Below are 139970 nucleotides of genomic sequence, written 5' to 3'. Positions count from 1 at the left end.
GGCTTCATGGGGAGCAGTTCCAGAGCATCGCCCAGGGACTCCGTGACACAAGCCAACAAACAGAATGATGCCAACAGGACAATGCCCCCCGCCCCTTTTCTTCTCCTTTCTCTTGGGCCCTGCCCCTCACTGTACCTCTCCCTGAGGATATCTGGCTAGGCCTCCTGCTGCTGATAAGCCCTACGGCAGCCCCTTGGACACAGGCGAGCAAATTCTGTAGGGTCGCTCCTCTGAACAAGCCTAGCAAAGATGCTGCTCTTTGCAATGCCAAGTACCAGTGCTCTCACCTGCCCTGATGGTGGTGGGAGATCCACTTTCTAGCTGATCAAGGCATAGGTGTCAAGCTAACATGGCCTCCTCCCTACTGCAGTGGGTTCCTCTGTGCTAGCTGCCCTGGCTTCCCACTCCTCCCTGCTCTTGCCACCCACCACCCAGTGCGGGCTCAGGGACATGGCCTGAGCACTGCAGAGCCAGGCCAGGAGATGGCAGCAGCTGCAAGAGGTGCAGGAGAATAGTGCTGCCCGTGGGCGTTGTGCCCAGTGAAAGGAGCCATGGAGAGGGGAGCCCAACACAGCCCTGTGCTGAGACCCAGCTTGGTGAGATTGAGTGTGACCACTCTGGAGCCAGCAGGGTTGCACCTGATGACGGCAAGGCTGGTAGAAGAGAAGACAACCCGTTTGCCCTGAGACATGGCCAAGGGGCCACCAGCAGGGGCTGGGTGGACACTTCAAGTAGCGCTGTGCCCATCTCTGTCCCAGCCCTCTCATCTGGGGATCCCAAAGCACTCAATCCCTCCCAGCTGCCCACAGATAGGTTCATTCCACACTGGCCTGGGAGGTAGAGGCATCATTAGGGTTCCACCCCTGTCCTGGCTGGGCTGAAAGATTCCCTGTAGTTTGCTAGCCCCTCAACTTGGGCTAAATTGAGAGCATACCTAGGCTCCTGGGAGGGGGACACCTTTCTGCAGGGGGAAGCTCTGCCATGTTTGCTTTGAGGATCATTTGAGCCCCAGACTTGGGATAGGAGAGTAACAAATCCCACAAAGAAAGCCACAGACAATCCAAGCCCTCTGCTTTGCTGGATTATTATCAGCCATTTCACAACTGGGGAAACTGAGGCACAGAGGCGGGCTGGGACATGCCTGAGGTCACAGAGTGAGGCAGCAGCAGAACTGCACACAGAACCCAGGAATTCTGAGTCACAGCCTGCTGAGGTGGGCCTACAATCCTGATTCCCAGGACCCTGCTCTCACGAGAAAATCCGGCCTCCCTAAGTGTACCAGATGCGGACTGGCTACAGAGCTTGCTTCTACACCCCACCTGTGTTCGTCATAAGAGCCTTTTGATTCTCTGCATGAATCTGCAGCTTGGCTCTTCCAAAGTCTCTCTCTGGTAGAGGCATCTGTACACCGCAAAGTACAGCCTTGCCTCTTAAGTTGACTTGTACTGGATCTCCTTTCAAAAGTCCAATACCTTGAAATCCTCTGTCAAGTTCTTCCACCTTTCTCAGTAGACCCATCCTGGTGTCCATGCTCTGAAGGCTGTTGGTCTATGGTCCTTTGATCACATACACTCTGAATGCATAGCTTTGTAGGTTGTTTCTGTGATGAACTGGCCCATGCAATTCAGAATCCCTCCAGGGCTAGCCAGGGCTGTGTCAGGTGACTTCAGCTCTGGGAGGGATTGAGATGACTGTGATATCAGCTCCTGAATCAGTTTTAAAGTCAATAGTCTTGCCATCAATATTCAATTTCACTCTCCAGGCAGGCTCTATGTCATCACCAGTGACAAATCCCAGAAATAATGGCTCTTGATTGTCTGTAATATGAGTCAACTCTCTGACTGCTTTCACGCAGCACACAACTACAAAATGTCCATGTTTCACGTGTTTATTACACTGTTTGCTTCTGACTGGACATGCATTGTCTCTTGGGATATGACTTTTTCCACACCTTGTGCATGTAGACTGGAATTGGTCCCTCTTAGCCTGGGAGTTCTCCCTCCTTGCCTCAGAGGTTTTATGATCTTGACTTTTAACATTCAAGTGTCTGTTTGTAGCTTCTCAGATAGTTTCAGATTTTTCAATTTGCTCCTGCCCTTTGTTCTGTTTGACTAATTCTGGCTGCTTTGCTACCTGTATAGCTGTGTGTAGGGTTAAATCTCTCTTCAACTGTAACTGCTGTGAAAGGTTTTTATCTGTTAACCCAATGCCCAGCCTGTCACCAATATTTTCATGTTTTGCATTCCCAGAATCACAGTTTTCAGCCAATGTATGCTCTTATAAAACATTCAACATTTCCCCCTCATTCTTGAATTCTCTGGTGAAAACCTGCTCTTTCACAAAGCCCATTTATCTGAGGTATAAATTATGCATCAAATATAGCCAGAACCCTTTCACAGTCATCTTTGTGACGGTCTTCAGTAAAGTCAAAGCACTTAAAGATAGGCTCTGCCTGCTTCCCCATAGCATAAATTAAAGATGATGCTTCTATATCCAGTTTCTTTGTGGAGCTGAATAGCAATGCTAAATCTTGCAAAATATTGTTTCCAGTCTGTCCTTTCTGAAGGTTTGTCAAAGCTGATGCTCTTGGGGGCATTGAAGGCATGCTGGTGAGATCCTGCACCCTTTGTTGCTTTGTTCCTTCTGTTTGCAAACTTTGTTGCTGTTTTCCTGCTATTTCTGTTCTTAGTTTACTCCTGACACCATGTCATAGTCCTGTACCAGATATGGACTGGCCTCAGAGCTTGCTTCGACACACCACCTGTGTTCATCGTAGGATCCTTTAATGCTCTGCCAGACATGTCTGAGGTTCATTTAAATGGGGCGTTTTACACCCATTGCCACCCAGTGGTTGAACCGTAGAACACAGGTGAGCATTCCACTTCACTAGGAGCCTCTGCACACGTGGGCATCCTGCCTGCAGGACCCCCGGCTCACCTGCACCGTCCCTCAGCCAGAGAAGGGCCAATGAATGGCTTCAAACCACCCTCATCCTGGAGGAAGGAAATGATCCGTCTGTGGAGCATGTGGGGAAGCCTGTAGGTCGAGAGCTGGAGAAAGCCCAAGTCCCTGCAAAGCTAGATCCACAATTCATTAACCTTTGTGAGCAGGTACACACTGAGCAACTAGTACCAAACACACTGTTACTAGCAAGAACAAGAGATTACTCAACAAAATAGATTGTATCACTTCAGAGAAGAATCAACTTTTCATCTCCTTGGCCGTAGGTCCAGCGCAACTCTTACAGTCCTGCTCTTTGCTTCTCTTCGCCTTGACGTGTTCCTTAGATTCGAGGTTCCTGGGGTTGTACCTCTTTGCACCGAGTTCATCCATGAGCAGGACTTTGTCATCTAGTGGCCCCTCGTTTGTACACTAGGCACCTTTGGTCTGTCAATAGCTGTTCAAACGGTCATTCTCCCTGTTCACGGACGTAGGTCCTCTGTGGGTGGGCGTCTCTTTTACTGTTTTTAGGACCTGTTTATACCTAACAGCTTTTTGATCAATTTCCTTTTTCACCAATTTCAGGTTTTTTCCTAGATACACTCTCTGGTGCGTCTGTAGATTTTATTTCCCTCTACTTCCTTTCTCTAACCGTGTCTGTTCACATGCCCAGGTCTGCTTTCTTCTGCTTCTCCTGACCTGAAACCTTTCCTGTTTTCCTTCTTTCCTCCTTCTCACTTCCCATGCCCTACTCTAGTCTCCTGCTCATCTTTTATTTGATCACCTCACCTCCAAACCACACTCTGCTTCATCCACTAGCTCAGCAGCTTGATCCTTCTCCGTCTTCAACAGCTTCGGGGGGATTCCGAGCCCCCTCCTCAGCTCGAGCTGCCCTCACTGGCCGTCTCTCTCCCCAGGACAGCACTCTGATCAGGGTGAGGCTTGCTACAAAGGGACCATTAAATCATCCAGTCTAATCCCCTATAGCACAGGCCAGAGAACGTTGCCCTGGTACCCCTGCACTCAGCCCAAAGACATGTGTTTGACTGAAGCATCTTGCAGAAAGGCAGCCGGGCTTCCATCAAGAACTGGAGTTCAGTCCCCCTCACTATTAACCATTGGTGCCTTTTCTAATTGGAATGTGTCTGGCTTCAGCTTCCACCCACTGGGTCTTGCTCTGCCTTTCTCGGCTCGAAGAAAGAGCCCTTCAGTGCCTGGTGTTTCCCCCCATGTACATATACACTGTAATCAAGTCACCTCTCAATCTTCTTTTTGATACAATTCTTCCCTCGCCCCCATCCCCGAAGTGCCTGATTTCAAAGCTGCTGGCTTTCAAGCCCTCCTGCCCTGTGTCCTCTGTGCGTGAGAGAGCCAGCCATGGGGTTGTGGTTACAACTAGGGCTGTCACATGGGTTGAAAAAGGAATCCCAAGTAATTGCAAACTTAAAAAAATAGTCATGGTTAATCACAGTTTTAATTGCGCTGCTAAACAATAATAGAAACACCAATTCCAATTCAGCAGGGATGCATGTCCTCTGGAACAGAGGTCGAAGCACGACAGGGCATACGAATGTTTAGCCTATCTGGCTCGTAAATACCTTGCAACAAGAGTTACTACAATGCCATGCGAAGGCTTGTTCTGACTTTCAGGTGACATTGTAAAGAAGAAGCGGGCAGCATTATCTCCCGTAATTGTAAACAAACTAGTTTGTCTGAGCGATTGGCTGAACAAGAAGTAGGACTGAGTGGACTTGAAGGCTCTAAAGTTTTAAGTTGTTTTGTTTTTGACCGCAGTTTTGTGAAAAGATAATAATTCTACATTTGTAAGTTGCAGGTTCACGATAAAGAGATTGCACGACAGTACGTGCATGAGGTGAATTGAAAAATACTGTATCTTTTTTTACTGGGCAAATATTTATAATGAATGTAAAGTGAGCGCTGTACACGTTGCATCCTGTGTTATAACTGAAATCAATATCTCTGAAAATGTAGAACAGCATCCAAAGTATTTCTAATCCATTTCAATTGGTGTCCTATTATTGTTTAACAGTGCAATGAAAACTGCAATTAATCGTGACTATGTTTTCAATCTAGTTAATTTGTTTTGCGTTTATCGCTCGAGTTAACGGCGATTAATTGACAGACCTGGCTATAACTTCTTTCCGGGGTGTGCGTATGTGTGCCTACCCCTGCCTCTGGGAGAGGGAGGTTGACCCAGGAGAAGGCTGGGACGCTCGCTCTCAGGCCCTGCTAAGGGAGTCCAGGAGAAGAGAGGAGGGGTCACAGTGAGGCCGTGGCAGAGCTGGGGACACAACCCAGCTCTTAGACTCATTCCATAATCACAAGCCCCCTCTCTTCTCCGAAGCCTGTACTGGCCTGAGTGACCCCTGCTGTGATGGGATGTTAGATGGGGTGGACTCTGAGTTACTACAGAGAATTCTTCCCTGGGTATCTGGTTGGTGAATCTTGCCCATATGCTCAGGGTTCAGCTCAGGGGTCGGAAGGAATTTTCCTCCAGGGCAGATTGGAGGAGGCCCTGGGGGGTTTTCGCCTTCCTCCGTAGCATGGGGCACGGGTCACTTGCTGGAGGATTCTCTGCACCTTGAAGTCTTTAAACCACGATTTGAGGGCTTCAATAGCTCAGACATAGGTGAGAGGTTTATCGCAGGAGTGGGTGGGTGAGATTCTGTGTCCTGCGTTGTGCAGGAGGTTAGACTAGGTGATCATAATGGTCCCTTCTGACCTTAATGTCTATGAGTCTATGAGTCATGGCCGAGAAGGACGCTGTATGTGCCAATGGAACCCAGGGATGCATGACACGTCCCCCATTCCCAGGGACCTGGGGTCTGTGACAGCACCCCTGGCTCCTTGGCGCATGCTGCAGAGCCTCCTGTGTTTAGCTTTGGGCTGGCCCACATGGTGGTTCTCCCGCTGACCCCCCACCCCGGCTCTCTGCAGCAAAGAATGGGGAGAACTCACGGTCGAAGTCGTCCGGCTCCGGTGGCAAAGAGGAGCTGAACCTGGGCAAGAAGAAGCTGCGAAGGCAAAGGACTCACTTCACCAGCCAGCAGCTGCAGGAGCTGGAGGCCACCTTCCAGCGCAACCGCTACCCAGACCTGAGCACCAGGGAGGAGATCGCAGGCTGGACCAACCTGGCGGAATCCAGGATCCGGGTAAGCAGGAGCCTCCTCAGACACTCCAGTAGGGGGCAGTCTCCACTGGAGTGGGACCCAGGCCTGATGAGCTGCGGTGGCTCAGCCTGTGGTCTGCCTTCCCCTCCACCTGTAGCCTTTACAGAGCGGGGCCTTCGGGGGAGTGGGGTTTGTGCGAGAGCCTCCAGCAGAGCGCTGCAGCACAGAATTCCACGCATCAGCCGAAGGAGCCGCTCCATTAGCTGGTAGCAGTAGTAGACCATTGTCCTCTGGCAGGTCCTCCACTACAGAAGCATGCAATGCACGTGGTGCCAGTATGTTTCAAGTGCCGATGGCAGGGCCAGGAACTTTTTGCCGTACAGGCCTGGTAACGGTGGGAGGAGGACGGCTCTCAGCAACTCCCGTCCAGTCAAGAAGCAATTCCTATCCACGTCTCCTGGGGCTCGAGTGGAATGCAGGGTCAGCCCTTTGATGCTGCCACAGCGCATCTGGTGCCACAGAGCCTGGGCTTTCCCTGCCCTATGTGCAGCTTGGAGGGCTTGCACTGGCAGAGACTGGCAAAAGCTAATCACAGGGGCTGAGTGAGTCTTTGGGTTCGGGACAGACCCACGTACTGGGGCACAGGAATTCGTCACGGAGGGAGACAAAACTGCCAGGGTCATTCCAGGTGCCAGGGCGACTAGGACTGCTGTTTGGGCCAGATTCAGAGCTGGTGTGAGCTCAGGAAGTTGGTGGCAGGTTGGATGGGGCCACGTGGTGCTGCAAAGATGCCAGCTTGGCATCCCTAGAGCCTTATTCACCGAGCAGGGACCATGTCTGCAATGCCCAGGCAAGCCCCATGCTTGTACCGGAGAGGGCTGGGACGGGGATTCAGCCTGCAGGGGTCATTCAGTCCCTGGCCCCTCTGCCAACTGGGGAAGGGGGGTGCTTTGGGGGATGTGCGCTCACCTGCTCGCAGCTGGGCTGAGCCCCACCACACAGCCCCCAGCTGGGGGTGCCCATGAGTCTCTGGTAGCTGAAGCAGGGACGGCACAAGCTGCTGAGAAGTGGGAGGCAGGCAGATCAGCTGCAATGCGGGCTGCTGTGATACTGAGCTCAAAGCAGGCTTTTCTCCCCTCCCCATTCTCTCGCTCTCGTTCAAGGTCTGGTTTAAGAACCGCAGAGCCAAGTGGCGGAAGAAGGAGCGGCACCTGCAGCCTGGGCTGTGCAAGGGGGGCCTTGGCCCCCAGCTGAACGGTCTGCCCAGGGGCCCGTATGAAGACCTCTACAACAGCCACTCCAACCACAGCTGGGCCCCCAAGGGCTTCCAGGCCAGCCCCCTCCCCAGCAAAGGCTTCCAGCTCTTCAGTGCTGTGAATCTCAGTTCCTTCTCCCCACAGGCCATGTTCCCGGGGGTGGCAGCAGCCTCCATGCCCGGGGTCCCGGCCCTGGAGAACTTCAACAGCCTGACCGGCCCCACCTATGGACCCGAAGCTTTGCCTTACATGTACAAGGACCCCTGCAACGCAAGCCTGGCAGGGCTGAGACTCCGGGCAAAGCAGCCCCAGCCCCTTAGCCTCGAGGTCCTGCCAAGCCCCGCTGCGAGCCCCAACTCCTGCCAGTACACACTGGGCAGGCCTCTGTGAAGGGGACCCCAGAGCATCGGTACCAGCCCCCCCCTCCAGACTGTACAGAGGGGTGGGGGGTTCTCTCACCAAGGACAGTGTGGAGGGAGGGGGGTTCCCCCATCCTGGGACAGTGCCCTCCACCACGCCAGAGCTGCCCTCATAGCCCATGCACCCCCCCTCCCTCTGCCAGTGCCCAGCTCAGGGAGCCCAGGGGGTGCCAAAGGCTATGAGTAGCCCCAAAGATTGTGGCTTAGCCCAAGACCTGTAGGTCCGGCCCCAGACAAAGCTCAGTGCAGGCAAAGTGCCGCAATTTGGGTTAAATTACCGTGGAAAGCGCCATCTAAGATCCCAAACAAGTAACAGACTCTTGGGAGGAGACAAAGCCCCCTGTGAGGGGAGACCTGAAGAGGCCTGGACGCAGGGCTCTGGGACTAGCCAGCTCAGAGGCACAGGGAAGGGCATGACGCTGTTCTGAGTTCTGCACTGGGTGGCATTATTGTCTCCAGCTCTTGCCAACAAAACAGAGAGTCCCTGAGCTCGGGCTGCGGCTAGAGCAGGGAGCTCAGAGACTTCCGTTCCCAGCGCTGGAAGGGCATGCTAGCGGATGAGCAGAGCAGCAGCGACGGTGCGTCTGGACTCCCGCGGACAGATCAGGAGCCCTGGATTCTATTTCCAACACTAGCATTTCCTCACCATGTGACCATGGGCAAGTCTCGTCCCCTCCCTGTGCCTCAGTTTCCTTGTCTGCAATATGTTGGTCACAGTGCTGACCGGCCTCACCTGAGGACTCATTCATGCTTGTAACATGCTTTGGGATCCTTGGGAGGAAGGTGTAATAATGTCAGTGCAGGTGACATCAGATCTGGGGGAGTGGTAAATAACGCCGAGGACAGTCACCGATACAGAGCGATCTGGATCGCTTGGTAAGCTGGTTGCAAGCAAACCATGTGCAGGGACGCAGGGGCGGCGAGTTATATGGGCCAGTGGTGCCCGGGCTCCAGGAATATTCAGGAACCAGGGGCCAGGCTCCAGCAATGTTTGGGGCCGGGTCTCCCCCTGGCCCCGCCTGCCGCCCCCATGCACCTTCCCCAGAGTGTTCCCTGGCCCCGCCTGTGGCCCCTGGGTGATTTAAAAGGGCCCCAAGGCCCCTGCCGCCACCGCCGGCAGCGCAGCGGGGCTAAAGCGGCTTCCTGCCCGCCTTCGCTCCGCACAGCGCCCCACTCCCGGAAGCAGCTGGCATGTCCCTGCGGCCCCTGGGGCGGGGGGGGGTCTCCACGCACTGCCCCCACCCCAAGTGCCGACTCTGCCATTGGAACTATGGCCAACGGGAGCAACGGGGGCGGTGCCTGTGGGCAGCAGGGTGCAGAGACACCCTCCCCCCCCCCGGCAACCCCTGCCTAGGAGCCACTACCAGAGGGGTATGCAGGTCACTTTCGGGAGCTGGCCGCGGTAAGCGCCACACATCTTACCCCCTCCTACACCCCAACCCCCTGCCCTAGCCAGAGCCCATACCTCAATTCCCACCCAGAGCCCACACCCTGCACTCCCTCCTACAACCCTGCCCCAGTCCAGAGCCCGCACCCAGCACCCAAACTCCCACCCAGAGCCTTAGGCAGGTGTCAGGGCGGGGGCGGGACTTGGACCCGTTCTGTGCACCACCAAAAATTATACAAACCTGCTGCCCCTGGGGGAAGATCTCTGGCCTGTGGTATGCAGGCGGACAAGCAGACTCACTAGATGCTCACAGCAGTCCCTTCTCACCTTAAAATCTCTGAATTTAGGTGCAAACTATTCTTTGGCCTTGTAAAGTCCGTGCAGGCCTGCTTTCGGATCTCAGCCAGAGTTTGCACAGGATCTGGGCACATCCCCATTGTGATGTCAATCCATGTCCCATCCGCAGGAGGATGGAACGGACTGGTCTGGCTTTTCCAATTCCAGCTCCCAGGAGACCCCCGGGACTCCTTGATGCACAGCTCACAATACCCGAATTCCTCTCATTCCATCTCATTGCTGCCTTGGGATTTTGGCGCATGCTCAAATAGTTCCCCTGTATCACCCCCCTCCCTCAAAAGCCCACACACGCAACAGGGCCCCCTCCAGTGCCCACAGCCCTACCTTGTGAGCGGCCAAATGACAGGGTGCTCTCCAGCAATGTCTGTAGGAAATGGGGGTGGAACTTCAAACACACCCTGCTCGCCATGCCTGGGGCCCTGGCTAGCCAGCTTTCACCTCACTTCTCTGGAAAGGGGTGGGGGATAGATAGTGTTTAAGACCAAGGGCTGGGAATTGAGGGTACAGCTACACTGCAAAAAACCCAGCGGCAACAAGTCTTAGAGCCTGGGTCTACGGACTGGGACTCACACTAGGGGGCTGAAAATAGCAGGGTAGAGGTTACTGCTTGGGCTCTGAAACCTGGCCGGAGGGAGGTGTCAGACCCCAAGCGCCAGCCTGAGTGGGAATGTTTACACAGCTCGTGTTAAAAAGGGCTCCAGAGGAGATCCCAGCAATTACAGGCCAGTAAGCCTAACTTCAGCACTGGGCAAGCAGGTTGAAACCATAGTAAAGAACAGAATTATCAGACACGTAACTGAACACGATTCGAGGGGGAAGAGCCAACATGGTGTTTGTAAAGGGAAATCATGCCTCACCAATCTACTAGAATTCTTTGAGGGGATCAACAAGCATGTGGACAAGGGGGATCTAGTGGATATAGTGTACTTAGAATGTCAGAAATCCTTTGACCAGGTCCCTCACCAAAGGCTCTTAAGCAAAGTGAGCTGTCATGGGATAAGAGGGAAGGTCTTCTCATTTCAGTAACTGGTTAAAAGATAGGAAACAAAGGGTAGGACTAAATGGTCAGTTTTCAGAACGGAGAGAGGTAAACAGTGGTGTCCCCCAGGGGTCTGTACTGGGACCAGTCCTATTCAACATATTCATAAATGATCTGGAAAAAGGGGTAAACAGTGAGGTGGCAAAATTTGCAGATGATACAAAACTACTCAAGATAGTTAAGTCCAAAGCAGACTGCGAAGAGCTACAAAAGGGATCTCACAAAACTGGGTGACTGGGCAACAAAATGGCAGATGAAATTCAATGTTGATAAATGCAAAGTAATACACATTGGAAAACATAATCCCAACTATTCATACAAAATGATGGGGTCTAAATTAGCTGTTACCACTCAAGAAAGAGATCTTGGAGTCCTTGTGGAGAGTTCTCTGAAAACATCCACTCACTGTGCAGCGGCCGTCAAAAATGTATACAGAATGTTGGGACTCATTAGGAAAGGGACAGATAATAAAAGAAAAAATATCATGTTGCCTCTCTATAAATCCATGCTACGCCCACGTCTGGAATACTGTGTGCAGATGTGGTTGCCCCACCTCAAAAACGATATATTGGAATTGGAAAAGGTACAGAAAAGTGCAACAAAAATGACTGGTGTGGAGAAAGTAAATAAGGAAGTGTTATTTACTCCTTCTCATAACACAAGAACTAGGGGTCCCCAAATGAAATTAAGAGGGAGCAAGTTTAAAACAAACATAAGGAAGTCTTCTTCACCCAATGCACAGTCAACCTGTGGAACTGCCTGCCAGAGGAGGTTGTGAATGCCAAGACTATAACAGAGTTCAAAAAAGAACTAGATAACTTCACGGGGGACAGGTCCACCAATGGCTATTAGCCAGGATGGGCAGGGTTGGTGTCCCTAGCCTCTGTTTGCCAGAAGCTGGGAATGGGCGACAGGGGATGGATCACTTGATGATTCCCTGTTCTGTTCATTCCCTCTGGGGCACCTGGCATTGTTCTTACGTTAGCCCCACGAGTTTGAGCCTGTAAACCCAGGCTCTGAGCCTCCTGCTGCACGGTGGTGTTTGCAGGGCAGCTGTACGTTGACTCTGGGTTCCACTAGCTGTGTGGATCTTGGCTGAGTTGCTTCCTTTCCAGTGCCTCGGTTTCCCCATCTGTAAAATAGCAGAACAGTGCTTCAAATGGGCATGTGAGGCTTAGAGTGTTGCTGCCTGCAGAGTGCTTGGAAATCCACTGAGGGGCCCTGCTTCCCCTCTCTGCGAGAGCAGATTCACTTTGCTGTAACTGCATTGATTTCAACAGGTTTACCCAAGCATAAAACTGGAGTGAAGCAGAGCTGACGCAGGGCATTTGCTGCCTGGGGAGCTGATGTCATATGAGCTCTGGCTGGGGAATGGGAGCCGAATCTACGATGTAAGGAGGCCTGGAGGGCAGAAAAGATTGGAGCTAAATTTAGCCCTTGGAGTGGAATTTCCATGAGTGCGCTGGGACTTTCCACTCCCCTGGGGTCACCTCCTTACCTGACTGCACAGCAGGCACAAACCAGCCGGGGATTCTCCTCTTGGCTGCTCTGCCACGGGCCGGGGTCCTCGGCTGTACCCGCCCTGGGCCGGGGTCCTCGGCTGTACCCGCCCTGGGCCGGGGTCCTCGGCTGTACCCGCCCTGGACCTGCGTTCTCGGCTGTTCCCGTCATGGCTCTGGGTCCTTGGCTGTTCCCGTCATGGCTCTGGGTCCTCGGCTGTACCCGCCCTGGGCCGGGGTCCTCGGCTGTACCCGCCCTGGGCCTGCATTGTCGGCTGCACCCGCTACAGGCCTGGGTCCTCAGATGTACCTGTCCTGGGCCTGTGTTCTCAGCTGTACCCACCATTGGCCTGGGTTCTTGGCTTTACCGGCCCTGCGCCTGGGTCCTCGGCTGTACCCGCCTTGGGCCTGGATTCTCAGTTGTACCTGCCCTGTGTTCTCAGCTGTATTCAACCTTGGGCCAAAGGTCTCGGCTGTACCCACCCTGGGTTCTCAGCTGTACCCACCTTGGGCCTGGGTTCTTAGCTGTTCCTGCCCTGAGTCTGGGTCCTCGGCTGTACCTGCTCTGACTTCTCGGTTGTACATGCCCCGAGCCTGGGTTTTTGGCTGAACCCACCCTGGGTTCTTGGCAGTACTCACCCTGTGTTTTCAGCTGTACCCGCCCTGGGCCTGGGTCCTTGGCTATACCCGACCTGGGCCTGGGTCCTCGGCTGTACCTGCCCTGGTTTCTTGGCTGTACCGCTGTGGGCCTGTATTCTGGGGTGTACCCACTTTTGGCCTGGGTTTTCTCTGACATTTGACCTCAAATAAACTTCAGGTCGTATTGAAATCAGTACCAGGCTCTGTCCCCAGTGGACAGTGGTGGGGGCTGTGGTGCACCTCCTGGACATGAGCTCTCTCTGTCTCCATTGTCCTGTTCACTCCAAGCTTTCTCATGCTGCAGACATAACAACTAACTAAACCAGAGCTCTTGGTCATGTCCTCAGAAACCCCCTTGCTGGGAGGCTTGGTGTTCATGGAGGCCGAGGCTTGGGTCACAGGAACCTGTGGTTCCAGAGAAAGGCCAACCTGAAAACTCAGGCAGCTGAAATGTAGTTGTAACTGGAGTCTTGCCCGTCCATTTGAATTCTGCCGTCTTGAAGGATCCCATTCCTTTCTGGGCTCCTTTCCTATTCACCCAGGCCTCTCACGTCATGTTGTGTTTCTGTGGACTGCTGGTCCAGGGGCCAAACCAGGACGGGGTACAGTCAATGGGTGCATTCCCGTCAACCTCAGGGGGCTCCGGATCAGGCCCTGGGGAAAGCAGACACACGTGCTAATGCCCATCCCAGTTCAGCACAGCGCGTAGGCCCCAATTCAGGAAAACACCCCTGTTCAAGACTGCAGTTAAGCACATGCTTAAGTTAAGCGCGCCTTAATTGCTGGACTGAGTAGGCATGGATTTAAGCTTAGGTGGTTTCCTGGATTGGGGCCATAAATGTGCTCCAGTATTACTGACATTAGTTGGGTGCATGCATGTGCCTATGCGCGTTCATGAATCAGGGCCCAGCTGCGCAAAAGGGTTTTTCTTTCTGGGCACAGAAAATGGATCATAAGCTGAACATAAGTCAAACGAAACACTTCATGTATAAATAATAAAACAAATACCTTATTTTTTTAAACAGTAAAACAGTATTGTAAAAGAGAGCATTAATTCAGCCAGTGTGTCTGTGGGTTTTTCAAAGTGTTTAAACCATTTCTGATTCTCTTTTGGGATGTGACTTTTTTAAAAAATACGGCTAACAACAAATGTGAAAAGTCTGCCCTGCATCTCGGAGGGACTTTCTGATTGGGAGTTTTGTTGTCCATCTTTCGGGATTTCAGAACCAGAGTTTACAAAAGAAGATAAAGGAACGCTCAGGTCATTAAAGAAAACTCTAGACCTTTAGCAAACAGAACACATTGTTCTGCCAATGCCCCTCAATCCCAACCCACAGCACCCTGCTAGTGCACTCCTGGGCTTCCCACATGCAGCTCTGCCAACACACCTCAAGCTAAATCTGCAGCAGTGCCTGCCTTTCCAAATTATCCTCCCCTTCCTCCCAATGCGCCTCAGTCCTGACTAGCAGCACGCCATGCTAGTCCAGCCTCCGGCTTTTCTTGAAGAAAGGAGCTCACGCAGGCCAAGCTGTTAGTTAGCTGGTGAGGTGGGCTAGCATGATAGCACAACATTGCGTTCCCCTGTTGATCCATGACAGATTCAAAACCAGGTCTCCAGTGGGGCAAAGCTGGTGTCTTAAACTCTGCACAGACCGTCTTCAGGCTCTAAAATGATTGATGGCCCCTAAGTGCCATGGTGTCTCCTGCACTTTCTCTGAAAAAAGTAGGCGATGTTCTTGTGACGTAGATCAGGACCTGGGGGGAAGGATGAGCTGGTAAATGTAGAACAAATAAAAGAACAGTCCTTCACACAGCCGGGCAGTGGAATTCACAACCGGGGGAGCAGATGGAGTCAGACACTGTGGCTGGCTTTAAAAGGGGGCTGGGCTGGGGAATTCCATGCCTATTCATACTAAGATGAGGGCTAAATTACCGGTTACCACTCAAGAAAGAGATCTTGGAGTCACTGTGGAGAGTTCTCTGAAAACATCCACGCAATGTGCAGTGGCCGTCAAAAAAGCGAACAGAATGCTGGGAACCACAGGCGCCAGCTTCCTCCTTTCCCAGGGGGAGCTCAATCCCTGGCCCTGCCACCACTCCACCCCCACCTCTTCCCGCCCAGTTCCCACCTCCACAAGCGTGCCCCATCCCCACTGCTGCCCCCAGCACCTCCTGCATGCCGCAGAACAGCTGATCCCCGGTAGGCGGTGTTGTCAGACATCACTGGTGTGGTGCTCTGCTTGGTTCAATGTTGATAACAGTCGGTTGCGTGCGCGTGCTCCCTCTGCGTGATGACAGAGCAGACCCCGAGAGAGCCCCCAATGGCCACAGACTCAGATATGGTACGAAGGCACCCAGCCAGGGTTATTGCCAAACGAAGTACAGGAATACTTTCCCACACCAAAATTTTTCCCCATGGGCTGGAGCACCCACGGAGTCGGTGCCTATGGCAGTCAAACCGTGGATTGGTTGGTTGAGAAAATTTGTATTTTACTAGTCCCCGGAGGAGGGAACCCAAGTTGCTACTTCCTGATCTGAGGGCAGATGAATGTGGTGCTTCCCAAGACAAACAGCATGGGGGTTTGGAACAGACAGTGCAGGCACCTGGATTGCTGAAGGAAAAGAGACGTGCGCTGCCAGAATTGCCAACACGTGGATTCTGGGCAATTCGTGGGTTGCATGAGTTTGTGAGAGAGCGAGAAACACACCGTGACATGGGGACTGCCGACGATTTAACCTGCTCGGCAGCATCTATCTCACTGGTGACAGAAAAGGTTGTGATCTCCTAGATGATAGGGGCCTTATCTTGATGTACACTAGGTGTCCAATGGAGGAGAGCAGATTTGGCTGGCACTAGAGATGTGTGTCCAGGAGCTGTGACAGTTTTCTCTGATTTAAATGAATGTCTGAATAATCGCTACAGTGACAATATGAAACCAATTAGTAAGTGTTGGAAGAACATTAATCGGGACGCTGTACTGTACTGTGTGGCGTAGAAACATTACAAGTCTGACACCTCTGCTTCTCAGATATGGGGTACATCTATTGGACAGGGGTCAGCGTAAAACTCAGTATTTTGGCACAGACACCCTGTTCGTGATTTCTCTTGCCAGCCCTGCTACAATCTTCACCCTTCAACCATTCTGAAACGCCACCAGGAACACCATTCCCCTGTCACACAGTTGTGCTTTGCTCCAGGCACTGGCTGGGAGTTAGATTATAGCCGGCGGAAGTCATGGCAATATAAACCTTTGTATATCATGGAGTGAAGACTTCAGAGAGATGCATTCCCTTGTAGCAGTGGGGGGGGACTCAGGTACAGTAGTGGGAGGGGGCCAGGTTGGAGGGAGAAATGCAGCGAATGGGTCAGGAGCATGGGTAGGAAGGTGGGCCGAAGCAGAGCAGAAGAGAACCCTGGCAGGGATGCTCCAGCCCGGCCCCTCAGCAGTCCTCACTCAGGCTGTCAGGGAAGGCAGGAGGAAGGAGTTCCTTTGCCTGCAGTAACTCCGCCATCCACACACCCTCTGCCACAGAAGCAGCCGCAAGCCCGTTGGTCTGTGTGATACCAGGACACAGCTGAAGCCAGCAGACAGGTTGGAGTTAATTGGCTAGGAATGAAGTGCCCTCTGAACAGAGGGCTGATGGTAAATGGGTCAGGACGGGAAGGTTTGGGATCATCGTAGAGTTCAGAGACAACTCATTGAATCAAAGGAACGGAGCAAAAAGTGTCAAAGAGCAGGGAGCGGGACTGAAAAGGAGAGCAAGACAGATGGAGGGCTGTGCCACCAGGCCGATACTTACATCTCTGCCAGTGTGCCACAAGCCTGACATTCAGCCCCAGCTGCTCTTCTACTGCTGGGCTCCCCACCAGCGTCCCTCGAAGTTTTCTCACCCATGTGCAGAATGAATTTTGTTATGTGCACCACGATGGAGATGATGTGTGGGGGCTCTGGCTGGGAGTGTGGGCTCCGGGGTGGAGCCAGGGATGAGGGGCTCAGGGCTGGGGTAGAGGGTTGGGGTGAGGGGTTCAGGGCTCTGGCTGGGGGTGTGGGCTCTGGGGTGGGGCCAGGGATGAGGGGCTTAGGGTTGGGGTAGAGGGGTTGAGGGCTCCGGCTGGGGGTGCAGGCTCCTGGGTGTGACCAGGGATGAGGGGCTCAGGGCTGGGGTAGAGGGTAGGGGTGGGGGCTCCGGCTGGGGTTGAGGGCTCTGGGGTGGGGCCAGGGAGGAGGGGTTTGAAGTTCAGGCTTCCCCGGGGAGAGAGGATTCCCCCGCAGCTGTCTCTCCCTGCAGCAGCACCTGGGCTGGGGCAGCGGGATAGGCGCCTCTCCCCCAGCTGCGGCAGGTCCGGGCCAGGGCTGGAATGGGGCCAGCAGGGAGAGGCACCTCTTCCCTGGGCGCGGCAGGTCTGGAGTTGCGGGAGAGGCATCTCTTCCCACCGCAGCCTGAGTGCCTGTGTGGCGCTTAATAGACTGCGTGTCCGCACAGCCGTGCAGCTTCGAGGGAATTTCGCTCCTCACACAAGGCTCTGCTGATGCCCCACGATCTGGACTCTCAGCCCACTGCTATTCCAGTGTGGGGATTCCCACCCAGCCCCCAGCTTTCACAGTGTCCACAAGCCCAACCTGCAGCCCCCCTGCTAATCAAGTCCTGGCCTCCCCACACTGCTCTGCTGATGGATCTCTTAAAATGAGCAACTGCCAAAATGAGGATTATGTCTCCTGGGGAGGGGATAAAGTGGCATTTAGGTCACAAAGGGCGTTCTTGTATTGCTGTAGCAAAACCCAGCTCATCTCATATCATTACAGGGCAGTACATTCAGAGTTCTTCAAAGGAAATACTACTTCTTACAGCCCGAAGCCAGGCAGTGCAATTCACTGCAGCAGGAGGTCAGAGAGTCTGATACCAACAGTGGAGTTTAAATCAAAAGGGCTGGATAATTTTCTAGCTCCTAATCTCATTTGTGGCTATGCTGGTTAAGACAATGAATCAAAGCTCTCCACGCATGGTATCAGTTGACCCTCAGAGGGGTCAGAAGGAATTTATTGCTTCGTTTCCACGGTAAACATCTGATGAAGTGAGCTGTAGCTCACGAAAGCTCATGCTCAAATAAATTGGTTAGTCTCTAAGGTGCCACAAGTACTCCTTTTCTTTTTGCGAATACAGACTAACACGGCTGTTCCTCTGAAATTTGTAGCATTGCACACGTGTATTCTGGGTACCAACCACTGGGGGCAGCAGGGCCGAGTAGAAAATCTGATCCGCGGGATAAATCCTCTGTACCTATTAAGGACTCAGGCTATGAACAGGTTCCTGTACCGATGACAGCCTCAATCCTTCTGCAAGGACGCTTCATGGGGATTTCACAACCGAGCTGGAACTCAACCAAGAGAGGCAGGGAGCAAGCAAGCAGGACACTCTATTCTTAACGGATCAAGGTAAGCTCCTTGGAAGGGTTGGCTAGAGGGGACTGGGAAAGCTGCTCTGCAGGAAGACACAGCACAGGTGTCTATATTTGGTAGAGTTTCTATACCTCTCCCATCACTTTAGGGCCTGAGAACTTCAGATCTTCAATATCTGGGTTTGGTTCCCAGCTGACAGTTTGGAGGCTTTGGCCGGGAATCTAGAGAGAAGAGCCTTTCTCGTGACTTGTGGGGTCTTAGCTCCCTGCTGATGCCCACCTGCAAGTGAAAACCAATGATCAGAAAATTGACCTCAGCTCTTCTAAACCTCACTCAAGTCCATTCAGGTTCTGGAGGCTGCAGCTGAAATTAAGGTGTGAAAACAAGATGGGGAGGAAATGAGAAACATACTGGCCTCTTCTCTTCCATTTAAATTGCCTAATGATCAAGCCAGCTGAGAGTCATGCCTCACCTTGGTTTCAGCTCTCCCGTTCCCAGTGGCAGTGTGCTAATTAACATGGCATTGGGTCACATGCTCATTAGCACCTGCAGGATTCTTCTGAGAACCTGACTGGAACAAGCAGATTTCCACAAGGAGGAGTGAGTGGGGGGAAATCAGACATTGGAATTTGTCTTTCGAACTGCTTTTGCAGTTGCCAGGTATGGTTCTGCTCCAGCTTCACCCTCCCTATATCCAGGAAAACCAAAGGCCCTCTCAGAATGAGCTTCCAAGGCCAGTGCTACTGATCTGTAGCAACAGGGAGGCAGAGTTACTTCTGGGTTCTCTTCACAGGCAGACTAGCTGCACTGGGAGACTGGGACATAAAATGTACATGCCCCAAACGTGTTATTGAATGGTCCAATTTCCCTAGGCAGATGTGCCCTTAGAAGAGGTTGAGCCAGACCTTGCTGCAATTGAATGAGAATTTCACAGTGGAGAGAGGGAAATACCGGTTCCCCCAATGGTCTGCACTGGGACCAGTGCTGTTCAATACATTCATAAATGATCTGGAAAAAGGGGTACATAGTGAGATGGCAAAGTTTGCAGATGATACAAAACTACTCAAGATAGTTAAGTCCAAAGCAGACTGCGAAGAGTTACACAAGGATCTCTCAAAACTGGGTGACTGGGCAACAAAATGGCAGATGAAATTCAATGTTGATAAATGCAAAGTAATGCACATTGGAAAACATAATCCCAACTCTACATACAAAATGATGGAGTCTAAATTAGCTGTTACCACTCAAGAAAGAGCTCTTGGAGTCATTGTGGCTAGTTCTCTGAAAACATCCACTCAATTTGCAGCGGCCGTCAAAAAAGCAAACAGAATGTTAGGAACAATTAGGAAAGGGAAAGATAATAGAACAGAAAATATAATGCCACTATATAAATCCATGGTATGCTCACACCTTGAATACTGCGTGCAGTTCTGGTTGCCCCATCTCAAAAAAGATATATTAGAGTTGGAAAAAGTACAGAGAAGGGCAACAAAAATGATTTGGGATATGGAACGGCTTCCGTATGAGGAAAGATTAAAAAGATTAGTACTGTTCATCTTAGAAAAGAGATGACTAAGGAGGCTATGACAGAGGTTTATAAAATCATGACTGGTGCAGAGAAAGTAAATAAGGAAGTGTTATTTACCCCTTCGCATAACACACAAACCAGGGGTCACCCAATGAAATTAATAGGCAGCAGGTTTAAAACAAACATATGGAAGTACTTCTTCAAGCAAAGCAGAAGTCAACCTGTGGAACTCATTGCCAGGGGATGTTGCAAAGGCCAAAAGTATAATGGGGTTCAAAAAAGAATTAGATTACTTCATGGAGGACAGGTCCATCAATGGCTATTAGCTAGGATGGCCAGGGACACAACCCCATGCTCTGGATGTCCTTAAATATCTACCAGAAGCTGGGACTAGATGACAGGATGGATCACTTGATAAATTGTCCTGTTCTGTTCATTCTCTCTGCAGCATCTTGCACCAGCCACTGTCGGAAGACAGAATACTGGGCTAGGTGGATCATTGGTCTGACTCAGCATGGCCATTCGTATGTTCCAACTTTCCTCACATTTCTCTCATTCCCAGTGCACTGAAATCCTGCCCTGCCTTGGTAAGTAAGAGAGGAATTCGTTGTCTGCTCATTCAGTCTTGCTGTCACACTGCTCAGCCGATGGATCTTCACCAGTCAGGGCGAGTATTCCCGAACCACAGGTTGAATTCATCCTGGTGTAATGCTACTTCAGTAAAATGGTCATACCAGGGATTAAGATGCCCCACTACGTTGTCAGACTCTGTTCACTATCACCAGAAGATAACTGAGGTCAACAAAGGATCAGATGAGATCAGATGGAATCTGGAAATGGATGGCTCCTGAAAATGTGACCTACACATACCCCATCCAGGCAAATTGACCTAGTTACCAGAATCACAGATCCCCCAGCCTCATGCAACCACTGACTCCTTTGGAATCTGTAATTCTAGAATGATGCATTCTGGTGGTGCCTCTAGCCAACTTGGAAGACACAGTGACAGAGACAAGATTATTTCATACTTATTTTTAAGCTGAGTGCCTCTGACAATCTGGGTAGTGCCATGACTTGTCTGTGTAGCTACATCACTGTATTGGTGATGATAGCAACTGTCTTACGTATGTATGCTCTGTAGAAAAACAACTTAATGAAGAGTACGTTGCTGACTTATAGCTGGTGTGTTCTTGTGTTTAGAGTCTGTTGAAGATACAAAGTGCACGTGGAAATGAGGTAGCATTACTGTTAGCTTTGCTACTTAAACAGCTGGACATCAGCCTGAGACTAGACTTTGAAACCAAGACAAGACACTTGAGTTCACCTGACTCTATCCTGGAGAATTTCCAAGTCGCATGAGGCTGTGGGGCTCCCACCCATGTAACTGTGACTCTTACATTATGCCTGGGGCACCAGAAGTCCCCTAGGCTGACTCTGCCTTTCCTTCCGTGTCACAGCTCATTCCTTTTCTCTAGAACAGTTTAACCCTCCACATCAGTTTCCAGAGCAGAGGTCTCCGAATCTCTTTGTGTGGGGCAGGGAGACCCAGAAAACTGACTTCATGACCATGATTGTCAAAGAGGCCACTCTGTCCAGTAATCCTGCCTAGGCTTAAGCACAGACAATGCTGGTGAGGCTCCACCAGGTAGCCAGTTGCAAGCTGGCTGGATCTCCCCCTCTGGCTGCCGGATGCAGAAAGGAAACTCACAACCCAGTCAACCCTTCTAGTTCCTGGGTGCCTACTTCTTGTGTCACCCATGCCAGGATTCAAACAGTGGTATAACTCCCCAGCGCAGAACCCACATGGCCCAGGATATTTATTCTTTGCTGGTAATGGCCATCATCAGAGCCTAGAGGGAAAGACAAAATTAGATGATGCCCATGCCTTGGGCAGGAATAAACAGAGTAAACAGAATGTGTACCTAGGCCTCATCAAGCAGCATCAGGATAAAGATGGGGAGCAAACCTGGGACCCCAGCTGTTGTCTGGAGCTGTGACTGTGAGGGGCCGAGAGAGGAGCTGAAAGGACCTGGGCTGCGTGCCATCATCAGCCCTGTGCCAGCTAATCCTGAGCACTATTGCAAGTTATCCCTGCTTCAGTCTGAACTGCTACCCGCACGGTCCCTGGCTTTAGCCCACGACCAGGTTTTTCATTTCGCTGTTGTGCTTCATTCACCAACTTCCTAGTATTGGAAGAGAAAAAAATCCACCAAGAAGTAGCAGAGGTGGGATTCACCTGCTCCTGCCAAAGCGTCAGACCCTACAGCCAGAGCTCCTGGCTCTGCACACCTGAGGGTGACTCACCATCCTGGACAATGCTCCAAGCCTGAAGTGACCACAACAGAGAACGCACCCCACCCTTTGGGAGAAAGATCAGAGCAAAACACAACACTGATGCTTCACACAATAGCGTGGCTCAGGCTCATACCAGCTGGAAGCCCTGCCTCCGGGGCCCCGCAGGATGGGAGGGAGCCCCACACCCCTAGGTCACGCTGGCTGGGAGCCCCGCCCCCCGGGCTATACCGGCTGGGAGCCCCGCCCCCTGGGCTCGCAGGATGGGAGGAAGCCCCGCCCCCCAGTTATATTGGCTGGGAGCCCCGCCCCCCGGGCTATACCGGCTGGGAGCCCCGCCCCCTGGGCTCGCAGGATGGGAGGGAGCCCCGCCCCCCTGGGCTATACCGGCTGGGAGCCCCGCCCCCCGGGCTATACCGGCTGGGAGCCCCGCCCCCTGGGCTCGCAGGATGGGAGGGAGCCCCGCCCCCCGGGCTATATCTGCTGGGAGCCCCGCCCCCCGGGCTCGCAGGATGGGCGGGAGCCCCGCCCCCTGGGCTATACCGGCTGGGAGCCCCGCCCCCCGGGCTCGCAGGATGGGAGGAAGCCCCGCCCCCCCGGCTATATTGGCTGGGAGCCCCGTCCTCAAAATGGGGGGAGCCCCGCCCCCCGGGCTCGCAGGATGGGCGGGAGCCCCGCGACCTCGGCCCCAGCCCGCTGGGAAAGGCCGGGGCAGATTCCTGACACCTCCCCGCCCAGAAAGGCGGCTGCTTCGGGCTCGGTGGCCGGGCTCGCAGAGCTGGGCCCGGCCCCTGGCGCAGGCCGGGCGCGTTCCCTGCCCGGCGAGCGCCCGCCACGCGAGGGGGCCGGTCGCTAGGCAACGCCGCCGCGCGCTCCAGCGTGCCAGGGGGACGCGCTGACGTCTGGGCGCGAGGGGCAGCGAACGCAGCAGGGTCCGCGGCGCGACGGGGAGAGGGCTCGCGGCAGGGCCCTTCCGGTGCGCCCCGGAAGGACTTGCCGGCCGGAAGTGCGTGCTGCGCTGCGCTGCGCGGCGACCTGGTTCAGTTTGGGCCGCGGCACCGGGGGCGGGGGAAGCGGCTCGAATCCGGCCCCGGGGTCCGGGCGGGTGAGGCGGCGCCATGGCGGATGTGACTGCGCGGAGCCTGCAGTACGAGTACAAGGCGGTGAGTGGGCGGGGCCGCCGGGGCGGGAGCGCTGGGGGGGGGCCCGGGTGCGTGGCCGGGGGGGGCCGCCGCCGCCGCCCGGGGGGGCCCGGGGAAGGGGAGCAGCCGGCCGGGGGGGGGGGCAGCCGGCCGGGGGGGGGCCCTCCCTTTTCCTTGCAGGAAGGAAGCACCGACTGGAACCTGTGAACGCTTTCTACAGACCGTAGCCGTGCTGTAACATTGCGGTCACTGTCTTACCATACAAACGGGGGGAGGGAGTTTTGCATCCTTGTCACACGGTCCCGGCTCTGGTCGCACGCAGGGGGCGGGCGCCTGGCCCGCGTTAGGCTCCGCTGTATGCATGGGGGGGGGGGGGCGGGGAGGAGCACGGTGGCTGTGGGAATCATCGCTTCACATTGCCCGACTGCTGTGTGCTCGCAGCCATGAGGCGTTAGCATTGCATTTCGTTCTCTGAATTTATAAAACCAACTTACCCGTCGCCCTGCTTCCCTCTCCGGCTACTGCCCCGTATCCCTTTCATCCCTGAGCTCATTGAAATTCTGTCTCTGATTGCTGTGTGGTGTTCCTTTCCTTCAGTTGCATCCTAGATCCTGCATAATATCCCCACAACGTGGCCTTTCTTACTTCTCTATTCACACGGCGAAAACTCTTGTCCAAGCGCTCATCTTACATCTTGATTATTGCAACGTCCTTCTTTCTGGCCTGGACCACTGCAGTCTTGCCCCACTCATATCCGTTCAGAATACTGCTGCAAAGATAATGTCCCTAGCCCGTCACTTTGATCATGTCACCCCTTTCTTTGCTTCCCTCGCTGGGTCCCCCTTTATCATAGGCGCTGACTCGGTGGGTACTCTGGGGCTGGGTGCGTGGGAGGGGCGGGAAGAGGCAGTGGGGGTGTGGCCTTGGGGGAGGGGTGGGGGTCCCTCCACCCCTGTACATTGGAAAGTTGGTACCTGTGCCCTTTTATTGTATCAAACATAAGCTACTTGTCTTCACTTACTTTCAAGACTCTTCATGGTCAATTCCCACCTTACTTATCATCTCTCATTTGCTCTTGAGCTGATGACTCCTGCCTCCGATTAGCTGCTGCTACCATCCACTTGTTAAATTTTCGGACAAGCATCTTCATGCTTTCCCTGTATTGCCCCTCCCCGTTATGACACTCCCTGTAAATATTTGCAAAAGTATCTCATTATCTTCCTTCAGATCCCTTCTCAAAACTGCCCTTTGCAGTAAGGCCTACAAAAAGATTAACAGCTGTTAGTGTGCTGAAACCACTGTTGATCGCCAATATATTGTTTCCTTGTGCTCTGCCATCTGTAGCCATTTGTTGTCTCTAGTTTTCTACTTGGATTGTAAACTTTTGGGAGCAGAGATTGTCTTTTTTGTTCTGTTTGTATGGTGCCTAGCACCATGTGGTCTGGGCTCATGACTAGATCTCCTAGGTGCTACAGTAATGAGGATGATGTGTGGGAATTTGTTTGGGATGGGCCACTGGCAATAATGAAACTTACTATTGGCCTGGCTGGGGTTATAGAGATTGTTGCATTGGTTTCTTCACACCTCTTACCTGTTCTATTGTGCTGTGATCCAGAACTCTAACCTCGTACTTCAAGCTGATCGCTCCTTGATCGACAGGACCCGCAGAGATGAGCCTACAGGGGAGGTGCTGTCCTTGGTTGGGAAGCTGGAGGGCACTCGAATGGGTGACAAGGCTCAAAGAACCAAACCCCAGATGCAGGAAGAGAGACGAGCAAAGTGAGTGGGTTACGCATGAATTGGTCTTTCGAAGCTTGGGGTTCTAAGAGACTAAATGGGCACAGAGCACTGAATGAGAGCATCCTCACTGCAGAATGGTATTCAGGAGTCTTGTGCTGAAAAGCTCGTGTGGGATCTAGCCCTGGGAATTTAAAGTATTTCCCCACTGCCTGAGTTTCAGAGATTATCATTAAGGATAGAATTTAATCATGGAGGTCATGGATTCTGTGACTTTAATGAACCTCCGTGACTTCTTTGGCTTCAGCACCTGCAGCAGGGTCTGGAGCTATCAATCCCATCTCTCCCAGTTACGTTCAGTAAAAGTCATGGACAGGTCACTGGGCTTCCATGAATTTTTGTTTATTGCCCGTGACCTGTCTGTGGCTTTTACTAAAAATAACCATGGCAAAATCTTAACCTTAATTATCATGCAGTTATCTAGGAAAACTCTTAAAGCCTGTGCTCTTAAAGTGATACCTGTTCACAGCCCTCCTCAATATTGCTTCTTATGTAAGTTCAGCTGTATACTCTTGATTTGTTTTACTTGCAACTTATTCTATAAACCTTAGATATGCACATGATAATACAGATGGCGTAACCCTATAGAGAAAGATTCTGTTACGCTGCACGAATGCGGGAAGGAGCAGTGAAGGTTGCCTTGAGGAACCTCAACTCAAAATTCCATGACTTTAAGATCTTAATTGCATCAGACTTAATGCTGAGTTAATTTTCTCGCATAAGGATTTCATCCGAGCACTGCAGTCATGTGCTGCTGTGGAGAAGAAGAGTTCCATGTGAATTGGCCAGGCAGAGAGAATTTTTATTGAACTTGAAACAAATGAAAGTAACTTGTGTCATGGCTAGAAAATAGTATCCCTTCAAATGTATCAGGCTTTTTAAAAAATCACATTTAAAAAAAGTTCTTGAGATACTGATAGCTTGAATTATTAAAAAAAACCCAAAAACTGCCACCATTTATGCCAAGTGCTTACTTTCTAATTTGTTTCTGCTTAGACAATGGCAATTGATAGGGAAACTGACCATTTGGTGTCTTTTGCACTAGCCTAGTATTTCAGTATAGAAGTTACAAATACTGCAGCTGATGGTTAAATCCAAATAAAAAATGTTTTTTTATTTTTAAAAAAATGCAAGCAAACCTAGTGAACACATTTCTTTTCAGTTTTAAAACGTCCAACACCACCTTAACAATTGCACCTAAACTATCTGATGTCTTCAATGAAGGGTAAATGACCCCTGATTAGAATGATGGTCCTTTATTGGATACGTAACGGGTGATTGGTGACTTTTACTGCATGTTGACGGGTTTAAAGTCAAATGTGGGGACAGAAAATGTTTCATCTGAGGTTTCAGAGTAACACCCGTGTTAGTCTGTATTCGCAAAAAGAAAAGGAGTACTTGTGGCACCTTAGAGACTAACCAATTTATTTGAGCATAAGCTTTCGTGAGCTACAGCTCACTTTCGGATGAAGTGAGCTGTAGCTCACGAAAGCTTATGCTCAAATAAATTGGTTAGTCTCTAAGGTGCCACAAGTACTCCTTTTCTTTTTTCATTTGAGGGTTGCTTGTCCATCGTCTTTTCCCAGCCAGAAGGATTGGCATAATTTGGAGAAGCAGCTTCATCTGCTGATTGACTTGTGTGATGATTTCCTTTCCCTACTTTCTAGGAGGAGGAAGCGTGATGAGGACAGGCATGATATCAACAAAATGAAGGGTTATACGCTGCTCTCTGAGGGCATTGACGAGATGGTGGGAATCATCTACAAACCCAAAACCAAGGAGACCCGGGAGACCTATGAGGTGCTGCTAAGTTTCATTCAGGCAGCCCTTGGGGACCAGGTAAGGATGTGCATGGACCTGTGTGGGTATCGTTGCTCTAACTGCTTGTGATGTGAAGGCACATCAGCTGAGTGCAGTTGTCAGAACCCCTAGTGTGTGTGCGAGGCAAATAGCTGGCAGAGCTGTAGCTCAGATCAGACAATAAGCTGGTCTTTGGATCCTAGACAGCTAACGCTTCTGTTGCAAGCTAGTGAGATGTATAACAACTTGTGGGTGCTAAAGCTCTTCATCTGAGATACTAGACACATCCCCTGAGCTACCTGGAGTGACTGCCCTTACTGTAAGGTGGGATCTAACTTCTGAGCAGTGTCGTGGCCATTGCTGTTTCTCATATGCTGGCACAGTGCTGCAGTGTTTCGGGGGGGGAATGCTTCCAGATAATTTTTGTAGGCAGAAAGCTGGAAGCATTTAGTTCATAAATGTGAGCCAGTCTTCTAGTTCCACAGCTGAGCAGTGGCAGTGCTTATCCCGGTCGGGAAATGCACAGTCAGGTATATGGAGTATCCCCCAAATCAGGTGTGTTGCAGCTGTTCTCATTTCTTCTGCAGCCACGTGACATTCTCTGTGGAGCAGCTGATGAGGTCTTGGCTGTATTGAAGAACGAGAAGCTGCGAGACAAAGAGAGGCGGAAGGAAATCGATTTGCTGTTAGGACAGACGGACGACACCCGCTACCATGTGCTGGTGAACTTGGGCAAGAAGATCACAGACTATGGTGGTGACAAGGAGATCCAGAACATGGGTAGGGATCACCCTCGAGCTTGTGTCTGGACTGCTCTCGTGTATTATCTCACAGAGCACAGTATACGGGTTGTCAGCATGTCGTGTTTCAATAGCTGGTGCACAAACGGGGCACAGTGACTCGATGCAGGGAGGCTAGAAAGCGTTTCAAACTGAGACGGGGCTTGAAAAATGTTTCTTTGGATATTGGTGGTAAATAGCTATTGCACTTGGAGACGAAGGGCTACACGCTAGCCTAAGCCAGAGACATCTGTGAATAATGTTGAGTCTTTTGACTCAAATCGAGTGGTATGTTCTCTGCTTAGCCTCTAGTGGGAACGTATCCGTGTTCTGGCCTTTCCCTGGGTGTGCTCTCCATGCTTTAGCTGGTGCTGATGCTCTTGCAAAACGAGGATAACTGGGTTGAGCTTGGTTGCACCCTTCTAACTCTGTCCCCCTTTGCAGATGATAACATTGATGAGACGTACGGCGTGAATGTGCAGTTTGAGTCTGATGAAGAGGTAAGTGATCAGACGCTTCTAAGGTGGTGGCTGAACTGTCACTCTTTGTGCTGCTGGTTGTGAACAGGGCTTGGGTACGCAGGGAGCTAGAGTTTGGATCAATCTCAGCCATGTTGGCCAGCAAGGCCGAGCCAGGCCGGAAGATTAGACCCTGCTTCCTGGCACTGGAAGGCTTTGTAAATTACTGTGTTAAGCTGTACTGCCTTTCACAGAAATGTGTATGAATTCTGTGGCTTGGCTCATAGGCCAGCTGCTTGGTTTTGATCAGCTATCAGACTTCCTGACCTCCTCACCAGTCCCTTTCAGATCGAAACTTGCTATCTCTCTGACTTCCTGTTTCCTGCAATGCCTTTTCTAAATGTGGGCCGCTTGGGGCTATTTAATGTACTTGCTCTTCTGTAACACTTTTCTGAGTGAGGGTCTGAAAAGAATTGCTTTGGCTCGTTCCTAAGGTGGAACAATGCAGGAACCTCTGAGTCATTGGTAGCGCTTATTTTTGAAGGTCTTGAGGTGGGAAAGGATTGAAACGACTTGTACGCCCTAATGAGTTCAGCCTGAACAAGGGACCTGACACGGGGCTAGGATGGCATCTGTAAGGAACTGTCCCTCTTCCTGCTTTAGGCTATGGATGATTGTTGCATGGGGTCAGAAAGATCTTCCCTCACTCCCATAATTTAGGGGTGCCCAACTGGCGTGGTGCATTATTTTTTCTACTGACTTAGGCTGCATCTGGTGTTGGCCACAACTGAAAGCCAGACTACAATAATAATGCTCACTTCTACTGAGCTTCCAGTACAAGGAGCACCATCCCTGATATGATGCTATCTTATAAATGGGGAGACTGAGGCATGGGATGACAGGACTTGCCCAAAGTCATGTGATCTTCTGCCTTAACCACAGTATGATTTTTCTGCTGCTGGAGGAAGGACCAGTGCGGCCGGTTCTCGGTAGGGATGGCATTTCCAGTATTCCTGCCCAAGGTGTAGGGGGGAGCTAGAGAGCTTCTCCATGAGGTTTCCTTGGGAGAGAGCTATTAACAGGAGCTGTGTTCCAACAGGAAGGTGATGAGGACGTGTATGGTGAAGTACGGGATGAGGCGTCTGATGATGACATGGAAGGGGACGAAGCCGTTGTCCGCTGCACCCTCTCAGCCAATGTGAGTTCCCAAGGGGGAGGCGAAAGGCCACTTTCCTATCGCTGGAGGGTTGGCTTGAAGTTGGTGGCTGTATTAAAGCTTTGGGGACTTCATTCCTAATGGTGATAGCAGACACTAGTGTGACAGATCTAGTGGAGGGCTCCCTGCTGGACTTATAGACCAGATAGATTCTGGTCTACCCTGGTAAAACAGCTGGGGCTCTTTTGTTTATGCTTAGTGATTCTTCCCCTTTAGAGTCCAAGCAGGAAAAAGAACCAAGTTTTTTTTTTCTTGTCAGGGATTTTTATCCCCTTCTCCCCAGAGCCCTGCTAATGGGATGACTTCATGCGCAGGTCTCCTCTTCCTGGCCGGGGGGTGAGAGTGTGATTAACAAAATCTTTGTTCTTTTGAGGTCTCACAATGACTTATTTGGTTTCAAAGCCTTCTCGTTGGGCAGGACCTAACGTTTTCTGTCGGAAACCAGTATTTGCACTGGAGAAGGCTTTCCCCCCCTTTGATGAGTTGCACAGTTACAGAGCCAAAACGAGTGCCCCTCTGGGACTGGAATAGCACAAGTGATTGCTGCTGCCAGGGCTTTGCTCACGTACATGATGGCCATGGGGGATGGGGCAATACTGGGTGTGCTTTTGGTTACCCAAAGGGCTGTCTGTGCCTTTCCTGGGGACTCAGTCCTGCGCGGGCGAAGGAAGGCTGTAAGGAGACACTGACTGTCTTTCAGCTGGTGGCGTCAGGGGAGCTGATGAGCTCCAAGAAGCGAGACTTGCATCCCCGAGACATTGATGCCTTTTGGCTTCAGCGGCAGCTGAGCCGCTTCTACGATGATGCCATTGTGTCCCAGAAGAAAGCAGATGAGGTGCTAGAGATCTTAAAGGTATGTGGCCGATTATCCTGCCTCTGGGTGGAGAAGGTTCCAGACTCAGGGCCTGCTTGGCTGGAAGACAGGAAGCTGCCTGGGCAGTTCTTTACAATTTGAACCTATTCTTCCATATTAAAATGTTAATACAACCAAACAGTTTGCTACTGTGCCTCTTTTCCCCTGAGGATACACCCACCCCGTCCCTCCTCTGCTGTGAGGACCGGGTTTAACGCATGGGCAGACCTTCTCTTGGGTGACAGTTACTGCTTTTTCAGATTTCAGAGGAACAGCCGTGTTAGTCTGTATTCGCAAAAAGAAAAGGAGTACTTGTGGCACCTTAGAGACTTAGAGACTTCATCTGATGAAGTGAGCTGTAGCTCACGAAAGCTCATGCTCAAATAAATTGGTTAGTCTCTAAGGTGCCACAAGTCCTCCTTTTCTTTTTGCTTTTTCAGAAACATCTTCTGGGAGGCCAACTCTGGTGTGGTGTTCCCCATGCTAACCATGGCCCTGCTCCTCACTCCCTTTGACTTCAGTTGGAATTAGGGTGCCCAGCACATCTCAGATTCCAGCCCTTCATCTACAGTATTTATGAGGCTTAAAAGCCTGTAAACTGCACCAGCATAGATGACCCAGGTGTCCTGCCCATAGGGGCCTCTTTAGGAAGGTGGGAAGAGGTTGGTTAGACTCTTGCCAGTGTTGGTGAGATATCTGCTTAGAGTCTTGATTGTCACATGGGGGATCTCAGGTGTAAGTCTGGCGGGTAGCTGGTATTTGCTGTGCAGTTGGGTTCTATCTGCTATGCAGTGGGAGTTTGGGTCCCCTGCCCTCTCCCATGGCGAAGCAGGGCAGCAGATCTAACCAGCTTCTTTCTGTCCCTTCTTTTCCCAGACTGCCGGCGATGACAGGGAGTGTGAAAACCAGCTTGTCCTGCTCCTGGGCTTTAACACCTTTGACTTCATTAAGGTGCTGAGGCAGCACCGAATGATGAGTGAGTACTGAGCACCTCGTTAACCTGGAGTGCTGTGACCCTGGTTCTCTGCCCGTGTTCTGCTCCGCTTGTGCTTGTAGCTGCCGTCTCTCACCCTCTTTCTCCCTCCAGTCCTGTACTGTACGCTGCTGGCTAGTGCACAAAGTGAAGCCGAGAAGGAGAGGATCATGGGGAAGATGGAATCTGATCCCGAGCTGTCAAAATTTCTGTATCAGCTGCATGAGACGGAGAAGGAAGATCTGATTCGGGTAAGAAGAGCGGAGAGAGGCCCATAAGGTCCTTGTTGCATCTGAGCTGACACCATTGCAATAGCACTTTGCATGCCCGTCACACACACATTTCACTGCGATCACTAAATTGAAAGGATGGGCGGGTGATGGCCTGCCTGGGTCACAGCATAGAGGTTTGATGTGATGATGGTTGTAGACTGACCATGCATCCTCTCTTCATATTAGCCAGATCCAGCTTTGGGTGCAGAGCATTGCGACTGCTTGCGTTACGGGGTCCTCTGAGATGAAACTCCCTTTGGAGCGTGTCAGATCCGCTCATCAATAATTGGAAGGGGTTATGGAGGCTTTGAGCATGACCTCCTCTGTGCTCTGAGGGAGCTGAGATATCTAGACCAGGGTCTGATCCTGAGTCCTCTTCACTGTAGTGCTAAGCATGGCTCGTTAGCTCCCTGGGTCTGCTCCATGCTGCAGTTGTCCTTCTAATGAATGTTTCCTGTGCCTGGACCCGGCCTGTTCTTATGCCCGTCTGCACAGGGTCAGTTGCAGTATGTTCCCCTGGGGGACAGGTGATGTTTCTGGCCCTGGTGGTGGTGGTGTCCAGTGACCCATCAGTAGGTGGCTCTGGTTGAATGGATGGCTGTGCTTAGAGGGACTCCCAGCCTGTGGAGCTGCCTCACCAGTCAGCTATCGCAGTGGGGCAGTAGCAGGCGCTAGTGTGCGGAGTGGGGGACAGCGGCTGCTGTTCCCCACTGAGAGGTGTCTGCACAGTGTTTTAACCTGCCCTCTCTCTTTGCCATCCAGGAGGAACGCTCTCGCAGGGAACGTGTGCGCCAGTCCCGGATGGACACAGACCTGGAAACCATGGATCTGGATCAGGGTGGAGAGGTGTGTCCCTTAAGGCACCTGTTCTTTGGATGCTCGAGGAACTGCTAGATTGAGGGGCTGAATGAGTGCAAGGGGGCTGTTAAATAGGGACAGGTGGGTGCAGAAGACACCCTGATCTAGCTGCCTGCGGGTGGGGTGTGAAAGGTTAAGCCCCTGATCTGCCTAGGAAAGCAGACTTGCAGGCTGGAGGGAGCAGTTGCCATGCTTCCCCTTTAAATCTGGGCCCCTCCCATTCTTTCTCTGATGCCCCTTCTGGTTTTTTCCAGGCGCTGGCCCCGCGCCAGGTGTTGGACCTGGAAGATCTGGTGTTTGCCCAGGGCAGCCATTTCATGGCCAACAAGCGTTGCCAGCTGCCTGACGGCTCGTTCCGCAGGCAGCGCAAAGGCTATGAGGAGGTGCATGTTCCTGCCCTGAAGCCAAAGCCCTTCGGCTCCGAAGAGGTAGGTGACTCTGTTCCCTTTCGGTCAGTGGTGGGCACGGTTGGATTACCCAGCGTCCCTTCTTCCCCACCCCCACAGAAACCCGCCAGCTTTGTGGCACTTGTTGTTTGCAGCGAGCAACTTAGGTGTTGAGGGAGCATCTCCACAACGCGCCCTGGGGCCAGCAGGACTTGGGCCCCTTCCGACACATGACCCTTAAGGAGCCTGAGTGTTAAGCTCTGCTTACCTGAGATTTCATGTGACCAAAAATGGCTCCTGATCCATTGGTTTCTAATGCCTGGGATGCGTACCTAGCATAGGTGCTGCTGTGCTGGGTCTGGGGGCGCTGTTGCTGCACCTCTGTCGGTCGCAAGCTGGTCTCCCGGACTGAGCAAATGAGCATGGGCCATAGTCATGGTTGGGTTCCAGTTCTGGCTGGATGAGTCACTTGGACTTCGTCAGTTTTCCAAGCTGTAAAACGGAGACAACTCAAACCCATGTGGTGAGGAGTCATTGCTGGTTGTACAGGGTTATGGATTGTTGTGGTACATGCTGTAATGGCTGCTTTGCAGTTGGGCTGCCCCACACTGGCAATCTGAGCTCCCCTGTGAACTCTGACCCGCAGTGGGAACTGCCCGGTACACAAGAGGGTGCAGTCTGGGGGATCGGTAGTGTTGGCCCAAAGAGTTAGAATCCTCTATGCTAGTTGATTGCATTGCTGGTCACTGCCCAGAGTGATGGGTGAGATTGCAGATCAACAGTTGGAGCCCCCAGACCAAATGCTTTGGTCTAATGGGCCCCATCTGATCTCTTGCTGCCTGCTCTGGGACTGCTATGCACAAAGCATATCCCAGCCACACTGAGAGAGACAAAGAAGCTAACTGCCATTGCCCAAGGGGTCTCTCTTATAGACCACAGAGTGCCCTGCTTGCTGCACAATAGAGGGCCTGATCTTTGATGTTAATTATGTTTCACCTTTTCAGCAACTGGTTTCTGTGGACAAACTGCCCAAATATGCCCAAGCTGGGTTTGAGGGGTTCAAAACACTGAACCGGATTCAGAGCAAGCTCTACCGTGCTGCGCTTGAGACTGATGAGAACCTGCTACTCTGTGCTCCCACGGTAAGGATCCGGGCAAGCTATCTCCTGTCCCATGAGGCCACCTCATAGATATTCAGAGCCTCCAGCCCCACCTGTTTAGCACAGACTTTGAGTTGTAGCCCAACTCTCTTAGAACATAAGAACGGCCACTGGGTCAGACCAAATGTCCATCTAGCCCAGTATCCTGTCTTCCGACAGTGGCCAATACCAGGTGCCCCAGAGGGAATGAACAGAACAAGGAATCATCAAGTGATCCATCCACTGTCTCCCAATCCCAGCTTCTGGCAAACAGAGGCTCGGGACACCATCCCTGCCCATCCAGGCTAATAGCCATTGGTGGACCTGTCCTCCATGAACGTACCTAGTTCTTTTTTGAACCCTGTTATAGTCTTGGCCTTCACAACATCCTCTGGCAAAGAGTTCCACAGGTTGACTGTGTGTTGTGTGAAGAAAGACTTCCTTTTGTTTGTTTTAAACTACTCCCTATTAATTTCATTTGGTGACCCCTAGTTCTTGTGTTATGAGAAGGAGTAAATACACTTCCTTATTTACTTTCTCCACACCAGTCATGATTTTATAGACCTCTATAATATCCCCCCTTAGTCGTCTCTTTTCCAAGCTGAAAAGTTCCAGTCTTATTAATCTCTCCTCATACGGAAGCCATTCCATACCCCTAATCATTTTTGTTGCCCTTTTCTGAACCTTTTCCAATTCCAGTATATCTCTTTTGAGATGGGGTGACCACATCTGCACACAGTATTCAAGATGTGGGCGTACCATGGATTTATATAGAGGCAACATATTTTCTGTCTTCTTATCTATCCCTTTCTTAATGATTCCCAACATTCTGTTCTCTTTTTTGACGGCTGCTGCACATTGAGTGGATGTTTTCAGAGAACTCTCCACAATGACTCCAAGATCTCTCTTGAGTGATAACAGCTAATTTAGACCCCATCATTTTATATGTATAGTTGGGATTATGTTTTCCAATGTACATTACTTTGCATTTATCAACACTGAATTTCATCTGCCATTTTGTTGCCCAGTCACCCAGTTTTGAGAGATCCTTTTGTAGCTCTTCACAGTCTGCTTTGGACTTAACTATCTTGAGTAGTTTTACGTCATCTTAGCGGGGGGCTGGCTCATTCTTAGAGGGGAATCTGTCTTTGGCTTCTGTGAGGAGGCTGTGGATTTGATGGGGCTGATTCAGTGTATGTACCAGGGTGTAATCCAGACCGGTGGAGGGCTGTGTTATCCCCTGTCCTGCAACCTTGGGTGCCTTACAATGCCTTGCTGCTGTAGCTCCTTCTTGGGCTGCTCATCAACAGCCTTCCAGCATGCAAGCCACAGCCTGACTCTCACCAGCCTTGGTTATATTGCAGGGTGACCCCAACACTCCCCCAGTCCTAGAGTTTCCACTAGAAATGTATGTCCTGTGCTTCCCAGCGCTCTCCTGGTTAGTACAAATATATTAAATATGTAGTTTTTTTAAAGGAATCATATGGCGGCTTCTTCTGTCAAAGTTATTCAGATAGTTTAACTTAAAACACACTGGATTAGCTAAAACAGTAAAACAAGTTTATTTAATACAAAGAGGTAAATTTTAAGTGAGTACAAATAATGAGGCATAAAAGTCAGAAATGGTTACAAGAAAAATAAAGGCAAGATATTTACTAATGCCTAACTTAACAAACCAGATTAGATTCAAGCAAAGTTTCTTACCATGCGCTCCGGCAGATTACTGACCAAACCCTCCCCCATAGTCCAACGCCTGCTTCCCTTGTCTCTTCAGGCTCAGTGAATGTGATAGGGAGGGAGAGGGGGGTGTCTGCGGGGTCTCTCCTTGTCATTTCAGTCCCTCTCTTGAAAAACATTTCCAGCTGAGACAGGAGCCAAAGTGTCTAGTGGAGGGATGTTCCCTGCTGTCCTCCCCCCCCACCACTGGTTGAACTTCCTTTGTCTTCCCTTCCTGCTTGATGACAGTTTCCTGCTTAAATGCAAATTAAGCAGAGCACATGCTCCTTTGTTTAGGACAGACCTGTTTGTCAATGTCTTTTTGGGCAGGGCTTTGGGGTTTGGAACGTGTGTTGTGAACGCCTTTCAGGGGAATCTTATAACTTTCTTATAACTTCACATATAATGTTGCACACACGTTTTACCAGGCCAATACTGATTAACAAATTATGAGGTTTTTTTTTTTAAATTGATACCTTACAAGGCACAGTTTATACAGAGATTATTACAATGGTGTGTAGGGTGTGACTACAGAGATGTATTCTGTCTCCCAGGGTGCGGGGAAGACCAATGTCGCTCTGATGTGCATGCTACGCGAGATTGGGAAGCACATCAACATGGATGGAACCATCAACGTGGACGACTTCAAAATCATCTACATTGCCCCTATGAGGTCTCTGGTGCAGGAGATGGTGGGCAGCTTTGGGAAGGTAATGGAATGACTCCGGTCTAGTCCTGCGGGGGAGGGGGAGTGGAGCAAGGATTTGGAGCTTTGCCCCTGTGAGGTCTGTACTCAGAAGGGCCCCAGCTCAGCTCTAGCATTAAAGGGTATCAAGCCTTGGGAGGAGAGGGTGTTGTGCCTGGTATTCCCTGTTCCCTTGGGCCTGATGCCTCCATTCCAAGCTTTGTGATTCAGCACCATAGAGGAAGAATCTGTGTCTTGCTTAATGCCATGGTGCGGAAAACCCTATTTGTAGTCTTGGGAGAGGTATGCAATTATGCATGCGATTTTCCCAAAGCTGCTGCTTAGGCCCTTTCATTTTGCGGTCTCCTCACATGCGCTGGGCTCTCATCCAGCCTAACCATACTTGGTTTTTCCTAGCGCCTGGCCACTTACGGCATCAATGTGGCCGAGCTGACTGGAGACCATCAGTTGTGTAAGGAAGAAATCAATGCTACCCAGATCATCGTCTGCACCCCCGAGAAGTGGGACATCATCACTCGCAAGGGAGGGGAGCGCACCTATACCCAGCTGGTGCGCCTCATTATCCTGGTGAGTAGCAGTAATGTCTCCCCAAGTGCCCTGAAAGATGGTGACGCTGGCTGTGACTGCACTTCGAGAAGTGCCTCGTGGCACCTCAGCAGCAGGGGTTATGTCAGGGTCTCTGCGGTCTCTGAGGAGGCCATAATTGATGTGAGACTTCATCTGGGAGTGGTGGATGGGTGGGTGTTTAAACCTATGCAAGCCCAGCCATGCAGTTCCAGCAGGGAATACGAATGAACCAGACATGCAGCAAAGAAGTGAGTCAAGCCTTTCCCCTTGGAAGTCAACCTCTTCCCAACACTTTTTTCCTCTAGGATGAGATCCACCTACTGCATGACGACCGGGGCCCTGTCTTGGAGTCCTTGGTCGCTAGAGCCATCCGCAACATTGAGATGACCCAGGAGGATGTGAGGCTTGTTGGCCTGAGTGCCACTCTCCCAAACTATGAGGATGTAGCTACGTTCCTGAGAGTGGACCCTGTCAAAGGCTTATTCTACTTTGATAACAGGTGCGGGAAAGGTTGGGAAGGGCCTTTTATAATCCAGTTGGGGAAGCAGCCAGGATCTTTGGTGAGATCTTTATGGGGAGGTGGTTTAAAAAGTAATCGTAAATAAGTTGGTGGTGCCAAGGTTTCATTGGGCATCCAGCCTGGTTTAACTGGCCACGGGATGAGCTTGTGGCTTCTAGGGAGATCCGTTTAGACTCTGTAGGTCCAGGATCGCATCCCTGAAATGCACCCTAGGGGTGTTTTCCTGAGGTGGTGTGACTACTCGTTATACTTAACCTTAAGATTTTGTTATGGTTATTTTTAGGGAAAGTCAGGGACAGGTCACAGGCAACAAACAAAAATTTACAGAAGCTTGTGACCTGTCCCTGACTTCCTAAAAATAACTGACAAAATGGGTGGTTTGGGCTCCAGGGTCCCTCAGGAGCCGGCAACCGCTTGGAGTTCCTGGGCCCACGGTTGGGAGCTGCGGGGTCCTCCAGCCAGCTGACAGCTGCAGCCCCACCGCCCCAGGACTGAAGTGGAGGTCTCTGGAAGTCACGGATTCCGTGACATAATCTTAGCCTTAGTTATATTCATACCTGGGTTCAGAACATAAGCTTGGAGGTGAAGAAAAGGGATTCGCCACCCCAATCTGCTGCAGAAGCTTTTTGGGGTAAGCTTTGAATGGCTCTGAGGTGGCTTGCAAAGTTTCATCCATATCTGAGGACGTGCCTCCAGGGAATGGACTCAAGTGACCGTTGAATACTGCTGCCATAGAACTAAAACAAGGAGGCAGTGCTTGGCCAGAATGTGACTCACTGAATCTTTATGTGTTGGGCTAGAACAGGAGGGTATTTAGCATGGAGTCTCTGTGGAGGGGCTATATTGAAGCTTGCGAAGGGATCTGCACGGTAATTCTTGAATAGAAACCATCTGATCTGTGGCAGAAATCCATAGCGTGGAGGTGCCATTCCAGCCAGTTCATGCTACCTGCTTCTCATTGCAGCTTTCGCCCAGTGCCCCTGGAGCAGACCTATGTGGGAATCACAGAGAAGAAAGCAATCAAGCGCTTCCAGATCATGAATGAGATTGTCTACGAGAAGATTATGGAGCACGCTGGGAAGAACCAGGTAGGCCTGACGTTCTGCTGGTATTTTACTTGCTTGTGCATTTAAGCCTCTTGGTTATGGTGCACTGGTGATAAGCTTTTTCTCTTTACATTTGTCCCGTGGGTTCTGCTCCCAGCTCCAGAACTGCTGCACTCTCTGTCTGTGGATAGAAGTGTAGATCTGTGCTGGCTACTAGCAGCTGAGGCAGGGATATGTACCCCCAAACTGCTGTTTCTCCCCCTGCTGACCATCCAGCATGAGCACTTCCGTTCTTCCCACGTGGCTGTGCCTCACCCCAACCTCTCTGGTCAGAGCTGGCTGGAGCTCCCTCCTGAGCCAGCTTACTGAGCCCACAGTCCCTTCCAGAGCCAAGCGTCTCTCCTCTTCCAGCATTAAACGGTTTTCTCTTGTGGTGCTCCCATTACCAGGCCAGCAGCTCCAGCCCAGACCTGCTGCATCAGCACCATGCCCCAGTGTGTCTTCTAGGCTATGCTTTTGCGCCATAGTCACCTCGCTTTCCTGAGCACAGGGAATGGGCTGGGGGAGAACTCTTGCCAGCTGCAGCTGCCATGGGCCCCCCCCCCCCCCCCCGCGCGCGCACCGATAACAGTGCTGTGTGGTACGTTTGACAGGTGCTGGTGTTCGTTCACTCCAGGAAGGAGACAGGGAAGACGGCCCGAGCCATCAGGGACATGTGTCTGGAGAAAGATACACTGGGCCTCTTCCTTCGCGAGGGCTCAGCCTCTACAGAGGTCCTGAGGACAGAAGCTGAGCAGTGCAAGGTATCTGCCTATAGCCTGGCCGGTGTGGTGTGACAGCCTAACAGACTTGGGGGGGACAAAAATACTGCGGCTCACGTCATAAGCTTGCCACGTTTCCCTAGAATCGAGGTTTCTCTCCCTCTTGTCTCTACACTCACTCACAGCATTCAACCAAAATCTTCTCAGTAGGAACAGTGGGACCTGTGTCCTTGTTCCCTGTGGGGGTGCTGGTTTCATGGCAGCGTGAGAGACCAGCGCTTGTTAATGCTCAGGAGCTCAGGCTCAGAGGAATCCCTTCCCTGGTTTGCCCTCCAGGATTTGTCCTGGCCTGCGGTGTGAACTGTGGAGTCGCTCTCTAAAGAGTCTGACTGTAATTAGTTGTCCCTTTGCTGCAGAATCTAGAGCTGAAGGACCTATTGCCATACGGCTTTGCTATTCACCATGCTGGGATGAGCAGAGTAGACCGAACGCTGGTGGAGGATCTGTTTGCTGACAAGCACATTCAGGTGAGTGTGATTATTGTTCCCAGTGGAGCATGTGTGTTCAGCTCAGGCTGGGATCGTCCCTGTGAGACACGTGCGCACTGCTTTAAGTGATGGCTGCTTCAGCATGTGTTGGGATGCTCCACCCGGAGACTAGAAGTGCAAGTCTGTTGATTGTCATGTCTTAATGAAGCTAGGACTCACTGTGAGACTCGAGGCACACAGACTGGGTTCTCTCTGGTCACAGGTCTAGGCTCCAACCCAGGTAGCGAATGGGTCAGTGAACAGGGGCATGGCTAGGATAGGGGAAGGAAGCCTTTCCTCTAAGCTTAGATGGGTATCCATGCTCTCGGATATCCCTTTAGCTGGCGCTCTCACCAGCAGCCTGTGGGCTTCCACCTTGGTTACTGTCATGGAGGATCATCTAGGACTAGTTCCTGACTTTAACGAACCTCTGTGACTACTTCTGCTTCAGCCACGGCGGTGGGGGCTGGAGCTGGCAGATTTTTGTTTATTGCCTGCGACCTGTCTGTGACTTTGATCTGAACCGTATTCCTGTCCTGGTACTCCGTTTCTCCCTGTGGCGTGATGCGTGAGTCATGCAGCTGTGGTAGTTAACCCTGCCTGCTGCCCGCAAGGATGCAGTGGCTTTGTAGGGAAGATGTCCTGTTGTGGGAAGAGCAGGGTTCTGCTGAGCACAGGATAACATTGTCCCTTTACCCCCACTTTGTAAAGAACTTTGGGGGCAGTGAGACTGAGGTCCTATTTTACAGCTGGAGAAACTAAGGGCTGGAAAGGGTAATTGCCCTTAGACTTGTGACTTCTCTGGGGCAGGGAGAGTATTTGCCCTGGGTTGGGGCAGTGTCCAGCACAGTGGAGTCCTGGCCCATGACATGGGCTCCTCGGTGCTACTGCAGTATAAATAAGAGGGAATGCTGTGATAGATGATAACACATGCCTTACGATATCCTGAATGAACTTCCCTGAGAGCTTGTCTACATTAGGAACACTCCAGGGGCCCAGTTGTAGTGCTTCAGTGTAGACAATACCACCATCTCTGGGAGAGGTTCTCCCATCGCGGTACTTAACCCACCTCCTCAAAGGCTAGCTAGGCCAGCAGAAGAATTCTTCCATCCGCCTCGTGCTGTCTTCACCGGGGGTTAGCTCAGCGTGGCTGAGTCTCACAGGAGTGTAGATTCTTCAAGAAAACCCATTGTCTACGAATGACCTACTCCTGGACACTCCAGCTCAAAGACCCCTGAACGGTATAAAGTGGGGGACTAACCCTGTCTGGGTGTGCTTGTTCTGAGCTGAAGCTGTGATGAACTGGTAACCCCATGGAATCCCTCGGGTGGGGGCTGAAGGACTGCTCCTGCCAGAATTCATGTGCGGGTTGAGATGAACCCTGGTAAGCTTAGTACCATGTGTGTGGGTTCTTTGATCATGTTTCTCTGGAGTGCTTTTCACTTGAAGAGTAAAGTAGGCTTGCACAGGAAGTGCTGTGTGGTACCTTTTTACCGGCTCTGAAGAGAAAAGCCGGTGCCCTTGTCAGTATCTCTGCTGGGACGCTGAGGCCCGGAGCTGTGGAGTCTGGAAGTACCTGGTCAGAATGAAGAGAGTTGCGGGTCTCCACGCAGAAAGGCAGTGCTGGGGAGCCGGAAACCTCCAGGGTGCTCTTGGCTGGACTGTGGAGGGGGCATACCGGTGCAGTTGCTCAGAACTGTGACCGGCCTGACTCACCCAAGGTCAGGCAGCCCGTGGCAGATGTGGGGATAGGCCTCAAGTCTCCCAGGCTGGGGTCCTCTCCACTGAGCTCTGGGTGCGTGGAAGGAGACTTTCTGGCACACTGGTCCTGTTGGAGCAAGAGCCAGTATCTGCTGGGGTTTCCTGTGGGAATGAGCGAGCGAACCAGCCCCGCTGTGTTTCTGCTCCAGGTTCTGGTCTCCACAGCGACGCTGGCCTGGGGTGTGAACCTTCCCGCGCACACGGTCATCATCAAAGGGACACAGGTGTACAGCCCGGAGAAGGGCCGCTGGACGGAGCTGGGTGCTCTGGACATCCTGCAGGTAAAGTCCTAGTGGTAAAGCTGCTCTGACCATGCCGAGCAGGTTCCTCTCCTATTGGAATCTGTCTCCTGAGTCCTCCCATGTGATCAGCCACAGCTGCCACCGCTTCCCATAGCTAAGGGTCCGTGTTGGTCATGGAGGTCACGGATTCCGTGACTTTTGATCTCCGTGCCTGCTTCAGTGGCCGGGGCACGTAGCCCAGGAGCCACCTGAGAAGCTCGGGCAGCCCCTGCACCAGGCACGCTGGCTGCTGCTGGGGCAGTATTGGGCTCCCCTGCCCCCCAGTAGCAGGAGTTTGGGTGTGGGGGTGCTCAGGGCTGGGGATTAGGATGCAGGGTGGTGCTTTCCTGGGGGGGGCTCCCCAGAAGGGCGACGGCAACCCCCCTCCCTCAGCTCCTAGCTCCATGTGCTGCCTCCGCCCGCAAGCACCACCCCTGCAGCTCTCATTGGCCAATGGGAGCTGCAGAACCAGGGCTTGGGGCAGAGCGACAGGTTGCTGCTTCCCTAGGAGCTGGGTAGGGAGTCTGCCCGCGGCACCCCCCGAGGGCAGGCCCCCGAGGGCACCCCTGTCCTCCCAAGGTGCCCCCCTTTCTCCTCCCCCCCCCCCCCAAAAAAAAATAAAAAATTGTAGTCGGGTGTATAGTAAAAATCATGGACAGGTCACGGGTTGTGAATTTTTATCCATGATTTTTACTAAAAAAGTACCTGTGACTAAAACATAGCCTCCCCCATAGCCAACCACCCCCGGCTGGACTGTCTTGACTGTTTGAGCTGAACCCCAGAATAAGTGTGCTGGTAGGAGTGAGGACAGAGGAATGACCTCCCCGCACCGTCGTGGGTAGCTGAGCACTGACTGGCTTGTGGCGCCGCAGTTAGGGAAATGTTTTGCTGTTGGCTAGGCTGAAAGCTCTTCTCTGCATCTAATTAAGCCTTTTATTTGTCCTAGATGCTTGGCCGTGCTGGGAGACCCCAGTACGACACAAAGGGCGAGGGGATCCTCATCACGTCACACGGAGAGCTGCAGTATTACCTTTCCCTACTCAACCAGCAGCTCCCTATCGAGAGTCAGATGGTGTCGAAGCTGCCAGATATGCTGAATGCAGAGGTGGTGCTGGGGAATGTCCAGAACGCAAAGGTGAGAGTCTGGTTGCGTCATCCCTCCCACCCCCCAATTGCACCTTTGTATAGAAATGTTCACAACACACCTGAACCCTGGGCCTGGCGGAGAGAAGAGTGTCCTGTCTTCTGTGGCCATTCCTGGTGGCTTGCTGGACAGACTGCTCGGAAAGGCACAGAACACACAGGCCTGCCCTGGACAATCTCTTGCATCTCCATGTGCCTTCTAGTGCTGTCGATAGGGGAAGCAGAAAACCCAGCCCCGTCACTGAAAAGGGCATGGTGCTTGATATAGATGTGCAGATTGTAAAAGGGATGGAGCACACATTCAATCCAGCGTAGGACTGGGGTTTGTGTGTAAATCGAAATTGTCTGTAAGTGAAGCATTTTGGCTATTTCATGACCTTTGGCTTCCAGTTGGTGCCTGAGCTGGGGAGAGAATAGTGTCCTGAGGCAGCGAGTGAAATGATTTTTGCTCCCTGGTCCAGGATAGGCGCTTAGAAAAATGTATTCGCCCTGAAGGCATTTACATTAAACTGTGATCTGTCCGTTTCTGGATCGCCGCTTGGTCTTCACAATATTCCCCTGCTTATGGCTAGCTTTCTTGGCTGGAATCTCTTTACATTGCAGCGTGGTTTTGCTGGCCAGGGTGTCTGAGATGAGCATTCTCTGGCATGTGAATGTGGGGCGCCCAGCTCTGAGGATAGGGAGCGTTTATTTTGCACTTTGATGGTTCTGCAGATAATGGCCCCTAACCCTAAGACAGGAGGAGTGCAGGAAAGCGGCTTGTACTCAGGAGGGTGCAGGTTAAGGTCAGTTATGACAGTCTGCCAGGGGTAGGAGCTGCCTCTTCTCCACTTTCAGTTTTTTCTAGTTCTGATGTTTCATGAGGCCTCAGACTTTAAAACTGCCCCCACTTACTTGATCTAGGCGGGGTCACATCATGGTAAGTTTTGGGCCTTGAACCAATGGTCTCCATAACTTCCTGCTTCAGGGACAGTAGTGTGCCCACTAAGCTGAAATATCCCTGGTTCTCGGTGTCTGTCCGTAGGATGCAGTGAACTGGCTGGGCTACGCCTACCTGTACATCCGAATGCTGCGCTCCCCATCGCTCTATGGGCTCTCTCACGATGACCTGAAGGGAGACCCCTTGCTGGACCAGCGCCGGCTGGATTTGGTTCACACTGCAGCACTGATGCTAGACAAGAACAATCTTGTGAAGTACGATAAGAAGACGGGGAACTTCCAGGTGAGACAGGGAAAGGGTGGGGACTCACTGAAGCCAGATGGGGAGAAGGGTGCGAGCTGCCTCCTAGAGGTGGCTATAGATCAGCCACAGCGGGTGTTTGGGGAGCATAGCGGCTGCTGCCTTCCAGCCTGGAGCTCTAGGGAGTCACTGATCTGAAGAGACGGAAGGGGTGGGTTGAAGTAGCTCCAAATGTCGGTATCCTCGTGTACGCTGCTGCCTCCTTGTTGAGCAAATTGCCATTGCGGCCTGGGTTTCCTCTGCTTTGGAGATGGAAGTAGAGAGGCTGGGGCTGAGGGAGGGATCGGTGTCCCTGACAAGATTAATGTTCTCCCTGATGGATTCCTGGCTCTTCAGGGACTCTGCTCCACATGTCAGGAGCCTCTGTGCTTGCCAGCTTCATTACGCATCTTCCAGCGAGCTCCAGGCCGCTCCTTTCTGCCTGGCTCAGCCCCCTGATCAGCCAGAGGGTCTCACTCCACCACCACAAACTGGAGTTACTCCTCCCTCCCTCCTCCAGGTGACTGAGCTGGGCCGCATTGCCAGCCACTACTACATCACCAACGAGACCGTGCAAACCTACAACCAGCTCCTGAAGCCCACCTTGAGTGAAATCGAGCTTTTCCGGGTCTTCTCCCTGTCCTCTGAGTTCAAGAACATCACTGTGCGGGAGGTATGGCTTGGGGGCTGGCCGGGAGGGTGCATGCTGAGGCAGGAGAGGTGTTCCCAGGATCTTCTCTCCTGTACCCTGGAGGAGTGCCAGGTTGTTGTTTCCCTGGTTCAGAGGGATTGTATGCGATAACCCAAGCTGGCTTCACCTCCCACCCCTTCTCTCCCTGCAGGAAGAGAAGCTGGAGCTCCAGAAGCTGCTGGAGCGAGTCCCAATTCCAGTGAAGGAGAGCATTGAGGAGCCCAGTGCCAAGGTGAGCCGCCCCTCTGCCCGCCCTCCTTGGCTCTGTGTGAGAGGAGAGCACTGTGGCACTGAACCACTCCCTGCTTCTGTTCTGTGGTTTAGGGAATGCTTGATCCTGTTGCCCTGCCTCCCTTCCCTTTGTGCAGTGTCCTGGACAGGAGCATGGGTTGCTTGAAAACAGAGCCACACACAGACAGATGCTTCAAGAATGATTGGGCTGATTGGGTCAGGCTGGACTACTTTCCTGCACTGGGGGGTGGGAAGGAACTCAGTAACTCCCCCAGTACTGTTGCGAGCCCTGACCAGCTAGGAGCTCTTCCTTCCCTCCCACCCCTCTTCCCCAAAGATGGGAGGCTCTCAGCTGATACCCCGTTAAGGCTTTGCTCTAACTCCTGTTCTTGCCATCTGTAGATCAATGTGCTCCTGCAGGCCTTTATCTCCCAGCTGAAGCTGGAAGGGTTTGCTCTGATGGCAGACATGGTGTATGTCACCCAGGTGAGTAGGAACTTCCGTGGGTAGAAAATCGGCCACTGTCTCGGAATGACCCTCTCTCTGCCCCAGTGCCCTTATTTGCAAGGTGGGGATAATGCCTACTCCTCGGGGGCTGGGAGGGTTAATGTTCGTTAATTGCTTTGATGGTTAAGAGGGCTGTGAATTTGTAAGGGGGGCTAATTCCTGTCAGCTGGGTGGTGGCCCTCTTCGAACTCGCCATGCTCTGCTCATTAATAAATGAATACATGAAAATTACTGCAGGCGAAAGCTAATTTATTTTGGAGAGACGCGACCTCCGGGTCTTAACTCTGCAACAGATCTTGAATCTGAAATATTGACAGATTAAGTAACCTTAACACACACCAAGTCGCTGGCTATAGATGGCCCAAGGATTGCCGGTCGTGTGGTTGGATGGTGGAGTTGGTGGGCAGGAGGAGCCGTTTCTCAGATTGGGGTAGGAGCAGGCAGTTAGTTGTGAACTGGAAATCCCCAAAGCCTGGTCCCCCAGTGGCTGTTAAGCACACTGATCCCCAGGGCTCTGACAGCTTTCTTGTGTCCCTGGCAGTCTGCTGGGCGGCTGATGCGTGCGATCTTTGAGATTGTCCTGAACCGGGGCTGGGCACAGCTCACTGACAAGACTCTGAACCTCTGCAAGATGATTGACAAGCGGATGTAAGTGACGGCTCCGTGGTGCTCTGATTTCTGACGTGCCGCAGGCTTACCGCCTGTAACCAGGCCAGATGTCTGATCTGCCCTGGGGGCACTGCTGACCTCCCGGTGCTCTGACCAGAGAGGCTGGTGGCAAGTGGGAGGATCGCGAGTGCAGGAACATTGACGGGAACCATACTGAGTTCTCTACAGGCCAGCGAGTGATGAGGGACGAGAGAGTAACCTTAATTCCTGAGACAGCCTGGATGCCGGCTGCCCTCTGTGCAGTTGGCGTGGATGCACCTGCAGAGATTGTCTCTCAGCCAGAGAAAGTGGTGTCTAGTGTGTCGTATCCCGGGGCTCTTGGAGCCTGAATTCCGCGTCCCATGAATGTGGACGTGCTGTCGGGGGGCTCTGATTGTAGGGAATGGAGGAGCACAGTCTCTGGGCTCATGGGAATGACGGCCTTACCCGAGTAGGGGGGAAACATGAGCTGTGGTGGGGTATGGGTGCTTGTAATGGCTCAGTTGAAACGGCTGGCGTCTTTCTCGGTGGGGGGACGTACGCACATGCCTACAGGTATCCCGATGGCGCTGGCTATCCCCTTGCTAACTCCGGCGCCCCACTCGCCCCCATAGGTGGCAGTCCATGTGTCCCCTGCGCCAGTTCAGGAAACTGCCTGAGGAGGTGGTGAAGAAAATCGAGAAGAAGAACTTCCCATTTGAACGTCTCTATGACCTGACCCACAATGAAATCGGTATGGGAAGGGGGGCGTTTGTACCAAGGGGGTCCCTGCATTCGAGCCACTCACAGCTTTCATCGCTCTCCCTTTGCTTTTCCCCACGGGCAGGGCAGCTCTGGAGAAGGCAGCGGGAGGGTGGTAGAGGGTACTGCTCTTTTGCTTGCCAGCTCCATATCCTGCCAGAGCAAAGGATGTCAGGGGATTGCGACAGAGGGCAGCTCGCCTACTTCCCAGACCACCCGTGTGGTCAGATGTTGGCTGCGGGTGTGTTCTCTCCGGCCAGACAGCAGGCTCAGTTACACTGCCCAGTAAGCGCAGACTCCGTTCGTAGGGAAGGAACTTGGACAGGTTGATTATCTACGAAGCTCAGCATTGGGGCCTTATACTTCAGTGTGTGTATTCCCCTGACAGTGGACACAGCACAGTTAGCGGGACTTTCCACTATCCCCTTGGCTGGCCGAAGACACTCCTTGTGAGACCCTGCTTTATACGCCGAGACAAACCAGTTCCGTAGTGCCTCTCTGGCGTATCTGAGTGCCACCCATCGCCTTGTACCTGTTGGTTTACTCAGAACAGCTCTATCCTTCATGCTGTCATCCTGACCTAACCTTTAAGATAGGTTAGCATGTTCCTGTTATCTCAGGGGAATGTGTTAGTATCGGGGTGTTCTGGTACCCCCCTTTTGGAATGTGTTTGCGTGTGGCTTCTTGTACCTAGCGCTGCTCGGGAATGGGTGTTTCTGCAATAGCAGCCCTGTGCTTGCCAGATTCTGTGAGCAGGACCTGCCTCTTGCTCACAACTTAACTTTGCTTTAGAGCAGCTAAGCTTTGACCCCTACTTTAGCTCAGGCCTTTGATACAAGACCTTACGTCTCAGGCCTTCTTTCTTCTACAACCTACCCCTAGGTTCTGTCTCTGTTAGGTCATTGCCTGGCTTCTGTGTCCTTAGCCTTTCCCTGGGACCAGATGGATGCACTTGTTGCTGGATCTTATACATCGACTGTAAAGCTCCTCAGGGCACCGAACAGCCTTTTGTTTGTACAGTGCCTAGCACATTGGGGGCTGGATGAGGGCCCATTGGTGCTACCACAATACATATAACATCCAAGGAATGGGTTTGGCCTGAGGGCATTGCTGTGGGAACGGGTGCCCTCGGATCACGATGCTCCCGATGTGAAACAGCTGCTTCTCCTTGAGGATGCCCTTGAATTGGAGAAGCACTGAGCTTGTGGGTCCATCTGCTTGCCCGTTCTCTTCCCCCCAGGGCTGCCCATAACATTTGTGTCCTGCATTACAGGGGAGCTCATTCGGATGCCGAAGATGGGCAAGACGATCCACAAGTACGTTCATCTGTTCCCAAAGCTGGAGCTGTCTGTCCATCTCCAGCCTATCACCAGGTCCACCCTGAAAGTGGAGCTGACCATCACCCCTGACTTCCAGTGGGATGAGAAGGTGAGAGATGCCCCCGGAGACACGCAGTCCTGGCTGACCAGGTCACAGGGAGGGCGGCAGCTTGATGGCAGATTGGAAAACCATCCATTTAGCTGGAGAGAAGGTTAAGGGGTGACTTCATCACAGCCGATCAGTCCCTACCTGGGGAAGGAAGATTTAATACGGCTCTGCTTTGGGAATTGTGGGGCCGGTCTCTGGCCTGTGCTATCCAGAGGCTCAGACTGGCAGAGCACAATGGTCCCTTCTGGCCTGGGAATCTGTGAACATCCAGGTGTGCGGTGGGACGGCACCTGGGGAGCAATGTTGCTCTGGAAGAGCTCTAGCTGCGGGTGTGTGGGCAGGGGCATGTGTGGCAAAGCTTGTCTGTGGCTGGCCTCCCCAGCGCAGGGCGGGTCAGAACGGGCGAGATCTGGGTGCTGTGCTGCAAAGCTTGCTGCTGTCTTGTCCAGGTGCACGGCTCGTCTGAAGCCTTCTGGATCCTGGTGGAGGATGTGGACAGTGAAGTGATTCTGCACCACGAGTACTTCCTGCTGAAAGCCAAGTATGCCCAGGACGAGCATCTCATCACCTTCTTCGTGCCGGTGTTCGAGCCGCTGCCCCCGCAGTACTTCATCCGGGTGGTCTCAGACCGCTGGCTCTGTGAGTCTCCACCTGCCCGCCGGGCTGGGGCGTCTTTGTGCTGTATTGCAGGGGCTCGGAGGTGCTGGAGCAGAGCCTTGCCCAAGCTGCAGTGGGGGAAATGCTTTGCCAGCCAAGCAGTGGGGGCAGGTGGCCTCTGGAAGGATCTTTTTATAAGGGAATTTGAACCTTCCCCCGAGGCCCACTGAACTGCACGTGGAACGGGTGGGACGCCTGGAGCTGTGAGCAAGCAGCAAAACCAACGCTGGCTCATGCCCTTGGGACAGAGCAGATACCTGCCTCAGTCACTGGCTGGGGAGACCTGCTGCTGTGCATTGTGGGAGGAGAGAGAGTCAGGCCCAGGTTGGACAGTGGTGGTGATTTGCTGGTGGTGAGTGGCAGCTGAGATCAGTCTGTAGCAAAGGATAGCTTGTCGTGGGGGACAGGGGAGGAATGGGCAGGTGATCACCCCTTCCAGTTTGAAGCAGATGTATTTGCTTTGTGGGAGAAGTTCAGTGCTGGGAGCTGGTATTTCCCCTTGCTAGCAAGGCATTGCAACACTCGGGCACTTTCTGAGGATCTCCCATTGCTGCAGTGATCCCCGACAGTCCCTGGCCCCTACCCCATGGCTCCTGGGTGCTCAGACTCTCCGGTATGTCTGACACCGCTATGGCTGATTCTCTGTACAAACTGTTCTGATTCTCTTTCATTTCCAGCCTGTGAGACGCAGCTGCCTGTGTCCTTCAGGCACCTGATTCTCCCCGAGAAATACCCCCCGCCCACAGAGCTCCTGGACCTGCAGCCGCTGCCCGTGTCCGCTCTGCGTAACAGTGCCTTTGAGAGCCTCTACCAGGACAAGTTCCCCTTCTTCAACCCCATCCAGACCCAAGGTGGGTACAGCTCCCACCCCACGCTGCTCCCTGGGTTGCTGAGAAGCAGGTGGCCCCGCTCCATGGGGTGTGGGTGAATGATCCTCCGCATTAGATATCCTGCCTTCTCTCCCTGCCCTGTGCCTTGGGAAAGAGCAGGCTGCTGGGGTCTGAACAACCTTGGTTTGCCAGAAAGGCTTGACAGAGGCCCCACTGTGATAATCAAAGGCCAAGACCGTACTTTTCACTTCCCAAATACTGCACCTGGGTAACAGGGATGTCCGGAGCTACAGTAGCTAATGCTCCGGGCAGTAGTGGGAGGGCTTGTTTCAGCCTCTAACGACTGCGGTGGGGATAAGAACATGAGAACGGCCATACTGGGTGAGACCAAAGGTCCATCTCGCCCAGTGTCCTGTCGTCTGATGGTGACCAATGCCAGGTGCCCCAGAGGGAATGAACAGAACAGGGAATCGTCAAGTGATCCATCCCCTGTCACCCATTCCCAGCTTCTGACAAACAGAGGCTAGGGACCCCATCCCTGCCCATCCTGGCTAATAGCTGTTGCTGGACCCATCCACCATGAATTTACCTAGTTCTTTTTTGAACTCTGTTACAGTCTTGGTGTTCACAACATCCTCTAGCAATGAGTTCCACAGGTTGACTGTGTTGTGTGAAGAAATACTTCCTTTTGTTTGTTTTAAACCTGCTGCCTATTGTCATTTGATGACCCCTAGTTCTTGTGTTATGTGAAGTAAATAACACCTCCTTATATACTTTCTCCACACCAGTCATGATGTTCTAGAGCTCTGTCATAACCCCACTTAGTCCCAGTCTGGTTAATCTCTCTCATACGGAACCTGTTCCATCCCCCTAATCAGTTTTGTTGCCCTTTTCTGAACCTTTTCCAATTCCAATATATCCTTTTTTGAGATGGGGCAACCACATCTGCATGCACTATTCAAGATGTGGGCATCCTATGGTGGAGCAGGGAGAGAATCTAAGCTACAAGCCCTTGTGTCAGAGGCTTGAGCTAGAGCAGTGGGCAGTCTCTGCTGATATAAAGCAAAGTTAGCAAGAGTCAGGCTCTGCCTGCGAGCAAGTTCACAGACTCTGGCAAGCACAGGGCTGATCTTGCAGAAAGACATATTCCTAAGACGTGCTGGGCACAGAGCTCGCACGCAAACACCGCCCGGTATCAAATGGTACCAGAACATCCCGATATCAAGGACGGTACAAAAACATTCCCCAAAGATAACAGGAACATTGCCTAAAGATAAGGTCAGGATGACAGTACGCAATAAAGATGTTTTAGTCAAACCAACATGTTCAAGGAGACGGGTAATAACTAGCCACATCAGACGGCAGTAACTAACTATGTCAGGGGGCAGTACTAACTTGTTTGTATCAGGGTATAAAGATGTATCTCAGGGAGTATCTTTGTCCAGCCGAGTGGGGAATGGAAAGTCCCGCCATTCACTGAGCCGTGTCCATTGTCACGGGCATACATGTCTTAGTATCCTCATAAAGTCTTCCAGGGCCTATTACTGTGCTTTGTCGACAATAAACCTGGCCTGGCGCCTTTGTCCCTTAATGGATCCTGTGGTCATTGGGCGGTTCGCTTAAGGCTGTCTGCGCAGAGCTGGGGCAGCACAAAGGGAGAACACACACGCAGCCAAACCTCTCACAACACATGGATTTTTATATTTTCTGTCTTATCTATCCCTTGCCTAACGATTCCCAACATTCTGTTACGTTTTTTGACGGCTGCTTCACATTGAGTGGATGTTTTCAAAGAGCTACCCACAAGGACTCCAAGATCTTTCTTGTGTGGCAATGGCTAATTTAGACCCCATCATTTTGTATGTATAATTCGGATGATGTTTTCCATTGTGCATTACTTTGCATTTATCAGCATTGAATTTCTTCTGCCATTTTGTTGCCCAGTCACCCAGTTTTGAGAGATCCTTGTAGCTCTTCGCAGTCTGCCTGGGCCTTAACTATCTTGAGTAGTTTTGTGTCATCTCCACCTCACTGTCTACCCCTTTTTCCAGATCATTTATGAATATGTTGAATAGGACTGGTCCTTATACAGACCCCTGGGGGACACCACTATTTACCTCTCTCCATTCCATAATATACCCATGGGGGCAGATTACCCCACATCTGCCTGGTGGCGGAGATCCTTACACCTTCTTCTGAAGCAACTAGTGTTGTCCTATTTAGGAGAGAGCCTGTGTTCTGGTCTTAAAATGCTTCCCAGTGCCTGCCAAGTCAACCTGGAAAGAGTCTGCATTGTAATGCTCCTCCTGTGAGGAATTCCTGTTAGGTGTTTAGAAGTACTGCCCTGCTAGCGTCCCTTGGCCTGGAGGGGCCTCCTCTGGGGTGATGGTGCGAGTCTGTCTGCCAGGGCTTTGGCCTGCCAGCAAGGAGGCCAGGGTAATGGGAACCTTGTCCTAGCTGCACTGGGTTGAAATCCCCAGACCTCCTCCGGGCAGTGTGGCTGGGGTTGGCTTTGGCTCAGTGGTACTGCGGCAATTTGGCTACCTGGGGTAACCAAGTGTTCTGTCTCTTTCCAGTGTTTAACACAGTCTATAACAGCGACGACAATGTGTTCGTGGGCGCCCCCACAGGGAGCGGAAAGACCATCTGTGCCGAGTTCGCCATCCTAAGGATGCTGCTGCAGAACTCGGAGGGGCGTTGTGTCTATATCACCCCCATGGAGGCCCTTGCTGAGCAGGTGAGTCCCCACGGCCCTGTCTCCTGGGCGTGGGTTGGATTCCTCCTCCAGCCTGTGTGCTGGGAACTCCCAGGTCCTCAGGAGGTGGTGTGTGGGGTCTCTGTCTCTCTGTTCATAAGAACGGCCGTACTGGGTCAGACCAAAGGTCCATCCAGCCCAGTATCCTGTCTACCGACAGTGGCCAATGACAGGTGCCCCAGAGGGAGTGAACCTAACAGGTAATGATCAAGTGATCTCTCTCCTGCCATCCATCTCCACCCTCTGACAAACAGAGGCGAGGGACACCATTCCTTACCCATCCTGGCTAATAGCCATTAATGGACTTAACCTCCATGAATTTATCCAGTTCTCTTTTAAACCCTATTATAGTCCTAGCCTTGACAACCTCCTCAGGCAAGGAGTTCCACAGGTTGACTGTGCGCTGAGTGAAGAAGAATTTCCTTTTATTTGTTTTAAATCTGCTACACATTAATTTCATTTGGTGGCCCCTAATATTATGGGAACAAATAAATAACTTTTCCTTATTCACTTTCTCCACACCACTCATGATTTGATAGACCTCGATCGTATCACCCTTAGTCTCCTCTTTTCCAAGCTGAAAAGTCCTAGCCTCTTTAATCTCTCCTCATGTGGGACCCCTTCCAAACCCCTAATCATTTTAGTTGCCCTTTTCTGATGCCAGTATATCTTTTTTGAGAGGAGGGGACCACATCTGCACGCAGTATTCAAGCTGTGGGCGTACCATGGATTTATATAAGGGCAATAAGATATTCTCCGTCTTATTCTCTAGCCCTTTTTTAACGATTCCTAACATCCCGTTTGCTTTTTTGACTGCCGCCACACACTGTGTGAACGTCGTCAGAGAACTATCCATGATGACTCCAAGATCTTGATTAGTTGTAGCTAAATTAGCCCCCACCATACTGTATGTATAGTTGGGGTTATTTTTTCGTGCATTACTGTACATTTATCCACATTAAATGTCTTTTGCCATTTTGTTGCCCAATTACTTAGTTTTGTGAGATCTTTTTGAAGTTCTTCACGGTCTACTTTGGTCTTAATTATCTTGAGCAGTTTAGTATCATCTGCAAACTTTGCCACCTCGCTGTTTACCCCTTTCTCCAGATCATTTATGAATGGGTTGAACAGGTTTGGTCCTAGGACTGACCTTTGGGGAACACCACTAGTTACCCCTCTCCATTCTGAAAATGTACCATTCATTCCTACCCTTTGTTCCCTGTCTTTTAACCAGTTCTCAATCCATGACAGGATCTTTCCTCTTATCCCATGACAACTTAATTTCCCTGCTTGTAGTCTGCTGTCTTGCCCCCTCCCTGCCTCCCCGCAAATGTCCCTGTGACCCGGGGAGTACAAGGAAACGCCAGGGCAATCCCAGCCAAGAGCTCTGGCCTAGGGTTAACGGCAGTACCTGCTGTGCCCTGGCAGGTCTTCCTCGACTGGTACGAGAAGTTCCAGGAGCGGCTCAGTAAGAAAGTGGTCTTGTTGACGGGGGAGACCAGCACAGATCTCAAGCTGCTGGGCAAGGGCAACATCATTGTCAGCACCCCCGAGAAGTGGGACATCCTGTCCCGGCGCTGGAAGCAACGCAAGAACGTCCAGAATGTCAACCTCTTCATTGTGGACGAAGTGCACCTCATCGGGGGCGAGAATGGGGTAGGAGGCTGAGGGGGCTGGGCTGCCTTCGCGCGGTGGGGGAGGCCCACTGGCTCCTTTACCTCAGCCCAAAGCAGTGCCCAGGGAAAGGGGTCGGGGGGAGCTAGACCACCGGGGTGGCTAATCTCGTTCCTGCTGCGTCATGTACCTGGGGCAAAAAGCTATTCCAGGGCTGCCCCCTGGACTGCAGTCCTGCTGGGAGCGTACCCCTGGGCCCTGGCACTTAAAGGCCAGCAGCTACAGGGTCAAGTGGGGGGCAAGATCGGGTCTGGAGGTGGGGGGGATGGATGGCCCTCCCCGCTGGAAGTCCTGCAGCTGGCTCGGAGCTGAGAAGGAGGTGGGGCTCTCCACAGAGGCCATGGGAGCCCGGGACAGCAGAGGTGCTGGCCTGCTGCCCTTCTGCAGCCTTGATGGTCATCGCTGAGTGGCTGCTTGGTGCAGGGGCTGGGGAGAGGGCTCAGGCTGACGGGCTCTTCTCCTCTCCATCCCCCCACTTGTAACCTGCCCTTGTGTCCATCCGCAGCCCGTGCTGGAGGTGATCTGTTCCCGGATGCGCTACATCTCCTCCCAGATCGAGCGGCCCATCCGCATCGTGGCCCTGAGCTCCTCGCTGTCCAACGCGAAGGATGTCGCTCACTGGCTGGGCTGCAGCGCCACGTCGACCTTCAACTTCCACCCCAACGTGCGCCCCGTGCCCCTGGAGCTGCACATTCAGGTAGGGACCCGGGAGGAGCCCCCCACCCTGGGGCTTTGGTCGGGGGCTTCACCATTCACTGCCGGCTCCTCTCTTCTACTCAGGGCTTCAACATCAGCCACACGCAGACCCGCCTGCTGTCCATGGCCAAGCCGGTCTATCACGCCATCATGAAGCACTCCCCCAAAAAGCCGGTCATTGTCTTTGTCCCGTCACGCAAGCAGACGCGCCTCACGGCCATAGACATCCTCACCACCTGTGCCTCCGATGTCCAGAGGCAGAGGTACTAGGTCTGGGTGTGGGGCAGGGGGGAGGACTGGACGGGCATTTGGGGTTTTCTCCCTCGTCCCTTCTCTGACCCTTCCCAGTGGAGAAGCCCAGGGGGGCGAGGGGAACGTGCCCTGGATGAGACCAAAGTAAGCTGCTGATCACGTGTGGTCACTGGACGTGCTGAGATCCGCCCTGTAGGGGTGTGTTAATCAGTCCCACTGGCCTGACAATTCCTCTTAGAGCCACTCTCCCCCTGGCCTCCACCTGCATGTTCAGCCACAGAGCTTCACCTTCCCGCTCCATGTCAGACTCCTGTGTGCTGTTAGAAAGCTGCTGTGTTCCATCCCAGAGGTGGCTGCCTTTCCGGCTGGGCTAAGTGACCCATGTGTGTGTCATCTAACTCCAGGGGTCGCAGAGCTAGGCACTGAGACCCTGTGAGGCAGGCACTATAAAACAAGGGTGTGTTACATTACACCCGCTGTATCGACAGGGAAATTGAGGCATAGTGGTGAAATGATTTAATGTGGGTCCATAGTCGTAGCTGAGCCAGCGCCAGAACCCAGGTGTCCTGGCTCTTGGTCCCCTGCTCTAAAGGCTGCAGCTCTGAGCACGGGGAGGGGAACCAGCAGTCCAGCCCCTGCTGCCTGCTCTAGCCATTGATCCCACTGAAGGGGCTGAGGACTTGCTGTCAGGGTGTGAGCGCCGCTTCGGAGCGGTTCTGGGGTGGGCAGGGCTCTTCGCTGGCCCCTGATGGTTCCTCCCCGCAGGTTCCTGCACTGCACAGAGAAGGACTTGGGGCCGTATCTGGACAAGCTGAGCGACGGCACCCTGAAGGAGACGCTGCTCAATGGTGTTGGCTACTTGCACGAGGGGCTGACAGCCATGGAACGGCGCGTGGTGGAGCAGCTGTTTGGCTCTGGTAACGGGAGCGAGCGGGGGTGTGAGCCGCCACACGTTGCTAACGTCCCCACCCTGGAGCGGGGCTAAGGAGGCCTGGAGGGGGTGGCCTGCCAAAGCCTCAGTGGCCAAGCTATGGAGACACCTCTGGGAGTCTGGGTCCCACTGCCTCCTCTTTGTAACCCATTGCCCAGTGACAGCTTTACCCCCAGACCAAGTGGGGCTGGCCAGCCGGGCTTGGGCGGAGCTCTGTACGCAGCACTGGTCCAGGGGGGCTCGTGCTGCTTGCAGGGGACAGTGAGGGGCTGCTGCTCAGTGCACAGGCCGCCTCTGGGCCTGAGAGAAGGGCCCATGCCAAGTCCCCGTCCCCGGTGCCCAATGGGCGTTCCGTTGGCATGGCTTGCATCCCCCAGGCCCAGGGTTTGCTTGTGAAACATCCTGCAGCTTTCTGCTGACTGCTCCTTGCTCGCCCGCAGGCGCTGTCCAGGTGGTGGTAGCCTCTCGGAGCCTGTGCTGGGGCATGAACGTAGCCGCTCACCTGGTGATCATCATGGACACTCAGTACTATAACGGCAAGATTCATGCGTGAGTATCCCTGAGCACACGCGGGAGGAGACCTCCCAGTGCCTGCGGCAGTAGCCGGGCGGAGGAGGGAGTGGCTCGCGAATGAGGGCATTGTCCTGAAGGTGCCCTGCCCCGCCCTGGCAGTCAGGGGTGTGTCCGGCTCACAGCTGGGACACTCTCTGCTTTCTCTCAGGTATGTGGATTACCCCATCTATGACGTGCTGCAGATGGTGGGCCATGCCAATCGCCCCCTGCAGGATGACGAGGGGCGCTGCGTTATTATGTGCCAGGGATCCAAGAAGGTGAGTGAAGCGAGGGGTGCCCGTGGGGGGGGGGGGGGGGGGGGGGGTGCGTGTTTTGTACCTCCCGACTCGGGCATGGATTTCCTATCCCAGCTCTGGTCAGATTGGCCCAAACCTCCGTCTTGGGAACAGGCTAACTTGGCTCAAATGCTGCAGTGGGCAAACACCATGCCCTGCGACGGCACCCTGCTCCCCCAGCATTTTACAAACCAGACCTCTGCTGTCATTTCGGGGTGCGATGGACACCCTGGCTTAGGACAGGTGCACTGTAGTCCCGCTGGAGGCGGAAATTTACCGGTGTAAATTTACCGGTGTACTGGTAAATCCTTCGAGTTACTTTCACCCCTGGGTGGGGTGCATCTGTCCAAAGTGGAAGGGGTCACTTTCTCCTGAGTTTCACACCTGCTTTGTCTGGTTCCTTTCTCCCTGTTGCAGGATTTCTTCAAGAAGTTCCTGTACGAGCCCCTCCCGGTGGAGTCGCACCTGGATCACTGCATGCATGACCACTTCAATGCTGAGATTGTCACCAAGACCATCGAGAACAAGCAGGATGCCGTGGACTACCTCACCTGGACCTTCCTGTACCGCAGGATGACCCAGAACCCCAACTACTACAACCTGCAGGGTGAGCCGTGCGAGATCGAGGGAGCCGACCGTGTGGGGGAAGGGGGGCGATGAACCTCGGGACAGTTGGCATGTTCAGCACTCACCCGTTCTCTCCGGCTGGCTTAGGCCCTGGTGGCAGGGCAGCCTGGCTGTGCCCCAAGCATTGCAAAGCCCCTCCGCTGTGCTGCTTTATCTGATCTGCCTCTTGTGTTGGCAGGGGTGTCTCACAGACACCTGTCCGACCACCTGTCCGAGCTGGTGGAGCAGACCCTCAGTGACCTGGAGCAGTCCAAGTGCATCAGCATCGAGGACGAGATGGACGTGGCACCCCTCAACCTGGGGATGATCGCAGCCTATTACTACATTAACTACACCACCATCGGTAAGGGACCCATCCGGGAGGGCAGCCAGGCCACGCGTATTGCTGCTCCTGGCATGAAGGGGAGGGCAGTGAACGCTCACCTCCTCCGGTGTAGCCATCAGCCTGGGGGAAAGGGGGTGTGTGTTGGCCTGTTGGCCCTGCAGTGCGCCCGTGCTAGTGGGCGGGGTCACAGCTGGGGCGGGCCGTGCTCTCGCTAATGCTGCAAAGAAAGATCCGCTCTTGGGACACTTGATTCTGTGCCTCTAAGCCAGCCCAGCAGCAGCTGGATCTGTTCCCAGACACTGGAGTCATCTCCCGCTGCTGGGCTCCCCCTGACCCCTCTCCCTGCCTCGGCTTCCCTAGAGCTCTTCAGCATGTCTCTGAATGCCAAGACCAAGGTGCGAGGGCTGATTGAAATAATCTCCAACGCTGCTGAGTACGAGAACATCCCCATCAGGCACCATGAGGATAACCTCCTGCGGCAGGTGAGTGCCGGGCTTCATGCTCACCGGCGTAAGGTTTGGGGATAGCAACCTAGATTCTAGGTCTGACCTAGATCAGTGCTTAGCCGCTCACTCGGACGCTTGAACAAACCGGCTGTCCCAGACCGTCCAGGGGCAGCTGTCTGCGTTGATGCGGACCCTGTTATCTGGAGCTGCTGTGTTGTTTTGACTAGGTTAGATCATTCCCGGACTAGTTGCTGGGGTATTCTGGGGAGTCTCTGGGGAATCTGCTCCTCTGGGTGAGGTGCAGTGGGTTATGTAGCCTTCTCAGCGGTAGGATACAGCCCAGGGGAAGCTGGATCTAGCTGTTACAGCACTGGCTGATGGATGTAGGCTCTGCTTGGCCGTGCCAGGCTCTCTACTTCGAATGGCCAAAGTGCCAACTTGGCTTCTCTCTCTCCCCAGCTGGCGCAGAAAGTCCCTCATAAACTGAATAACCCCAAGTTCAACGACCCCCACGTCAAGACCAACCTGCTGCTGCAGGCACACCTGTCCCGCATGCAGCTGAGCGCCGAGCTGCAGTCCGACACGGAGGAGATCCTCAGCAAGGTACGGGGGGAGGCGGTGCCCGCATGCCCACAGTGCTTGGGAGGGGGGGCGTCAGTGGGGCTGTTTCAGAGCTTAGGATTGAGTTGAGCGGTCGGGCCCATAACTACCTGCCTTCCTGGGGGGAGGCACTTCCTCCACTGGGGGCGTGGCTGGCCTGTGCAGAAGGGCCGAGCGAGCTGAAGGGAGGCTGTCGGCTGTCTGTGTCCCTGTACTGCACTCCTCGCCGTTCCCTGGCATGACGACTCTCTCCCCACCCAGGCGATTCGCCTGATCCAGGCCTGCGTGGACGTCCTGTCGAGCAACGGCTGGCTCAGCCCGGCCCTGGCGGCCATGGAGCTGGCCCAGATGGTTACCCAGGCCATGTGGTCGAAGGACTCCTACCTGAAGCAGCTGCCGCACTTCACTTCGGAGCACATCAAGCGCTGCACGGACAAGGTGAGGGCGGGGGAGTTCTGGCTGTGGGCGCCCCAGAGCCTGGCTAGATGCAGACGCCTGCCCTTGGTTTTTTTTGAAATGGGTTGAACGTTTCTTGCAGCCCCAGCTGCGTTTCAGCCGGTACTGGGGTAACCCCTTCCCCGTGTTGCTCCAGCCCTGGCCTGTTCGGGTGGAGAGCGCCAGGCTCTTGGTGCGGGTGCTGAAGGCTGCAGTTGAAGCCCGGTGCTGGCTCCTTGCCCGGTGTAGGGAGCTGGCACAGGCTGGGTTCCTGGCACTGCAGGGAGCGCAGGGTTTGCTCAGTGCCTGCACCGGTGCGCTTCATTGCAGGGGGTGGAGAGCGTGTTCGACATCATGGAGATGGAGGACGAGGACCGCAACGGCCTGCTGCAGCTCTCGGACGCCCAGATCACTGATGTGGCCCGTTTCTGCAACCGATACCCTAACATCGAGCTCTCCTACGAGGTGGTGGAGAAGGAGTGTATCCGCAGGTGAGCTGGGAGGTGCCGAGCAGCGTGCAGAGCTGCCTGCGGCGAGTGCCGGGGAAGGAATAGGCAGTGCCCTTGGCATCCCTGGCTGCAGAATTCAGGCGCTGGGGAGGCAGCGGGACCTTGCTGACCTCTTGTTTCTGTCCGCAGCGGAGGGCCGGTGGTGGTTCTGGTGCAGCTGGAGCGAGAGGAGGAGGTCACGGGACCTGTCATTGCTCCTCTCTTCCCCCAGGTACGTTGGCATGCTCGCAGAGGGGACTGCTGCCTTCATGGCTGTGACTGGCTGAGCCACCCGACAACTAGAAATGGGTCTATTCCAGGGGGTCCCCCACAGACCCCCTGGAACAGGGTGGGCCAGGGTTCCTGAGCCAGTCCGGGAAGCCCTCGCTGGCCGGCGTGCTGGGAGAGCTGCGGTGCTCAGCCCTCGAGCAGGATGACTGTCTCTAGGCTCCTCGCTGGCCAGCGCGGAGGGGAGGTGGAACATAGCCCGGGGAGCGCCTCCCTCCATTGCGGGCAGGGACTGTTAACCGCTGGTTGTCTCCTCTGCAGAAACGTGAGGAGGGCTGGTGGGTGGTGATCGGAGACTCCAAATCCAACAGCCTCATCTCCATCAAGAGGCTGACTTTGCAGCAGAAGGCCAAGGTGAGCTGTGGCGTGGAGGGAGGGGGACTGGGTGCAGCCCTGCTGCGGGGGCATTGGCACCTCCGGGCTGCCTGGCAGCAGGGTCCTTGGCAATGGGCGTGTGCTAGATCAAACCAGCCTGGGGCATTCCACTGTCGTTTCAGTGCCCCTGAGAAGGGCTGTCCTGCCCCCAGGCTGTAGCACGCAGCACGCCAGGGCCAGCCCTCCTGGCACTCGGAGGAAGCCTGGCTCAGCGTCTGACACGCAGCACTGCGAGCGAGGGGTGGGAATTGCGACTCGTACACGCAGGCAGGGGAGGCATGACCTGAGAACGAGGGGGTCTTGGTTCTGCCACTACCTCGGTGTGACCTTGGGCTAGTCGCAACCCCCTGCCTCAGTTTCCCCATTTCACCTGGGGCTAATGTCCAGCTCACAGGGAGTGCTGATTCTGACCCAGAGGGGCTGGGCACATTGCCCCGTATGCCAGCCACAAGATCTCTGAGCCGCCAGGGAAGCCCCCTGCCAGCGCTAGCTCCTCTGCCCAGCTACCAGCTCTCAAACGCCTTTGTCTGTTTAGGTGAAACTGGATTTTGTGGCCCCAGCCACAGGCGCCCACAACTACACCCTCTACTTCATGAGCGACGCCTACATGGGCTGTGACCAGGAGTATAAATTCAGCGTGGATGTGAAGGAGGCAGAGAGCGACAGCGACTCGGACTGAGCCGGGCCTTAGCCAAAGCTGGCCTGGGCCTCCCTGCCTGGTAGCCGAGACCTGGGCGCAGCTGAGGCGTCCCCAGTGGTTCCAAGGGAACAGTGTGTACAGCTCTGGCATTTGTTTGAATGTGGGCAGCATTGGGCCCTTTCCCCAGTGTAGTGGGGCCGCCTGCTTCTAGGCCGGCTGCTGATCCAGTGTGGGGCGACCTGGCCCCTTTAAATCATAACCTCCCCAAGCAGTTCTGAGCTGGCCTGGGGCCTGCCCCATTCCTTGCTGGGCAGCACCAGCCCGTGGCGTGTGCAGGAGACTCTGCATCTCGTGGAACCTGTGTTTTCGATGTTGATGTGTGTGGCTAAGCAGGAAAGCTTTGTACAGTGGTTTTAGAGGGGGGCTGGGCCAAGGGCCTTGGCCTCAATAAAGCTCTTTAGAAACAACCTCCCTGGTGTCCTGAGGAATCAGCTTGCTGGGGGGGAGGTACGTGTCTCCTCTTGCATTGTTCCTCTGGTGCCTGGAGCCTCCAGGCCCAGGCACTTGCTGTTGGGAGGAATTCTGACTAGTGCACAGAGGGCGTGAGCGGCATCCCAGCCCCAGAGCTCTCCCACTTCCTGAGAGGCCCCTCTCAGCACACTCTCAGGGGCATGTGCTCATGCCTGAGTCTTTCCTTCCTCGGTGGTTCTGGCCCTGTGTCCCTGACTGTCTTCCAGCTGGGGACCAGAGACGTCCGTTGAGTTCTCTCCAGCCAGCAGTGCCTGTGCTTAAGGAGGGGGGCTCCCCTTCGGTTCCCTCTCATGTTTACTTTGGAGTTGAGCCCTTGCAGCCAGCCAGGCGGCCAGCCTGCTAAAGGTAGCCCAGGGAGGAAGTCTGCTGAGATTGCTAGGGGGCTGTGTCACTCAGTGGAAGCAGTTTTATGACCCTAGCTGCCCCCAGCTGAGTCCCTGCTGACAGTTTTGGTCTGGCCAGGCCAGGCCAAGGAAAATGAACCAGGTGACATCACTCCACCAGCTTTAGCTAACGCCTGCTCTGGAACAGGAGGCCTAGGGTCCTGCTCTCCCTCTGTATCCTTCCCTTCCTGCCTGTGGCAGTCAGCCTGAGCAGGCCATGACTGCATCTTTTGCAATAATGCTGGGAGCCCATGCCCAGGGGGGCAGCTAAATGCTGGTATGAGTTTGCCAGGTCTCAGCAGGGCTAAGATGTCCATGTTTCTCCAGCAGTAAGGTTGCAAGTAAAGCTGCATTCTCTCTCTTCTGTCCCCTTAAGGAACCAGTGTCAGACTCTAGCCCCTGAAGCTCTCTTCCTTTTCCCTCCAAAAGCACAGTTAGTATTTAGCAGGTTCTCCTTCCCCAGCCTCTAAAGCTAAAGGGATACAGCCCTGCTCTGGGAGGCTCCTAGAGGCCACTTCAGCAACCTCATTTCCAGCCAGACTCCCCCAAGACACTGCTTGGCCCAGGGGCCTGCTGGAGATTTCCGGCTCTAAGCCCAGTTGATACCACATCAGGGGAATAAAGCAAAGCCAGGATTTGGGGGGACAGCACGTGATTATTTATTAGAACTCTTCACTCACAGATTGACAGGGCAGCAGGCAGCCCCTCCTTCCCTCCACCCCACCCTGGGTCTAGAACAGCCCTAACCATAACGGATTGTACATGGCCCCTGTCCGTGAAACCCTCAACTAGGAAATGCCCGTTTCCCATATAACAGCCAGAACAGGGACCAGCTCCAGAACTGGTCCTGGCACCTGTCAAGGAGTTGCACTATTGCAAAGAGCCACACGCTGAAGCATCCTGCCAGTCTAGTAGCAGGTCCAGGAAGGAGCTCTTGCCCCCTTACTATCCACTGAGACCTAGGCAAAGCCATTCCCTAGGGAAGCTGTTTGACACACACACACCCCAATCTACCTTTAAGACCCTAGTTTAGCAGAACTTGGGTAGGGTTCACAATGATGCCCTGGCGATCCAAGTGCTGGAGCAGTCCAGGGCGAAGGGGCTGCTCTTTTCCCCTTGCAGGTTAGGGCTGCAGGGAACATTAGCCCTCCCACCAGGTAACAGCAGCTGCTGCTGCACACCCCAGCCCCGGGCCCATGGCAGTGCTGGGTCCGTGGCGTGGGGAGGGAGGTGGGGGTGAGCTGCACTGCTGGGATTCTCAGCAAACCTCTGGCCGCTGGTACTTCCAAAATGCCATTTCTCCATCGTCACTGCATGATGCCAGCAGCCCTAGCTCCTTGGGATTCCAGGCCACACAGTTCACGTCCTGGGAGTGAGCCCTGGGCATGTGGGCGGTCAGTGCGAAGGTGGGCTGCTGGGGATTCGAGAGCGGTTCTTCCTCAAATATCCGGATAGCATCATCTCCGCAGGCGGTAGCCAATGCCCCTGTCAGGCGACACCTGCAGCAAATGGAGGGCAGTGAGTGAGCAGAGATTATTCTCTCTCCGCACATTGTTGCAGTGTGGTGGGGGGAGATGGTGAAACCAAGCCCGTCCCTGCCCCGAGGAGTGCAGACAGGCATGACCAGCTCCAGGGGGGTAGGGGGAACGCAAGGAGGCTGCTTGGGGCAGCAGTGCTGGTAAAGGCCTGGAAGAAGGAGAGAAGCAGTGGGATGAGCCCTGCATTAAGCCACTGCACATGGTTACCACCCTCAACTGGGACAGGCTTAGTGGAGCCAGTTTCCTTCTGAGAGCCTCGGTGGCTCCTTGGAAAGTGGGGTTTGGAACGGTGAAGGCAGTTGATGCCAGGTGGAGCCTGCAGTAGGGACCAGATAATTCATACTCCTGGGGGGGATTCTAAACTAAATAATTACAAATTATGCATATTTTATTTGTCAAAATAACAGCACATAATCATGCCAGTTTCAATTATTTTGGTGATTTATTTCAAAACACCTGTCAGCAACAAGAGAAGAGACTCCCCCAGGAGTAAGGAGTTAAACCCCTACAACAACCAGTTCCTGTTTCTCTGTTATGTTTTTGCTGGATGCCCAGTCTGGGGGTGTTACACCTGCCAGCCGGGCCCAGCTTGGGGGAGAACTCTGCCCCTCCGCTCTTTCAGTCAATTCTCATTTTTTTCACCCTGGCCCCATAGGGTTACCATGTTTCAAGTTCCCCACAGATGACACTACTGGCTGGAGGGAGAGCTGGAGGTATGTGTGTGTACTGGAGGGGGCTGTGTGGTCCCTCCCCAGCCCAGACACCTGTACCCCCAGAACCCAGCCACAGGGTACCCCCCTGGCTCCCTCCTGAGCCCAGCTGCAGGCTCCACTCCATGCTGGTTGGTTAATGTCCTGCCGGACAGACCCAACCTGTACCTGCTGATAGCAGGAGGGCACAATGTAAAGGTTCGGACACCCCCAGAACAGCTTGTGTCAGGCCCCCCCGGCATCCCCCTCCCAGAAAGCAGCAGCCCCGCCCTGCAGCTCACAGTTGTTGCTCCTGCCTCTCCCCATGAGGTGCAGTTTGTGCCGTGCCGGAAGGGGGCCCAGCTGCACCATGTGACTGAGCGGGGACGGCACACCCAGGAGCCACAACCTGCCCACGCAGTGCGAGCTGGGGAACCAGCAGCCCCTAGAGGCAGCCAGCCGCTCCAGTTCTGCAGGAAAAAATGAAATTTTGCACAGAACATTAATTCTGTGCAAGTTCTGCACTGGGAGGTGGCACAGAATCCCCCAGGAGTAAACTCAGGGCTCTCCACTACCCTGAGTCAGCGCTATTTTAAATATCTGACAGTGGGAGGCTGATCATTCCTGCCTCTGCCCCACCGCTAGATGGAAGGGGTCCTGGGTTGGAAGCAACTGGAGTCCTGAGTGCTGGAGGACATAGCACTTGCTTGGCGACCTCCAGCTCCTCCTGGCCTAGCAGGTTGGTGGTGCTGTGGGCACTAACCACTGTGCTAACTCTATCATGGCCCTACTGCACGGACCCCAAAATATGGCCAGACCCCAAAATTCCCATCATGCTTCAATGACAGGAGTGATCTGAAGCAGCATCTGGCAGGCAGGGACTCAGTTGCATCAGTCTCAGCCACTGCACTGCATGGCCTGCAGTCCCAGCGCCCTGGGAGTGATTCTCACACAAGTATTCGGGAGTCCCTGCAGGACAAACCCCTCCCACCACAGAGTGTGGACTGGACTGAGTGTTCACAAGCCCAGGCTCACCATGCCACGTCGTAAATGGTCCTGGTGTGGAAGCCAGAGAGGGTGCAGATGCATTTCCAGCTGGGGTCGGCGCCGCTGCAGACCACCCCTGCAATGAACCAGACAGCAATCAGCAGTTCTGCCTGCGTGCGGAGCATGCCGCAGAGCCCGAGGCATGAGCAGCACTTGCTCCCAGGTTCCGGTTCTGCACCAGGAAGGGAAGACATTCGGTCACACGAGCACTGCGCCAGGGCCTGGTGGCTAGGGGCAATGCAGTCTTTGTTACAGCACATGGGGAAAGTCTGCCTGGACTCCGGGGCAATGAACACTGGACCATCGGGGCACCCGCTCTAGGGGAGGTTTGTAGCTCTGGCACCAAGCATCCCAGTGGCATCAAATGAATGTAAAGCAGCAGGTGTCACGGTGACGAAGTGGGGATTTTCCCTTCTTATCCTGTACTATGGGAATTTTACTGTTTTGCATGAATACTGTGTGTGCCTCAGTTTCCCTGTGCGCTGAACCAATGCCTAGGTGGTAGGAATAAGGGTGTGACTTTTGCCAAGACCCTCGGGGGCAGGTGAGAATGAGACTAGGTGAAGACCAGGTGATACTTTGCCTGGGAAGCAAGACAAAGACCAGAAGGAGGAACAAAGGGGGGTGTCTGAGGTTGGGTTGCTGGAAGCTGGCAGTCTGCTTGGGGGGACTGGAGCAGGGAGTCCAGGATGTCTGGCCTGGCATTCCCCCAAGATGGACTAGGCTGAAAGTCACTGCTTTTGTGCTACGAAGTTCTGCTCTATGCTGTGTTCCTGTCGACTAATAAACCTGTTTTACGCTGGTTGAGATGAGTCATGTCTGACTGCAGAGTTGGGGTGCAGGGCCCTCTGGCTTCCCCAGGAGCCCCACAAGGGCAGACTCACTGCAGGAAGCACATGGTGTGGAAAGGGATGCTGAATGCTCCGAGGTCAGATCCAGGAAGGCTGAAGCTGTGTAAGCTTCTTGCCCTGGCAACAGTATGCTCAGAGAGAGGCGGCTCCCCCAGAGTCCTGACTGGCTTCATATGGAGTAGGTCCAGAGCACTGGCCAGGTGACTCTGTGACAGTCACAGATTTGGCTGCTCCAAGAGGAGGGGCGAGATGAGCAAAGCACAAGTAGGTTTCCTTGGAGGCTGGTCTGCTACCCCAATAGGCACAGGTGCCAGTTGGGCCTGACTCAGAGATGCAGAGGGTTTGGGTTACCTGTGCCAGGGTGTGTGCGCACTGGCAGAGGTGCCAGGGGGAAGCTGGCACAGCATCTTTCTGAGTCATTTGTCAGACTAGCCAGGGCTATTTGTCCCTTGCTCTCACCCAGCTTCACCCAGACCAATACTACATACAAAGGGGAGTGAGTCTAATGGTTAGAGCAGGGGACATGGAGTCTAGAGTCCTGCTTTCCATTCTTAGCTCTGCCACCAACTCCTTGCGTGACCTTGGGCAAAGCCTTTCCCCTTTCCGCAGCTGTATATACTAGGGACAGTACTGATGCACCTCTCTCTCTAGTGCTCCAGTCTCCTGGGATGGCAGTGGGGTAGGAGCGGCTCCTGGGATAGCAGACTCTACACCCCCAGCTTGCCCTGCTCACCTTGCTCATTGCCTGGTTTGTACTGGTGCCAGATGCGCACTGTCTTGTCATCGCTGCAGGAGGCCAGGCGCTCCCCACTCTGGTCGAAGGCTAGGCTCCACACAGTGGACTCATGTCCCTCCAGTGTGGCACAGCACACCCAGTCATCCTCCTCTTCGCGGTACAGCTTCACTGTGTCGTCATAACTGGCGGATGCCAGCAGCTGATGGGGGAAGAGGAGGGACAAAAAATGAGCTCTGGAGCAGGAGACCCAGGATGGGGGGCAGGACACAGGACCTTGCACACCCATCGAAAACATGGCCTTTACATTCCCCCAGGCTGGAAGGAGAGAGACAGGCTAAGGGGAACATGGCCTTGGGGAGCCAAGCCTGAAGCCCTCTTTCCTCCCAGAACAGTGGAGCTCCCTCTAGGGCAGGGTTGCCCTCCACTTGCAGGGTTGCGGGATCTGTATGCCTCTTACTCACAGAGTTGGGTGAAAGGGAGCCAGTCAGCTGATCACCTTTGTGCCTCTGGGCTCTGCCCAGAGTCAGACCCAGTGGATTTCTCTCCCAGTTCTAGCTGCACCACCAACTCCCACTACCTTTGGCACCTGCCTAGGATCACAAAAACGACGGGCACGCCCTGGGACAGCAGATATTTGGAGTACTGAAGACCTGGGTGGGAGGGCATGAGGGGGATAGGGAGGCCTGTGGTGCCATTGGGGAGAGCCCTCACCTCCTGGTTCGGATGCCAGACCACGTGCTTGACATCCTGCGTGTGGGCATTCAGGACACTCACACACTCGTATTCGTCCTCTTCGTCCACTGTGAGAGAGAAGGGGTTGTGGGTGAACGCAGCCAGGGACTCTGCCCAGCACCCTTCTGCATCCCTGTGACTGCCCAACAGAGGGGCAAAGGGGAAGCCCTGGCTCTGCAGCACCCAACCAGAATGGGTCAGCACCGATAACAGGGCTGCCCCTTAGTCCTTCAGCCACCCCTTCCCAGTCCCACCTGTTCTGCCCACCTCTCTCCTATGATCCTCCAGGTCTCGTATCCCAGCCTCCCACCCATGGTCCCACCTCATGTTTCTTGACACACCTGGTGTGACAGAGGTTCATCGGTGCCAACGGTTCACTGTTTTTGACAAGTCATTCGTGTCTCAGACCTGACAAACTCACTACTCCCAATACACCGTGTCCATGGTATATCATGGTAGCATGTGAGGTCTCTACTGAAAGCTTGTAACTTATCGATACTCATTACACGATGTACATACGGGCAATAGTTAAGGAATAATAGAACTATATTGAAAATTGTGATATATGGTCTTGGAGTAAAAGTCAGCCACCAGGGAACCATGCGTCTCGGTGATAGCCCATTCCAGCAGACAGGACGCTGTCACCCCTGCCTGGTTGACTGGTGATGTAATACAAGGGTCAGTTGTCTACCCTTGCCCCCTCCCAGATCAGTCAAGGGAAAAGCATCAAAGTCAACTGCAATCAAAATCATGTGGCGGGAAAAAGAAAACCTTGTAACACACAGGGGAACACCTCAGCTGTGAAGAGACCAAAGACCGATTCAGTAGGAAAGACACTCTGCGTTCATTCACTGAGGAGCCATCTTGAAGAGCAGGAGCGTTGTTATGAACATTTGGATCCTGGCTCCTGGGAAGCAGCCAGGTCTGCCAGAGACTAAACTTTGGGGGGAACCTCCCTTATTAGCTAGGAAAGGAAACTTAATAAATGTAGGCCTTAGTGCGCTGTTTATAATTTTGGTTTTATTGTAACCATTTGTTTCCATCACTCAGCTTTGTGTCTGGTGGAATCTTTACTCTTAAATAAACCTTCTTTTGTTTTATTAGAAGTGTTCACAAGGACTCTGTGTTGTACAGGAGTGGTGACTTAAGGTCACTGCTCCTTTGGGGGCAGAAGTTACAGGATTTCTGTGAGTAGCCAGTGTCAGGGGCTGGATATCAGAGGAAAACTTCAAAGGGACTTAGGGATTGGGGTGCACCTCTTGTTAACCTGCAAGGCACCTGGGGTGCACTTCTTGTTAACCTAGCCCAGAGGGGAGAGAGCGGCCGAAAGACTGGTGGTGTCCGGGAGCGAACATCCAGGCACCATGGGCAAGGCTCCCTCAAGCTGGAGGTACAGGGTAACAAGGTGCCCCTCAGTCCTGAGAACCACCAAACCTGGTTCCCCACATATCTCCCAGGGTGCTCCTGGTCCCCCCACCCCTCAGACCTGTCTCTCACCTTCCCAGACCCAGACGCTCTTGTCTCGGCTGCCGGTGGCCAGGAGGCTGCCAGATGGGGCCCAGGATACGGACTTCACCTCATTCTCATGTCCCTCCAGGGTGGTCACACACTGTCAGATGGAGAGAAGGAGCTTGTGCTTAAGCCAGGCCCAGGGAGGGAGGAGCCTCATGCTCCCAGTGCCTCCATTGGTCCAGGGAAGCCCTTGGGCCAACCAGAGGGAGCACGAGGAGAGACAATTGACTCACTGAGAGCAGAACAAGGAGGGCACAGACAACTCCCCTCCACCCCGCAAGCGATTAGGAGCCCTGGCAGCTGGGGACAGAAGGAACCCCTCCTCCCAGGAACAGCTGCAGCCAGGAATTCAAACAGGCTCTGTGGGAGGTTCAATGCAGCTCCACATGCCAGGCCACATCCTCTGCTGTAACCCCACTGCACTTGTTCCACATGCACCCGACTGCAACTCCATGCCTTGTAAGGACGCTGTCCCCAGAGGTACTGGGCCAGCCATCAGCGTGGGGAATCCAGCCCTAAATTGGAAACGCTGCGTCTGTACGAATATATGTTCCCATTTCAAGCCAGGCCCCAGAGATCTCCCTGCAGGCTCTTGCTCACGAGAACAAGGGACACTCAATGGAACTGAAAGAGGACAAGTTCAAAAGTGATCAAAGGATAAGTTGTTTCACACAAGCAGTGATTAGCCCGTGAAACACCCTGTTGCGGGATACCCTTGAGGTCATGAGCATTGCTTAGTTCTAAGAGAGATTGGACATTTATATGAAGAACAAGATTATCCAGCATTAGAATAGTTAATACTCATGCCCCCCTGCTTCAGGGCTTATCCAGTTATTATGAGAGGTTAGGACAGGGGTGGGTACACTATGACCCAGGGGCCACATCTGGCCCTCCAGACATTTTCATCCAGCCCTTGAGCTCTAGCTGGGCAGTGGGGTACGGGGCTTGCCCACTCTGGGCAGCTCCTGAAAGCAGCAGCATGTCCCCCCTCTGGCTCCTGCACGTAGGGGCAGCCAGGGGCCACCGCACGCTGCCCCCGCAGCTCCCAAAGGCCAGGAACTGCAGCCAATGGGAGCTGCAGGAGCAGCACCTGTGGACAGGGCAACGTGCAGTTGCCTGGCCACGCCTCCACGTAGGACCTGGAGCGGGGGCATGCTGCTGTTTCTGGGAGCTGCTTGAGGTAAGTGCCGCCTAGAGCCTGCACCCTGACTCCCTCCCGTGCCCCAACCCCCTTCCCCAATCCCCCTCCCACCCTCCTAACCCCTCTGTTCCAGCCCGGGGCAACCTCCTGCACCCCCAACCCCTCATCCCCAGCCCAGAGCCCCCACACCTCCCCCCAACCCTCTGCCCCAGCCCAGAGCCCCCTCCTGCACCCTGAACGACTCATTTCTGGCCCCATCCAGAGCCCACACCTCCAGTCAGAGCCCTCACCCCTACCCCCAATTTTGTGCGTATTCATGGCCTGCCATACAATTTCCATACCCCGATGTGGCCCTCGGGACAAAAAGTTTGCCCACCCCTGGGTTAGGATCAGACTGTCATAGGGGCCAGATCATCTCCCATCTGCTTCTGCAGGGCTCTTGCACCTTCTGCTTAAGCAGCTGGGGCTGGTTCCTGTCAGAAATGGAATCCAGTGTACTGGGGTTTGTCCACTTTGGCATCCCTGTATCTCTAATGAGGGACACCCATGGGACTGAGGCAGCATGGGATATGTCCATACCCAACTACGAACTCCATGTTGTACTGCGTGCTGAACAAGTCTAAACTGGCCTGAGGACAGCCCAGAGTACTGTATTTCAGACAGCACCTCGCCTAGGAAAGGGGCTTGATGCCAGAGCTAGACAAATAGCTGATTTTTCAGCTTGCTAACAAATTGGAAAAAAACCTGTTAGTTTGGGCCAAACTAAATCTGAAATTTTTGCAAGATTCCAGCAAATTGAAAAAGTGAACAGAAATACTTCAACCATTTTGTTCAACCGAAAACAAACCATTTTGATTTGCAGCACTTTCACATACCACCACCACTGAGCTCTAAAATAGTGCTTTTCATCAGCAGAGCTCACAGCATTTCACAACCTTTAATGTATTTCTCATCATTCCTCAACAGCCCTGCAAAAGAAATGAAGGCCTAGGTCTACAAAGTGGGGTGGGGTGTGTGTATGATTGTTGGTGGTTCTGTACCACTTTGTACAAAATACTCAGTCAATGGCCCAGAGTGAGAAAGATTCTGGTGATCAGGGTACCCACTTGGGTGGCAGGACACCCACCCTGCTCCAATGACTAGTCATCCACAACGCAAGAACTTTAACAGGCGAGACAGAAAGAGATCCACAGCCCAGTGGCTAGGGCACTCACACCAAACAGAGGGGGGAACTGAATCTAGAGGAGACCACCCCTGCAATGGTGGCATTGGAGGCGAGGGCCCTAACCATTGCCTAACGCTTACAAGGGACGCAGCACCTCCTCCAGTTTGGTGAATAGCGCCTACATCCCAGAAAGTTTTGGGGCCTGAACTATTTGTGAATTTGTGTCAAATTCATGAATCATTTCGGGTCAAGTGAGACTAAATTTTCAATGAATATTGTGCTCAGCTCTCCCCGACATCTCACTGATGGACGATCACTGTGCAGACAGACAGAAATCCGGGGCCATCCACTGCATCTGCAGGAGGCACAGTAGCAAGAGGGGCGGGGGTGAGGAGGAAGAAGAAGAAGGTGTGTTCTGCTCTCACTGGGCTCTTGTTGATACTTCTGGAGGGCACTCAGATCAGCACCTGACACCAGCACTGGCTCCACAAGCATCCTCTGCACTCAGCCTTGTGGAGACAGCCTTACCTCAAACTCATCCTGGCTCTTCTTCCATATACAGGTGGTGGCATCAAAGCTGGCTGAAGCCAGGTAGCTCCCACACGGGGACCAGGCGACCTTCCGGATGGTCCTCTGGTGCCCCTCGCCCAGCACAGACTTGCACACCCAGCTATCCCCTAGGGCAGAGGACAAGAGAGAGGTGAGCGAAGAGTAGGGGGCTTGGCAGTCAGAGCTCCCCTCCCAGCCCAGCTCACAAGTAGCTTTGCCTATGGCCAAGGCACAACCCAGCCCGTGGCCAGAGGGGCTCCCAGGACCCAGGAGACTTCAAGAGCAGCTGGGATTTCACCTTCCTGGGACGGAGACGCATCCCCACCCAGCAGCTAACAGCACAGGCCCAACCTGGCAGCGGCTCCCTACCTTCCTTGCCCCAGATGCGGACGCTGCGGTCTCCCCCGCAGGAGGCCAGCAGGGTCCCGGAGGGGTCCCAGGCCAGGAACCAGCAGCGAGAGTCAGGGTGGGCCGGGATCCGGGCGAGCAGTGACAGCGAGTCCTTCATCCCGACGGCGGGTCTGGAACAGCCTCCCTGTGGAGCGGAGCAGAGGTTAGCCCGGAGCACACAGGCCGCCCCCCTCTCCGCCCAACCGCCCCCCCATCCGGGCCCCCCTCAGCCCAGCAGCCCTGCCCCCGGGCCCCCCAACAGCCCCCCCTGCTCCGCCCCTGGGCCCCCCTCCCCCCGACAGCCCCCCCAGCCTCCCCGCTCCGCCCCCGGGTCCCCCTCCCCCCGACAGCCCCCCCTAGCCCCCGGACCCCCCCGATAGCCCCCCCCGCTCCGCCCCCGGGGCCCCCCTCAGCTCAGCAGCCCCGCCCCCCTGGCCCCCCGACAGCCCCGCCCCAAGCCCCCCCCATTCCACCCCGGGCCCCCTCACCCCGACAGCCCCTCCCCTCGACAGCCCCACCCCCCCTCAGCCCAGCAGCCCCGCCCCCGGACCCCCCGACAGCCCCCCCCAGCCCCCGGGCCCCCCCGATAGCCCCCCCCGCTCCGCCCCCGGGCCCCCTCACCCCGACAGCCCCGCCCCCCGGGCCCCCCGATAGCCCCCCCCCACTCCGCCCCTGGGCCCCCTCACCCCGACAGCCCCACTCCCCCTCAGCCCAGCAGCCCCGCCCCCGGACCCCCCGACAGCCCCCCCTGCTCCGCCCCCGGGCCCCCCTCCCCCCGACAGCCCCCCCCAGCCTCCGGGCCCCCCCGATAGCCCCCCCCCGCTCCGCCCCCGGGCCCCCTCACCCCGACAGCCCCGCCCCCCGGGCCCCCCGATAGCCCCCCCCGCTCCGCCCCTGGGCCCCCTCCCCCCGACAGCCCCCCCCAGCCCCCGGGCCCCCCGATAGCCCCCCCCCACTCCGCCCCTGGGCCCCCTCCCCCCGACAGCCCCCCCCAGCCCCCGGGCCCCCCGATAGCCCCCCCCCACTCCGCCCCTGGGCCCCCTCCCCCCGACAGCCCCCCCCAGCCCCCGGGCCCCCCGATAGCCCCCCCCCACTCCGCCCCTGGGCCCCCTCACCCCGACAGCCCCACTCCCCCTCAGCCCAGCAGCCCCCCCGCTCCGTACCCGGGCCCCCCCGCTCCCGCTCCCCGCCCCCGGCCCGGCCCGGCTCCCGTCAACCCGCCTGCGGCGCGCGGCGCTGCCCCACGGAAGCCGCCCGACCAACGGGCCCCGCCCACTCGACTCCCAGGCTGCCTGGCGGGCGCGTGACGTCCTGCGGCGCGTGACGTCACACGTACGCCGCTGCCGGCCCGGGAGGCGGAAGCGGAAGTTCGTTCGGCGGCGGCGGCTCGGTCTCGGGCTCGGTCTCGCGGCTGCAGGGGCCGGTCGCTACTCGAGGGACTCCGGAAGTGCGGACCGCAGTGGGAACTGTGGCGAGAGACCCTCCCGGGCCTGGGCTTCCCTGACTGGAGGGGGAGGCGAGACCGTCACCTCGGGGCCCCTCCCCCTAGGGACCCCCCCGCCCGGCTCGGGCCCCGCCGCGCCCCCCCCCGTAGGAACCCCCCGGGGACCAGCTCGGACCCTGCTGCTCCCCTCCCCCCCCCAGTAGGGAGCCTGCCGGCTGCTGAGCGCTTCCCCCACCCGCAGCACCCCCCAGGCGCTCACTTGGGCCCCTGGGTGCCCGCTCTGCTTCCAGAGGGCGCTTGCCGGGTTCCCCTCTTCCTAAGCGCCTCGAGGGAGCCGGCGGTGCTGTGCCCGCCCGGCACCCCACTTGGGGGCTGAGATTTCCTCACCCAGCGTGGCCCCCGCGTGACACGCGCGCGGGTTGCCCTGACTGGCGTGGGCGCCCTGCTGAGGACCTAGCGCAGCACGGTCCACGGCAGGTCGCCCTGAGCTAGTTTGTGCCCCTTGGTCCTGGATCCGTCGCCAGGAGAGGATTCTGGCATGTACACCCCAGGTGGCTCTGGGTTGCCTGGAGGGCGCAGGCGGAGAGGCCAGAGTGGAGGTGCCCTGCCAAAGCAGCCAGAGAGGAGCCTGGCCTCTGCGCTGCCCGGCGCCCTGTCTATCACGGCCCTGTGCACTGCGCTGGCCGAGCCTGCCTGGCTGCGGATTCATGGGGGGACCTGTTCCCGTCAGGAGCTGGGTGTAGCTGATGTACTTGGCTACGTTGATCCAGAATTGCTTAGAGGTGAGAATGGGTTATTTTCTGTTCCTCCTGGGATCAGCAGTGGGGGAGTATGTGGTTGGGAATGGCCTGGGTCCAGTAAGCAGGAGCAAGCATTCGTGCCATATACTGTACATTTAAAGGGCTTGTAAATCCCCATGCTGTTTCTATTGCATATTTGTACAGTGACGGCTGACATGGCTTTCTCAAATCACCCTTATTATGACTGACTTCATTTCCTGTCTGCTCTGCACGAAGAACTGAACAGCTTGAGGCTTGCTTTCAGACTTTGCTCTTGAGGCAGAATTCTGCATGTTGATCTAGATGGCAGGTGTCTCAACTCTGAGATTCTGTTCTCCGCAGAATTGCCTGTGGCATCAGTGGCAGTTCATGCACGTAGAGGGAGAGGTGGTTTTAAACTCTGTGCTGGGCAGAAGCTCTATGTTGGCCTATAGCCAGTTGTTGGGTGAGCAGCAAGATGTTTGCATGCACCTTAACTGGGAACTACAGGCTGTTATTTTGATAAGACGTCCTACTTCACCCCACGTTTTTAGTGACTCTCGTTCAATGTGTTCCATCAGAAATTAGACTGAGCTGTTTGGAACAGAGCCAGGATTTCATTCATGGTTCCTTTGGAAGTCATTAGGAATTTTGCTATTGACTTAATAGGGTCCGGATTCTATATTTTAGTCTATATAGGTATTCAGAAAAGAGATGACTAAGGGGGGATATGATAGAGGTCTATAAAATCATGACTGGCATAGAGACAGTGAATAGGGAAGTGTTATTTACCCCTTCCCATACCACAAGAACTATGGGTCACCCAATGACATTAATAGGCAGCAGGCTTAAAACAAACAAAAGGGAGTATTTCTTCACACAACTCCCAGTCAACCTGTGGAACTCGTTGCCATGGGATGTTGTGAGGGTTAAAATATAACTAAATTCAAAAAAAGAATTAAATAAGTTCATGGCAAATAGGTCCATCAATGGCTATTAGCCAAGATGGTCAGGGACACAACCCATGCTCCAGTTGTCCCTAGACCTCAAACTGCTAGAAGCTGGAACTGGATGACAGGAGGTGGGTTATTCAGAATTGCCCTGTTCTGTTCACTTCCTCAGACACATCTGGTACTGGCAACTGTCAGAGACAGGATACTGGGCTGTTGTTCTGGACTCAGTATAGCCGTTCTCCTGTTCTTCTGCCACAATCATCACCCTAGTACCTGAGTGCCTTCCAGTAGTGCATTAAGCAACATGACTGACACCTGTCACATACTGTTCCTGGGGGAGAAGCATGTGCAGTAGTTTCTAGGGCTTTTAAATTTACATGTTGGTCTGTTTCAGAGTAACAGCCGTGTTAGTCTGTATTCTCAAAAAGAAAAGGAGTACTTGTGGCACCTTAGAGACTAAACAATTTATTTGAGCATGAGCTTTCGTGAGCTACAGCTCACTTCCTAGAAGGGAAGTAAAAGAAATGCATCAAGGTGCATTGGAGATTGGAAATGCTTGGAGAGGAAGGTGGGGAGGTTTGTGATGGTCTTTAGTTCCTGGAGGAGTTCATTCCACAGGATTTCAACCCATGTCTTTGCGGATTTCTTTACAGTGTCTGACGTGCTTCTGGTAGCTGTGTAAAGAACATCATTGGAAATTTGCACTGGGTTTAAGGACAACACATGATGTGACTTAAATTTTATAAAAACTAGTTGCTTGTTCAGTTTCATAGAATCATAGAATATCAGGGTTGGAAGGGACCTCAGGAGGTCATCTAGTCCAACCCCCTGCTCAAAAGCAGGACCCATCCCCAATTAAATCATCCCAGCCAGGGCTTTGTCAAGCCTGACCTTAAAAACTTCTAAGGAAGGAGATTCCATTCATTCTTTATTAGCGAAAATAGAGGTGGTGAAAAATGGGGGAGAAAAATTGGCAAAAAACTTCAAACTAAAAAAAAAAATGACTTTCATTCCATGTTTTTAAAAGGAACAATTTTTTCACATTTAATTTTTTTTTCATGAACATTTGTGTATTTTATTTGCAACAAAATTGTTTTTTTGGGTTTCTGTCTCTCCCCTCATTTCGCCCCTTTTCATGGTTACCCAAGGGAGGGATAGCTCAGTGGTTTGAGCATTGGCCTGCTAAACCCAGGGTTGTGAGTTCAATCCTTGAGGGGGCCATTTAGGGATCAGGGCAAAAATTGGGGATTGGTCCTGCTTTGAGCAGGGGGTTGGACTAGATGACCTCCTGAGGTCCCTTCCAACCCTGGTATTCTATGATTCTATGATTCTAAGGAGGCTGTGAATTCCTGTCACTGGAGAATTTTAAAAACAGGTTACTCAAACACCTCCCAGAGGCAGTCTAGGTGTATTTAATATAGTCCCAGCAGGGGAGGTGGGGCTAGATGACCTGTTGAGGTCCCTTCCAGCCCTTCTAAAACATTCAGCTTCATAAATGTGGATCCACATTATCAACTTTTTAATGTTGTTTGAACCCTCTGCTGAGGGTTCTGAATTTCTACAAAGTGTTTGCCCCAGTGGGTTTGTAAAGGGTCACCATGGGTCAGTTCAGTGTTGTTACTGCCTACCTCATAGCTACTTAATCGTCTGTGTGAAATTAATCAATGCTTCTCTAACTAGATCCTAGTGGATAAGTGTCTGTAGCACAAATGTATCCCTTGTTGTCAGTCTTAGCTGAGAGACCAAGGTCAGAATGGTCCATGGAGTCCCTTTAAGACTAGATTTAAACACTTTGATGTTGAAAGTTTGCCTTGTCTCTCTGTGTTAGGCATCTGCTTTGGAGATAAATAGAGGTCTTCATTTTCAGGTCTGTGTGTTCATCATCTTTCACTAGCACAAATTCCTTTTAAATAAAAATTAGTTTGAAAAGTACCACTTCATATCCTTGTCCATATCACATCCTTAGGATCAGCTTTGTTCTTGGCACTGGCTGGGGAAATGGAAGGAGATGTTCTTGAAAAGGCAAGAAATACAGAAACTTTGGTATAGTTGAGTTTTTCCTTTAATTTCCTGTTTTAATCGAGTTACTGTCAGATGTGGTTGAGAAGTTGTTGTTCATATTCATGTGTGATTGTGTCATGTTTAGATCTAAATCTCTTTCCTCTATCATATATCCGTTACGTCTTGCTGCTTGTTTCTGCAGATTGTTTCGAAGAGATTAAATTCCAGACAACAGGTTAGAGCAACCCCTTTACCTCAGGATATTAAGTCACTTGGAGTCTTTGACTCCAGTATTTTGCCTGTTCCTCATTTTAAAGACTAGCATCCCATGTGTGAGTGTCAGTCATGAGGTGCTATCTATCTATCTATAGTGGTTAATTTTGGAGTTGAGGTTGATCCAGCCAACCCCAAAATCCAGATCCTAATGTTGTTGCTGAGGGCTTGCTTACGTGGTGTGTTAGTGTGCACCAGTGGGGTGTGACTTCTGGTCCTCACCAGCATGTCGTTTACTAACTGGCTCATGTGGACCCTGCTGGCGCGCACTGACAGTTCCCTAGTGCGCATTAACGTTACTGTTTGAAATAGGACTACATTAACACACAATAGGGAATTTTTAGGCACATCAGCAGGATCCACATGGGCCAGCTAGTGCTTGACACACACTGGCGCAAATTAGAATTCACACCCCACTGGTGCGTGCTACCACACTGTGTAAATAAGCCCTTAGGACTCGCCACTAGCCAGTTAGCTCTTGAGAGGCAGCACCAATGTGAGAAGGTTACTCTGACAAGCTGGCCAGCAAGTGCAGGCTTCCAAATATGGATTTGCTCTTTCCTCGCGGACCCTCCTCTCAGTGTAGTGATCCAATGTTAGCTAGGCCATGACTGCAAATATGTTGCTAATAATGAAAAACTTGCTTTTTGAGATGCCTAAAGTGGGGGAGAACCTACATGTCTGTTGTAAAACCGTGTAATTAGTGCTAGGATTGACCTTCCTAACCGAGAAACTGGAGCTGCCGTTGCCTGGTATGTGTCATTCTTTTGGATAGAAGAACCATAAAGTGTGCTACTCAGATCTCTGAGCATTTAAAGGGGTGAGTTTTATTCAGGTACAGCACTGCTTTCATTGCTTAACAATGACTTCTCCCTCCCTCTTGGAATCTTATTAAGGAGGGTTATTTGGTTCAATGTTGAGGTTCACCTTTAAAGCGTTCATCCGTGACTTATTTAATAGCCACTTTTTCCTTTGTATAAACTCACTCTTCCTGCTCCACTAGCAGTCGTATGGATAGCGCCCCTGTAGTTGGGAGGACAGCTGACCTTCTGAGCTCTGGGCTTTGCTTCATGACCAGCTGCTAGGGAATTCAAAAGTGCAATGACTTCCTCACTCTATCAAAGGCTGACATCACCTCTGTAAGGCTCACAATTCCAGTGGGCCCAAGTGGCAAATGCTTTGAGGTTGCTTTGACTCCTATGTGATAACACAGCACCTGCTCCCGTTTGTTTGGCCACTGTGCTAATTCAAGTGATCAGTTTTTAAAATCACAGCTTTAAAATCCTCCTGGCCTAGATGACATCACTTCATAAAGCCCTGGCCTGCTTCTCGGCAGGGAGGAGGTGTTCTAGAAGTTCTGAAAGTGCTCCACAGTTACTAAGCTACAGTGTGAAAACCAGGCAGACCTTTTACAATGGGGGATTTCTACTGGGGGATTTAGGAGATTACTGTAAAACTGTACACAGGTGAGTTGTGGAAGCACAGAGATAACATCAAAGAAATTTGCTCATGGTGCATTTATTCCTGAGATCACAGGCACACGAACCCCATGGTGTCCAGCAACAGAGTGTTTTGTATTTGCTTTATGATGAGCTGAAGTGAAAAGTTAGATCAAACAAGGAAAGGAAGAGTATTGGGTTTCTGATTTTTAGCAGCTGCAGCTAATCCTTTGTTTTTATTAGGGCTGTTGATTATCGCAGTTAACTCACGCGATGAACTGAGAAAAATTAATTGCGATTAAAAAAATTAATCGTGATTCATCGCAGTTTTAATCGCACTGTTAAACAATAGTATACCAATTGAAATGTATTAAATATTTTGGATGTTCTGCATTTTCATATATATTATATTCTGTGTTGTAATAAAAATCAAACTGTATATTATTTTTGCACTGTATTTTGCACAAATATTTGCACTGTAAAAATGAAAAACAAAAGATGGTATTTTTCAATTCACCTCATACAAGTACTGTAGTGCAGTCTCTTTGTGTTGAAGGTGCAACTTAGAAATGTCGATTTTTTTTGTTACATAACTGCACTCAAAAACGAAACAATGTAAAACTTCAGAGCCTAAAAGTCCTAATGTGTGGCAGTTTTGTAGCCAGCATTGCAAGGTATTTACATGACAGATATGCTAAACATTCGTATGCCCCTTCATGCTTCAGCCACCATTTCGGAGGACATGCTTCCATGCTGATGACACTTGTTAAAAAAAAATGTGTTAATTAAATTTGTGACTGAACTCCTTGAAGGTGGAATTGTGCCCTCCCTGCTCTGTTTTACCCGCATTCTGCCATATATTTCATGTTATGGCAGTTTCAGATGATGACCCAGCAAATGTCTATTTTAAGAACACTTTCACTGCAGATTTCACAAAATGCAGAGAAGGTACTTATGTGAGATTTCTAAAGATATCTACAGCACTCGACCCATGGTTTAAGAATCTGAAGTGCCTTCCAAAATCTGAGAGGGATGAGATGTGTAGCATGCTTTCAGAAGTCTTAAAAGAACAACACTCCAATGCGGAAACTACAGAACCCAAACCACCAAAAAAGAAAATCAACCTTCTGCTGGTGGCATCTGACTCAGATAACGAAAATGAACATGCGTCGGTCCGCTCTGCTTTGGATTGTTATCGAGCAGAACCCGTCATCAGCATGGACACATGTCCCCTGGAATGGTGATTGAAGCATGAAGGGACATAAGAATCTTTAGCACCTCTGGCAGGTAAATATCTTGCGACGCCGGCTGCAACAATGCCATGAGAATGCCTGTTCTCACTTTCAAGTGACATTGCAAACAAGAAGCAAGCAGCATTATCTCCTGCAAAGGTAAACTTGTTTGTCTGAGTGATTAACTGAACAAGAAGTAGGACTGAGTGGACTTTGTTTTATTTTTGAATACAGGTTTTTTTGTACATAATTGTACATTTGTAAGTTCAAATTTCACGATAAACAGATTGCACTACATTACTTGTATTAGTTGAATTTTCCTGTCATCATAAAATAAATATAAAGTGTGCACTGTACACTTTGCATTCTGTGTTGTAATTGAAATCAATATACAAATAATCAATATATTTGAAAATGTAGAAAACACTGTACGCTTTCTATATTTTCCACTGAATGCATCCGATGAAGTGAGCTGTAGCTCACGAAAGCTTATGCTCCAATAAATTTGTTAGTCTCTAAGGTGCCATAAGTACTCCTTTTCTTTTGCGAATACAGAGTAACACAAAGATTTCAGAGTAGCAGCCGTATTCTTTGTATTCTGTGTTGTAATTGAAATCAATATATTTGAAAATGTAGAAAACATCCAAAAATATTTAAATAAATGGTATTGTATTATTATTTAACAGTGTGATTAATCACAATTAATTTTTTTAATCTCTTGACAGCCCTAGTTTTTATGTTTGAATCCTGCTGCTACAAACATCTGCGTTGATAAAATTCTCAAGCTGTTTAAAATGCTAATCAAATCATGCTGCCCGAGCTTTTCTCAGCTCTATCATTCTTGCCCTTTGGGACCCATCTTTACCTCACTCCTGTCATATTTATTCCACGTGCACGATATATTGTAAGCTACATGCATTATTATCTACAGTCGAACTTCAGAGTTATGAACACCAGAGTTACGAACTGACTGGTCAATCACCCACCTCTCTTGGAATCAGAAGTATGCAATCAGGCAGCGGCAGAGATAAAAATAAAAAAGCAAATACTGTACAATACAGTACTGTGTTAAACATAAACTACTAAAAAAAAAAAGGAAGTTTTAAAAATGATTTGATAAGGTAAGGAAACTGTTCCTGTGCTTGTTGCATTTACATTAAGATGGTTAAAAGTAGCATTTTTCTTCAGCATAGTCAAGTTTCAAAGCTGTATTAAGTCAATGTTCATTTGTAAACTTTTGAAAGAACCACCAACATGTTTTGTTCAGTTATGAACAGCTTCCATTCCCACGGTGTTTGTATCGCTGAGGTTTTACTGTATATGCTTGTGTTGTTCGTAACAAACTCTGCCCCTTGTGGGGTAATTTCCATCCTAGGATCTCAGTGATTTTGGGATGATTGCATGATTCCCATTGTGCAGATGTGGAAACTAAAGCACAGTGAGACCAAGTGACATGGCAGTACTGGGAATAGAACTCAGGGACTCCAGTTCCCTTCTCTAACTCGTAGACACGCAGTGTTGAATTTCACTTTTAACCTCACTGCTGGAAAAAACAGGCCCAGCACATGGTCTTATCAGCCACTCCAAGGCCCAGCAAACTCGTACCAGCATTGGGCTAGTTAGCGCATTGCTTTTAGCTGCCTCTCTGGTCACAGGCTTACAGCAGTGTTGCAAAATATATAGAAAACTTTAGCTGCCTCAGCCAGACTCTTGTTAGACAGAAGGAAAAAGGAGAGGGCTAGCAAAGAGAAGAACTAAGGCAGGGAAAGAAAGGGACACATGGAGGGGAGTGGGAGAAGAGAAAGTCTTTCATCTAACACCCCCCAGCGCCCCACCCGGGCCAAGTTTCTTTTTGAGGACCTTAAAAGGGGAGTGATAAGCAGAATACATTATCAGTTTGTCCACCTGTTAGACCTAGTTTCTGACACCAATTCTGATTCACTGATTTCTGGTTCCACATTTTCTTGTTTACCAAGCATGATTTTAACATAGCCTTTAAGTTATATCAGTAGGCCGTTTTGTTTGGACAAATTTAGTCTTTCTGTCTCGGCTTTTGCACTTTTTCCCATTGGCGTTTGTTTCTCAACTTTTTCTCACTTCTTACGGTTGAGCTCACAGTTAGGGTAAATGTTTAGACCCAAGTTTTATAATAGGCCGTTGGAGAATTTACCCTGGTTAAGGTGATGTGACCGAGGTCTGCAGATGATAATATTGTGCTCAATTTGGGTACGTACTTGTTGAATATGTTTTTATGCAGCTTTATGTTGCCAAGATGGAAGTAATGTAAAACAGAAGTGACTTGCCTGTCGAGTGTCTAGTCAGCTGTGAAAGTTCTTGAAAATATTTTCAACATGAAAGAGACTAGACTAAAATAACTCCTGTGCAAAACCTCTCATAGATCTGAACTTTTGCTAGCTGCGTGGGGCTCTGTGCTGTAAACAGCACCACTAACCTAGGAGGGAGGCTCCCCTGCTAAGGGGAAGTGAACAACTGAGGGGAAGTCGAGCATCCCACCAAAAGGCATCGGAAGCAGCTTGTGACTCTCAGTTCCAAGGCTGTGATTAGAGCCGGGAGCCTGGGTTCTAACACAGGCTGTGCCAATGACTCACCGTGTGACCTTAGGCAGTCACATCCCTTGTGCCTCCCTCAGCCCTCAATAACGATAATACAGGGTAACACACACACAACTGTGGAAAAGCAGCTGCGGTATGTGCACTGATCTTTCTAAGGCAAATCATACAAACAGTGCCTGAAGAAAGAGAACCTTGGTTCTAACCGACCTGTACTTAGTGCAGGATAAAATAATCTACATAAAGTCTTCACAATACCGCTAGATTTGTATGTACAATGTAGGCTGATGTTACCCAATATCTGAAGTTGACACTACCACTGTACCAAGGAGGTGAGAAATCCCACAATGGTCATTCCATATTAAATTGCCTCCCTTCTGCTTCATACAATACCACAGTTAGATCCATGTGAGTGACCCCTTCCATCCACAAAGAGCACCATTTGGTCTCAGTTGCTGGACCGCTGCTGTAATCATGCCCTTGTTAGCTGAGAGTCACAAGCTTTGCTGATGCCTTCTGACAGGATGTTTAAGTTCATCTCAAGTGTTCACTTCCCCTTTGCAGGTGACTCTCCTAGTTTGATGGAGGTGGTGGTGTTTACAGGGGGTGCATGTGGGAATCCAATTCTATGATCTGGGCCGCCTTCTTTGTAGTCTTTCGCATAAGCCACATTAACACACCCCTGCCATGCTTTCCAACCTGACGTGGCAGTCCAAAACATCAGAGGGAGAGAGGAACTGAGTGAGATGGGCAAGGAAGAAGAAATGAAGATTTGCAGTTGACATTTGGAAATGAGATAGAGTAGTACGGGGGAGAACTCCAGGAGGGCAGATCCAGATTGCTGCTGCATAAGCCTGCAGCTCATGTAAAGTGGGAAGATCATGGTCCGGGATGGAGAGGAAGCTGGTGCTAGATGAAAGAAGAGAGGATGGAGGGAGAAAGAAAGAAAGAGAATATTCATGAGTTAGTTTGGAACAAGTCTCTGGAGGATTTAAAAATGTATGGATTGTGTAACTGGGTCAAGTTTTTGTGGCACAGTGCATAGGAAACCGCCCCCTGCCCCCCCGGCCATTTCATTGTCTGCATCATTAAAACCTTCCACACCAGGTTGCACTGTTTCAGCCAGTTGACTTTTCCACATACCCAACTGCCTGTTAGATTTAAATTTTTGATTAAAGCTAATGTTAAAATTATATAATACACAAGTTGAGAAAAGAATGCCTGTACATCTGGATATAGGGCTTAGACTATCCACAAACACAAAGTTTGTTTAAAAAATCATAAGATACATAGAGTACATAATCAGCATTAACCCAAATTTAGGTGAATAAATTTAAGAATATAGTTTAGATTTTAGCATCCAAGTATTTGGATACATCGATCATGAAAACTTATACAGAGAGTTGGTTGTGGAAAGCACATATCAATGAGTGAAGATTGTCCCTCAGTAATAGAGAATTTAGGGTAGGTTGTCCATTTAGAGGTGTCACGCAGCTCTGTTAGCAGCATGGTGAACACCATTGCTGCAGGCAATATATAAAAATTAATGTCAGTTTTCAGACTGCTAACATGTGGTTAACGTGATGCTTATGCAGTGTTAAATGACTGAAACTGTTTCACTTTGCTAGGGATGCTAGAAGAAGAGGGTTCATTGTCCTCAACAAACAGGCGTAATTGCATCCAGCCTCTTATGTAAGCTGTTCTGTGTGTTGCGCTTATCAACATCTCTTAGCCAAAATATAAAATAAGCCACAGTGATCGTTCTCTGCTACAATTAATGCTGCTGGACTAAAGGAGCTAACCCCCTCATCCCATCAAACCTTAATTGGCCTTCTCCTTGTCAGCCTCAGGGGCTGAGAATTGGCACCACCCTGGAGATGGAACTGCCCTATGCCATCACCACTCCAGGTTGCGTATGGTGGTGGGTGGGCTTGGGGGAACTTGCCCAGTGCTTTCCAGGCTGTACCTAATCTGTGAACAAAAAGGGAATTTCTTTCTTGTGGGCTACTAAACCAGCAAATTTCAGCATCCTAAAACTCTCACGAAGGCAAACTTGCCAACACAAGTGACCATAGATCATTATTGGAATAGTTAAGAGCAAACCAGAGTTAACCCTTGAAGACACACAGAACATGAAAAAATGGGAGTTATCATACACACAGTAAGGAGAGTGTAACATACATACATTACAGTGTATGTGATAACTCCCATTTTTTCATGTTCTGTGTGTCTATAAATCTCCTCACTGTATTTTCCACTGAATGCATCCGATGAAGTGAGCTGTAGCTCACGAAAGCTTATGCTCAAATAAATTGGTTAGTCTCTAAGGTGCCACAAGCACTCCTTTTCTTTTTGCGAATACAGACTAACACGGCTGCTACTCTGAAACCAATGTTAGGTGTGTTACCAGGAGGCTTTATTACTAACTCAGTTTAATTTGCAGACTGTTTCCTGAGTCAGTTTCATCAGCGTAATAACTTCCAGTGAAATATTTGACTGATCTGGCTGATAGTTGCAGTGTATACACTTTGGAATATTAAGGTGAATGCAACTGGCAATGTCCTGGTTTGTGCCTGTATCTCTTCTGTTTTGTTAGTGCCTTTCACTAGCTTTGGAAAAACATTGTACAGAATTGCAAATTATGGGGTGATAAGCACCTCTTGAGAGGCGCTGAGCACCCACACCTCGGACTGAAGTCAATAGGAGTTGAGGGTTCACAGCACCTTGTGATTGGCCCCTAAATTTATGTATAGATCTCTGTCGCCATTGCGCTCTTGTGGGAATAACTTTGGGCTGGATGATTGGGCAGAGGCAGAAGACGTCTGAACTGATATTTCTGATCTGGTATGACGGGCAGGCTCTGTTCCCGTGTTTGATAACTGATCAGTCATTCCTGCTTTGGTTGAGGGACAGAAGTATGGTGTCTGGATAAAGTGTGAATATTTCAGTAGAAATGTGCTCTGCAGAGCTCCAAGTGAAGATGCCCCCAATAAAGGCCTGGTAGCTGAAGGCTGATGCCTGTGCAGTCCCCTGCATGGATTCTGAGGCATATGGAAGGTTAAATGATTCGGTTCTGAGAAGCCCATCTCAGTGTTTGAATGAGCTGAGCAGCTCAAAATCCATTATGACAGTGAGATTTTGAGGTTTGACTCTTTGTATTCTCTCTTTCTCAGACTACTGCATGAATCCACAGACGGTCTTGTTGCTCCGGGTCATCGCTGCTTTCTGTTTCCTTGGAATAATCTGCAGCCTTTCAGCTTTCCTGCTGGATGTTTTTGGACCCAAGCATCCTGCGCTGAAGATCACTCGGCGCTATGCTTTTGCTCACATTCTCACAGGTAACTGCCAGGGCATTTGCACCTCAGTGAGGCTGGTTATGTGAGGTAGCATACGAGCACGGAAGTTAGCACCATCAACTGCAGCATATGAAAGCTGAGCTGATATCTTACCTTGGGCCCTTGTACACCCTCAGCCAACTATACCTCAGAGTATAGCAAACAGGATATAGTGTTGCTATCCAAAGGGGTTTTCCTTGCCTTCCTGGTGACCCTGATCCCTGCTGGGTCTGCGTTCTCAAAGGCACATGAGCTCTGCAGCTATCTTCCCCTCTGCTATCAGCACAGAGCATTAGAGTCCTAGAGGTGTCAGTCTGTGCTCTTGGCTGCAGGACTCTTGCTCCATGTTGTGCAGCTGCAGCTTAAAAAGCGGGGGTTAAATCTGTGAGAAATAGAGGCCTAGGATGAAGTTTATATTTACTCTGTTAATGGGGATGAGCTGGTATGTTTCATTTTCAGAGTGATCCCTTAGCACAGAGTGAACCAAGATAACCATGGGTCCCCTTCCCCCCCAAGTCAGGGGAAGAATTGCCATTGATCTTCGTAGCAGCAGGGTTGTACGCCCCAACCTGCTGTGTCACACAGGTGCCAGCTGCCCGCTCTGCACTGTGACCAGGGTTGTTCTAAATCAGCCCTGGAGATGTGCCAAAGGTGTGGTGCAAAGTTGTGTAACTTGCATGAACCTTCAACTTCCCTTCCTGCCTGCTGGCTCCCATGTGCCCCCTTCCCCGGTTTGTGAAAGATGAATTGGGACCGAATGGCTAGGCAGCAGTTCTGCGGAAAAGGACCTAGGGGTGACAGTGGACGAGAAGCTGGATATGAGTCAGCAGTGTGCCCTTGTTGCCAAGAAGGCCAATGGCATTTTGGGATGTATAAGTAGGGGCATAGCGAGCAGATCGAGGGACGTGATCGTTCCCCTCTATTCGACATTGGTGAGGCCTCATCTGGAGTACTGTGTCCAGTTTTGGGCCCCACACTTCAAGAAGGATGTGGATAAATTGGAGAGAGTCCAGCGAAGGGCAACAAAAATGATTAGGGGTCTGGAACACATGAGTTATGAGGAGAGGCTGAGGGAGCTGGAATTGTTTAACCTGCAGAAGAGAAGAATGAGGGGGGATTTGATAGCTGCTTTCAACTACCTGAAAGGGGGTTCCAAAGAGGATGGCTCTAGACTGTTCTCAATGGTAGCAGATGACAGAACGAGGAGTAATGGTCTCAAGTTGCAGTGGGGGAGGTTTAGGTTGGATATTAGGAAAAACTTTTTCACTAAGAGGGTGGTGAAACACTGGAATGCGTTACCTAGGGAGGTGGTAGAATCTCCTTCCTTAGAGGTTTTTAAGGTCAGGCTTGACAAAGCCCTGGCTGGGATGATTTAACTGGGATTTGGTCCTGCTTCGAGCAGGGGGTTGGACTAGATGACCTTCTGGGGTCCCTTCCAACCCTGATATTCTATGATTCTATGATTCTAATTTAGAGATTGAACACTCTGGCCCTGACTCCCAGGCATGGTCAGCTCCTCCTTAAAGCCCACATTGCCCATGATTTCTCCCAGCCTGTTTTGGCTTTTATTGCATGTGTCCGTTTTCCCACTTCTAGTTAACGAACCCTCCCACCGTGCTATGCAGGTTATAGAAGTCAGGCTGGGGTTCGTGTGCATTACTGTGCAGAGACATCGGGCCAGCCCTGAGAACCTGGCCTTTCTGTTTGCTTTGTGGTGGTCTCCCAGGGGGCTTCCTGTGCAGTCTCATTGATTTTTTTTTTTGCCTAACAAATAGAGTAATTTGCTTCCTCCTTGTCACTTACTACTTTCTCTCTCTTGCATATCCTCCATGGCTGCTGGTCTCAGTTTTGCAATGTGCCACTGTGATTGGATTCTGTTACTGGGCCTCGGAGCTGATTCTTGCACAGCAACAGCAGCACAAAAAGTACCATGGGTCTCAGGTCTACGTCACCTTTGCGGTCAGCTTTTACCTGGTGGCGGGAGCCGGCGGAGCCTCCATCCTCGCTACTGCTGCCAACCTGCTGCGCCACTACCCGACCGAGGAGGAGGAGCAGACACTGGAGCTGCTGTCCGAGATGGAGGAGAATGAACCTTACCCCGCAGAGTACGAAGTGATCAACCAGTTCCAGCCGCCTCCTGCTTATACGCCATAATGCTGCCAGCGAGCCAATAGGGGGTGGCAGCTAGGCTTTCTCCCAGCCCCCCAAAACTAACCGCCCACCTCTTTTTGGGAATGCACTCCCTTGCCCATGGAGGCCACTCAACAGTGCCTCACTTCCCAGGCACCTTGCTCACTCTTATGCTCTTCTACCCACAAGGGAGAGGACTTGCTTTAGAGAGTCAAATGACCAGCGGTTTCTTCTTACAGAGCCCCCAAACCCTCTTGTTTTATGGACTTTGTTTTGTGATTTTTATCTCCCCACTCCCATGGACTGTACGTACCTGGCAGTGCTGAAATAGTACCTGACCAGGGTGATTTCAGCAGCTCTCAACTTCCTGTGTAATCTCAGAGACTCGTACTGTGCTGCCCCAATACTCCCACTCACCCATGTACTCACCAGCATGGTGCAGGAATGCATAGCTGTGCAGGAGATCACACCTGTCTGTGACATGCATGTGCATACCTGGGGGCAAGGGTGTGTGGTTGGGGGCAGGGTGGTTCCATAATCTTGCATTGTGATATTCAAGATCTCATTCACACTGGCCCGTATGCCTACACAGAGGTGAAAGTCACACAGGTACACACACCTGTATTAGAGGTGAATTCTACAGTCTTCTGCTCTTATCCATGCAAGCTCAGTCAAGCCTCTGTAGAGGTGTAACTTAGTGATAAGCACACCTGGAGAGGTGTGCTCCATAGGAGCACCATGGCACCTATATATAGGTGAAACTCCCGCCACTATGAACTAGTGTGTAGAGGAGAAATTCCTTTATATCGATAGCATACTTGTTGAAAGGTCTAGCAAATCTGCCACCGCTGCTTTTTCCACTTCTACACTCTGATCCATGCTATTTACACAAGCATTTTGCACTTTACTCGAGCTCACAGCCCCCCCCCCCAACCCCCACCCCCCCCGACTTCTGGGGAACTGTGGAACTTGCTAGGACTAGCTGCTGTATACCGCTACCATTAAGTGGCCCTCCGATAAGTTTGCAAATGTTAGGTCAGAGCTGGGTGAAAGATGGAGCCTCCCTTTTAAAAAAAGCTGTGCTAATTTCAACTGTGGTATAAAGGGAGCTGACAGTACCTGTTCAGGTCCAGCGCCCGTGGCTACCACAGCACAGTCAGCAGGTGGATCTATGACAGCTTTTAGTCTGGTGTTAAAAAAGAGAACAATCTGCTGTACGGTGACAACTACTGAAACCCTGTTCCGTGGTCTCCACAAGATAGACAGCTGGCTAGAGATTGTATGCAAAGTTTGTCTTCACGCTGACCTGCTCTGGTTTTAAGGCATTTTGTCCCCTTTTCTTTTAATCTAGATATTTTTCTCTCCTTTTTGCCCTTTACAAAGACCATTCTCCCAGCTGAAGAGGATAGGCTGTGACCAACCAGCACTCTTCGTCTAACAGCTCCAGGAAGCACTCTAGAACTACTCCTGGTGCTTTATTTCCACAAGGAGCACTGGACTGGGCTCCCTTCTCCCTGCACATGTAGCAGTGCAGCGTGCTGGTACCAGGCCTGCCGAGAAGGAGCCAGTAACACGCATCCATATATGTGCACTGTGCCAGCCATCGTCACAATTGTAGGGACAGCATATAACACTGAAAGATATTGAAGGGGAAACAGTTAAACGGTCACTTCTCCTTGGAGGGGATTGTTTTTAAAGAGGTTTTAGAAAGTGGCCTGCATGTCACTGAAATGCTGAGCTGAGTTCTGTGTGGGGTTTGGTCATGTTCTTCAAATGGAATAATGAGGCTCGGGAAGGAAGGTCATGTCCCCCGAGTGCTGGCTTGGAGCTGATGATGCGGTGGTTTGTCTGAGTCACTTTGGTACAGGCCTACTGCAGCTTGGAACTCTTACGCAGTTCCGAATGGATCCCCTCTCCTTCTCTTTGAATGTATATCTGCTATTGAAGTGTTACCAGCAATGTTGTTGAGCTCATTCCTTTCCCTCCCATATTTGCAACAGTGTTGGCAGTACAAAAGAGGAGATTGCCAATGTAATCCAACATCCAGACCTCAGATGCAAACCTGGAGTCTTATCCTAGGAGAAAGTAAGACATTCCACCCCCGGCACCCCCTCCTTAGGGGAAAGCCACCATAGCTCGTAAATTGACTCTGGAGAGTTAAGGCATCTTCTCCACTGAAAGGCTTGGAGCAGAGAGAGGAACAAATAGATAAGGTGTCTGATAAAGGACTTTTAGAGTTTAGAAGGAACTCAGGTGGCAAAGAGGCTGCCAGTGGTAATGGTAATGGGGTCTTCTCCAGCAGGCAACCAAATGTCTCAGCTTTGCTTTTCCCTTCCGCTTCAATGGAATGGTCAGCTTAATGCCAGCTGTTATACATGCAGCCAAAGGGTGTATTAGTGAGGCCCCTAGACTGTATCCTGATGGCTGATATGATCTTGCCATTACTTGGCATCCCTGTTCTTGCTCTGATATTGAATTACAGTCCATTTATATAGTGGACTCCACAGTGAGCTCTGTGTCTGGTTTGGGTGGGAAATGTTCTGGGTTTCCCCCTACTGCTGTGAGAGAGGGAGAGTGTGTGTTGGACTAAAAACATCCTATGCATAAAAAATTGTATTTCTGTAAAAATACTTTAATTATCCCCAACTAATAATTGATCCTTGGAGCTTGAGGAAATCTACCTGAAATCTGGGGAAAACCTTATTCCTAGCCACTCCATGCAGCTTTCTTTTCCTCCTCAAGGCCTAGGGAGGCAAAGCAGAACTGGCAACATATCCATGTGCCAAAGGGACTTTGAGCCACTTTAGGAACGGTGACCGCCTCTGCTCACCTGGTTTCTGCCGCTGGGACTCCACAACCGGTTTACAGATGATCCATGTATTCAGTCTGTGAGATCCCTTTCACACCATTAATGTCATCCACAAGGCACTGGTGGCTTATGTAAATTCAGCTCTATGTTCTGATTTTTTTCTAGAGAAAATAAAAAGGATGTAACTAGTCTCCCCTGGGAGTCCTTACTCTTTATTTCACACAAGATTATTTGTCACAGTGCTGAGGAACAAGAGAAAGAAGGGGTTACTCTGGTAGTAGTTGGCACTTGTCATTTGTAAGATCAGTTTAACAAGCCTCTTGACTCCTCTGTGACACAAGAAACCTCTCCATTTCAGAGAAGGGAAATGATGAAAAGAGAAGTTAGGTGACTTTCCCAAAATAACAGATGCAGAGCTGGAGCTAAAACTTGGGCATTCTTTGCTGCTAGTCCTGTGCTATAATCTGCAAGCGGTTGTTGCTTTATATTCCATTGCTGGGCCCGATCATGCTAAAATAAGGCTGATTGACTCTCATGCTTCAGGCTGTAAGCCTGCCAGGGCTCAGAAAGGGCTTTTCACTCCATGTCCAGTATTGTATGACTGGCTGAGAGCTTTACGCTGGGGGGTTTCGGTAGAATGAAGCATCAAGGAGAGCCAACTGCTGGAGTCTTGATTCAACACAACATAGATCAGTCACAGGTTTTGCTGTGGCATTGTGGATGAACATGGCTCTAGAACAGGGGTTCTCAAACTTCATTGCACCGCAACCCCCTTCTGACAATAAAAATTACTACATGACCCCGGGAGGGAGGACTGAAGCCTGAGTCCCAACATGCAGGACTAAAACCCTCTGGCCTCGGGTGAAGAGGCTCGGGCTTCAGCCCTGGGCCCCAGCAAGTCTAAGCCAGCCTTGGCGACCCCATTAAAATGGGGTTGTGACCCACTTTGGGGTCCCGACCCACAGTTTGAGAATCGCTGCTCTAGAAGAGAAGGAAGCTGTTTGTTCATCCTGGCTATCTGTACATTGAATACTAGTGCTGTTTGAGTTTGATCCTGCTCTCAGGGTGCACCTTTAGTGTGAGGGGACTATCAGGTGCTTAAGGAGTGCAGGGCCTTATGTTTGCTGGGAGCTGTTATACACAATGGATTGAATCTATCCCTGGGCTGAGTAGAACACAGTCATAGCTGTGGGTACTATTAGATTTTAAATTTTACTAAAGCTAATGTTAAAATTATGTAATACACAGGTTGAGAAAAAAGTGTCTGTACATCTGGGTACAGTGCTTAGATTATCCACAAATACAAAGTTTGTTTTTAAAAGTCATATGATACATAGAATGCACAATCAGTAATAACCCAAATTTAGGTGAATAAATTTAAGAATACAGTTTAGGCATTAGCATCCAAGTAGTCAGGTACGTCACTCATGAAAAGTTGTACAGAGATTTGGTTGTGGAAAGCAAAATCTATCAAGGAGTGGAGATTGTCCCTCAGTAGTTGAGAATTAGGGTAGGTTGTCCATTTAGAAAACACAATCCATGAGGAAAGTATTTGAGTTACTTTTCCCACTGTGCTTCTCATCGGCACTCTAGCTCATCCCTCCTGATATTGCCGATGTCTGATGATGTGTTCTGTGTAGGTGTCCGTCGAACATCTGATGGCATCCAACACTATGAGTTGCCACATCAGCTGAGCATAGCGTTGATTAATTCCGCATTCTCTCAACACTCGCTCCTTACTGGGGTCCAATGCGCCCAAATTGTCTGCACCTGGTAACCTCTAGCTCTCAAGGTTTCGGCCAGAGGGGTGTATTTCTCCACCTTATGAACTTGGGCATCACGGAAGGCCAGAGTCCTGTTCTCAAAAGACACTGATGTCCACCATGATGATCTTCCGGTCCTCATTGGTGATGATGATGTCCGGTTGTAGTTGGCTGTCGGTTCCGGAGATGGTGGAGTTCACAGCAACCTTCCCTACGGGTGATGGGATGACCAGGTGATCTTGGATGGCATTGTGTTGCAGCTGCCAGGCTCTGGAATGGGGCTTGCAGCTACACAGGACGTGGGGTAATGTCACTGGCTTAGCTGCACTTCCTACATCGCTTGTCCCAATTCTTATGGTGGACGGCGCCGTTCAGCGGAACACAGTTGAGCCAGGCCTTGTGGATGAACCTCCAGTCAGCAAATCGGATGAAGCTGCCCCCGGGGAGGAAGTGGTTGCTGGCATCCCACTTGCAAGTCATCTCTAATGCCTTGCCCTGGTCTGGCTTCCGTTTTAGGTTTTCCACATACTGGCAGTGGATGGCATCTTTCAGGGTCCTCTCCACTAACCTGCTACCTAAATGCTTGTCTTTCGCTGAAGAGCAGGAAACTACGTAAGAACGGCCACACTGGGTCAGACCAAAGGTCCATCTGGCATCCTGTCTTCTGACCATGGCCAATACCCGGTGCCCCAGAGGGAATGAACAGAACAGGAGGTCATCAAGTGATCCATCCCCTGTCGCCAATTCCCAGCTTCTGGCAAACAGAGGCTAGGGACGCCATCCCAGCCCATCCTGGCTAATAGCCCTTGATGGACCTGTCCTCCATGAATTTATCTAGTTCTTTTTTGAACACTGTTATAGTCTTGGCCTTCATAACATCTTCTGGCAAGAAGTTCCACAGGTTGACTGTGCATTGTGTGAAAAAAATACTTCCTTTTGTTTTAAACCTGCTACCTATTAATTTCATTGGTGCCTCCTAGTCCTTGTGTTATGAGTAAATAACACTTCCTTATTTACTTTCTCCACACCAGTCATGATTTTATAGACCTCTATCATATCCGCCCTTAGTCGTCTCTTTTCCAAGCTGAAAAGCCCCAGTCTTATTAATCGCTCCTCATATGGAAGCCGTTCCATACCCATAATAATTTTTGTTGCCCTTTTCTGAACCTTTTTCCAATGCCAATATATCTTTTTTTGAAACGGAAGGGAAGGAGGAGTTCATCCTCCGTTTACTTTTACTCAAGAGAAAATAAAACTCTGAGATGGTTTGAGGGGTGGGATTTTGGACTCCAATTAGTTGTCCCATTTCATAATGGCTTAATTTTCAGATTGCAGCTTTCAGTGCTGACATACACCCTGTCTTTGTGAATAGATCGCTCCACTTGCCGTTGCTATGCAGCCACTTCTGGGGTGGCGTAAGACAGCTATCTAATAGTGTGCCCCAAAACTATAGGCACATGGCTGCAGTGACTAAGACAGCTAGGAGACAAAGGGAATCCCTTTGTTGAGTTTGCCTACAGAGAAAGGCAGAAGTGGGACTTTTCTAGCACTTCTCTAGGTAGCACAGCAGGAAAAATCTACAAGGAGAGAAAAAGGGTGTATTGCCATCTCGGCCACGAGCTCTTCTTCTACCTGCATCTGTGGGCGCCAGGCCCAGACGGGGCTCCTGACCCTCAAGGTGTCCTCCCCAACCCTGGTTATGACTTGCTAGGAATGCAGTCTGGCGGTCCCTGCTGAAGAAAGCCAGGCAGGCGGAAACAAGGAGGCGTCCTTGTGGCACCTTAGAAACTAACCAATTTATTGGGGCGTAAGCTTTCGTGGGCTAAAACCCACTTCCTCAGATGCATGGAGCGGAAAACACAGTCGCGGGGGGGGGGGGTGGTGTGTAACAGTGTGGGGGAAATTAGTTTACGCGATGACCCATCCCTCCGCTCCCAGTCGCTAGTCAGGCCTAACTGGAGGGCGCCCCGTGCGCAAACGGAGGCCAGCTCGGCAGGTCCTGGGGGGGGGGCGTCTGTCTGGGGGCTGGTTTTTTTCCGGCTGAGGAAGGGCCGCTTTTAAGCCCGCTACGGAGGGGCCAGGGGGGCTGCGGTGCTCTCTGCGGGGCCAGGCTGGAGAGCCTTGGAGGAGACGCCGCAGCTGCGAGGCACCCGGGACCAGGGGGACTTCAGGGGCAAAAGCCTTCCCCGCCCCCGCCGCCCCCGGGCGCAGGCAGCTCCCCGGCCACCCCCGCGCGCTGCCGCGCAGGACCCCTCGCGCGTCTCCAAGGCGCCCGCGCTGGCTCACAAGGCGGGGCGGCGCCCTCGGGCCCGCTCCGCGAGGGGGCCGGCGCGTGCGCCGCAGACGGACGGCGCCGCGCACCAATGGGCGGCCGGGGGCCGGCCGGCGGGAGGCCAATGGGCGCGGCGGGCAGAGCCGCGAGGGAGGGGGTAGGCGGCGCGCGCGCGCGCGGTAGCGGTTGACCTCCCGGTAGGCGGCGGGGCCTGAGGCGGGCGAGGGCGGGGCTTGGCCCGGGCGGGTAACGGGCTCTGCTCCCTCGCGCTAGGCCGCGCGGCCGGGCCGCGATGTTCCACCCGCTGCAGCGGAGGCCGCCCGCCAGCATCTATTCGTACTGCGCCCGCTCGGCCCACTGGGGCGCCCGGCCGGGGCCCGCGCAGGCCCTGCGGAGCCGCTACCAGTGGCTGCTGGGCTGGCTCCGGAGGGAGCCCGAGACATGCCCCGGCCCGCGGAGCCTCCTGTCCCTCCTGGCCAGCCAGTGCAGCTACGTGACCGGCCAGCGGGTGCGGCGGGCCCAGCAGACCGGGCAGCTCTACGGCGACATCTACTCGGAGCGGGCGCGCTGGAGCCTCTTCCGCTGCCTGTGGCGCCGCTTCCAGGCCCGCCACGCCGGCGCCTGCAAGCTGATGGCGGCCCTGGCCGGCGTCTTCCTGTGGGAAGAGGAGCGGATCCAGGAGGAGGAGTTGCGAAGGTGGGTCTCTCCCGGGGCCCCCCCGGGCGCCGGCTGGTCCTGGGGCTGCCCGTGGTCGGGTGTATCCGCAAAAAACTGCCCTCGGGGGAGCAGGAGCCCCGATGCTGTGGGGACAGTCCCGATTTGGGGATTTTTTTCCTATATCGGCTCCTATTCCCTCCCCACCCCGTCCCGATTTTTCCACACTTGCTGTCTGCTCACCCTACTTAGTGCAGGGCTCCCCCCACTCCCGTCCATGCACTGGACTGCCCCCCCCCCCCCGGGCCCATCTAGATATTTGCCTAGATTCACAGCAGGCGACATTGAAAGTGCTGGCGAAGTCCGCACCCAACTAAAGTTTCATACAATGACCCCCCCCCCCCCCAGATGTTCTGGTTTAACTTAGATTTAAACTTGGAGAGTGGTCAGTTTAGATGAGCTATTACCAGCAGGAGAGTGAGTTTGTGTGTGTATGGGGGTGGGGGGGAAGTGAGAAAACCTGGATCTATGCAGGAAATAGCCCGACTTGATTATGTAAAGAGTTGTCACTTTGGATGGGCTAGCACCAGCAGGAGAGTGAATTTGTGTGGGGGGGTGGAGGGTGAGAAAACCTGGATTTGTGCTGGAAATGGCCCACCTGTTGATCACTTTAGATAAGCTATTACCAGCAGGACAGTGGGGTGGGAGGAGGTATTGTTTCATATTCTCTGTGTGTATATAAAGTCTGCTGCAGTTTCCACGGCATACATCTGATGAAGTGAGCTGTAGCTCACGAAAGCTCATGCTCAAATAAATTGGTTAGTCTCTAAGGTGCCACAAGTCCTCCTTTTCTTTTTACAATGACTTGTTTCAGAGGAGCCGCCCGTGTTAGTCTGTATTCGCAAAAAGGAGAGGAGGACTTGTGGCACCTGAGAGACTAACCCATTTATTTGAGCATTAGTTAGTCTCTCGGGTGCCCCAAGTCCTCCTTTTCTTTGTACAATGACTTGTTTATATTATTCTGTATACTATGCAGGGAAAGGTAAGTACAATGTTTCGATTCCAGTTGATTTATAGTTATATGATAAAAAATGAGAGAGAAAGTAAACCATCAGTAACAGTGCTCTGTGACCCTTTTTTTTTTTTTTGTATTTTTATATCTGATTTTGTAAGCAAGTGGGTTTTAAGTGAGGTGTAACTCGGGGGCATGCAAGATCAATCAGACTCCTGAAAGGGTGACTGTTGTCTGGAAAGGTTGAGAGCCACTGCCTTAATGCACTAGAAAATGAAGGTCATAATTCAGGGATGGATGAGATGACTGGCTAGATCCTTTCCATCTCTAGCTTCTGATCTGAAATATATCCATTCTTTAATAACAAGAGTAGGGGCAATTCATATTTTAAATATCTGATTAATGGTTTTGTGAGTGTTTGGGCCTCAGAAACATGGTTGAGGGGTGATATGTGATAAGATACTTTTGCTTGAAACTGCCTGTAGAATGAAGGATTTGAGGGAGGTACAGAGATTCAAGGCCATTCCTGTCTCAGTGCTGTCTTATCCAAATGTTTAAACTTGTTGGCATCTTTTCTTAGAGGTTAAACACATTACGTTATGCAATCTATTAAATCACAAAAACCCTTAGAAATGAAATAACCCTTGCATTTGCACCCATCCTTGGTACTTTGTCTGTTAAAGGTTAAACAAAACCCTTCATGGCCTTTTATATATTTGAAATACTGAAAATGTGGTCTTTTTCCTATTTCTTTTGAGGGGCTCAAGTGTGTATCATGAGTTCTCTTAGGACCCAGTGTTGTAAACAGGTGGGAAGGTGGCGCCTGATCCAATGCCTGGTGAAGTAATAGGAATTTTTCCATTGACTTACATGGGTGTTGGATCAGGCATACCATCAAGGCTACCTATGGGACCGTACAGTAGTTATTAACATGCTTAAATGTTTATGGGATTTGGTCTTTTAAAATTAATTGAAAGGCTGAGGTCGTGAATCTTCTAACAGACAGATCCATTCTTTTGTATCAGAAAGCTCATAAAACTTGTCTTACAACTTAAACAGAGATAAAATTTTTTTATATATTTGGGTGTGTGTGTATGTATGTATATATAAAACTAGCTTATGGAAGTCCCTAAAGCTGTATTGGTGAGACCAGCTACCAGTCATTCTCTTCAGCTTTGTGGTATTGATCACATATTATAGTTGATACTTTTCTGCTGTCTTCCTCTTCTGTCTTGTCAATTGCTAATATCACATTCGTTTTTTTACATTTAGATGCATAACCTGTTAGTTGGCTCATTAAAACTCTGTGAGATAGAGCTTTTCTACTTTTACTTCATATCTATTTTCCTTATTTTAATACTTAGTTTAATTTTGATGATTGTTGAAGGGGCTTTTCCCTTCCTTAGTTTTCAAAACATGGTTGTTTGTTTTAAAATACTATCAGGTTTGGTAGCAGGAGATAAACTGTTCCAGTAAACTCCAAAAAGTTCAACCATATTTCTAAGTAGTAGTCTTTTTTCCTTCTCTATAGAACTGACTTGATTAACTTTTTCTAGTACCAAAATTTCCTACCAGAGTGGATAAAAATTGATTATTTTTTAAATAAAAAAATCTGTTTAATTTTTTTATTTAAATTTTTATTTTTAAAAATCTGTTGAAAATAACATATTTTGTATTAAATTCAGATAAGGCCCACATTTACTATACTCTCAACATTTAAATACAAAATAAATATGCTGAGTCCATGAACTTCTATCAAAACTTTGAGTTAAAAGCTGCTTTTCTCTATAAAGACAGGTTTCAGAGTAACAGCCGTGTTAATCTGTATTCGCAAAAAGAAAAGGAGTACTTGTGGCACCTTTTAGAGACTAACCAATTTATTTGAGCATAAGCTTTGCATCCGATGAAGTGAGCTGTAGCTCACGAAAGCTTATGCTCAAATAAATTGGTTAGTCTCTAAGGTGCCAAAAGTACTCCTTTTCTTTCTATAAAGACAGATGTTTTTCCCCCTGATTCTAACTTTTGAGGTCAAGCTATATAAATGTGGCACAGTAGGTCAGCCTAAGTAACTTAAGAGACTTTCATTTTCAAGAGACTTGGACTCCAGTGATTCACTTAGGCATATTTGAAATTTTTCCTGGGCTGACCTAAAATAATCAGTTTAATTATTCACTGATTATAGCTTATCACTCTGTTTTAATAAATGATTTATTTGTTGACATGTTTCATGTTTTGGGTACATAAATTTCTCTTATCAAAACATTTAAAGTTATTTTATTTAATAAAAATAAATGTTATATGCTGGTTTTGACCTATAGGTTTTTTGTTCGTTTTGGTTTTTTTTTAATCCAGGGGATCATGAGAAGTTTGATTCCACAAGTTTGATACTGTATTATTCAGTACATCAAGTTCTTAATAATGCTTAATGTCTGGTTAAGTCAAACCTCCCTTTTACCATGGCCCCCTTTGTAAAGTAGATTGCTTAAACCTTGAGTTTTTTATTTCTCCAAATGAATTGGTTTATCATGGATTGCCATTGACCCAAGAGGCTTCCTGGAACTAAAACGGGAGTGTTTGGTGAAAAAACCTTAATTTGGAGTTGTATCTCCTTTTTAACTCTACAGAGTGAGTTGAAAATGTTGTTCAAAGCTATTTGCTTTTGTTTTAAAAAAACAAAACAAAAAACCCCCTGAATTTCTCTTAGTCCTGGTTCAGTTGCTTGAGGTCTGTGATGTCATAGTTTTACTAATTGTTGTAGATGAGGTAGACAAGACCTGAATTTTGAACTGTAGAAAGAAATGGATTTTTTTTTTTTTTTTTTACATCATAAAGAAGTGCAAAAACAAGGGAGTCGTGGGCAGGGCAAAAACCCATTTCTGGAGTTCCTTTGCAGGTCACCTTTAAAGCCAGTTTCTAATACAGTAAAAATTACTAATGGCTCTGCCCTTTCTTGTGGGGGAAGTAATTCTTCAATAAAATCAGCTGCTTACAGACTGACTTGTTCAGTGTTTGTTTCACTTAATTTTAACTGGGAATTGTAGGAGCTTTAAGAAGCAGATTAAAAAACTAGTTTATTTAACTGTATGATCTCTACTTCTGAAATGCTATTCAACCACCAGCGCGCGCACAGCTGGGATTTTTTCATCTGAGGCCTCAAAGCACTTGACAGTGGTATGACTGTGTCATTCCCATTTTACAGATAGCCTTCCTGCTTGATCTCAGTCTGACAAAATCAGGAATGGAACCCAGGAATCGGGGTGCATTGATTTAAATCAAATGTGATTAAAATTGCGGTTCAGCAAGAAGAAAACCTTGATTTAAATCATTTTAATCTTGTTTTGCATTTGTACATCTTAATTATTTTCCTAAAGAAAGATTGATTCTCACTGGTTGGTAACGATTAAAATGTTTTGCAACATAATATAGTCTTCACTAACTGGTTTATTAAACCAAGGAATATTATCTGTAGTAAATAAAATGAAGGAATTTTTTCTGGTCACCATGTGTCTTTCAAAATTTCAGAACTTGTAGAGCTCATCCTCATGTCTCATTGTTCATGCACTGGAAAAGGAAAACGAACTTTCTTGCTTTTTCAACTCTGTTCAGAGTTGAGAAACTGATTCCAACTAGTAATTGAACTGAACTAATTGAATAAACTGAAATGAAGAAAACATTCCCTCTACATGTGCAGAAGCGGCTACTGCTGTCAAAAGCTGGGTTAGCACTTCAAACTCTGGTTCCAAGTGCTTAGCCAGTTACTTGCACCAGCTCAGTAGTTTGACTTTTTTAAAAACTTCAGCAGCAAACATGTGCCATTTGGATATTTTCATTTAAATGATTATAATAAATTAAGGCCTTAATATAGGTTTTCATATCATCAAATTTGATTTGAAAGTGGTTTATTATTAAAAAAAATAAATATATTGGATTTAAATTAAAATCGGATTTAAATTAAAAAAGAAAACATTTTTAATTTGGCTCCCAGCAGCCCTCTTCTAGTTCTGTGCTGAGATTGTACTTTTACTAGCTGGTCATGCATGTACCCTTCCAAATGCTACAATTTTAACACTCAGGCCTATGTCTGTTTAATACCCTTATGTGAACGTACTCCTCTGCATCATCCTGTTTTACTGTCACATTTCTCATGAAGCTTTAGAGCAGTTTAAATAAAAATAAAGATCTATTCATTAATAACTGATCTAAAACATTCAAATTGGTGTCTGACATAATAGTATCAAATCTAAATACAGATCTTGGACAAGAATTTGTAGTTGCATTTTAAGACAGCGTTCTCCTGTGGCAACTTCTGAAAAGGGGCAATTTAAGAGTCTCAGCGTGCAGTGATGATCACGTTAGGAAGAAATGTAAAGAACATAGGTGTTTTTTAATGTACTGTACAGCACTAAGCGATATATAAACTTACATTTTTAAATAATGAGCAAGCAATCCAAAATTACCACAAATTCTATAGGCAGAGGTAGATTAGGGGTTTGTGGGGCCCTGGGCCAGAGCAAGTGTGGACTCTTCCCCCCCCCCCCCCCCCAGTGCTCCGCTTGGGGCCTTGTCCATTTTGTGGGGGGGTGGATATGCTGAGGCACCTGGGCACGGGCCCTGTTGGCTCCATGGCTAATCCACCACAGACTATAGGTGGTGAATACTGGTATTAAACACTCCGTCTTATTCTTGGTTCCATCACTTTACTTGCTGTGTTACCTTGTGCAAGTGCTGAGTCGCTGCTCTTAAAAAATCAGCCCCCCTTCAAGATGTCTCAAGTTTGGCACCCCAAAAAATGAAGTATTCCAAATCACTAGTCAGTTTTGGAAAACTAGACTTTAGTGCCTGTTTCCCACCTTTAAGATGAGGGTAATAATTGTTACAGTTTCAGGGTAACTGCACCTGTATTCCTGCTCCATGGTCCCTCAAGGTTTCAGGCTTCCAGCCATCACCTCTCGTGGATAGAGACCCTCTCCCCCCTGACTGGGGGTTTTAAGGCTGCACCACTGATCTATACTGTGATATTCCCAGTAAGCCAGTCTGCCAAAAGGCCAACACCTGGGCTGTGCTTTACCTCAGAGAACGGTGCTGATGTTTTTACCAGTCACCATGCAGCTCTTCCAAGCAAGCAAATGTATTAATAGGGCAAATGCATTACAGATAAAACATAAAAAACAATAAATACAGAGGCAGAAAAGAGGGGAGAAGGGTGGAGTAATCTTTGTAATTTTGGTGAAGGTGCAGAAGTCCAACACACAGACACGTTCTCAGTATTGGTAATGTTATCTACATTGTGTCCTTAATACGGTAGATCAGCATGAAGTCCTGTTCTGCACAGCAATCCAGAAATAAAGGCTTAACTCACATTGGTAAGGCACTTTGAGCTCTTCAGATGAGCACTTCAAACAGAATTACTGTGCCTTGTTCTTGTACCACACAGTCTCACTTGCACCATGACTTCAGTAGGACTTTCCATGGTAAGAATGATGCTTTATTGTAAGTAATGATTTGCCTGTGCAGTGTGCTCCTTCATGGCAAGCCTCTGCACAGCTGTGTTTTTGCCTGCTGCACATAACTCCCATGTCCTGTTTTGTAAGGCTCTGTTCCGATGCCCACCTCTAAAAGATTATATGGAAGAACAGCATGAGTTAGGACTTGAGTTCTTATTCTCAAACTCTTGGTGTAGATCAGTGTGTTCTGTGGAGACCTCCCTTCCTGCTCCTAATTACACGGGCAACTTCCCCTTTCAGACCACATTTGCAATCACATACCGTCCTATAGTATCTACAGCAAATGCCTACCTCAGAAAATAATCGTAGGGCAGTGTTGGATTTTGAGTTACCTCTTTGTGAAGAGTAGCAGCGGGAGATGAGAAGCAGCGAGCATCATGGGATCATCCGGCTCTGTGGGCTTCTAGCCGGTGCTCTGTGGACCATCGCTTGGGAACTGGTGGGCTAGAGTGGCAGGCTTCATCCTGAATGTCCTTGGTTCTAGAACTCAGGCCTTTAATACTAACTTAGTATTCAATGTGAGGCCTTTTATAGAGAATAAATGACTGTCTGGAAAAGAGCCTGAGTTGAGGTGCTATAAAAAACCTTAAGTAGGTCTGTACTGAATATTCATTAGAAATCACGTTTCTCCTCCCTTCTTTCCCCCCATGTTGTCGCTCTACAGTAGCATCTGATTATCTTCTTGCGTGCTTTTTCTTCCTAAGTGGACTGTTTGGGAATAGTGACAGACCTTAGCCACAGCTGTGGATGTAATGGAGAGAGATGAACATGGGGTACAGATGATCTGACCTATATTCAGAGTGAAAGATGGTGAGAGTGACATGTCACCTGTTACATACAGGGAGTCTTCGGAATTATGTTGTAAGTTGAAACCGCTTTTCCCATAGGAATCAATGGTATGAAGGGGGGATTGGTTCCTGCACCAAGGCTTGATACACTATTTTCACCACAATAGCCCACATTTTTGTACTAAATGAATTATAGATGACTAATGTTGCAACATCAATGTATTGACTGTACACTGTATTTTGTAAACAGCATTCAAATAAACATATAAACTCACACCTGCTGCACTGAATGCCAGCAACACGGGCTCAGAAAGCCAGGGAGAACGGCACACATGCTGAGCCTCAGTCAGTCACTGTTGGCTTCCCAGCTCTGAGCTCAGCCAATCAAAAACAAGCGGCAGTAAGCTATCCTGCTTCCTCGAAGCCAATCAGAAGCGATCACTTCCTGGTTGAGTTATACTGGTATTGAGATGGAAGTGATTCCAAGCAAACTTTATGCAAATTGAGCATTGTAAGGGCGAAGCAAGTATCGTGGGGCGAAATGGGCAGTCAGTTGAAAAGCATCATCTGACGTAAGTCTGAGGACTCCCTGTATTTGGGAACTTCCACTAGTGAGCCTTCAGATATCATAGAATCAAAGAATATCAGGGTTGGAAGGGACCTCAGGAGGTCATCTAGTCCAACCCCCTGCTCAAAGCAGGACCAATTGCCAGCTAACTCATCCCAGCCAGGGCTTTGTCAAGCCTGACCTTAAAAACCTCTAAGGAAGGAGATTCCACCACCTCCCTAGGTAACGCATTCCAGTGTTTCACCACCCTCCTAGTGAAAAAGTTTTCCCTAATATCCAACCTAAACCTCCGCCACTGCAACTTGAGACCATTACTCCTTGTTCTGTCATCAGCTACCACTGAGAACAGTCTAGATCCATCCTCTTTGGAACCCCCTTTCAGGTAGTTGAAAGCAGCTATCAAATCCCCCCTCATTCTTCTCTTCCGCAGACTAAACAATCCCAGTTCCCTCAGCCTCTCCTCATAAATCATGTGTTCCAGTCCCCTAATAATTTTTGTTGCCCTCCGCTGGATGCTTTCCTATTTTTCCACATCCTTCTTGTGGTGTGGGGCCCACAACTGGACACAGTACTCCAGATGAGGCCTCACCAGTGTCGAATAGAGGGGAACGATCACGTCCCTCGTTCTGCTGGCAATGCCCCTACGTATACATCCCAAAATGCCATTGGCCTTCTTGGCAACAAGGGCACACTGTTGACTCATATCCAGCTTCTCGTCCACTGTAACCCCTAGGTCCTTTTCTGCAGAACTGCTGCCGAGCCATTCGGTCCCTAGTCTGTAGCTGTGCATTGGATTCTTCCGTCCTAAGTGCAGGACTCTGCACTTGTCCTTGTTGAACCTCATCAGATTTCTTTTGGCCCAATCCTCTAATTTATCTAGGGCCCTCTGTATCCTATCCCTACCCTCCAGCGTATCTACCACTCCTCCCAGTTTAGTGTCATCTGCAAACTTGCTGAGGGTGCAATCCACACCATCCTCCAGATCATTAATGAAGATATTGAACAAAATCGGCCCCAGGACCGACCCTTGGGGCACTCCGCTTGATACCGGCTGCCAACTAGACATGGAGCCATTGATCACTACCCGTTGAGCCCGACAATCTAGCCAACTTTCTATCCACCTTCTAGTCCATTCATCCAGTCCATACTTTAACTTGCTGGCAAGAATACTGTGGGAGACCGGGTCAAAAGCTTTGCTAAAGTCAAGGAACAACACGTCCACCGCTTTCCCCTCATCCACAGAGCCAGTTATCTCGTCATAGAAGGCAATTAGATTAGTCAGGCATGACTTGCCCTTGGTGAATCCATGCTGACTGTTCCTGATCGCTTTCCTCTCCTCTAAGTGCTTCAGAATTGATTCCTTGAGGACCTGCTCCATGATTTTTTCCAGGGACTGAGGTGAGGCTGACTGGCCTGTAGTTCCGAGGATCCTCCTCCTTCCCTTTTTAAAATTAGCCTTTTTCCAGTCGTCCGGGACTTCCCCCGATCTCCATGAGTTTTCAAAGATAATGGCCAGTGGCTCTGCAATCACATCCCCCAACTCCTTTAGCACTCTCGGATGCAGCGCATCCGTCCCCATGGACTTGTGCTCGTCCAGCTTTTCTAAATAGTCCCGAACCACTTCTTTCTCCACAGAGGGCTGGTCACCTCCTCCCCATGCTGTGCTGCCCAGAGCAGCAGTCTGGGAGCTGACCTTGTTCGTGAAGACAGAGGCAAAAAAAGCATTGAGTACATTAGCTTTTTCCACATCCTCTGTCACTAGGTTGCCTCCCTCACTCAGTAAGGGGCCCACATATGTGAAGCATCGAGTCTTGAAACCTGACTAGCCCCAAGTTAGCTGCCCATCAGGTCATGTGGGATGTGCTGTAGGAAATACTATCTGCTGGAGATGAGTGCTTTACTGATGCTACTATCTATGGAGTGGTAGATGAGAAGTGCCTGCATAAATTGTCCAGGGAGTTTCTGATTCCCTTGGGAGCAGTGGGAGCAGATTTCCAACCAAGAAATGCAGAACTCTTGGAATTTTGTTTGGAAGCTCTGTTGCACGTCTGCTGTACTTCTGGGTTTATTTTTAGGTTCTAAATGCTGCAGCAGGGACTGTCTCATTCTGCAGCCTGTTTGCTGGGCACCCTAGCAGTGCAGCCAGAGTATTTATTTGCCAGCCAGAAATTACTTTATAGGGGAGTGTAGGCTGTTGCCTCACTTTGGTAATGTGTGCGGTATGATTGACCTTTGCAGATTGCTGCAAGGCAAACAGTGACCCAGGGAGGGCGGGGCCTAGTTTGAGAACCTTCTAAACTGATTCTGCCAAGTTGGTTTTATAGACACTTTATCTGTTCCAGGTGCTGGCTGAAGTCTGGTGCCAAGGTCAGAAGTGACTTATATGATTTGTAGAAATACAAACTGCAGCCAGGCTTTTCCCCTCCCTTCAAAAAACAAATTAAAAGGGAATTTTTAAGGAAACTTAGTCTCCCTGCTGTCCTGGCTATACTTTGCTTTGGGCAACTGCATCCTGCCTACAACTCTCCCTTCAATTGAATAAGATTCACAGATTCCAAGCCAGAAAGGATCATTGTGATCATCTATTCTGACCTCCTGTATAACACAGGCCAGAGACCTTCTCTGAATTAATTCCTAGAGCAGATCTCTTAGAAAAACATCTGGTCTTGATTTAAAAATTCAGTGATTGAAAATCTACCATGACACTCGGTGAATTGTTCCACTCGTTAATTACCTTCATTATTTAAAATGTACACCTTATTTCTAGTCTGAATTTGTTTAGCTTCAAATTCCAGCGTTTGGAGTACCTTTCTCTGCTAGTTTGAGGAGCCCATTATCAAATATTAATTCCCCATGTAGATACTTAGACTGTAATCACATCACCCCTTAACCTTCTCTTTGTTAAGCTAAACATACTGTAAGGCCGGTTTTCTAATCCTTTAGTCAGGGTATGTCTACACTGCACAGTTGTCGCCAAAACTTTTGTCTTTTGCGGGTACTTAACGTGCGCGCACAGACACACCCCACCCCACCCCCGGCGAAAGACAAAAGCAGCAGTGTGGAAGTATTTTGTCAGCAAAAGTGCCAACAAAATACCGCAAAAGAACGTTCACAAATGCTGACTTTTAGTGACAAGGCTGTGTTGACATAGCCTTGTTGCTAAAAGCTGTGTAGTGTAGACAAGCCCTCAGTCTTGTGGCTCTTCTCTCCAATTTTTCAACATCCTTCTTGAACTGTGGACACCAGAACTGGACATAGTATTCCAGCAGCAGTCACACCAATGCCAAATGCAGAGGTGGAGTAACCTGTCTACTCCTGCTCAAGAGTCCCCTGTTCATTGATTGCATTAGCTCTTCTGGCCACAGCATAAGATTGGAAGCTCATACTTCATCTTATTATCCACCACAACCCCCAAATATTTTGCTAGTCACTGCTACCCGGGATAGAGTCCCCCATCCTGTAAGTGTGGCCTATGTTTTTTTTGTTCCTAGATCTATCTATACATGGACATTTTGCCATATTAAAATACACATAGTTTGCTTGCACCAGTTTACCAAGCAATGCTGAAACAGTGACCTGTCCTCTTCATTACTTACCACTCCCATAAGTTTTGTCATTGATAATTTGGTTTTCTTTCAGGTCATTGATAAAAATTTAGTTAGTACAGGGACTGATCCCTGCAGGACACTACTGGAAACATACCCTGTTGAAGACAGTTCCCCATTTAGAAACGTCTTGAGACTTATCAGGCAGGTTTTAATCCATTTAATGTGTGTCAGTTTAATTTTATATCATTCAAGCTTTTTTTAATCAAAGTATCATGGAGTACCAAGTCAAACGCCTTACAGAAGGTACATCAAAACTAACCTTTTTCAGCCAAACTTGTAATCTCATCCAAAAATATATCAAGTTAGTTTGATGTGATCTATTTTATATAAACTCATGTTGATTGGCATTAATTATGTTTCCTGTTTTACTGCTTTCTTAATCGTGGGTTGACTCCTTTGTCAAAACTGTTGAGTAGTGTCCGCTCTGTTAGGTACTCGTATTGCACTAATCATCTGGGGAATCGGTGCATCTTCCAGAGGCACATCGTCATATGCCTGGCATCTGTCGCACATGATGCCTCTTCCATTCCTCTCCTCTCCCAAAGGGGAAAACTGAGTGTTGCACAATGCTTTTATTAGTCAAAGCAGGCAGCGTGTGCCTTGCTTTTGCAATGGGAAATGAGGCTTGCAATAGTTTTTAAATCATGTGGCAGTGAGTTCCATAGTCTTACACTGGTCTTTGAGATTGTGCAGGAGACTAACTCTATCCTTGCATTGTGCAGGGCTACTGTGCCATGGGAGGGCGAGGATGACCATGGTCATGATCTGATTATGACTATCCCATTCCCAAGCTATTAAGGTCTTTGAAGATAAGGACCAAGATCTTGAACCAGGTGGGATAGTCAGGGGAACCAGTGTAGAGAGTGCAGAACTGGATTGATGTCACCATGTGATGTTAAACCCCAGAGCTGATTGCCAGTTGATGTTGGAGATGGGGAGTGATCCTCAGCCTGTAAAGTGGTTTGGGTTCCTTCTTAATAGCATCTTTCCCTCTGGTTGCAGCTGAACAAGTGGTCTTAATGCTGCTTCCTGCTCTGAGCCCCCGAAGATTGCAGCTGACATCATTCCAGATGGGCAAGAGAGAAAATATACCGTAAATCCAGAGCTACTGTGAATCATCCATGGGTTCCCATTATCTGGCTGTGTGAGTTAAGGCAGGCTTTCACCCAGCAGTCAGAATGGAATGCAATCCTCTAGATATTTGTGTGTTACTGTAGTGCCTAAAGGGTCCTAAGCAAAATCAGTACTCCATTGGGGCTAGGCAGAGCACTGACAAAGAGTAACTGTACACTCTTTGGGGCGGGGACTATCTAAATAGACAAGACACTGTGTGAGAGAGGAATGAGGATTATCCTCACTTTACAGACTAGGAACTGAGGCACAGAGAGGGGACTTGTTCAAGGTAGCACAGACAGTTGTAGCCTTTCTATCCATATGAATCCTCAGGAACCCAGATCTCCTGAGTCTTATCCATATGGCCTTAGTCACAAGACCAGCCTTCTTAGTTGCATTAAAATTAAACTGGGCATCTTAATTGGCCCAGATTGAGTCTTTGCCCACAGAATCGAGTGGCTAAGGGAGGATCATCCCCCTCTTGCTGGCTATGAGCTTTTCTGATAGGCTAGGGAGCCCTGCTAAGCCTCTTCTTTTACTGTGTAATTTGATCACAGCTAGTACGTGTGAAGTTTCTCTATTACACTCTAGTTCTATAATAAACCGGCAAAAAGACTATTACAGGGGAGCAGCTGGCTAAGATCAAAGGGAATTTCCATACTGGAGGAGACCAACAGTCCTTTGCGTCCACTCACTGTCTCTGAGAGTGGTGTGTGCTGGATGCTTTAGAAGAGTGATCTCCAACCTTTTTATGCCCAAGATCGCTTTTTGAATTTAAGGGCAACCCAGGATCTGCCCCACCCCTTCACCGAGGCCCTGCCCCTTTCCCAAAGCCCTGCCCCGCTCGGTCCATTCCCCCCCCCTCTCCGTCACTTGTTTTCCCCCACCCTCACTCACTTTCACCGGGCTGGGGTTGGGGTTTGGGAGATGGTCTGGGCTGGGGCCAAGGGGTTCACAGTGTGGGAGGAGGCTCTGGGCTGAGCTGGGTGCAGGAGGGGGTGAGGGGTGCAAGCTCTGGGAGGGTGTTTGGGTGTAGGAGGGGGCTCTGGGCTGGGGCAGTGTGTTGAGGTTCAGGAGGGGATGCAGGGTGCTGGCTCTGAGAGGGGGGTCAGGGTTGGGGCAGGGGTTGGGGTGCAGGAGGAAGTATGGGATGCTGGCTCTGGGAGAGGGCTCAGGGTGCAGGAGGGGTTGGGGGTGGGGGGCAGCCTCCCGCTGGGTGTCACTTACCATGGGCAGCTCCTGATCAGCAGCGCAGCAAGGCTAAGGCAGGCTCCCTGCCTGTCCCGGCCCCACGCCGCTCCCGGAAGGGGCCAACACGCTTCTGCAGCCTCTGGGAGGGGAGGCGGGGGGCATGTGGCTCTGCATGCTGTCCCTCTCTGCAGGCACTGCCCCCAAAGCTCCTGTTGGCCACAGTTCCCTGTTCCTGGCCATGGGGAGCTGCGGGGGCAGTGCTTGCAGGCAGGAGCAGCTGATGGGGAGTGGGGCTGCACCTCAGCAGACTGGGAGCCTGCCTTAGCAGCAGCCCCGCTACACCGCTGGAGATCGCAAATGACTGGGGGAGTCCCCAGGATCGACCAGTCGATTATGATCGGGTTGGTGACCACTGCTTTCGAAGGACCCTGGGCCTTGTTTTCATTAGAGCTTTTTGCAAACATTTCACCCTGGTTCAGTAGCATTAGGAGCAGTGGTGCAGCTGTTGGAATTGGTAGGGCTCACGTAGCCTCCGGGTCAGACCTGCTCTGAGCATAGTTAAGGGGTGGAAATGGTTCACTTGCAGGAAGTGACTGGGTCAGTCAGAGAGCCCGTGAGCTACTGGCATGGCAGATGCAGCTGGAATGACTCTTAATGTGTACTTGAAGGAAATGGCAAGGTTGGCTGCACTTTGGAAGTGTTACTGTACCACTGCAGTAGTATGAATGTACCGAAATTAAACACTTAGTACAACTTTAGCAGATGATGAGAGATAGACAAACACGTCTGTAGTGTTTGGCTACCAAAGACACTGCCATCAGGAAGCACCATCCCCCTACTGCTGGCTCCAATAAGACGTCTTTGCAGAGGCCAGCCTGGGTGACTTTCTGATGGCTTTCTGCATAATGAATACGTGAGGAGACGTAGGGCAAGTCTACACTGCAAAATTAAGTCAACATAAGTACGTTGACGTACAGCTGCTGCAGTAATTAAATCGCTCTTGCATGTCTACATTACGCTAGCAGCACTTGCATGGTGCAAAGAGCCGTACACTGTTCCCCTCTATTCGACATTGGTGAGGCCTCATCTGGGGTACTGTGTCCAGTTTTGGGCCCCACGCTACAAGAAGGATGTTGAAAAATTGGAAAGAGTCCAGCGGAGGGCAACAAAAATGATTAGGGGACTGGAACACATGACTTATGAGGAGAGGCGGAGGGAACTGGGGATGTTCATTCTTCAGAAGACAAGATTTGAGAGGGGGGATTTGATAGCTGCTTTCAGCTACCTGAAAGGGGGTTCCAAAGAGGATGGATCTAGACTGTTCTCAGTGGTAGCTGATGACAGAACAAGGAGTAATGGTCTCAAGTTGCAGTGGGGGAGATTTAGGTTGGATATTAGGAAAAACTTTTTCACTAGAAGAGTGGTGAAACACTGGAATGCGTTACCTAGGGAGGTGGTGGAATCTCCTTCCCTAGAAGTTTTTAAGGTCAGGCTTGACAAAGCCCTGGCTGGGATGATTTAGTCGGGGATCAGTCCTGCTTTGAGCAGGGGGTTGGACTAGATGACCTCCTGAGGAGGTCCCTTCCAACCCTGATATTCTAGGATTCTATCCCACTGTGCAACTTGCCACCATCTAGTGCAGGATGTTTTGGGAAAGGTTCACAATGCCTCATGGGGGCAAACGAATCATGCAGGGTTGATTGGGAACATGGTTTCAATGTCCCTTGAGGCAGTTTTCTCCGTCCCATAATTTTATCTGCATCCTATAATGTTTTACGCCTCTTTTTCAAAAGCCCCCATGTCCACCATCTCTGTGGGAAGCATGAATCCTGCACAGCTTTGCAGTATTGTGATGAGTGTTCCAAGCACAGTATACCTGATCCTGCAGTATTTGCAGAGCCGCCAGAGGAGTTGCGGGGAACTAGATGATTCCTTGGAGGCCAGATTGCTGTGGGACATAAAAAGAAACATTAATGTAATTTGCTTTCCCCTCGATGTGGGAAAGATATGCACATGCCTATGTTAACCAAGATGAGATTTTCCCAGGAACTTAATTTAAAGACACACTGGTTATGATAAAATATAAAACAAGTTTATTAACTACAGAGAGAGAAATTTTAAGTGATAGCAAACAGATCAAAGCAGATTACCTAGCAAATAAACAAAAATGTGAACTAAGCCTAGCATACTAGATAGGTAGGAATTGAATTAGTTTCTCACCCTGACTGATGATACAAGCAGGCTTGCAGATTCTTAAGGCACAGACTGCATTCCAAGTCTTTTGTCTTTCAGAACATCTTTCAGGTGTTGAGTTATGGGGGAGTGAAGACAAATCATGATGTCACTCCCCACCTTATATAGTCTCTTCATCTGGCGGGAACCCTTTGTTTCAAGCTAAGCTTCCAGCCCAGTTTGTGAACAAATACAGGTACCAAAATGGAGTCCAGTATCATGTGGTCTGGTCACATGCCCCTGCTTGCCTTGCTGAGTCACAGCAGCCATTGCTTATAGGCTAGCTGAAACATTCACAGAAAGGCTCAGCTCTTCCATGGTCCATTGTCTTTGTTGATGAGCCATCAGCACTGTCTAGCTTCTTCATTTTTGTACCTGAAAGGCTAACTGTGGGTGTTTTCACTTACCTAGCAAAACTGTATAACTTCACATACAATCTAACAGGATATTAATGTTCAACAGGTCAAGACTTTTAGAATGATACCTTACAAGGCATGCTTTGTACAAGATGCTACATAATTATATCATCATCATATTACTATGGTGAATGTGGGGTGCAGTGTCACAGTGGGGTTTAGTTGTCTGCTGCACTGTGGGATCTTATGGGGTCTCCACTTTTACAAGGCTAAACATTATACTAATAATAGAATAGGCACAACCTGTCCTAGATTATCTTGGGCAGCTACACTTCTCTGGCTTAGTGAGCACCCTGGCTCTAGTTCAGTGCTGCAAGTGTCATCTTTAGGAATGGTTAAGTCCCGAAGTTTCACCTTGTTCCAAAGCGGTTCTTTCCCTTGGCAAGTCTTTTTCTTTTAGCAGTTCATCCCTTGCACATTAGCAATCTGTTCCATCATCTGTTTACTCGAGATAACTGCTGGCTGCCTCTGCTGTTAACCAGGGTTTTCGGAACCCCCAGCAGGGGCAACTTAACTATTTCACTCCAGCTGGTGTAAGGAATAAATCAACAGGAACACAGCAATTCGGGCCGATAAGATTCATGCAAGTAAGCGTGCTCTATTTAAAACTGCAGTTTATCAGATTTAAGCACACACAGACATAAGTAATAGGTTTAGAACATCCCAGATACTTACCTAACATCTGGAAAAGTATTGAGGAACTAAACAGCAGGTTCACTGTGGCCAGGTGCTCACCCACCAGGGCAAAAGGGTGTCAGGAAAAAGGTCTCTCCAGATAGTTTCAGAGGACTGCTCCAAAGTACGCTGTGTTGGCCAATCTTTTAAAACTAACTTCTACAAAACACACGGGTCATAATGACCCCCACTGGATCATTACTTTTCCTAACTTTCAATAAACTTTCTAATATCCGAGGTGTCTAGATTCAAGGTTTTCCAACCACCAAGGTTTTCCATCTCAGTTTGTTTGTCTGTCCCCTCCTCCCATTCTGATTAGCAGAAACTGCTTGCTAGATATGACATTGCTTCTGAAAGCCGGTCTCCAAATTAACCCTTAGCTATGTGTAGTTCTATTTCATTAATTCAGGGTAGCTGAATGCACATAATATGGTTTCAATTAGCTTAATCACATTCTGGGGTATATACAGCCCTCAAATCCAGGGCAGTGCTGTAGCTTTTTACTGGAAGCTTTGCTGGGAGCTCAAATGGATCATTCAGCTCTTGTAAAATGAAGTCTGACTTCCACCCGTGAACTTTTGAACCATCTCTGTAGGTGATATAGGGGTTCTGTCCCTGCTTGGGGGACTAAAAATGTGTGGAGAATGCTAGAAAATACTGCTTGCTGAGTTTGTTCTTCTCGAGGGGAAAGTATTTCTGACCTTGTGGAAAGCTTCAGTCCATCTGTACAAGGAGCAGGCTCCTTCGCAGTTGCCTCTCCCTACACAGGCAGTTTGGCTTCCTAAGGAGCAGTGTTCGCATTAATGGTTGCCCCAACTGTGCCCCCTTCTCTCCTCCCCAAGAAAAGATCTTTGCTATCCCCATCAATGCTGAAGGAGGCTTTCACTTGGAATCCTGACAAGCCTAGCAGGTAGTATGAAGAGCTCTGACTAGGGAGAGAGAGAGAGAGTATACAGTGGAGCTGCTGTCCCTTTCCCAGCCTGGCTTCTCTGAGTTCTGTTTCCTTGGCGCGGGAGTGTGGGGCCCATTGCTGGCACCTCCGGGGAATCCTATTGTAACGTGGCTGCTGCTGGGATAAATGAAGGCAGAAAATACTTTGCTAGCCTCGTAGGCTATGTATGTAGCAAAATACTAGGTGATCCTGGCCTCTTCTGTGGCAAGGCCTTGGCACTGACTAGCACAGCCTTTCCTCTGTTCCCACTCCAGGTCTGCAGAGGAGATGAAGCACATGGAGGAAGTCTCCAGGCTGTTCCATGGCAGCGGGGGAGAGCACCAGAAGCTGGTTTCCAAAGCCCATGTTGATATAACAGCCACTCGCGAGGAGCACCCCTGGGAGATGGTGATGGACAAGAAGCACTTCAAGCTATGGAGGCGTCCGATACAAGGGACCCACCTGTATCAGTACAGAGGTAATTCCTCCATCCCCCTTGCCTGACTATGTGTGTTGTCAGTCGCGGTATGATGCCTGTTCACACTCTGTGCGTGGCTCTCAAATGCTGAGCAAAAATTCAGCGTGGCCTGTCCTAAAACCTACTTCCTTCTTCCTCTCCTGACATGACACTGTTCCCTCTCCCAGCTTCTCACTGGAATTCTCCATCCTCCTCCATATTGTCCCTCTTTCTGGTCATGGCCTCTCCTCTCCTCTGTAGTATGATTCCAGCCTTGATAGCAGCTTCTGGAAAAGACCTTTCCCATGTGATCCCACTGAACTGAGATACAGACTGGCTTATACCTGTGATCTCAAGACTCTTTGTTTCCCTTTACTGCAGTCTTTGGGACGTATACAGATGTGACTCCCAGGCAGTTCTTCAATGTGCAGGTGAGTGTTTCGGGGCCCATGTCTCTAATTCTAGGATGCATGATGTGTTGGAAATAAAACACAACTCTCTACCCACAGCACTTAACATAACATCTGCATAGGAGGGGCAGCCACTGCGTGCAGGTCCTAGGGCTTGCTTTGTTGTGATGCCCACAGCAGAGTGATTTGCTCTGTATTAACAGTCCACCTGTAGTTCACCTGGAAGTGGGCCTATTTGGCTTTACATATGTATACAGCTTCTGCTCACCTCCTGTTAGCTTTATGCCCTGTCTGGCTGGTAATCTCCTTAGGATCCGTTGTTAAGTAAATCCTTGATACGAATTTTATGCTCCTCTTCACATTTATTACCTGGTATGTCTTTTCTGGTGAATCAAAAATACTTGGCAGGATAGGGCTGTTTAAATTAGTTGAGACTCTATTTTCCCAATGGTAGCCGTCCTGGTCCAATAGATAGGGCATGGCATTTGGATTCAGGAGGCATGAATTCTAGATAAGATACTTCTCCATATAATGCATAATTAGACTGTGAAACCTGCTGCCATAGGATGTTGAGGCCAAAAACTCGGCAAGATTCAAAAAAGGATTGGACATTTTATATGGTTAGCAAGAATATTCAGAGTTGCAATTGTTAGTGCTGCCAAAGCCATCCTTCTCTCATATCCCACTTCACTACTGGCACAACCTAGTATTAGAGAAACAAGGTGAGGGAAGTAATATCTTTTATTGGACCAACTTCTGTTGGTGAAAGAGACAAGCTTTTGAGCTGCACAGAGCTCTTCTTTAGGTCTGGGAAAGGTACTGAGGGCAAGTCTACACTACAAAGTTAAGTTGACCCAAGGTTGCATCGACTTGCAGCCACCGCAGTAATTAAACTGCTTTTGCATGTCCACACTATGCTCCTTGTGTCAGCGGTGCGCGTCTTCACCAGGAGCACTTGCTGTTTAACTGTCAGTGTGGGGCATTGTGGAACCACTTCTGAAAGGCAGCAACAATCAATGCAAGCAACTTAGTGTCTACACTGGCACTACATCAATGTAACTAGATCAACTGAGGCCATGTCCACACTTACAAGCTTTCAGCGGCATAGCTGTATCGATACAGCTGTGCCACTGTAAGAGCGCTTGTGTAGCTGCATTATGCCAATGGGAGAGAGCTCTCCCGTTAATGTAATAAAAGCCGCTCAATGAACGGTGGTAACTATGTCAGCGGGAGAGCGTCCAGAGGAGCCATGAAATTGACAAGACCGCCAATGTAAGGAACACAGTGTCTACACAGACACTGTGTCACCCTAACTACATCAACATAAGCCCTATGCCTCTCATGGAGGTGCAGTTACGTTGGTGTAGTGGGGTTCTTAGCTCGGCGGGAGCAAGGCTGTAGTGTAGACAGTGACATAGGTCGACATAAGCTGTTTTCGGCCTTGTCTACAGTTTTGTCAGCAAAAGGCAGCTTTTATTGACAAAACTACAATGCTACTTTTGCCGACAAAACTCTCCTGTTAAAATAAAACCGCCTTGACAAGAGGCATAGAGCTTTTTGCAGCAAAATTTTAATGACACAGTGTCAGTGTAGACACCGCATTTGGTTTTGTCACTGTAAATGGCCTCCAGAAGGTGTCCCACAATGCCCATCCTGACGCATCTGGTCAGCAGTTCAAACTCCACTGCCTTGCAGCCAGGTACGCAAACATCACCCTTTAAAGGCCCAGGAATTTTTGAAATTCTACTTCCTATTTGCTCAGCATGGAGAGCTCACTTCACATCTTCCCAGCTGACCACGGTGGGTGCACGTGGCAGACGCTCTTGCACTTGGACCATAGCAGAGGAGTTGGATCTGCTGTGTATGTGGGGAAAGGAGGTTGTCCTGTCCGAGCTGTGGTCCAGCCGTAGGAATTTCGATACCTACGGGGAGATTTCTTGTGGCTTGTGTAATAAGGGCTGCAATCAGGACACTATGCAGTGCAGAGCGAAGGTAAAGGAGCTGAGGTGGGCGTACAAGAAGGCAAGAGAGGCAAACTGTCACTCTGGTGCTGTGGCAAGAGAGGCAAACTGTCACTCTGGTGCTGTGCCGAAGACCTGCTGCTTCTCTAAGGAGCTGTACGCCATCCTTGGCGGCAACCCTACCATCAATAGCCCCCTGGATACATTGGCATGGCTGGAAGCAGCAGACAGTGGACCTAACCCCAAAGACAAAGTCATGGATGAGGAGGTGGAATTGTAGGACTTTGTGGAGCCCACAGCGGTTTATCTGGTGGGGCAGCAAGTCAGGAACTCTTCTCCACTCCGGAAGTGTCTAGCCAGTCCCGGCAGTCCCTTGCTGGCGAGGAAGAAGGAGAGGAGACCCCTGGTAAGTGATCTTTTTGACTTGATACTGCTCAGTTATATGACGTGCAGCTGCCCTTTGCTTTGTATACTGTAGAAGTGGGTGAAGGGATAGAAATGTGCAAGACTAGCTGGGTTTGAGTGTGCTCCAAATTACTCTGCGCAGCTACGCAGTGTGGTGGAACAGTGTGTTGATGCACACCGAGATTTCACAGGAATCCTCCAGAGAAATCTCTAGGAAACTTTCCTGGAAGTACTCGCCAATCCTCTGCCAAAGGTTCCTTGGCAGAGCTGCTTTGTTCCTTCCCCCATTGTAGGAAACTTTCCCATGCCACTTGGCAATCACTTGTTCAGGGACTAAAGCGGCACACAGGTCAGCCGTGTAGGGACCGAGTCTGAAGCTGCACGTGTGCAGTAGATGTACCCTGGTATCCTTGCTTATCCTCAGGAGTGAGATATCTGCTTCAGTGACCCCTGCATGTGGAAAATGGTGGCAGAATCTACAATATTGTCCCTAGTCGCCTGCACTGATCCCTTTGAAACATAGCGTGTTCGGCAAGGTGTGTGCTTGCTAAGGGTCAGTGAGAAAGTGATTAATATGTTACAAGAGGTGTATTTTGCTGTAATGATTCAGTGCTGTGCGTGAACTAACAATCATGCTTCTGTGTATTGTTCCTTGTGCTTCTGCAGATGTGGCCTTCAGGGGAGTGCCTCTGGCAGATAAGGAAGCAACCAAGGTGTAGCGAGGAAGACATGTTCCAAAAGGTGCTCTAATCCTCTGAGGCAGAGAATGCAGGGAATGGCGAGAAATGGAAAGGCAGGACAGAAAGGAGAGTGAGGCGTGCATTCAAAAGGTCCATGAGCAGATGATAAAAGACATGGAAGAGCAAACAGAGATGCTGAAGTCCCTAGTCATACTGCAGTCAGAACAGATGCGTGCTCTACCCTCTGCAGCCAATACAGAACTGTTTTCCATGCCTTCTCCAAACTCCTCCCATACATTCCTTTCAACTTTTCAGAACATCTCGGTATCCCGTTCACTCCACCCCTTCGGATAGCTTCCAAAATGATAGTTGATTTACGCACAGCTCTGAGAGCTTACACTGCCCTTCACTGATCTCTTCCTTCCCACCAAGCCTTTTCTGTGTGTTAATTGGTGTTTAATAAAAGCACACTCTCTGAAAGATAACCAGTCTTTGTGCCCTACACCTATTGATTGCAACTGGTAGTAAAACATAGGCATGAGTTTAATCATTTGTTTACTGCAAATCCTGCTTAGGAATCATGTCAAGAGTTAGGCAAACAAACAAGACTCAGATTAACGAAGCCTGGCAGATTGATGTATAGAAATACACATTACTGGTTCTCATTATCAAAATGCTGCCTCAAAGCCTCCCTGATTCGAATTGCCCCCTGTTGTGCCCCTCTAATAGCCCTTGTATCAGCCTGCTCAAAACCAGCAGCCAGGTGATTTGCCTCAGCACTCCACCCCGGGCAAACCTTTCATCCTTAGTCTCACAAAGATTATGGCGCATGCAGCAGGCAGCTATGACCGCTGGAATGTTTTCCTCACTTAGATCTTACCTGCCATAAAGGCATCATCAGCGTGTTTTTAATCTGCCAAATGTACATTCCGTGGTCATTCTGCACCTATGCCGTGGTCATTCTGCACCTATACAGCCAATTGTTGAAGCACTCCTTGCTGTTTTCCAGGTTTCTCATGTAAGGCTTCATGAGCCATGGGAGTGAGGGGTACGCTGGGTTTCCTAAGGTCACTGGTCATTTCATCATCTCCCCCCCCCCCCCCCCCAAATCTTCTGGTTTGAAAAGAAAGTCCCTGCTTGCAGCTTTCTGTACAGGCCAGTGTTCCTTAAGATGCTTGTGTCATGCACCTTCCCGGACCACCCCGCCTTGGTGTCAGTGAAATGCCCATAGTGATCAACAAGTGCCTGCAATACCACGGAGAAGTACCCCTTTCTATTGATGTACTCTGTCACAAAATGGTCCAGGGTCAAAATTGGAACGTGTGCCATCTATCGTCCTGCCACAGTTAGGGAATTCCATTTCTGCAAAACCATTCACTGTTTCATGCACATAGCCAAGAGTCATGGTCCTTCGTAGCAGGATGCGATTAATGGCCTTGCGCACTTGCATTAACACAGTCCCCACGGCCTACTTTCGTAACCCAATCTGATTTGCGACCAACTGGATGGAGTTAACAGCTTTCATACTGCCATCGCCATGTGCTTGTCCACTGAGCAGGCACCTCTCATTTTGGTGTGTCTGCGCCACAGGGCTGCAGTGAGCTCCGCACACGGTTCCAGGAAAATGGCTTTCTGCATCCGAAACTTCTGCCGCCTCTGCTCGTCATCCCAGACCTGCATAATGATGCAATCCCACCATTCGGTGCTTGTTTTCCAAACCCAAAAGCAACGGTCCACCATGTGCAGCTGCTCTGTGAATGCCTGAAGTAATCAGGTGGTGGTTCTTTCCATGGCATGCAGCAGGTCAGGCAACGCTGATTCCTGTTCCGTTTGGGAGCTCATGATGTACAGCATGTCCGTCCGTGATGTGTTCACAACCACATGACCACAACAGTAGAGAGGAGTGTAGGATCCCTTCACGCAGAGATGGACGCACAGTAAACTGGGGCTGTTGAAAAATGCTGCAAAATACAGTCAGAAGACCATGGGAAGACTGGGACACAAAATAATGCATCATGGGACGTTGAGCTCACACCTATGATGCTCTGCGATCCACTCCACCTTCCCACAAGTCCTAGCTTCAGAAAGTGGTGAGCAGCACAGTGCGATAGCTACCCACAGTGCACTGCTCTCACTGTCTGTGCAAGAGCACCAAGTGTGGACTTTCCCTGCCCACAAGGGGAGCATAGTGTGAACGTGCAATAGCGATGTTTATAGCACTTTTTGATCGTAGACATAAATTTTGTCAACAACACTCTGTAGTGTAGACAAGGCCTTAGATTGATGTAAGTTGCCTTACATCGACCTAACTAGTGTAGACTAGGGGTTAGTGTCCCAGCTAAATACAGGGAGGAACAGATTGTTTAGCATAAGTAGTTAACATGGATTATAAGAAACCATTCAAGGTGAAGTGGCCTGTTAACACCTCTGCGGTCATAGAACAAAAAAGGGGGGTTAGTGGGTTACAGATCGTTGTAATAAGCCATAAATCCAATGTCTGTCTTCACTGTGATTTTGAATGTTTAGTAAAGTTATGAATTTAAGCTCCCAGGCTTGTATTTTGAAGGCGTTGTGCAGGTTTTTTTTGTGGAGGGACAAGGACTGAGAGGTCAGATATGGAGTTGTCATTTTGTGAAAAGTATTTGCCCACAGGTGATACGGTGTTTTTTATTTTACCATTTTTCTGTGTCAGTGGAACGAGGTGGAGTCACCAAGATTATTCTAGTATTTGCCTACAATTTTTTGTGTGTGATGGTCAGTTGTAGTCCTCTAGAGTCTGACTCTAGGGCCGTCTAACCGCAGTCCTCCTCAGTAGAGCATCTGCTTCTCAATGCAGCCTTATAGAGGGGAAAAGCTATAAAATCCTGTGTCACTGCTGCAGTAGCCATCCCTGCCACTGTGTGTTTCTTCCCAGCAAGAGTATCTTTAGATCATAAACTTCCTGTAATGCTGCCTGGCTCCCAAAAGCAGTGTTTATTTTTGGCAGGTAGAGTTTGGCTTTTCCACAGTATAAGGAACTGCTCATTTGTCTGCCTTTCTAAGATGGGGGTCACCTCCTCCAGCCATAACCTCGACTATAGAAGAAACATGCTACAGCTTCACCCCATGACACAATTGTCAAAATTCTTCCCTTGTTCCATAGCTGGACACAGAGTACAGGAAGAAATGGGATTCACTGGTCATCAAACTGGATGTGATTGAGAGAGACCTATCCACTGGCTCAGAGGTGGTTCACTGGGTTACTCACTTCCCGGTGAGTGTTCCTTCCTCCTTCCCTCACCCCCTTTGCTTTCTGACAGCCTGTCTGCATTAGAAGGGACTGATTTGCATGTCTTTGTTCCTTTAGTACCCGATGTATTCACGGGACTATGTGTATGTTCGGCGGTACAACGTGGACCAGGAAAACAATCTGATGGTGCTGGTGTCACGGTATGTATCACTGATGCAATCTAGCTGTTCCTGCCACACCTAGCACCCTGGTGTGAGGATGGGGTTGTCCTTAGACTCACTGTCACTCTGACAAAGATAGCAAAGGCATTGTTTCTTCTGTAGGCCTTGCTCCTTTGCCCTTCTTTTACCTGGGTCAGTGGGTTGTTATAGGCAGTTAGTTATAGATGCTACCAGCCATGCCTATAAATGATTTTGTCTGACCCTTCCCATTATAAGACCCTGTTTTCAAATTTTCTGTGCTGGGTGTCTGCCTCAGAAACTCTGCTGGTTCAGCTGTTTCTGAGAATAAGGCTAGGGAAAAACGTTTTGTAGTAGTAAATTCTGATCACCTTTTCTTTGAAAAGCTTGTGTGCTCCTGCATCTTGGAAGAGGGACTCGAAATTTGGCAGGAAGGGTGGACTTTATATCAGGGATGTGCCTTTTGCTGAGCCTGTGAAAATCTGCCCTAATTTGGCCAAGCTGTAGCTCTTTGAAAAATCTCAGTTCACATGTGCTCAGTAGAGAGACTTCTTTGATTTTAAGCTAAAATCTTCAGAGATTTTATGTGCATTGTACATGCTCCAGCATCTCCAGCTCGTAATGCTGACCCGGCTGTGCTTGTGCCGTCTCCACGGTATGAATAAGCAATACGCTGTAGCCCTGGGCTGGAGGGAGTGAAGCTGGACTTTCCCTATTGTTGGCAGCTTTGTGCCAGGGTTGGGCTGGGCACCAGAACTGAGAGCAAGGAGCCTCTCTCTCCTGAGCTATCAGTGACCCTCAGGCTGGCACCCAGGCAGTGTGAAGGAGTAAGCCACATGACTCAAATGTGGGGGGCAGAGGGGAAGAGCTGGACCTGGGGGGCAAGGGGGAGTAGGCTGGAGCAAGAAGCTTTGAAGTGGAGATGGGGAACCGACTGGGACTGGAGGCTGGCACAGCGGTGGGGACTGCCACTGCAGGGAGGAGACTGAATGGCAAGTCCAGGGAAGGGGACTCTGAGCTAGTGGGAGTGAGGAATATATGGGTGGGGGGAGAGGGACTGGAGGCCATTGAGTGGGGAGAAGATGGGCCTGGGGAGAACTGGGAATAGCTGGGCAAGGAGACTGGGGATAGAGTCTGTAAGGGGTGAGGAGAATAGACTGAGACAAGGAGCCATGGGTAAGGACAGGACTGGGATGGGGACAGTGCAGAAAAGTTCAAACTTGGGGGCAAGGCAGGGAATGGGCAGAAGTGTCTCCACTAGAGCCTCAGTACAACCTTAATTCAGTCTCTTATGCCTATGCCCTAGCATATAGTCTCTACGTTCATGGATACGTACTATCCTGCGTTTGTACAGCACTGTTGACGTTTGCTGCGTAGACCGTCAAACATGGTCCCTGCCAATCTAGGTGTGATGGCAGACAAGGGCATGGGAGTGAGAGGGAAGTTTAGATGGTGACAGATCAAGAGGTTACTCTTCGTTTTGCACTGTGTGCATTGTGTTCCCCTTCTTTGTTACGTTGGTGTGGGGGAGCTTGTTTGGAGGAAGTGGGCTTTGACAAGATATTTGAAGAGGAGTGAGAGGGTCCTTCCAGGCGTAGGAGAGAGCGAGTGAGATGCTTGTGGGAGGAGGGCATGAAGGAAGCTGGAACTGAGTTGAGCACAAGGCTCAAACAGTGGTGCTCGGATGCTGCTATGGCTGTGCAAGCCTTCTGCCCTGCAGTCCGTGGAATGGCCTCCGTTCTGCTGGCTGAAGGATGAGCGATGTTCTTGATCCAGTAGTGGAGGAAAGAATGAGAGCTTCACAGGGGGATGTGGCTTCAAAACTGGAAAGGCCGGGGCTTCTCAGGTCCCTTATCAGAAGCCCTTCTGTCATGTCTAGCGTGGTGTGGAAGAGCCCGTTCTGGAACCACTGGGTTAGGAGAGAATACTGGAGAGGGCTATCTGGTGTGCATTTTAGTCACATACTTAGCGATACCTGGTTCATAGACACACAATGACTACTTAAAATGCTTTATCAATGGCAGGGGAGGCAGGGTGGATAAGATGGCAGGCCTGCTTCCTGTTCTTCCGCAGACTGCCTGTGTGAACTTGGACAAGTCATGTCTCTGCCTCTGTTTCCCCACTGGTAAAATAGGGATGTTGATGCCCTCTTTTGTAAATCACTGTGAATTAGGTATTACTATTAATTGCCTGTTGGAGCCTCTCTAAATGACTGCAAAATTTCAGGAGGTTCTCTGAGAATAGCTTGGGTTCTCACCATTGTGGAGAGAGTCTATATTTTATCATATGTGATGACTAGTACAGTCTGTCAGCATCTGTCCATTCAGACCCAGGTCTTAAGCTAACCTCAGGAGGGATTACCCAGGATTATAAATACCCTTTTCTCATCTTGCATATATTCCAGAGCAGTGGATCACCCAGGTGTCCCAGAAGATCCTGAGTTTGTGCGGGTTCGAACCTATGAATCCCAGATGGTTATCCGACCACACAAGACATTCGATGAGGTAAGTTCCTGGCCAGTCTGGAAAACCAGGGGAACAGTCAGCCGTCGTTGAGGCCTCCCCAGGTGGAATCTGAGTCAGGACAGGAGCTCTTCTGAAAGGTCGTAACTGAATATGCTGACTAAAGCTCTGCGGTCTGCAGCTGCTGCACCAGGGATACCAGCTCTAAGTATCAAGGGGAGAGCTGTATGGATTCGCCTAGCCCTAATGACAGCAAACCACTCTGACGGGACCCAGGACTGTGAGGCCCTGGACAATTGCCTGCTTTTAGCATAAGGAAGTCTTGTCTGTGCCTGCCGTGGATCAGCTCCCTGAAACTACCAGCCTCTGGCAGCACAAGTACCGCCTTCCAGGCCCTGCAGGCCTCGCATTGTATGTATGGGTAGCAGTAGGCACACACCAACCCCTGAGTCCTCCGAGTGTCCCCTGCAGTATCCAGCCCTTGTCCACTGAACACTCTCAGAATTACCTGGCCTGCTGTTCCCAAAGGAACAGGACACACCAGCTTGTCAGATTCAACTCAGGGCCACCTCTTAGCTTAACACCACAGGACTGAGTTATGTTTATAGTGAAAACAAGAATAAAGAACAGAGATTCAGGTGATACTGAGTAAGAATGTTGGGGGAAAATGGTTACATATAAAAGAATATAATTCTTTCTGAAGACTGAACTTGACAAGTATCAGAGGGGTAGTTGTGTTAGTCTGTATCCACAAAAACAACAAGGAGTCCGGTGGCACTTTAAAGACTAACAGATTTATTTGGGCATAAGCTTTCATGGGTAAAAAACCCATTTCTTCAGATGCCAGGTGGGTTTTTCACCCATGAAAGCTTATGCCCAAATAAATCTATTAGTCTTTAAAGTGCCACCAGACTTCTTGTTGTTTTTTGTAACAAGTTACTGTCTTGTCTAAAGAAGCTTTTTGCCCAAATTTCTCTCCAGCTTTTTCAGCCAAGCCTAGCTGAGATTCCACTTTCATGAAGCAAATTCACTGTGCACTTGCTTCCTAGGTGATGGATTCCAGCATGTCGTCTTTGTCCCCAAATATAATAGAACAAACCTGCGAGGTGCACCTCTAGGTAGGGTCCATACTCACTCTCACACACTGTTGTTCTCTTTGAAATTTCTTACAGTCCTTCATTAGCATTCAGTTCAGATTGGTGATAGGTGGCTCATTGCGAAACATACAATTATTAATGTGCATTTAAATAGCCAGACAGGTAAACATCTCTTGTCTGACAGGAAACTTGTGTTTTCACTTTTGTTGGTGACCAGTGCCTAGATATTCTTTGAGAACATATTTTCAGTGTATATACGTAACTCCTTGCATAGTATCCATACATACATTTTACAATTATATTGATGACCAGAGTGACATAGGCTTCTATTACGTGATGCTCTCCTGGTGAGCTACCATGTATATTCCAGACTCGGAAGATTTCTTTAACCTCCTTGCCAGTTGGCGCCAAGAGATTCCTGTGTCACGGCCACAGAGCTGTCACTTCCTTGGTGTCATCTTGGTTTTGCTATTGAGCTAAGTACCCAAAGTCAAAGGTCACAGTTTAGCCAAGATTTTCATAGATTCCAAGGCCAGAAGAGACCACTGTGATCATGTCCTCTGACTTGCCTTACACGGGTACTTTTTCAAGTGTTGTGTTATGTTACTTTTGAAAATGACCGATTTTTGGGTGCCCAACGTGAAACTCCTCCTAAGTGCTGAGCACCCACCCTCTGAAAATCAGGCCCCTAGAATCATAGAATATCAGGGTTGGAAGGGACCTCAGGAGGTCACCTAGTCCAACCCCCGCTCAAAGCAGGACTAATCCCCAACTAAGGAGTCTCAGGCACCCAAAATTGCTAGTCACTCTTGGAAATCTTGGCCCTTGTGCTTTCAGTCACTTGGGAGGAGCTTTTATGTGGTATTAGCAGAATACATAGCAGCCTAGATCTGCCCCTTGAACTCTGGCTGGTCAACCTGTGTAGCAGCTAGCTGATTGGAATCTAGATTTGAGAAAAGAACAGGAGTACATGTGGCACCTTTGAGACTAACAAATTTATATGAGCATAAGCTTTCGTGGGCTAAATCCCACTTCATCGGATGCCTGCAGTGGAAAATACAGTAGGTAGGTAGATACACACACAGAGAACATGAAACAATGGGTGTTATCATACACACTTTAACGAGAGTGATCAGTTAAGGTGAGCTATTATCAGCAGGAGAGAAAAAAAACCTTTTGTAGTGATCATCAAGATGGGCCATTTCCAGCAGTTGACAAGAACATGTGAGGAACAGTAGGGGGGGAAAATAAACATGGGGGAAATAGTTTTACTTTGTGTAATGACACATCCACTCCCAGTCTTTATTCAAGCCTAATTTAGTGGTGTCCAGTTTGCAAATTAATTCCAATTCAGCAGTCTCTCGTTGGAGTCTGTTTTTGAAGTTTTTTTGTTGAAGGATAGTCACTTTGAGATCAGAAATCGAGTGACCAGAGAGATTGAACTGTTCTCCGACTGGTTTTTGAATGTTATAATTCTTATAAGTCTGCTTTGTGTCCATTTATTCTTTTACATACAGACTGTCCGGTTTGGCCAATGTATGTGGCAGAGGGGCATTGCTGGCACATGATGGCATATATCACATTGGTAGATGTGCAGGTGAACAAGCCTCTAATAGTGTGGCTGATGTGTTTAGGTCCTATGATGGTGTCCCCTGAATAGATATGTGGACACAGTTGGCAACGGGCTTTGTTGCAAGGATAGGTTCCTGGGTTAGTGTGTGTGTTGTGGCTTGTGGTTGCTGGTGAGTATTTGCTTCAGGTTGGGGGGCTGTCTGTAAGCAAGGACTGGCCTGTTTCCCAAGATCTGTGAGAGTGATGGGTTGTCCTTCAGGATAGGTTGTAGATCCTTGATGATGCGCTGGAGAGGTTTTAGATGGGGGCTGAAGGTGACGGCTAGTGGCGTTCTGTTACTTTCTTTGTTGGGCCTGTCGTGTAGTAGGTGACTTCTGGGTACTCTTCTAGCTCTGTCAGTCTGTTTCTTCACTTCAGCAGGTGGGTATTGTAGTTGTAAGAACGCTTGATAGAGATCTTGTAGGTGTTTATCTCTCTCTGAGGGGTTGGAGCAAATGCGGTTGCATCGCAGAGCTTGGCTGTAGACAATGGATCGTGTGGTGTGGTCTGGGTGAAAGCTGGAGGCATGTAGGTAGGAATAGTAGTCAGTAGGTTTCCGGTATAGGGTGGTGGTTATTTGACCATCACTTATTAGCACTGTAGTATCCAGGAAGTGGATCTCTTGTGTGGACTGGTCCAGGCTGAGGTTGATGGTGGGATGGAAATTGTTGAAATCATGATGGAATTCCTCAAGGGCTTCTTTTCCATGGGTCCAGATGATGAAGATGATGTCAATGTAGCGCAAGTAGAGATGGGGCATTAGGAGACGAGAGCTGAGGAAGCGGTGTTCTAAGTCAGCCATAAAAATGTTGGCATACTGTGGGGCCATGCCTCCCATTTGTATTTTATGCTCTTATTTCTGAACCCACTACCTCTAATTTTATTGCTGTTATGTATTGTTCCAAAGGTCTCTGATCTGCTGCCTCTCTCAGATCCTCCTGCTCAGGGTTTTGTAGCGTGGTAAATGACACATTTAACACTTCACAAACTAACCCTCAGCTCTCCCGGGAAGGAGCTGACTAAATATGCTGTCGTCATATGGGAAAATGGAGCAAATGGGTGAAGCAGCTTGCTCAAGACACCTGAAGCTGGGGCTAAATATGATTTCCATACTCTGAGCCCCTTGCTTGCTTCCTCCATGTCCCGTCTGTCTTCGTGTTTTTGCAGATCTCCATCAAAGCCCTGGATGTCAGCTTTCTCTTGCCCCAATTGAAGAGACACTGGAGGAGAAAAATAGTTCAGACTTAAAACACATAATGCCAGTAGTATCTGCAAAGACACTATCAGGATTCTGATACATTTGTTTTCAATTCTCATGCTTCCTGGTTTTAAGTGGCAGCCAGGAAGAAAGTTCCCTGTGTGGTATAGTGTTGTGCAACTAAAACACCTTCCTGTGAGGCATTCAGCACTACAGGCTGGCTGAGATGGGGGCTGTTGTCTGCCCCGTTTAGGTAGTGGCTTTGTAAGATCAGCCCTGGTTGCCAAGAGGTTCCTGTGACAGGTCAGGTATCGCTAAACGTATTCCTCTTGCAGAACGGCTTTGATTACCTGCTGACGTACAGCGACAATCCACAGACAGTGTTCCCGCGCTACTGTGTCAGCTGGATGGTCTCTAGTGGTGAGTCACTGGCTCTAACCCTTCGCTCTGGACTAGGAGTGTAAAATAGTAAACAGTTAACCAGTAAGCATTAGTGTTACCCGTTAACCCAGCCTAACTGTTAACCCCCAGCCCTTGGCGGGCTGGTGCAGCCCCAGCCCTGCGGGCCCCTCTCCATTAATTGGTTAACCGGTTAACCTTTTAAATGATACTCTCATCCCTACTCTGCTTTGGGGGTCTGGATGCTCTGAGCACCATGAGCCCCTCCGGTCTCCTTGGTTCTGGAATGAAAGCAGTGGGAGGCTGTTTTGTGGAGAACCTTGCCTGTGTTGGTCCAAAGGACCTCTTCTTTTGGGAACTACAGACAGACTTCAGTACACAAACTAGAGGTCTGGTGTGGGGGATCTGGGGAATGTGTGGTGAAGGGCCTCAGGACTTTGCTGTTGGTTTCTCTGTCCCTATGGGGAGGGGTAGGTGCACTATGCAGGGGCTTCAGTTTGAAGAACCTGAGAAAGATAACTGTAGGGGAGAGCTGCCCAGCGATGCTGATTCTCACTAATTTCCCTTGATCAGCAATCAAGGGGAAATGGGAATTGGGAGGCTTGTCCGTGACTTCTTGTCTGTCTGACACTTAAGGGGATTTACCTACTGTGCCACTGTGGCCTTTGTACCTCCAATCCTTGCACTCTGGAATGGTGTTCCTTCCCCCTCGCACCAGGTGTTCTCTGCACCCCAGGGGCAGTTAAAGGCACTCTGCCAGGGTTGAGACCCACAGACTGGAACTTGCCATTAAAAAAAATCACTACTTGTAAGATCTGGAAGAAGCTGAACAAACTCTCATCCCCTCCGAAATGCCTCCTGGGGTGACCCTCCAAGCACTCGATTGGGATCGGCTCACTGGCCACTGCAGATGCACATGGTGTGTTTTAGTCTCCCCTCGAGAGTGGGTGAAAACATAGAAGCTTCCTGGTCCGGGATTGGAGTGGAAGGGCTGTGCAACAAGGTGACTTATCCTCGAATGCTCTGCTCTGCTCAGAACCTCTGAGACACCATCCATTCTGTACCTTAATCAACCCACTACCATTTAAAGGACTTGAGTTTCCCATCCCCAGACTCTATCCATGTTGGCCCAAAAGCCTGTGTAAAATGGATGCTCTAAAGCTTGGGCTCTTTCAGACCAACAGCATGAGGGAGTGCTAGAGACAAGGACCTTAATTGAAAACACCTTGCCACCAGCTGGGTCCTGCTTACACCAGGGTCTGTTAGTTTGAGAACCTCTACTGATGTCATCTGCAGAACATGGCAGTGCATCTTCTCAGCAGTACGGGCTACAGTGAGAAGAGCAGGTCTGGCATCCACTCCCTATGTTGGCTTCCCATCAAAAAGCAAGTTAAAACCAAGTTCTCAGTTCTTGCTTTCAAGGTGCTCAGTGGTCTGGGACCAGCATATCTAACTGAGGCTAACGCTCTGTCAGGGAAGACACTGGTCAGCAGCTTTGCATCTTGGGCATGATGGAAAACTCTTCCATGAGGTGAAGCTCTTTTGTACAGGAGACAGAGCTTTCTCAGGGGATGGTCTGCAGCTGTGGAATGAAATCTCTCACCAGCTAAACCACCTCCTCTTCCACTCCAAGTACTCGGTGCACTACTCTGACCTGTACCCTGCCACACACCGCTCTCCAGGGGAGAGAACGAGCTGCACACGATGCTTGTTAGTCACCGTACATAGTGCATGACTGAAAGCACTAGGGTACTACAATTTCGAGCATGGGATAAGAACCTGTGTAGAAATACATTAAACCATTAAGATTGCAAAGTCAAGTGCTCAAGTAGCGCAATACAGAATTAAGGTTGTCCAGGAGCCCTTAATTTGGCTCCCTTGGGCATCTGCACTATAATAAAATGAGATCATGTAACTAAATACTATTTCCCCATAGTACCCGTCTCCTTCAGTTCAGTGTTTCTCTTGATCCTCCTCATTCAATATATGCCCTCAGGCTTTGCTTATCACACACCGTCCAAAACCTGCACTGGATGGACCCAGGACTTGGAATTTCCTCCTGACTCTTTCTGTGTTACTCTTACCATAGTATTTGAGCGTTTCACAAACATTAATGAATGGTTTCAGAGTTGCAGCCGTGTTAGTCTGTATTCGCAAAAAGAAGCTCAGTGGTTTGAGCATTGGCCTGCTAAACCCAGGGTTGTGAGTTCAATCCTTGAGGGGGCCATTTAGGGATCTGGGGCAAAAATTGGGGATTGGTCCTGCTTTGAGCAGGGGGTTGGACTAGATGACCTCCTGAGGTCCCTTCCAACCCTGATATTCTATGATTCTATGATTCTAACAGGAATACTAGTGGCACCTTAGAGACTAACCAATTTATTTGAGCATAAGCTTTTGTGAGCTACAGCTCACTTCATTGGATGCATTCAGTGGAAAATACAGTGGGGAGACTTACATACCACACTATTCAGAGGAACCATTAAGAACAATCCCGCTTCGTCACATCTCTTCCCCCCCTTTGAGATCGAACTGAGCGGGGTCACTTTAGCTGGTGACCTGGGGAAGTTCAAAGCCACCAACGTTCCCATGGATGCCCCAGCATCTCTCCCATTCCTTGGTGGGAATTACACCAGGCCCTTCCAGTTTCACGCCCTCCCTTAGGTCGTTGGAGTGATCAATAGCACTTGCAGGCCGCATGTGGGAAGGTTTATGTGGCCCGTGCCCTTTGGCCACCCCAAAACCCAAGGGGGTCAAACTGGGATTGGGTCTTCTCCCCAATAAGCTGGCCAAACACTGCCACTTGGTTATATAAATCTCCTCACTGTATTTTCCACTGAATGCATCCGATGAAGTGAGCTGTAGCTCACGAAAGCTTATGCTCAAATAAATTGGTTAGTCTCTAAGGTGCCACTAGTACTCCTTTTCTTTTTGCAAACATTAATGAATGTACCCTGTGAGAGTAAGTGATGCTGGTATCCCCGTTTTTGCAGCTGAGGCACAGAATAAGACCAAAATTGCCAAGTGTTCACTAATTTTGGGTGCCCAGCTTGTGATACCTAAGGTCTGATTTTTATTTTTATTTTTTTCAGAAATACTTAGCATTTTTATAGCCCTCTGTCTGATCAAAGAACAGCTCTGCTCCACTTCCATTGCAGTTCTCAACTTGGACCTGTGTATCTCCTAACACCCATGAAAGGAGGAGTAAATACACACCACCTGCCTTTTGCACTAAATGAGGCAGAGGTTCTACAGACAGCCTCTGTCACTACACAACCGTCATTCATTCCCAGAGCACACGGTCTGGGTCCTCTGGGGGGAAAAATATTATGTGATCATGTAACCAAAGACTATCCTAATACAGACACACAAGGGGACAAATGAAGGTTGCCTGGGCAACCTTAATTCTGTCATTTCCTAACTGTTGAGTGCTTGACTTTGCATCTTTAACATTCTTTCAGTGTAGCTTTTTTGGGAAGTAGCTTCCAAATTTAAAAAAAAAAAGGCAAAAAAACAACTTCTCTCACTGTAGAATCAGCCTGATCTGCCCATGGGCCGTCAGCAGGATTCAGCCCTTTGCAAACCCAGCCCTCTCCCACTTGAGCTAACAGAGGGGAATAGTACAACGACTATCTCTTACTGCACGTGGACCTGCACTAAAGGGGGATGACACTTTGCCAGTGGTTTCACAGAAATTTGCTGACAGCAGAGGAGTCTGGAGCCTGAGAACTTTGATACCAGGTTTTGGGGAAGTATACTCTAGTGGCTGTAGACCATTGTGTTCCTGTACCCCAGCCTGCTTGTTCCCCCATGCTCCTTCCCACCCTCTGGTTCCCATAACCCTACCACCATTTTCTCACTCGTCTACAGAGGTGCTTCTTCCTTCTACCTCCTTATTTCCTGGGTACCAGAAGGGGGAGCACTCAGCAAAGGAGAGACAGGCTCCCTGCTCTAAGTTCCAGTGACATAGCAACAGTTAGGAGGAGCAATTGCAGGGCAAGTCCTGATCAGCCCCAGGATGGAGCAGGCTCACTTGGGAATGACACATAGGGGTTGTGAGGGGATGGAGCATGTTCAGTGCAGATGGAATCTAGGGTGATTTAGTGAACTTCTAAAGTGCAAACTGAGACTTCTTCAGATGCTTGCGATTTGGCCAAATTTGGATTAATTTTTCACTGGGATGGCACAAGTCACATCCGTGACACCACAGCATCTACCCAGCGAAATTTCAAGACCCTGCTGCAAAGCATGGGAGTGGCAGAGCTTCTCAGTGAAATAGTTGGAAGACTTTGTTTTAACTAGCTTCCTCCTCAGAAATGAGTGAACAGTTGAAACTTCCCAGACAAATTCAGCTGGAGGCAGAAACATGTCATGAGAAATTTTAACCCAAAGTTAATGTTTGGCAAATGTATACACAACTGAAAAGAGGGTCTTGTAATGGAAAGTGTTTGGGCAACCTTAATCTAGCTTCATGTAGAACAGAAAGTTTACTGCCATGGCCCTGCCAAGTCCTTCTTGATTTGATAGCATCTCTGTGAACAAGAGAGTACACCTTCCTGTGAGTGTTTTTGTGTGTGCTTTCCCTCGCCACCCCATAGCACCATTGGCCCTGCTTAGAGGAGGAAACTAGGCAAGTCACCTCGCCTCTCTGTACCTCGAGATCAGTGTGTCAGTGACCCAGTTGGGAGTTCCTGGCTACCATACTTATTCCTAACTCTTAGTCAGGTGGCTCCTTAGCTCCGCGGGGGGGGGGCATGGAGGTGCCTAGGTTTTGCGGGGATGGGTGCTCCCTTTGTGTGGTAGACACTGGATAGATTGTTTTGTCTGCTGTTTGTGTTGAGGTATGAGCCTGTTTTTGGAGCAGTCCAGATGTCCCCTCCCTGCACGTCCTTGGTGCTCACTGTGTCATTGCCTTTCCTGCCAGGCATGCCAGACTTCCTGGAGAAGCTGCACACAGCGGCTCTGAAAGCGAAGCGGATGGAGATTGAAGTGCGGGACTACATCTCTGCCAAACCCATTGAGAGTGGCAGCAGCGGCGAGGGGAAGGCGAGCATGCCCGGTGCAGAGCACAAGAACGAAGACACCCACAGCCCTGCGCAGCTTGAGTACGCCTAAGGGCTGGCTGTGCCACCTGAGTCAGCACCCTAGCCTCTGCTCCTGGATCCACGGAGCAGGGCTGATGGGGAGCTATGACGTCAGTGTAGCCCCTGGAGCTTAGTTCAGCTGTTCTCCTTTTGTCTCCAAACCCCTCCTCACCTCTGTCTTCTGCAGCATGTGGGGAGAGGGGTCTCTCCTCTGTGTGAGCCTTGTTCCTAGCGAGGCCTGGCCATTGAAACACAATGTTGTGTAATATCCTCTCTGTGCTGGTGTTTTGTCCTGGTGAGGGGATGCCCTAGAAAAACACCTGGTGTCTGTCACAGTATGGACAACATGTCTCTCCCTCCTTCCCCTCCCCTTTGAGCTCGTGTTGGGCACAGATGCCACTGGCTCCTGAAGCTCCAGGGCAGTTCAGCTCTGCAGCGCTGGGGGTGGGTCTAGGGAAGCTTAGGGGTGTGCTGGTCTGCAGCCAGCCCCAAACACGATACGCGGGTGGGGCAGGAGGATGGGATCTGTGCTCAGCAGCACCGGGGCTGTGGCACTGTGTGTGTACTGCAGTTTGCCTCTGCCACATGAGGGGAGTGTTCCTCTGTTGTCCAAGTGCCTTTCCCCCGCAGCTGCCCTGGCCTCAGCTGGAAGCGGAGAGCCATGCCTGGCAGGGGTTGTGGCTGTACTCAGCACTGCCCACTGGAACAGGCTGATGCCTCCTGGGGAACCAGCACCGCGGCACCTGTCGCCATATTTTTCCTGTGGTTTCCTGGTGGGAAGAATGAAGGACTCTTGGCGGCATTACTGCCTGTAGCTCTGCAGGCTGGCGTGGGAGAGGGACTTGGTATCACTTGGGCAGGGAGTATGGATTAGGAGGCCTGGTTCAGCTTCCTTCTTTCCTCAGTGGCTTTTTATTTTGATTTTTCCCTGGGAGGGCACAGCTCCTGCTGCCTGTGAATGCCCATGCCACCATAACTAACAAGGGAACAGAAAACTGCCCGCAGCTGCCTCTTGTGGTGAGTTAGCTGCACCTCTGTCTTGTAGGATCAGAGACACTCCTGCAATCATGGCTGCTACCCAGCTTCCCTTGCGTTGGGAGAGGAGGTACCTCCCAGGCATACCAATGAGGGGAAGCTGTCAGGATGCAGCCAGGGTGAGGGTCACTGGCAGCATTTGCTTTGGTAGGGAGGGGTCTGGAGCAATCTAGGAGTAAACAAATAAGTTCTTGTAGCAATGACCGAACTGCATATTGGGTCATGCTAATTGCATGTGTTCACCCCAGAGGTTCCTGTTCTGCACTGTAGTCCCGGTTTGGATCTAGAGGAGAGACCAAGAGCTCTCCCTGTCCTGTGTATTTCCTGTTACCCAGAATGTACTAGCCAGTGTGTTTCAGCCTGGTTCTCCTTGTGATAGCAGAGTTAGTCCAGTCCCCGGGGGAGCAGGGGGGAGCACACAGTCCAAATGCTCTTCCACAGGGCTGAAGTCTCATTCTTGAACAGCCCTAACTGCACCATCGCAGGGAAGGACTCCATGAATTCTCCTGTGCTGTAGGGAACTGCTGCTCCTGGCGCTTGCCTGGTGGGGCTCACCTCTCAGTGCAGGGAGCTGGGGCATTAGGGCATTCTGCCACCTCCTCTTCGGGGTATACCTGGTCCCAGCAGAAACTGAATTCTGTGCTGATAGCCCCCAGTGATCAGGTACCCCGACCCCACTCCTTTTCTTATAACATGCGGTTTGAAGTCCCATGTAGGACAGACAGCATGAGCCTGGTGGGCTCCAACGAACAGATCCTGCTGTGGTGCCAGAAAGCAACTTTCCACCTCCCCTTTTCTTCAAGGGCCTGGCTACCGTATGGTACAGTGAGTGAGTGGGAGGGGGCTCGACCCTCATCGGAGTGCAATTGAGGGGGGCTGCTTTGGAGGCCTCCTGGCCTCTCAGTTCCTGTTTGTGGCCATTGGGGTCCATTAACATAGCCACTCTGGATTTGTTACTTCACTCAAACCTGGCATTTCTATGAAAACGGATGTGTGAATAAACTTATACTGGTACAAACCCTAATGGAGTCACAGCGTCCTTCGGTTGAGGGAGGGAGTGTGGAGCTGGCGATGGGATTAGCAGAGCAAAGCTCTCACTGTGCCTCTGAGGGCAGCTGGAAGGAGTCAGTTGCCTCTGGCTCTGGCCAGCTGCTTCTCAAGGGTATGCAGGGCTGGGCTGAGGAGGGGGAATCTGTCCTCCAAGGCAGGACACATGAACAAGGGGAACAGCAGCAGTTGGTGCACTGCCAGGCACCCTGCTTGCCAGGAGATCTAGATACAGCCTACTATGTGTCTGCACATGTTCTTGCATGCCAAGTGGGTGGTGTCAGTTCAAGGCAACTGCACCTGTATAGTCTCTCCATGATCTGGAAGGGTACCCACTCTAGGGTCCCGGTTCCCCAGCTGTCCCCTCTCTTGGGCAGAGACCTGCCTGCATCTCCCTCCTGAGTGAGGTTTTTCCAGCCAGCACAGTTCCCTGCCTACACTGCATTCCCCGGCAAGCCAGATGACCTAAGCAGGCCTGCATTGCTTTTCTCATCAGAGGGTGTAAACAGCAGAATTGCCACACATAAGTTACCACGTGGCTGTCTCTAAGCAAGTAGACTTTTTCTTAAGGTAAAATTTTGCATTGCAGAAAAAACATGAAAAACAATGAAGAACCTATAAACATACTAATAAGCTTACCAGAGATCACCCCACATGTACAAGGGCTCTGGTTGGTGTCAGTCTTTCCAACCCTTCCAGAAGGGTTGGGGTCCCCTTGGGCAGAATGTCCTTCCCTTTTCCTGGATCAGAAAGAAGGCCTTGAGTCAGTTTAAACACAGGCTATTTATTCAAAAGCCCTTTCTTTGTCTGCTGGTCTATAAAGAATCCAGGGACTTCCAGAGGTCGTCTAGTCCAGTTCCCTGCACTCATGGCAGTACTAAGTATTATCTAGAACATCCCTGACAGGTGTTTGTCGAACCTGCTCTTAAATCTCCAATGATGGAGATTCCACAACATCCCTGGGCAATTTATTCCAGTGCTTAACCACCCTGACAGGAATTTTTTCCTAATGTTCAACCTAAACTGCCGTCGCTGCAATTTAAGCCCATTGCTGCTTGTCCTGTCCTCAGAGGTTAACGAAATCAATTTTTCTTCTTCCTACTTGTAACAACCTTTTACGTACTTGAAAATTATCGTGTCCCCTCCCAGTCTTCTCTTTTCCAGACTAAACAAACCTTTTTTCCCTTCAATCTTCCCTTATAGGTCATATTTCTAGACCTTTAATCATTTTTGTTGCTCTTCTCTGGACTTTCTCCAATTTGTCCACATCCTTCCTGAAATGTGGCGCCCAGAACTGGACACAATACTCCACTTGAGGCCTAAGCAGCGTGGAGTAGAGCGGAAGAATTACTTCTCGTGTCTTGCTTACAACACTCCTGCTAATACAGCCCAGAAGGATGTTTGCTTTTTTTGCAACCACATTATACTGTTGACTCATACTTAGCTTGTGGTCCACTATGACCCCCAGATCCCTTTCCGCAGTGCTCCTTCCTAGGCAGTCATTTCCCATTTTGTATGTGTGCAACTGATTGTTCCTTCCTAAATGGAGTACTTTTGCATTTGTCCTTATTGAATTTCATCCTATTTACTTCAGACCATTTCTCCAGTTTGTCCAGATCATTTTGAATTGTAATCCTATCCTCCAAAGCATTTGCAACCCCTCCCAGCTTGGTATCGTCTGCAAACTTTATAAGTGTATTCTCCATGCCATTATGTAAATCACTGATGAAGATATTGAACAGAACCGGATCCAGAACCAATCCTAGCGGGACCCCACTCGTTATGCCCTTCCAGCATGACTGTGAACCACTGATGATTACTCTCTGGGAACAGTTTTCCAACCAGTTTTGCACCCATCTTAAAGTAGCTCCATCTAGGTTGCATTTCTCCAATTTGTTTATGAGAAGGTCATGCGAGACTGGATCAAAAGTTTTACTAAAGTCAAGATATACCATGTCTTACCACTTCCCCCACATCCACAAGGCTTGGTACCCTGTCAAAGAAAGCAATCAAGTTGGTTTGACATGATTTGTTTTTGACAAGATTTGTTTTTGACAAATCCATGCTGACTGTTACTTATCACTTTATTATCTTCTAGATGTTTGCAAATTGATTGCTTAATTATTTGCTCCATTGTCTTTCCGGGTGCAGAAGTTAAGCTGACTGGTCTGTAATTCCCTGGGTTGTCCTTTTGTCCCTTTTTATAGATGGGCACTGTTTGCCCTTTTCCAGTCTTCCGGAATCTCTCCCATCTTCCATGACTTTTCACAGATAATCGCTAATGCCTCAGTCAGCTCCTTGAGTATTCTAGGTTGTGTTTTATCAGTCCTTGGTGACTTGAAGACACCTAATTTGTCCAAGTAATTTTTAACTTGTTCTTTCTCTATTTTATCCTCTTCTGATCCAATCTCATTTTCACTGGCATTCACTACATTAGATGTCCAATCACCACCAACCTTCTTGGTGGAAACCGAAATGAAGAAGTCATTAAGCACCTCTACCATTTCTACATGTTTTGTTGTTTTCCACCCCTCATTGAGTAACAGGCCTACCCTGTCCTTGGTCTTCCTTGGGGAAAACTCCAGAAGAAATCTGTAAGACCTTCGATATCAAGAATGACTTCGCTGAAGAGGAAGAAGCACAGGTCCACAAAGAGAACCAGTCGTGTGAAGAGAAGTGAAGTTTTGTGCCTGGCACTCTTAACACTGTAAGGATCGTTCCAAATACTAGCTGCATTGCTTTGTTTATAATTGTTAATATTAGACAAATGCAGCCGCAAATGAAGTTGTAGTGGCAGGATACTGTTCCCTTTGCATGTGTAGTGTTTTTAAATACCGATTTAAATCCTATGGTTGAGTTTTTACTAGTGTAATCAGTACATGCAAACCTCCCCAGGAGGTAGTACCTGTGTGAATTTGCCTAATCTCCCCTGCCCCCCATTGACACAGTGGGAATTTTTGTAATTTGTATTAATCCTGTGTGTGCTTCAGTTTCTCCTATATGTGGTAGTGTTAACCAGTGGATGGACAAGGACTCTGCTCTTAGGGCAGGCTAAGAGGCACAGAGATGAATGTCCTCTTGCTGTCTAAGACTAAGGCCTGGTCTACATTATATTGACCTAATTATGTCACTGTCTACACGACGGCCTTGTCCCACAAGTGTAGGTGCCCTACTACACCGCCGTAACTCCACCTCCATGAGAGGCATAGGGCTTATGTCCCTGTAGCTAGGGCAACACAGTGTGGGTGTGGGTTCTGCATTCCTTACGTTAGCTCTTGGCTGTCATGTCAATGTCATGACTCTGCTAGAGCTGTGAAATTAACAAGAAAGCCTGGCTCACCTGCTGCCCCCCGGGGTCCTGGTTCCCCACTGGCAGTCTGGCTGGCCCCCTGGCTCTTGGCTCCCTGCTCTCTACCAGTTGCAAGAAGCCCCAGGCAGCTGCCCACCTGCTCCCGGCTGGGAGCAGGGAGCTGAGAAGCTGGGGGAGGGTGGGGGGTGGGAGCAGCTGGACTCCCAGCAAGGAACTGCAGAGAGACCTGGCTCTCAGCCCTCCGCCCCCTTCCCTTGGCCCTCTTCAGTGGGTAGAAGCACTATAATGAGGATGCGCAGCACCTACGGAAGGAGGCTGAAAGTCAACCTAACTGGTCAATTTAAGATTGTAGTGTAGACATGCCCTAAATGGGTGATTGGAAAAAGACTGGCTGAGCCAGACCCTATCTTAGAAGACAGGTTTCAGAGGAACAGCCGTGTTAGTCTGTATTCGCAAAAAGAAAAGGAGAACTTGTGGCACCTTAGAGACTAACCAATTTATTTGAGCGTGAGCTTTTGTGAGCTACAGCTCACTTCATCGGATGCATAAAGATGAAGTGAGCTGTAGCTCACGAAAGCTCATGCTCAAATAAATTGGTTAGTCTCTAAGGTGCCACAAGTACTCCTTTTCTTTTTATCTTAGAAGAGAAGCTATGAAGACAATGGCAAAGCCACTCAGCAGGACAGACGCCTAGCAACCAAGCAGCCAGAGGCGGATGGATTTTCACCACCTCTCAGGAGGGAGGCTGAGCAACATTCTTCAGCTGGAGGACAAAGGATGGGAGGTGTGAGGTGGGGGATAAGAGCTGGCTGCTGGAAGCAATCCAGGCTCTCAGCTGGAGTCTGACCAAGGAGGTCAGACTTAGGGCAGGGCTACCCTTGCAGCTGTCGAGCACTTTGAGTTAAACCAGCCTTCCTAGAGCGCAGCAGGGAAAGCGTGGCCCCATTTGCGGCACTTGCAGTGGCATTGGGAGCGGTGCATTATGGGCAGCTATCCCAGCATGCAGGTGGCTGCAGCGTGCTTTTCAAATGGGGGTGGGCAGTGGAGCGTGACAGGGAGTGTGTTGTGTGTATGTGGGGGGAGAGAGAGTGGGTTTTTGGGGTGCTGAGAGCATAAGATGCTCACGATAAGTGCCTCTTAAGGGGACCATTTAGGGATCTGGGGCAAAAATTAGGGATTGGTCCTGCTTTGCGCAGAGGGTTGGACTAGATCTCCTCAGGTCCCTTCCAACCCGGATATTCTATGTCAGCATGCTGTCTTGTAAGTTCAGACAGCAGCAGGCTCCCCCCGCCTCTCTCTCTCACCCAGCATCCACACTAATGGTTGCTTTGTCTCCGAGCAGATAAGCATCCGGCTGTCAGAAACGGAGCTTTCAATGGGCATTTCCGCATTCCTACAGCCGATTTCAAACAATGACAAGAGTGGCCACTTGACTGAAGGGGATTATGGGACGTTTCTGGAGGCTGATCAGGGCTCAGTAAAGCAACACCTCGTTCACACTGGTGCCGCGGTGCTCCAGGGGGGTGCAGCAGACATTATTCCACTCGCCAAGGTG

The 139970-nt window shown here is 50.4% G+C and overlaps 5 protein-coding genes and 1 long non-coding RNA gene across 7 annotated transcripts in view; 4 read left to right on the top strand and 2 right to left on the bottom strand.

Annotated features, from left to right (window-relative positions):
* LOC125626283 (pituitary homeobox 3-like) overlaps positions 1 to 11014 on the top strand; it is a 19975-nt gene extending 8961 nt beyond the window's left edge. Inside the window, exons 2-3 of the mRNA XM_048829041.2 lie at positions 5899 to 6113; positions 7235 to 11014. Coding sequence (XP_048684998.2) covers positions 5899 to 6113; positions 7235 to 7717 — 698 coding nt within the window. The 3' untranslated portion in view covers positions 7718 to 11014. The remainder of the gene's footprint in view (positions 1 to 5898; positions 6114 to 7234) is intronic.
* A 214-nt stretch (positions 11015 to 11228) lies between these two features.
* Positions 11229 to 14735, bottom strand: LOC142070148 (uncharacterized). The gene is made up of 3 exons (XR_012666124.1): positions 14056 to 14735; positions 12668 to 13321; positions 11229 to 11661 (listed from the first exon to the last, which is right to left on the bottom strand). It is a non-coding gene; the product is annotated as an uncharacterized LOC142070148 (long non-coding RNA).
* An 8119-nt stretch (positions 14736 to 22854) lies between these two features.
* SNRNP200 (small nuclear ribonucleoprotein U5 subunit 200) lies at positions 22855 to 61386 on the top strand. Its single transcript, XM_048829364.2, has 45 exons — positions 22855 to 23049; positions 24644 to 24807; positions 26493 to 26664; positions 27213 to 27405; positions 27849 to 27904; positions 28962 to 29060; positions 29779 to 29931; positions 30808 to 30907; positions 31019 to 31155; positions 31939 to 32022; positions 32289 to 32462; positions 33425 to 33562; positions 35830 to 35985; positions 36378 to 36548; positions 36854 to 37047; positions 38033 to 38156; positions 38768 to 38917; positions 39292 to 39402; positions 41313 to 41444; positions 42391 to 42579; positions 43612 to 43809; positions 44327 to 44479; positions 44649 to 44729; positions 45131 to 45214; positions 45777 to 45883; positions 46498 to 46616; positions 47898 to 48052; positions 48502 to 48691; positions 49387 to 49560; positions 52116 to 52276; positions 53723 to 53950; positions 54474 to 54665; positions 54749 to 54927; positions 55682 to 55833; positions 56288 to 56396; positions 56569 to 56677; positions 57113 to 57302; positions 57501 to 57665; positions 58008 to 58129; positions 58553 to 58696; positions 58955 to 59131; positions 59459 to 59619; positions 59767 to 59848; positions 60166 to 60258; positions 60815 to 61386. The coding sequence occupies exons 1-45, from the start codon at positions 23005 to 23007 to the stop codon at positions 60956 to 60958; spliced, it is 6411 nt and encodes a 2136-aa protein (XP_048685321.1). The 5' UTR covers positions 22855 to 23004; the 3' UTR covers positions 60959 to 61386.
* A 1082-nt stretch (positions 61387 to 62468) lies between these two features.
* CIAO1 (cytosolic iron-sulfur assembly component 1) lies at positions 62469 to 73492 on the bottom strand. The gene is made up of 8 exons (XM_048829415.2): positions 73401 to 73492; positions 72163 to 72324; positions 71773 to 71921; positions 68924 to 69035; positions 67406 to 67494; positions 66692 to 66893; positions 65096 to 65183; positions 62469 to 63332 (listed from the first exon to the last, which is right to left on the bottom strand). Exons 2-8 carry the CDS (start codon positions 72299 to 72301, stop codon positions 63092 to 63094), a joined length of 1020 nt encoding a protein of 339 aa, XP_048685372.2. The 5' UTR covers positions 72302 to 72324; positions 73401 to 73492; the 3' UTR covers positions 62469 to 63091.
* Positions 73493 to 73557: 65 nt separating this feature from the next.
* On the top strand, positions 73558 to 91318 carry TMEM127 (transmembrane protein 127). Its single transcript, XM_048829420.2, has 3 exons — positions 73558 to 74409; positions 86027 to 86191; positions 88035 to 91318. The coding sequence occupies exons 1-3, from the start codon at positions 74166 to 74168 to the stop codon at positions 88340 to 88342; spliced, it is 717 nt and encodes a 238-aa protein (XP_048685377.1). The 5' UTR covers positions 73558 to 74165; the 3' UTR covers positions 88343 to 91318.
* A 4046-nt stretch (positions 91319 to 95364) lies between these two features.
* Positions 95365 to 135082, top strand: STARD7 (StAR related lipid transfer domain containing 7). 2 transcript variants are annotated; one of them, XM_048829408.2, is made up of 8 exons: positions 95365 to 95858; positions 114130 to 114332; positions 114693 to 114742; positions 120910 to 121020; positions 121114 to 121196; positions 123580 to 123679; positions 127879 to 127963; positions 132864 to 135082. In XM_048829408.2, exons 1-8 carry the CDS (start codon positions 95455 to 95457, stop codon positions 133052 to 133054), a joined length of 1227 nt encoding a protein of 408 aa, XP_048685365.1. In that variant the 5' UTR covers positions 95365 to 95454; the 3' UTR covers positions 133055 to 135082. The 2 variants fall into 2 exon arrangements, with proteins under 2 accessions (XP_048685365.1, XP_048685366.1); XM_048829409.2 differs by having other exon boundaries at positions 95366 to 95858; positions 131472 to 132923.
* The last annotated feature ends 4888 nt before the right edge of the window (positions 135083 to 139970 follow it).

The sequence above is a fragment of the Caretta caretta genome, chromosome 26 (genome assembly GCF_965140235.1).
Source record: "Caretta caretta isolate rCarCar2 chromosome 26, rCarCar1.hap1, whole genome shotgun sequence".
NCBI lineage: Eukaryota > Metazoa > Chordata > Testudines > Cheloniidae > Caretta > Caretta caretta.
This window is presented reverse-complemented; position numbering and strand designations above follow the sequence as displayed.

Bases quoted from the DNA above. Each gene is read 5' to 3' on its own strand.
- SNRNP200 (XM_048829364.2), top strand. From the start codon at position 23,005: ATGGCGGATGTGACTGCGCGGAGCCTGCAGTACGAGTACAAGGCG. The intron at 42,580-43,611 runs GTGAGAGTCTGG...GTCTGTCCGTAG, and splicing joins GGAATGTCCAGAACGCAAAG to GATGCAGTGAACTGGCTGGG. The intron at 45,884-46,497 runs GTAAGTGACGGC...TCGCCCCCATAG, and splicing joins AAGATGATTGACAAGCGGAT to GTGGCAGTCCATGTGTCCCC.
- CIAO1 (XM_048829415.2), bottom strand. From the start codon at position 72,301: ATGAAGGACTCGCTGTCACTGCTCGCCCGGATCCCGGCCCACCCTGAC. The intron at 67,495-68,923 runs GTGAGAGACAGG...TCTCTCTCACAG, and splicing joins GAGCGTCTGGGTCTGGGAAG to TGGACGAAGAGGACGAATAC. The intron at 66,894-67,405 runs GTGAGGGCTCTC...TTCCCCCATCAG, and splicing joins TCTGGCATCCGAACCAGGAG to CTGCTGGCATCCGCCAGTTA.
- TMEM127 (XM_048829420.2), top strand. From the start codon at position 74,166: ATGTACACCCCAGGTGGCTCTGGGTTGCCTGGAGGGCGCAGGCGGAGA. The intron at 74,410-86,026 runs GTGAGAATGGGT...TCTCTTTCTCAG, and splicing joins TGATCCAGAATTGCTTAGAG to ACTACTGCATGAATCCACAG. The intron at 86,192-88,034 runs GTAACTGCCAGG...TGCTGGTCTCAG, and splicing joins TTTTGCTCACATTCTCACAG to TTTTGCAATGTGCCACTGTG.
- STARD7 (XM_048829408.2), top strand. From the start codon at position 95,455: ATGTTCCACCCGCTGCAGCGGAGGCCGCCCGCCAGCATCTATTCGTAC. The intron at 121,197-123,579 runs GTATGTATCACT...CATATATTCCAG, and splicing joins CTGATGGTGCTGGTGTCACG to AGCAGTGGATCACCCAGGTG. The intron at 123,680-127,878 runs GTAAGTTCCTGG...TTCCTCTTGCAG, and splicing joins CACACAAGACATTCGATGAG to AACGGCTTTGATTACCTGCT.